Source organism: Danio rerio, chromosome 2 (assembly GCF_052040795.2).
Source record: "Danio rerio strain M-AB ecotype USA chromosome 2, GRCz13ab, whole genome shotgun sequence".
Classification (NCBI taxonomy): Eukaryota; Metazoa; Chordata; class Actinopteri; order Cypriniformes; family Danionidae; genus Danio; species Danio rerio.
The window spans coordinates 35,350,844-35,479,972 of NC_141022.1; the positions used below are offsets into that span (position 1 = coordinate 35,350,844).

General features: G+C 35.4%; 2 protein-coding genes and 2 long non-coding RNA genes across 9 annotated transcripts in view; all 4 read left to right on the plus strand.

Moving 5' to 3' along the window:
• ankhb (ANKH inorganic pyrophosphate transport regulator b) overlaps positions 1-15,234 on the plus strand; it is a 48,983-nt gene extending 33,749 nt beyond the window's left edge. The window contains exons 8-12 of one of the 2 annotated variants that reach the window (XM_087238817.1): positions 2,489-2,584; positions 6,848-6,977; positions 9,737-9,860; positions 11,511-11,610; positions 14,046-15,234. In XM_087238817.1, coding sequence (XP_087094943.1) covers positions 2,489-2,584; positions 6,848-6,977; positions 9,737-9,860; positions 11,511-11,610; positions 14,046-14,186 — 591 coding nt within the window. In that variant the 3' untranslated portion in view covers positions 14,187-15,234. 2 annotated transcript variants of the gene reach the window in all.
• A 9,766-nt stretch (positions 15,235-25,000) lies between these two features.
• mycb (MYC proto-oncogene, bHLH transcription factor b) lies at positions 25,001-27,091 on the plus strand. The gene is made up of 3 exons (NM_200172.1): positions 25,001-25,163; positions 25,340-25,994; positions 26,217-27,091. Exons 2-3 carry the CDS (start codon positions 25,349-25,351, stop codon positions 26,759-26,761), a joined length of 1,191 nt encoding a protein of 396 aa, NP_956466.1. The 5' UTR covers positions 25,001-25,163; positions 25,340-25,348; the 3' UTR covers positions 26,762-27,091.
• A 1,324-nt stretch (positions 27,092-28,415) lies between these two features.
• si:ch211-139k8.2 lies at positions 28,416-104,593 on the plus strand. Of its 5 annotated transcripts, none has more exons than XR_015478691.1 (9): positions 28,416-28,551; positions 66,581-66,623; positions 87,597-87,680; positions 89,454-89,550; positions 97,316-97,452; positions 97,751-97,946; positions 98,027-98,163; positions 100,495-104,443; positions 104,488-104,593. It is a non-coding gene; the product is annotated as a si:ch211-139k8.2 (long non-coding RNA). The 5 variants fall into 5 exon arrangements; XR_015478690.1 differs by having other exon boundaries at positions 98,054-98,163; XR_015478688.1 differs by lacking the exons at positions 100,495-104,443; positions 104,488-104,593 and having other exon boundaries at positions 98,027-98,779.
• Positions 104,594-112,336: 7,743 nt separating this feature from the next.
• On the plus strand, positions 112,337-121,246 carry LOC147837134 (uncharacterized). Its single transcript, XR_015478704.1, has 3 exons — positions 112,337-112,434; positions 112,856-113,291; positions 119,789-121,246. It is a non-coding gene; the product is annotated as an uncharacterized LOC147837134 (long non-coding RNA).
• Positions 121,247-129,129: the final 7,883 nt, after the last annotated feature.

Below are 129,129 nucleotides of genomic sequence, written 5' to 3' on the forward strand. Positions count from 1 at the left end.
TGATCAGCCTGGAGTCCTGACACATAGACAGCCCTAAGTGAGAAGCAGCCATCTGTCATTACAGTTTTTACAATGTACCTGCTGAAGATAATGTCAGCGGTTAAGAGGCATTATAAATGAGAAGTTTAAGGATGCCCAAATGAATGCTGTAGTTTCCATAGATGACCTTCTTCTGTGCCAGTTGTTTTCACATTTTCAGTTTTTCACAAAGATAACGTTAGTCCCTTTTTGAATCTGCCACTATACTGACACATAGACGTTTGTAGCTCCACCCTCTTTTCAAATAAAAAAGATTGGGAGCCCAATCTAATTTAGATTTAAAGCGAATCAGCATCAAATCAGCACAATTTGGGTTTAAGCTGAAAAGGGGCAGTTTCAAAGAAGTACAAAAACTTATCTGCTGAGTATTTTGAGCTGAAACTTCACATACACACTCTAGAGCAGTAGTGCCCAAACATATTCTTATGAAGGGCCAAAAACCAAACTTAAGACTTGATTGAGGCTGGTGGGCCGAAGGTAAATATAGTTGTAATGGGTTATTTCCTAATTTATTTAATCATATTTAAAAATGACTAGAAAACATTGCTTTATATTAACTTATACAGTATTTAACTTTTTTACATTTTATAATGAACTTATTACAGTAAAAACAAAACAATCTAATTTATAACAGCATTACACTAGTTTTTGCCTCGGCGATGTCTTTTGCATAGTCTTATCTTTTTAGTGACAGTATTTACATTTTATAAATTCAGATTCATTTACAACATTTAATTGAAACTTTTAATTTAAGTTTGCTTTTTTGTAGCTCAACAATAAAACAAAAAAGGCTATGTCAAATTGGAAAGTACAATCTCTGTGTTAAAGGCATTCTCCCCAACCCTCTCCATCATACTCACTCTCCTCTCAGATGGGATGGTGGGCGAAATCAAAGGTTACAGTGGACCAGTTTTGGGCATTTTTGGCGGGCCCTACTTTGGGCATCTCTGCTCTAGAGACACCAGATACTTATTTTACATCTTTTAAAAACTGGCATATTAGGTCCCCCTCAAAGGGATAATTTATCCAAAATGTAAAACAACCCGGGTGTCACAAAACAATAACAACTAAAATAGTTTTAGGGTTTTGCAAATAGTTTTATAGTTTTAGGGTTTTGCAAAAGAAAAAAATAGTATTTAATACTTACATTTAAAAAACAACATGCAAATAAAAAGCCATTAGCCTTTCAATTTTTTTTTATTTGATTGCAGCCATTAAAGTGATTATGCTATATTAAATACATAGCAATAGTGTCAGATGCAGCAGACTGATTTTTTTGGCACCAGGTTAAACTTTCTGACACCTTTACGGCACTCACATACATTAAAAATAAAGTCCGCGAACATGGAGGAAGGTCTCAGAGTAAGGTCCAGATCATAGAATAGACTTGGACCTATTGGTGTGTGTACACTGCTGCATGCAATTTTGTATATTTATAACCACTTCAGACTATATCGGGGGTCATTGTTTTTGGGGGGTCCCGTGCTGAAAAGTTTAGGAACCCTTGATGTAGATGACTGTTTCTTTGGTAGAACAATAAAGAATATTTTAAGCTGAAACTGTGAAATCAAGTGCTAGTTGCACTTTAGGAGTCGAAACAAAAGACATACAGGCAAAATAAAATAAATACATTAATTTATATTAATTTATAATAATTTATAATATTTATACACTGATGTTTTATAAAGTGAAATGTTCATCCTGTACAAGAAACTGAGAGTTATTTACAACATAATTATCCTTAACATTCTGATTTAGTTCCTAAGAAACAATTTGTTCACACTTTATTTTAAGGTACACTTATTTATTTTAAGGCACACTTATTTATTTTAAGGTACACTCTCTATATAATAAACCATTAACTGTGTTTTTTCCCCCAAGTTGCTGCTTATTGATAGTTATTATGATGGGTTTAGGTTTTAGTTAGGATTATGGATATACTGTAGAATAAGATCATGCAGTTTATGTACTTAAGTACTATTCAAGAACTTATAAGCAGCCAATACCTAAATAATAGGCAGACAATTATAATAAAGTGTTACCAACATTTCTTATATTTATCAATTTTGATAGCTGAGCTGAAGAACTTTTGTCATTCTGTCCTTTACTCCCTTTTCAATTGTTTCAAACCGGTTTAATTTTGTTTTCTTCAGTTAAACATAAAGGAGGATATTTTGAAGAATGTTGGAAACCTGTAACCATTGACTTCCATGATATTTCTTTTTCATACTATGGAAGTCAAGTGTTTCAAAATAATAATGAGTAACATTTTATATTTGGCTGGACTATGCATTGTTTAATGCATTGTTCCGGAATATTATTAGTTTCTTTAAAATGATCTTTTGATAAATAGTGTACATTGTAAATGCTCAAAACGCTACATTGTACATTTTCCTAAAGTAAAAAAACGCTTTTTTCACATCTATCTGTGCTCTCTTCATTTTTCCAGAATAACCCGAGCAACAAGTTGATCAACAGTGGTACAGTCGTGACAAAATCCCACATCAAGCGCTTCACTTTTTTCTGTCTGGCTCTTTCTATAACAGTGAGTTCATCCACTATTTCAATCGTCAGTTTGTGTCTGCTTTTAATCACTTGTTTCATGTTGTGGAGTGACTGTGGTCTGCTGAAGTTCATGGAGTTTATAGGTGCAGTGGGAGTTTATTGTGATTGTGGGCTGCAGTTATATTGTTCCTGCAGCCAATCAGGAGGAAGAGCTTCTAACTGTCATACATAGCAGCAGAATAAGGGGCAGAATAAAGATAAAGTTGATTAGTTTGCCATTATTATTTTAAGATCATTAATAAATTTATGCATTAACCTAATCTAAAAAAAGGTTACATTTCAATTCAAAAGTCACAGTTGGTTTATGGAGTCTGTAATATGAGAGGGTACATGTGGAAGAATCTAATCTAAGTCTAGTCTATGTAACTCCAGAAACATTTCTATATGCTACTTAAAATGTATGTTAGAAGCATTGATCATACCCAGGGCCAGATGGAATCTGCGGACGTTTTTTGCTATTTCTGCGAAGAATTTTGGTAAAAATCTGCGGATTTCTGCTGAATTATTTTGGGAGTATCCAGCGGAGTATTATAACTAAAACCTTAATATATGAAATAAAAAGTAATAAATTACTGAAGAAAAACTGTAAATAAACAGAATTAATCATGGGCTAAAAATCTGCAGAATTCTGTGGAAAATCTGCGGAATTCTGCACGTGCAGATTCCGTGTGAGCCTAATCATACCTACATATTTCATATGCTGAGCAATATTTCTTACTTCTCCTTAACTAAATGATCTGGTTAATGTTAATTAGTTTTATGCACATTAAGAGTCAGTGACAGTGTTGTTTCAAATAGAATTGCACTTTAATTACTATTAATTATCAGCTCTTCAGTATTTGTCTTTTTCAAGCATGTCAGGGGTGTATTCTCATAAAGCAAGGTCAATTTATCATCTGCTAAACCATGAACTCTAGGTTGATTAAGCCTACTTACTCCAGGTATGTATGTTCAAAACCACTTCACAGAGTAAGTTCAGTCAACTCAGAGTATACTAATCGCGACCACACACACACACACACACACACACACACACACACACATACACACACACACACACACACACACACACACACACACACACACACACACACACACACACAGTCACAAAAGTTTCAAAAGAAAGCTGAAATCAAGAGTCACCCTGAAAACAGAAGCCAAAAAGTGTTTTCCTTCTGTTTAAGGGCAAGTTGCATTGTTAAAGCTTATCGCACCCTACTGGTGGTTATATATTGTATATTATAAATCATATTAATCTTTATTTATTTGTATATTTTTATATATAATTAAAATGTATTTATTTTTTTTAATACTTTTTTATGTGAACAAGAATTATTATGTTAAAATTGATGATTAAATGTATTTATTTAAATTCTATAATATATTTGATGCTTGGTTGGTTGGTTTCGTGTCCACATTTGTGAAATATATTTATGGAATACAATTGCATAAGCCAGTGGTTCTCAAACTGTGGTACATTTACCACTAGTGGTAGTCGGGCTTCCTTCTAGTGGTATGCAGAGGAATGAAATATGTCATGTACATGCTACATTTTCAAAATTGATCAAAAATGATGTATGAATATGCCATACATGACATATAGCCTATATTTCTGAGGTAATCTGCCATGTTTTTTTAAACTGTGCAGAGCTTTAGCTGCTTTACTGGGTCTACTACGCTACTGTTTTTCAGTACTGCTCATTTTGGTGGTACTTGGAGAGACAATTTTTTCTGAGGTGGTACTTGATGGGAAAAGTTTGAGAACCACTGGCATAAGCAATACATTTTATTGAAAGCATCCTGTTACAAATAATTATTTTATTTATTGTAATTATTGCAGATCCACCACGCAAGATAAGAATTAATTAAATAAATAACTGTAAAAATAAACCTTATTTTATAAGAGAGTTTTATTGAGAACTTAAACACATTTTTAAACATAATAGTTTTAATAATTAATTTCTAATAACTAAATACTTTTGTCTTTGCCGTGATGACAGTAAATAATATTAAACTAGGTATTTTATTAGCAAGATAAGTTCATTCATTGGAAAACAGTTCTTAGTTCTGTAGCCAGTCAAAAAAGGGCTAATAATATTGACCTGTGCAGTTTTTACTTATATTATAATTTTTTACATTTATTATTACTATTATTATATTTTTATTATAAATATATATATTGTATATACTTTTTTTTAATCCCCAAACTTTGATTGTCTACAGAACAAACCACTGTTATACAATGACTTGCCTAACTACCGCTGAGTTCATACTGCACGATTTTCAAAGTAGTCACATCACAGATGTTTTCACACTGCATGACCATCTGAGATAGCATTCCGTCACTGCTGTGTTTACACTGTAAGATGGATCGGCGACAGAGGTTTCACACTGTATAATTTTACAATATGAAGAATCGCAGAGAACTTTGTCTCGGTTTGCAAATGTCTCACAACCAAACGCATGAGAAGTGACATAAACAATGCAAGGTCACATAGTACATCTTATACGTAGTCATGACTACATAATGGGCAAAAAGTCTTTAGTGAGGTTAACAATATACTTATTTTCCTCACCTGGGTTTTGAAGGGAATTAGCAATTTCTCTCCAACTTTTTTCTTTTTCAGACCAGTCGTGGTATTGCTTAGATGACATGTCATCAGACACAGGCACTCCTGTCAAATTTCCACTAGTTTTTCTTTTATTTCTTGGGTCTAAATAGACCAAAATAAGCACTTCTAACTTCTCCCCCAACCTCCCGCTGACCTGATAACTATACTAGTGGATGCTGTTCTCTCAATGGCTGTAGGTAATGTTATTTTCAGTCAGAACACACTGCATGATTTTAAATCGCCAACAGGTCCAGATTTTTAGCATGCCAAATAGCTCACAGATCTCTCAGATCGTAGTTACTCGTGTGAACGAGCACCGATTTGCCTATGATTTAGGGCATTTGTCTGCGATTTCTCAAAACTTATCTGCGAGTGGAAAATCGGGGCTAAAACAAATAATTTATTAGAAATTATTTATCATAACAATTATGTTTAGAAATGTTTTGAAAATTTTCTCTATTAAACAGAAATTGGAGAAGAAAAAATATACAGGGGGCTAATAATTCAGGAGAAAAAACAGACATTGGTAAATTAAATAGGACATTCTATGAAAAACAAAATCCTTTCTCTGTTAAACATTACTTGGCTAATCATTTTGTCTTAAATGTATATATAAACACTATTTTTTAAATATTTTAATAGTTATTCTTCCATATGGAAAGTTCCTCCATATAGAGCTTCTCAACACATCATGGTGAAGCCATAAGGAGAGCATTAGGAAAGCGTGTCTTGTTATTGTGAGTGCTTTCAGAGTCAGGCTAAATGATTAATTAATGCCCTGCCTCTGTATCGGGGTCACATCTTCCCTTGCTGACCTACATTAAAGCCTGCACTGTAGCATTACACTATGTGATCATTTTCACTACTCTGTCAGTGATATAAAGGCAGAATCACAATTGAAATGTTACTTATTTATGTATTTTAGCATCTATATTCTATTTTAACATGTAGTGTAGCAAAAATAGCCCATTAGGAATTAATTGTAAATGAAATGTAATAGGTGTTAAATTGATGTTAATGGGTTGAGCTTTTTATGTCTGCTCATTCATATCAGTGCACAAACCTCCATTCCAGGGCTTTTATCCACATTTCACAGGCCCAGTTCCACCCAGTTAGATATAAACAGCTATGCGTGTAAATGATAGGGTTTTGATTGCTGTGTTAACAGGGTAAGTAGTTGCTTCCAGATGTGTGCTGGGTCTAAAATTAACATGCAAACTGTCAGATTATTTTCTACTATAAAATCAGGAATTCCCATAATGCCATTTCTGATAAATGACCAAGAACTTTTATTTTATATTACTTTAATTCAATTTAATTTAATTTGTTTATTTTTTATTTTTTTATTTACATTTTTTTGTTTTTATTTTTATTTATTTTATTTTTTATTTATGTTTTTTTTCATTTAATTTTTTATATTTTTTATATAATTTTTATTCATTTTGTTGCAGTTTTTTTAATTTATATTGCATTTTATTTTTGACTTTTGTTTGTTTATTTATTTATTTATTTTTAATCTTCATTTTTATTTTATTTATCACTAATACAGGTCCTTTGTCATCATCCTAATCTCGTGTTACGTGCTGTTGTCTAGACGGTTGCATTCAGGTAGTTTGTCTTTCTGTTTGCAGCTCTGTTTTATGGTGTTTTGGGCACCACACATTTCCGAGAGCATCCTGGTGGACATCATAGGAGTTGATCATGCCTTTGCTGAGCTCTGTATCACCCCATTACGAATCTTCTCCTTCTTTCCTATTCCAGGTATCACACTTTCAGACACAAACATTGTTTGCTGATTTTTATCATACCGTAAAGTACAATTCTAAACAAAAAGATTATTGCATTCTTATGAGTTGGTAAAATCATAATCAGAATACCCTAAATATGTAATTAACAAGCACAGGACATATGCTGACATTCACAAATTTTTTTGTTTGTGAAATACTGCATTTATTTTATCTATATAAAAAATGAGGTAAAATCTGTAATGATGTAATATTACTTCAACAATATAAATATTAATATCAATAAATACAGTGTTTATATTATCATTTTAACCTATGGTAATACATAATTTATTCCTGTTGTGACAGCTGAATTTTCAGCAGCTATTACTCTTCAGCATCACATTAACTTTTTGAAATCAGATTTATATATTTATTTATTTACTTATTTATTTAAATGAACTTTTTTCAAAATTGCATAACTTCTAGAATGGCCATAGCAGTTATTCTGACCATTCTCATATAAGATGTCATATTGTCACATTATTTTTACATTCAAAGCTTCTACTGAGATATTAAAATTAAGCTTTATGTGTCTGTCATCATATTTAATGAATTCATACCTCTAAAAATACAACCTTTTCAGTAATACAGCCTATAAATATGTACAAGTATTTAGACCACCCACGAAGGTGTGTGACTCACTTTGTCTGGCATTCAGAAGAGCAAGGTTTTTTCACCTCAATGAACATGTTGTTTTGAAAGGCATGTCTGAAGTGCAGTCAGTTTTTTGCTATCAGAAGGTTATGTTGGACTTTTGCAGACAAAAAGTTAGACATGCATTTTCAAAGACATGGGGAAAAACTAGTCACCGAATTGCATGTGGTCAATTTGATCGCCATGGTCATTCATTTTAAAGGGGAAGCATTATGCAAAAGTCACTATTATAAGAGGTTTATACACAGTTTTGTGGCAACAATCTGTGAATATAACCAGCTTCTAATGGTAAATTGTTATTAAATGTATTTTTTGTAATCACACTTCATAAAAGCAGTCTGCAAAAACACTTTGATTGACATTCTCCCTTTGTACATGTCATCAGAGGGGGAACGCTCCGCCCATTAGTGTCCTATTAGCATAGGACGTTAGTCTTGTTTGAATCTGCTACTATGATGACACATAGGCTGTTTCTCAATTTCAAGAATGCAAAGAACGAACCTGCATTCTTGTGAAGTTCGGTCTTGCCAGGTCACTTTAGAACAGGGGTGTCAAACTCAATTCCTGGAGGGCGAAGCCCTGCACAGTTTAGTTCCAACCCTGCTCCAACACACTTACCTGTAGGTTTCAAACAAGCTTGATGGTCTCAATTAGTTTGATCAGGTGCATTTAATTAGGGTTGGAACTAAACTGTGCAGAGCTGCGGCCCTTTTGGAACTGAGTTTGACACCTGTGCCTTAGAAGAACGAACTTGGGAGACCACGAGAACACAGAACACATTCTTTGAGAATTAAGATGCTGCGTTCTTCCCTGGTTCTTCTTAATGGTCACATGACCTTAACGAGTTTTTAACAGGAAATTGTTTAAACATTACAGCATTCATACAGCGATTTAATGTTTTACCTCTTTTTTTAAATATATACTCTGCATAAAGACCTTACAAATATATGTTGCACAATATAAATAAAACAGATTTTAATATGAATTTCAGCAAACAAACACCCTTAATGTGTTTATGCCGTTATTAAGATTTCCATGGTAATGTTTATATTCACCGTTTCATTTAGGAAAACTCTGAACTTTAATAATAAACCTATATGAAATGCTGCGCTTCCCACCTCCAGTTGTAATGACTTCTGGGACATCACGACTAAGTTTTGCGCTGAAGACACACATCCGGGAAGTTTCTTGAGTCCTCCGTTCTTGCAGTCTTGAGTATTGGAACTGAACTTTGACGTAGATGATGACAGTACATGAAAACACGAGGATGCAAGATTGCTGAAGAACGTGTATCGCGAAACAGCCATCTGTATTTGTAGCTCCGCCCTTATTTGAAAAGAGGGCTGGGATCACAATCTCATTTGAATTTAAAGCGACAGTCACTAAAAATGTCACAACTAAGATGAAAGCCTGATAGAGGGCAGTTTCAACGAGCTATAAAACATTATCTGTGGCGTATTTTGAGCAGAAACTTCACATTAACTTGAAAAATGATTAAAAGAAATATACATACATTTAGGACAAGTCAGGGTATTTTTGTTGTATGAGTTTTATTTACATTACAAATTTTTTTAAATATCAAAATGACCTCCTTTGTAGTTCTACTGTGTTAACACATTTATTCTCAATGTCAAATATCCCTGGCCCCAGATGTTTGAACAATAATGTATATTGAACAACCCATGTTCAAACTGTGTAAATCTGTTGAGGGTTTAGCAAAGGTCTATAGCTGCAGATTCTCAGGAGGCTTTCTCCTGACAAACCAAACCGCATGATCTGGGGTCTGATCTGCAGTGCATCATTAAATAGACAGGTGGTCTTAAGGGGACCAGTCGCTCTTTGAAAATGTCCATTTGAAAAGGCAAAGGTCAAGAGTACTCATGCTTTAGTTACAATGCCTCCAGGCCTCAGAGAGTGAGAGAGAGAGAGAGAGAACCACAATGAGAGCTCAAAGTACCATTGAATTTTATTGCTCTTGACCTGATTTTTATGATGTAGCAATAGCGATAGCCGTGCAAGAATCAGCATGTAAAATATAATTACCTGAGCTCTGACATCTGTTGTTTTGTTTATGATCAGTGACAATTCGCGCTCATCTGACTGGTTGGCTCATGACCCTGAAGAAGACCTTTGTCCTGGCGCCCAGCTCGGTCCTCCGCATCATTGTCCTCATTTCCAGCCTGATAGTTCTGCCTTACATGGGGTATGTGTGTGTGATTGATGGATTTATTGTGCTTAAATACCTTGTAGATACTTAAAAGTGCTCCTTATATGTTGAGGTCAAAAGTAGGATCATAAATTCATGGGTTTGTTTTTATTTATTGCTGACCTGAAAAAGATATTTGACATAAAAGATGTTTACATATAGTTCATACATTCATATATGAAAAACAACCTTGTACAAAAGTTGACTTATACGTGATTGCTAATACAGGGTGTCCGTGGGGTCTTAAAATTCTTAAAATGTCTTAAATTTCAAAAACTAAATTTTAGACCTTAAAAAGTCTTAAATTCACGAAGGTGGTGTTTCATTAGAGCATGTCAAAATGGCATGGGAAGAGGATCTCGGAGCAGAAATTGAAAACTGGCAATGGTAGGAAGCACAAGAACAAGTTCATTCTAGTTCTGCGTGTATCAGGCATGGTTTAATACTATTTAAGATCCTGCACCAACTCCACTCATCTAAATTAAAGCTCTCTAAGATGTTCCCGTTTGTAGACTGTGTGATAGATGAAGTCAAACCCCGGCATCACTTGGTCACATCTTTTGGAGTTTTCCTAAAATAGTTCATTATTGGGTTTAAGTTTTTTATTCAATATCAGAAGTGGTGGGAAAACAAGTATACCTATTTTAGCTATATTTAATGTCAGTGATGATGCTGAATTATTAAAAATCAACATACATTGATTAGATTTATCACCCTTTTGGCACGTAGATTGAATTTACTGAATTGGAAACGAATAGATCCTCCACTTTGTTCCACATTAATAAAAAATGTCATGTCTTGCCTGCACCTTTAATACGCAAAGACTTTCCCATAAAAATAAAATGAAGAATTTCCATGTACTTTAACAAGAGAGCAGTGATTGAACCCTATTTAGTTTTTTTTTCCTTTCTGTCTTCTTCTCCCTTTTTTCAATGTATTTTCTTTCTCTTTTAAATGTAATAGTAACATGATGTTACAAATCTTTGTTTAAAAGAAAAAAAGTATACATGTAAAAGTTATATTTTTTACTGATGTAAAAAAAATACAATTAAGAGAGTTTACTTTTTTAATTCTTAAAATTACAGAAATATTGTCTTGTAGGTCTTAAATAATTTTAGACAGGTCTAATTTCTTCTTTGTTTATGTAAAGCAACCCAATTGATTCAACACATACCCAATCACCAACAATACATCTCAATATAAACTAAACTTATAATTAATACTATAACAGTTTGTTGTGCATTCATTTAAGTTATATATATATATATATATATATATATATATATATATATATATATATATATATATATATATATATAGTCTAAAATTTAATTGTTGATGGTCTTAAAGTCTTAAATTTGAAACCCTGTAATACTGTGTTGTTAGCTGAATGATTCGAGGCGGTTTCAATTTAAAGATCAGGGTAAATTTGAGTTATTTTGTCTTCTGAAAAACATGCAAATATCTCAGAACAGCAATAAATGAAAGAAATATGATATTTAGGCTAAATATATGTATTTTTTGTTGCATTCAGAAGTTTCCTTTTTTTTAAATATTTTTTGTTAATTCATCATCATGAATCCCTTAGTTTACACAATCTTACAGTTATTTTTTGAAATGGTTCAATCTCTTTGCTTATTTGTGCAGGGTTCACGGGGCCACTCTTGGTGTTGGATCTCTGCTGGCTGGTTTCCTTGGGGAATCTACCATGGTTGCGATTGCAGCTTGCTATGTGTATCGAAAACAGGTACAGTATTATGACTGTACACATGCAGGAAATACAGACTAGTTATTTCAATAGCTACAGTATATAAGGCCTTGGGTCAAAAGTCCAGTTTCATAAGTGTTTCCTCTGGAATTGGTTTTGTAAACTGGTTTCAAAGTTTAGGATTTTACAGCTGTAAACACAATAAAATGACACTAAAATGTAAGACAAGAGTTAACAATATCATATTCATAGTCTCTTTTGAAACGATCAGCTGATTTTTGCTAAATCGTACTTTAAACACTGAAAGGGGACAGAATATTATAGAAGTTATAGAAGTTTGTGTTCTGTAAAAGAATGTTCTGACTTTTTATTAATCTTTTTTGTCAGTATTAGAAAAAAGTGTTAAATGGTAAAATGGTACATTTTGCATTATGAAACTTGATACTTGTCAATAGCAGTGAAGTTTATATATATAAAAATATATATAAAACTAAATAAGATATAAATATATATTTTGATAAGTTTTGATTGATGCCTAATTTAGGATGATTGTTGAAATATGTGAGAAAGAAAAAAGGTAGTAAAAATAAGACTGTAAAAATGTACCTTAGGAGAAGCAAATCAGCATATTTGTATGCTCGTACAGCACTAACCCTTTAACTAACCCACCAAGTACAACATTTTTGGATTGCTGTTCTTAACTCCTCCTAATGTCGCTAGTTAACACACTTAATGCATTTTTTCCAACACATCCCAAAATTTCTAAAATATCAGCCTCATACCAAATGGTTGATATGTCGGTTTATGGTAGCGGAATCAATACATATACTATGAAAAATCTGAAAATATGAAGTGTAAGACCAATTTATTCAAAAATGTAATCAAAATGAAACATTTGGAATACTAAATCACCTTTATTTTTTTGGTAGAGTGGCAGTCAAAGGGGCTAAGACTGCTCTTTTTAATTGTAAAACCCTTCTTAACTTTACAAAACATGCCTTATGTCTTATTATTATTCAGTATAAAAGTATGATTCTACTGAATAATTTAATCTTCACATTTACTGTATTTTTGTTATGTTCTTGGCTGTTTTTGCCCATTCTTCCCTAAAACCCTTTAACTGCCTGCTCTACCAAATAATTGAGCATATTTTGACTGTTTTTAATAATAACTGTTAAAGTCATTTAAAGAACGACTGTTTTAAATAATGGTTTACACACAGCATTGTTGGTTTACAAAAAATCAAACAAACAATCTTTTGGTTTTGGTTTTACTGTAAGATTTTGGTTTTACTGTAAAAAAAAAAAAAGAAAACCTGTTAAATGAGACTCTGAAACAATTTATGGCATAGCAACAAGAATCAGTCCAAGGCACTCGAAAAAAATGAAAATTTATTTTTTTTTTTTTACTTTTTTCGAGTGCCTTGGACTGATTGTTGTTGCTGTTTTGATTAATCCCTTACCCAAAGAGCACCAACCATACGTTTGAGCTTACCCCAGAGCGCTTTTTGTTTGTTTTTTTCTGGATTAATTTATGGCATACTTCAAAAAATAAAGGTGATTTAGTATACACACGTTTTATTTTGATTATGGATTTAAATAAATTGGTCTTACACTTCATATTTTCAGATATATATATATATATATATATATATATATATATATATATATATATATATATATATATATATATATATATATACAGGAAAAGGTAAAATTTCTAATTTTACTGTTTTTCATCACTTGGAACCATTAACCCTTTAGATAGGCCTGTGCAAAAAAAGTTACTGGCTTTTATATGGAGTATAACCACAAATAATAATATGCGGCATGAAAAGACTTCGTTTACTATGTTCTGAGAGCTGAGGTACGTATTTTGGCACACTATACTCCATATAAAATCCAGAAACTAAGCTTTTTTTGCACTGCAACTGATTATCAACAGTAAAATGTACGAGTTTTACTTTTTCTCAAAAGCGAAAACCACCCACAATCAAGAATGCATGATTATGTGGTGTCATGGCTTTAAAGTAAAAAAAAAAAGTGTTATTATGAAAGTTAATTGGGCACAAACAGCCACCAACATAATGAAGGAGTAAAAAATTTGGCCTCAAGTTTTTAAAAATGTTCAAAGCATTTTCCCAAAATATGTGTCAAAATAAGATTCGTCACCAAAAATCATTTTATTTGCTGAAACAGAAAGTTGTGGTCAAATTAAGACTCAAAATCACCCCAGAGTGGATAAAATATCTTCAACAGCACACAAGGATTAAATAAACTAACTCTGCTCGTGCTTCATCAATAAAACCCGGGCGCCGGGGAAAATGATTTGCGTTTTTTTCTGCCTAGTTCAAAATGACTAATGTTAGTATAGCTATAATGAAAGATTTAAACAAACACGGTCTGCTCATATTTCATCAACAAAAGCTAATGCCGTGGAGGAAAATGCTCAGCAGTTTCTTTCTGCCTCCACAGAAGAAAAAGAAAGATTCGGATGAGGACATGACCATTGATGGGGAGGATTCAGCCCCTATGAATGAGGTCCGGTCCAGAGGCCGCATGGACGACATTGTGGAGCTGAGAGAAGAAGATGAGGAGGAGCTGGACGAAGATTAAGCAGGATGCATTGTGGAAATCAGGGCCTTGTTGCTTTTTTCGGGCAGCATTCTTCTTGCTTACTGTACCCTGCTGCCAAGGCGAAAACTCAGCTCCCCTTTCAAGTGTGCACACGGTTGACATAAACACAGAGGAGCTGCAGCATATCTTTGTTACAGTCCACACGCGTCTTCCAGCTGCCCATGCAGGACAGTGAAGATACTGATTTGTACCAAAGCAATGTTGTGCATTAACTGCTGTTATTTTTCTTTTTCTGTATGCTGATCTTTAATGTGCTGCCGTCCTACACGTTTTGAATCTTCAGAGGAAAGACTTTGCTAAATGCAGTTACATCATCCGCTTGGAATGTATTTTCTTTTTTAATCTTTAATATTTAACAGAAAGGACAGACTTGATCAGATTTTTGAGGTCTGAGGACCAACAGCTTTTATCATTACAAGAAGTGTCAACAGAGGATATAAATATATATATATAGAGAGAGAGAAAGAGAGATATCACAGATTTTTATTGGAATTGAGTATGAATTTGATGGACATCTTAGAAAATAAGTTTCCGAGTGACAAATGTTTGGGGTTTATGGGTCATCTAGAGGACCTATTTTTTTAAAATATACATAACATATGTTGTAGGTGTATAAAATATGAAACACTTTTTTGTATGGGTGATGTTGTGAACTCTGTACATTGTAGGGAACGAAAGAATCGGGACTGTGTTTTCATAACGACGTCTATTGAAGTATTTTTATCTTAATTTATTTCAAGCATTTATTTTGTATCTCAGGATGTTTGTGATGGGAAAATATTAAAGTAATATAAAGTCTGATTAATTGTCCCTCCCTGTGAGCTGTTTTTCCACATTTTGCAATGATGCACAGATATTGAGGATGTCTTAAGCCGGTGTTTGTTTCATTTAGATTTAGACTATAGTGAAGTCTGGCTCGGCTTGTTCTGTATATGAGATATTCTGGACAATGCAAAGTAACGATAGAAACATTTATTACGGTTTCACAAAGTTCAGTCCTCTCATTAAACAGTGAACGTGGTTTCAAGTGCTGATGCTCTTGTCTTCATTGCAAGCAAGGAGATGTGTTTGTATTTTTATTCAATGGCAAGTCTACTATTCAGAAAACTGAACAATATTCTCCTATATATGTCATACACAGCGAGACAGCTGAAAGTAAACTTAAGGAGACCAATTTTGCACCTCATTTACAACTTGACGGACGTAAACATGCAAATATACGTTGACTTGATGATAGCAGTAAAAGGGCGCCCTCTTCTGTGGCAGTTTAACACTGGCACCTGAACCCAAAAGCTGAAAGGTGAGTGCTTCTTGGACGCCAACACATTTATTTTGTGAAAGAGTATAGTTTTAGTAACACGTCAGGGTGATGAGCTCCCTAAAATTCTGTGAATATATATATATATATTTTTAGTAATTTGTTAAATTTGATAATTTGGTTAACTTAAAACGACTAACGTTAGTTCACCAAACAAAAGTGTACTCGCTATTTACTCACCCTCACGTGGTTCCGGTGTTACGGTTTAACTGGTGACCGTGTTAACTGGTGTCCCTTTCCAGATGTAAGCTATTCACGTTTGCAGATTGGCAGATTCGTCACTTTTTCACAGCAACAAAACATGTCCATACCAAATAAAGATTCTTATTACTTGGTGTCAGTGTCATTGTGTGCATTATTGATTTTAATATCTGTGTAGCAGAACAGTATATAACCAAAGTAAGTAAAAAAAAAAATTAGAATTGACATGTCTTTAACAGGATTCGAACCCGTGTAGTGAAAAGGTTTAGCACACGTATCAGTCAACTTATCTAACTGAGCTACTCAGAACTCCAAACGAAGCGGTCTGTTTTAATATCTTTGTCAATTAAAACATGCCTTGCTGTGGTAGTGGACCCGTGTTAACATGTTTCCATCGATGTTAACATGTTTACATGTTGTTTAGTTACATGTACTCGCGTTAACGTGTTTCTACAAACTCTCCCGCTGATAGAATAGCTCTCTGTGACTAAACGATGCTTCATCAGTTGCTCAAACCATGTTTTTTCTTAGTTCTAGACTCATGTCTACCTGTGCCTTTGGAGTCGTGTTAACTCGTGACCCATGCTCATACATGTAACGTAAATAAAGATTTTATCCAAAAAATGAATACAATGACGATATTATTATGCAACGTATTATGTCTAATATATATATTATATATTTCATATATAATATTATGCAACAGAATATTAGAATATTATGCAATCAGAATATAATAGTCCCATTGACTCGTGTTAGTCTGTGTCTACAAAGTTAAACGAGCTGATATTTTCTCAGAATAGCTCTAAATGACTACGATGTTCCGCTAAATAAGCATACGTTATAAATCGCAGTCCCCCCACATTTTATTTTAAAGAGAATTAAAAAAAATCAGGCTACATAAACAAAACTCGTATGTGGATTCGAACCTACTAACAAAAGAGAAGCATGATTGGAACATACGTGCTATCTAATTGAGCTATCAAGCACTGTTGAAACGAAAGGCTTAGCAGCTTTTAGTAATTTTATCGTATGTAGCCAAATCATGTTCATAAGTACCTTGATACAGATGTGACCAAGATCATACATTGAAATGTTGCGATTTTCAATTAATATTCTGTTGCATAATATTATATATGAAATATATATATTATATATATTAGACATAATACGTTGCATAATAATATCGTCATTGTATTCATTTTTTGGATAAAATCTTTATTTACGTTACATGTATGAGCATGGGTCACGAGTTAACACGACTCCAAAGGCACAGGTAGACATGAGTCTAGAACTAAGAAAAAACATGGCTTGAGCAACTGATGAAGCATCGTTTAGTCACAGAGAGCTATTCTATCAGCGGGAGAGTTTGTAGAAACACGTTAACGCGAGTACATGTAACTAAACAACATGTAAACATGTTAACATCGATGGAAACATGTTAACACGGGTCCACTACCACAGCAAGGCATGTTTTAATTGACAAAGATATTAAAACAGACCGCTTCGTTTGGAGTTCTGAGTAGCTCAGTTAGATAAGATGACTGATACGTGTGCTAAACCTTTTCACTACACGGGTTCGAATCCTGTTAAAGACATGTCAATTCTAATTATTTTTTTTATTTACTTTGGTTATATACTGTTCTGCTACACAGATATTAAAATCAATAATGCACACAATGACACTGACACCAAGTAATAAGAATCTTTATTTGGTATGGACATGTTTTGTTGCTGTGAAAAAGTGACGAATCTGCCAATCTGCAAACGTGAATAGCTTACATCTGGAAAGGGACACCAGTTAACACGGTCACCAGTTAAACCGTAACACCGGTATCTTTTTTGACTTTCTTACATCTAAGACAAAAGTATCTTGAAGAATGTTGGAAACAGGCTAACAATTGACATCGATAGCAAAAACAAATATCAATAAAGCAATAGTTACCGGTTTTTAACACTTTAAAATGTCTTATTTCATTTGTCTTCGACAACCCTAACCCCTAGGTTGGCTGGTTTAGCTGGTCGACCAGCCTGGTTTTAATAGGGGTTTGGTCATTTTCAGGTTGGCTTCCAGCCTAGTCATAGCTGGTCAGGCGAGAGGGGTCTGGCTGCAAACTCAGTGCAGATGCAATCTGAGCTGCATCCAATGCTTTTTAATGCACTCACCTAACTCCACTCCTAACCATACCCCTCACAGTGATGTCAGCTTTATTGAGTGCGATGCATTTTCAGCTTGTATCCTAAAGGCTACATCCAGATACTATTGGGTCAGGCTGGAAAATGACCAGCTAAAACAAGCTTGACCAGTCTGGTTTAAGCTGGACATAGCTGGTTTTAATTGGCCTCACAGCTTGACTAACCTGGACAAGCTGATTTTAACTGGTGATCTCCCAGCAGGGAAAAGAAAGACATTTGTGACAAGTGATAATGATAGATAATGGCAGAATTTTCAGTTTTTGGTGAACTATTTTTATGACCGTAACAGGCCCGTAGCAAGCCTGGTGAAAGGGGTGATTTTTTTATTTTTTATTTTTATTTTTTATTTTTTTGGAAGTGGACCTTTTTGTAGTTATTCACCTCATTTTCTATTTAATTATGAGGTTTAAATAGGTTGCATTTTAGTCATCATAACCACTCTTTTTGATGTACCAAAAACATTCCTAAAGATTTACATCAATTATCATTTACATCATATATACATGTTACATCATATCATTAGAAAAATAAGAAAATAGGAATATGTTAAAGTTTCAAATTAAAAACTGTAACCTATTGTCAATTAAATATGATTCATTTAAAAAGCAAACTGGCCAACACATTCAACTTTCTTGTCACACGAAAGAGACAGTCAACGCAGGGTTTCGCTTGGTGGTAAAGCCGTTTTTGATGGATTATTTTCACAATTTATTAAGGCAGTCAAAATAGGACAAATTAGCTAAAGTATGGGACAACTTCTGAACCTTTGTCAGTGAAGGGTGGGTTTTTTCAAACCACCCGAAGCCCCCTTGATTATGGGCCTGCAGCCTGCTTAATGCATTACATTCAACAATATAGTGCTTATGAATGTTTTGTAAAATTAACATATAACAAGCATTATTTTTGTTGCAGTATTAATATTTGTGAAGATTGATTTTTTTTATAAAAACGTAACTGCTCATTGTTTGCTCAATTAACAGAAATATATATAATTTTGAGAATATATTTAGAGTAAATAAAATTATGAATAAATGACAACATTTTTAAAACTTGTTAGAATAATGCTAAAATGAAAAATAAGATTAACCATAAATATCTATTAACAAAAACCCTGAATATCTTACCACAAGCAAAACACAATAATTACAAAAAAGATTAAGTTTCAAAATAAAAAATGTGTCATTATTTAATTTAAAAAATTTATGAACATTAGATTAAAATACAAATTAATTATTAGAATAAGTGAATGACAGGCTAAATAATTAATGAAAATAAATATTGATAGAAAGTAATATTTTATAATTTGTACACTTATGTATATACTACATATGCTAATTTAATTCACAGGCTCTTTATACAAGAAAAATTAGAAAAGCCTTTTGAATATTAGAACAGGTCAATTTCATAAAAATTATCACATTTGGAAAATCAGTGACATTTAATCCCTTTTTAATGTGTTAGCAACTAACTCTAACTAAAATATATTTTAAAATATTTTATATATAAAAATATAAAAATATTCAGTCATCATTTACTCACCTCTGTGTTGTTCAAATCATGTGTAGTTCACTTATTTTGCAAAACAAAACATGAGAAATTTTGAAGAATGTTTCAGCTCTTCATGTCTATACAGTCTAATGAAAGTCAGTGGGTTCCAAAAACAGTAGACACGTTCAGCTTTGGGGAAGTGTTACAGATGCATTACAGTTTAAAAAAAGGAACTAAATGTAGTACACAGTTACTTTTATGGAAGGTAATGTGTTATATTGCATTGGTGCCAGGTGTCCTTATTTGTCATAATATTACATAATATAATACATAACATCATATTTTTAGAGATACTATATATTTATAAATATATATAGAATGTATAAGGAACAATTACCAAAAGTGAAAAGCGAAAAAAAAAAAAATCATGCTGAGGGAAATGTAAATTCATGTCTGAACAAATGAGACGTTGTGCTGCATTTTTTAATTGCTTTATAAGAATAGGATGCATGAAAACAGAAACACTTCTCATGAATGAATAGTCAGAGTTTGCCTTTCACTGGTATTTATTCATTTTTAAGTGATACAGAATCTGTTTTTCTGCAAGTGTGATGACTAATACATGTTCACATTTAAGCTAGAATTACAGTATCATGGTTACACTTCATACAAACACATCTGCTTTTACTCACGATTTTTGTCCATCAGTCAAACAAACAGGAAAACAAAGCAACTTAGATTGTAAGTCAGATAGTTTGTTGTAAATTTAAAAGTGCTGGGCAAGAACTTATTGTGATTAATCCCATTCAACTTAGATTTTTTAAATATGTGTGTTTGTTTATTTATTACAGTGCATATATATATATATATATATATATATATATATATATATATATATATATATATATATATATATATATAATCATTTTCTCAAATATATGCAATGCATGAATGTGTGTGTTTATACATAGATATTAAATATACACAGTACACACATTTACATTTTGTCAAAACAAACTTTTTATTTTATTATTATTTATTTTGGATATTTTGGATGTGATCAACAATAGCTAGAAGGTCACTGGTTCGAGCCCCAGCTGGATCAGTTGCTGTTTCTGTGCGGAGTTGGCACGTTTTCCCTGTGTTGGCGTGGGTTTCCTCCGGGTGCTCCGGTGTTCCCCACTGTCCAAAGACAAGCGATATATTCCTGATGTTTCCCAGTGATGGGTTCCAAAGGGGCATCCACTGCATAAAAACAGTTGGTGGTTCATTGCACTGTGGCGACCCCAGATTAATAAAGGGACAAGCCGAAAAGAAAAAAGAATGAATGGATGTGATTAATTACGCTTATTTTTTGCCCAACACTAATTACTTTATTAGTTACTTGTAAAAAGTAATCTGATTATGTAATTTGTGTTAGTTTAATGCATTACTCCTAACACTGGTGTAATGGTGCCAGCAAGCTTTGTGTGTGTGTTTAAAAGATGTCTATTTGACGTCCAAACATGGCTAAAACAAGGCTTAATTGGAGCTGTCATTTAAAATCCAATAGACATCTAACAGTAGTACAAAAATAGGCTAGTCATCAGATTGAAAGGAATGAATAAATACATACATGAAGTCTGTCTAATCTGACTATTGTTATGTCTGTTTCACTGGCAGCCCACATTTAGACTTGTTTTAGTTGAGACGTTTATATTTAAAAGTCTGTTAAACACAAAATTGTTCGGTTATGACTTTTTTTTTTTTTTGCAAAATATAAAAGTTGTTTAAATGTCAATGCTTCCATTTTACAAATAAATTAATTATTATCCCACTTTATAAACAGTATCACCGTTTGAGCTATATTTTAACTTGTACCTGGCAAGCACTTCAGACCTCTGAAGTGTGACTGCGATGAGGTCTCTGCACGGGACAGTGCAGTCATGGGTCAGGCTGTCCCTTCTGCACACTTGGCTCTAAGACAAAAAACTTTAATAGTAACGCTGGTGCAGAAGGCCTGGCCTCAGCTATCTCTCCTGTCATGCCTAAACATGGGCCTTTGACATCCTGTAGATTGCAGGAAGACGGGACAATCTCCATGTCTGCTAGTAAAGTGGAGCTGTGGTTTCACAGAAGGAGAATCGATCTCTGCTTGGTCACTTATCATATGCCACTATGCCATGTTAAGTATGTCTTCGGAGTTCTCACAGAATATCAACAATAAAGATTTATTTTGTGCAGAATGGGAAGAGCTGTCAGAGCAAGAGATTTGTGCATAATGACAATTTTTTTTTCTTCATATGAAGTCAATCTATCGATATTAAGAAAACTTTGTTGCAACATTATGGGCTTTTAATATTAATATAATATAATATTATGGGCTATATATATAAATATATATATATATATATATATATATATATATATATATATATATATATATATATATATATATAATATTTTTATATAACATCAATTTAATAAGCTTCCTATAAAAAATATTAGTTTAATACATAGATTTGTGAAGGGTGTATAAATGCTGAGCACTATATAAACTTACAATAACAGTCCAAAAACTAGAACACCCAAATTTATCTTATAGAAAAATATTACATACAAATAAAAAAAAAAGAAGAAAAATGAAGAGAAACAAAAAATTTAATAATTTAGTTTAAATTTTTTAGGTTGTAATTTTTTTTTCTTGCAATATTTAGCTTGAGGCGAGGCAGTGGCACAGTAGGTAGTGCTGTGGCCTCACAGCAAGAAGGTCACTTGGTCGCTGGTTCGAACCTCAGCTCTCCCTGCCTTCGTGTGGGTTTCCTCCGGGTGCTCTGGTTTCCCCCACAGTCCAAAGACATGCGGTACAGGTGAATTGGGTAGGGTAAATTGTCCGTAGTTTATGAGTGTGTGTGTGAATGTGTGTGTGGATGTTTCCCAGAGATGGGTTGCGGCTGGAAGGGCATTCGCTGCGTAAAAACTTGCTGGATAAGTTGGTGGTTCATTTCGTTGTGGCGACCCCGGATTAATAAAGGGACTAAGCTGACAAGAAAATGAATGAATGAATGAAGCCCTTTGATTTTTAAAAAAAAAAATTTTATATTTGCCAAATGATATTTAACAGAGCAAGGATATTTTCACAGTATGTCTGATAATATTTTTTCTTCTGGAGAAAGTCTTGTATGTTTTATTTCAGCTAGAATAAAAGCAGTTTTTAACTTTTAAAAACCATTTTAGGGTCAAAATTATTAGCCCCTTTAAGCTTTTTGTTTTTCGATAGTCTACAGAAAAAACCATCGTCATACAATAACTTGCCTATTTAAACCCTATCCTGCCTAGTTAACCTAATTAACTTGTTTAAGCCTTTAAATGTCATTTTAAGCTGAATAGAAATGTCTTGAAAAATATCTGGTCAAGTATTATTTACTGTCATCATGACAAAGATAAAATAAATCAGTTATTAAAAGTGAGTTATTAAAACTATTATGATTAGAAATGTGTTGGAAAAAATGTTGTCTCTGTTAAACAGAAATTGGGGAAAAAATAAACAAGGGGTCAAAAATTTTAGGGGGCTAATAATTCTGACTTCAACTGTATATATCCAAAAAGTTTGTTTTTACATAATGTATGTGTACTCACTGTGAATATATACATTAATTATAAGTAATAATTAAAAAAAACTGTAACGACAAAAAATAGCAAAAAAAGGTGTAACAAGAGATCCTTTTTTAATAATGGGCTAATACTGCTGAATAAGTTGTTTTTGTATTGCTTTGCTTAATTGTATGAATAAATGCCATTAATTTTAAATTAAACATGTTTGGCCATAATTGTTATTTTTGCATTGATCTTTTTCATTCATTCATTCATTCATTCATTTTCTTTCCGGCTTAGTCCCTTCATTAATCTAGGGTCGCCACAGCGGAACAAACCGCCAACTTATCCAGCACTTGTTTTACGCAGCGGATGCCCTTCCAGCTGCAACCCAACTCTGGGAAACATCCATACACACTCATTACACTCATACACTACGGACAATTTAGCTTACCCAATTCACCTGTACCGCATGTCTTTGGACTGTGGGGAAAATCTGAGCACCACTCGAACGCAGGGAGAACATAAAAACTCCACACAGAAACGCCAACTGACCCAGCCGAGGCTCCAACCAACGACCTTCTTGCTGTGAGGCGACAGCACTACCTACTGTGCCACTGCGTCACCATTGATCTTTTTCACTTTGGAAAACATGAAGTCACAGACAATATTGTAATGCATCTGTCCTACAGATTCAGATAATCTATGTAAAGACTGCTGTAAATTCGGCTTTTTGGTCACAGGGAAAAAATACATTTAAATTAAATAGAATTTTCGATTTAGATTTTTTTTCTATTATTGTTATAAAAAATGTAAATGCAATATACCAATCACAGACGTTTGAATCGTATATATATATATATATATATATATATATATATATATATATATATATATATATATATATATATATATATATATATATATAAAACCAGGTCATTACATTACATTCTGAAAAATGCTAGAAAGACTTTAGGATTATTAGGATTGCAATAATCTATTTAACAGTGTTTAAAAGTTGGTGGTTCATTCCGCTGTGGCAACCCCTGATAAAGGGACTAATTTTAAAAAGAAAATTAATAAACCGTGCACTGTCTTTAAACATTTTTTCCTAAATATATTTTTTAAAAATCCCCCAGACATAAGTGGGCTAAATAATACTAGTGTAAATTCTCTTTAACTGTAAACATTTTAATTTATATAAAAGACAATTTAATGACTGCAGATAAATTCAAGATATTTAATCTAACTCAGTTTTTAGATACAGCCAGCAGAGGGAAGCACGAACCGCGTCTGGAAGCAGAAACCATGACAGGCTTGCTCCTTCATCAGGTCAAGATCAAACTCCACATCAGTCTCATTCTGATGATCAGCTATCAAACACACTCTAATATTGATTTGTTTTACAATATAACATACATCATAAACAGATGTGGAATAAGGAGTAAATTAGAATAAGCTGGCAGTAATTGTTAAAAATAGTACAATAGAAGAGTTTCTAATTCTCTGAAATTGTTTTTTTTAATCTTCAGAAGCCATTCATTACATTTCTTTTGTTCGTCACATTTATATTGTGATTATTATACATTACATCATCCTTTTGACAGAGCTGTCTGTTGGGCTTGTATCCGTGTAAATAAGAGGTGCTGTGTGCGTTGTTGTACCGACTCAACTCCGTGGATTCTCGGAATCATCGTCAAGCACAGCTCAGTGTGCGGTGTTTTCATCTAAAGCTCCGCCCCGCGGAAGAACACTATGACAAGTAGTTCCATGTATAACTCGTCTTTATTAAACATGCTCGTCTTTTAAAGCGTTTTTCTTTATTGCTACATTCATGTCTTTATATATACTCTTATGTCATTAAGTTATGGGTTTATAAAATAGCTAATAAGTAAAGCTGGCGTTGTGTTCATCATTCTACGCCGTGAGCGTTTGGCGGGAACGGCGCATGGATATCAATAGTAGGGGGAGGAATAACAATCCGTTGTATTAAAACCCGCGGGAGCAGCTGTTCGAAATCTTGCAGTAAATGACAAGCAGCCGCACGGGTGCTGCAGAAGTGCGCAGGTTCAGCGGCGCGACCCACTCCCACTTTTGGACTTACTTTCACTTGATAGTTCACGCTCACGCTGACATCTGACCATATTGTCAGTGTTCATTCAGCTTTTACCACGGCTACGGTGAGTGCTCTGTTTATTTACCTACTTGTATCTGGCGGTTCAGATAAGTTTACGCGACTTGTCTGACGCATCATTAGTAAATCCAGGAGACGACTGATTGAAGTTGTGTTTAGGATGATTAACATTTGTGTTAACATTTAAAGAGCGAGACTTTAACCATGCCTTCTTCTTCACAGGCACTCACCATGCCGCTGAATTCAAGTATGGAGTGTAAAAATTATGATTACGACTACGACTCCTACCAGCCCTATTTCTATTTTGACAACGAGGACGAGGATTTCTATAACCATCAGCACGGACAGCCACCGGCGCCCAGTGAGGATATATGGAAGAAATTTGAACTGCTGCCCACCCCTCCGCTCTCCCCGAGCCGGCGACCCTCCCTGTCAGACCCCTTCCCGTCCACAGCCGACAAGCTCGAGATGGTGTCGGAGTTTTTGGGGGACGATGTGGTCAACCACAGCATTATTTGTGACGCGGACTACTCCCAGTCGTTTCTGAAATCGATTATCATTCAGGACTGTATGTGGAGCGGTTTCTCCGCAGCGGCTAAGCTGGAGAAGGTGGTGTCGGAGAGATTAGCGTCGCTCCAGGCGGCGAGGAAGGAGTCATCCAGGACCGAGTCCGCGGACATCTGTCGGTCTGTCGGCTTCCTCCAGGACATGAGCACCCCTGCCTCCCAGTGCATTGACCCGTCCGTGGTGTTTCCCTTTCCACTGACGGACAGCACAAAGCCGTGCAAACCCGCGCCCACGCCGGCTTCCACAACACTTCCACTGGATACTCCGCCAAACAGTGGGAGTAGCAGCAGCAGTAGTGACAGCGAATCCGGTGAGTGTTATTTAACTCCTATCAGAACTACCAACTTGGTAGTTCAGCTTATGGTTGTATGGTTTTTAATGTATGAGACATAATTGGCATTTTACTCATGAAGTTGGTGGCGGTTAAAGCGTTAATCCTGGACTGCAGCGTGAGGGGACGCTCCCGCCCACTGCACTTTATTCTACGCTAGGTTGTCAAATTGACGCATTTTTTGCTTTTAAACCCAAACAGATGACGAAGATGATGAAGATGAAGAAGAGGAGGAAGAAATTGACGTGGTCACGGTGGAAAAGAGAAAGTCGGTGAAAAAGTCTGACGCGAACGCAACGCATCAAAGCCCGGTCGTCCTCAAGCGGTGTCACGTTAACATTCACCAACACAACTACGCCGCCCATCCGTCCACGCGGAATGAGCAGCCTGCAGTCAAGCGGATTAAATTCGAGAGCCACATCCGGGTGTTTAAACAAATTAGCCATAACCGAAAATGCGCGAGTCCCAGGACGTCGGACTCTGAGGATAACGATAAGCGGAGGACTCATAATGTGCTCGAGCGGCAGCGGCGGAACGAGCTCAAACTGAGCTTCTTCGCGCTGAGGGACGTCATTCCTGACGTGGCGAACAACGAGAAAGCGGCCAAAGTGGTGATCCTGAAGAAGGCGACGGAGTGCATAGCGAGCATGCAGGAGGATGAACAAAGACTGATCTCACTTAAGGAGCAGTTGAGGAGGAAATGTGAACATTTGAAACAGAGACTCGAGCAGTTGAGCTGTTCTTAAGCTGCCTGGACTTAATTTATGAACTTGTTTTATGCATCCTTGTATGGTTATGCCATGAGTCGATACAAGGTCTGGCGAGGGTGTGGCAAAGTAGTGAGCAATCTTGCATTGATTTATACAATTCACACTGCCTCAATTTGAACGCGATAGAGGTTGAATTTATTTGTATTTAATTTTATTTTTTAGTATTAACATGGTCTATGGTTTCATTTTACTGTTGGCCTTAACTTAATGCTTTTTTGTAAGTTTTGTACATAATGCACATATGTATTCAAGATTCTGTTGATTTCTTAAATGTGTTTCTCTATAAAGTTGTGTTTTTTTGACTAATCCTGTCTTCATTGTGGACTCCTTTCTTTTTGCTTTTTCCTGTCATCATAATGACCCTCTTCAAAGTCTTGGATTAGGTTATCCATAAAGACCACAGTCATACACTGATGTAATGCTTAATTGATCTGGTAGATTTCAGTGTACATAAGACTTTGTTTTGCTCTACATTTATCTTGGCAACACCATCATCTGTTTGTCATTGTGGAGTGACTAATGCTTTTGTCAGAGTTACTCAATTATAAGCATCAAAGCTTTCACCTTTAATTCACTTGAGGTGAATCGCACTTCTACATATTGATATTGTTGTTATCAGCTGTGGCTCATATTCAACTTTGAGATCCACAGTGAGTGGCGTTTACCCAACTGCATAATCTAGTAGAAATAAGTTACTGCTTGCTTCACTACATCTTTCCTAAAAGACATCATCTTTCATATTGCTTTTGGTGTACCTGCTGGGCAAAAATATGTCTCCTTCCCTTCAGTGCAGCAGTTTTGAAGACCATGCTGCAAAATGAAATCCCAGAGGGAAACCAGCTCAGTCTTGGCCTCGCCTTCAACTCGCACATGTTAAATTTGAGTTTGGTAGAATGCATTGCATTCCTCTTTCACAACCAGTTTAAAACTTCAATATAATTAGGTCCTGTTAACTTGGTATCACAAGTTCACTGAACATTTTTTGAAAACAGTCCAGGATGGATGACGATGTCATTTCTCTCTTGCACACTTTCCAAATCGCTTTACTGTTTTCAAGATACTCATATTTGGTGTATGACACAATCAAATACACTCAGTGTTTACATATAAAGCACATATAACTTCAACATTCTCAACTGAATTCATTACAACTGTGGAGCATAAACATGTAACATAAGTAAACTGGTCTGCTGTCATGTCATTTGAGGGTCTGCCATTGCACCAGACAGCTTGCATTGGTGTATTCTCATTCTGCGTACCAAGATTATCATTACAGTAACACTAATTATGGTGAATAAATGTTTTTATAATTGATCCTGGATCTACTTGTAGCAATGATTCAAGAAATGTGCTAAGGAGCCAAATAATTGAACTCTGGCTTTAGATAATGCTTTCTGTCAGTGAGTGACAGGTTGTCAGTCAAGAAAAAAGTTTTAGTGTCAGTCATTAGTGTTGTTTACAATCAATATTACCAAGTTAATGAAACTTAATCGACAATATGTGATTTATATTTATACATAAGCACCACCAGTTAGTTTATAAGTGTTTTGTGTAATAAAAGATGAAGTTGTCGCACGGTGACGTCAAGCCCTGATCTGACTCTATGCAAAGCGCCCACGATGCGCGTGCTGCTGTGAGCACATGGAGGAGAGAGGACGTTCACTTAGCAGCCTGGCTAATGTAGCCCGTGGCTCGCAAAATATTACGAAATTAGCAACATTTTTCACCTGGAAAGTGAGCTGACTCGCCCAAGGCGTCCAAAAATGGTAAGATTGTTTTTTTTTCGTTGTCACGTTCAAGATGTATCCAGTTGTTGTGAAACAAAATCTTAGCTTTAGCAAAACAATGTGCTCATGATTTGTGCCACAGGTGTAAAGATTTAATTCCGCTTCATCTGCTGTAATAAGTGTGAAAAGATTCGCGAAACTATTCAGTTTATATCATTTTTAATGTTTGTTGTTAGCATTTAATTATATTATTGTACATTAATTTGGGCTCTGAACTTTGCACGTTTATGAGCAGTGATTTATTGTTCTGATTTGGCATAGCTTTGCTTCGTGATTTAATACTACAAAACATGAAATGATGTCTCCTTCCCTTCAATGAAATGTTTTGTTAGTACAATCTCGATGTGACTATTGAGGTATAAGTTAGTTAGTTTTATATTTGCACCTTTGTTAAGTGACAACTTGTGACAAGCTCACTATATTGTTTACCATGGTACTTTGAATATTCGGTATGAAATCACATGCAAGTATTCAGAATAGAGGTAAAGTTGGTTTTATATTCCCACATTCGTTCATTTAGAAGTCTCTATATTGTTTGCCATGTTACTTTGAATATTCGATAGGAATTAGCATGCAAGTGTGGCTTGAAAACAACATTAACACTGTTTATTTGACTGTGAACAATGTTGTACTTTGATAGTCATTGAGTGCTAATATGATTTCGCTATTTAGAGTTTGCAAATAATACTTCAAATAAATTATATTATTAAGGGGAAAGTCCGAATGTGTGAATATAAAACCAACTTTTCGTCTATGTATTCAGACTACAAAACAACATTAGCTCCATATTCGACTGTGAACAGTTGTAATTTAATAGTTATTGGTTGCTAATATGAGTCCACCATTTAGACACTGCAAAGAATGCTTTTCTGAAATTATATTAAGGACAAAACCCAAATGTGCGAATATAAAACCAACTTTACCTCAATGATGTGACTTATTGTAACAGTTTTGGTGTTAACCATCGAAAACATTACAGACTTCACATGGGATTTGTTTAAAGCTTCTTCTAGAGCTGGTTATAAATGATACTAACGTTGCAGTGCACATATTTTTATATTCCATTAGAAGAAACATATTAGCCTCAGTTATAGGTGGTTATGCTAATAGAAATGTTTTCTTGCTTTTAAGTAATACTTATATTTTATACATGCCAGTTTTTTAATGCAAGTCAAGTAGGTTCATTGAGAATTCTATGGTATGAAAAAATTAAAAGACGTTTCCAGTCACATAAAGTGTAGTCAGGTTTGATCATTTATTCTTAACTTGTAGACCTCGTCATTGTCACTGTGTAAGCGGTGCCTGTCATCCCTCAGTAAGTGTGTTGACAGAGTTCATAAATAATATTCTGAGCCTCTCAGGCTATCATTGGATTTAGGACTCCCCTGTAAGAGATTTACAATTTGGAGGCTTGTCGTGGTCTACATGTTACTTCTGTAGGGGATTGAATAAGAAGACCATTTCAATGTGATGATAATCATTGGCCCATGAACATTTCCTGCTTATCAAACTATTTCATAACTGTAACTAGAGACAATTTAATCATAACTTAATGTTAAAGCAGCTAACATAACATTATTTATCAATGCGTGGCTCTTTTTAGATTCTCGGATGCTATAGAACTTAAAAATGTAAAACAGGAAATGCATTGTGACCATGGTTTTTGTTTACATTCCTCAACATGGTTTATAATACTAATAACACAGAGAAATACTTTACCTTTCATAAAGTTTTTATTTTGATCCGGTTGTTGATTAGTCTCACCCTCATGTTATGACCATTAGCTAGATGTCTTTGTTTACCAAATAAGTGTATCTAGTTGGATTTGCATTGTAAACATTCAATAAAAGTTAAAAATGTATTTTTTTATTTCATATAAAAAGTTTTTAGTTAGGATACTCCTAAATCCATTCTGCATAAATCCGCACATTTTTTAAACAAAATTCTCAGGAGAGATTGCAAAAAATGTCCCTAGATTCTGTCTGACCCTACTCGTGTCTTTACACAAAATGCAACTTCAGAAGTTGAGATCCATCATCTCATTGGTTGAATTCTACAGGATTTTTAGAAGGTGTGTTGCATTCTTTACCTGGAAAAAAAGTTCTTGTAATGCCAAACCCAAAACAAAATCTTTGTGAGATGCAAAACCAACTGATGGAAGAATTAAGCTGTTGTGTTTACAGTTGAGACAATGAGTGCCTCATCAGGATCAGTTAAACGCTGGCTATTCAAAAGTTTGTGTGCCTGGACTTTGTTGACTGAAAACGACATTCTTGAATGGATGAATGATTGTTGCACACTGGTCTTTCATGCTCCCAAAGCTTGAGGGTGAACAAAACAAACTATGATTGTTGCTTTACATGTCAGTCAGGTATCCTCATGTTATGGCCAGTCTTGGAATAATGAAAGCTGCGATGGAGTCCAGACCTTCCGAAGAACACGAGTCTTCAATTAAGTGTTAATTGAGATTGATTATGTGGGGAAAAGGCAGCTTAAGCTCTCCAAAGATAGAAGTTTTTAATGACGTGACACTTTTTTTTCTTTTTTAGGATGCAATTCCATTGGTCTTTAGATTTGCTGACCCTTTCAATGCATCACTATTGCAGGTGCATCATACAAATGAATTCCTTTTCAAAGCTGTTCCATAGCTTTAACATGTCCCCCGAGAGTAGATTTGACTCAATCACAGAGCTTAGATTTCAGTCAGTTGTGTTGCAGTTGAGCGGTCATTGTGATTGAGTGCTCCATGCATGGGCCACCTTTTTAATGCAACTGAATTTTCCTGTTTAGAATGATATCTGTAGCATGCTGCCTGCTGCCACAGGTCATCTGTGTTGACCTCAGGTCCAGTGCATGTCCATATACGCTGGGAAGGTCTAAAATACACCACACCCTCAAGACTGTTGACATATCATTTGTCTCCCATATAAAGTATACTGCTGACTTCATTATTCATTGGTCATGAAGCATGGATTCAAATGCACCTGGGGAGATGTAGCAGCTGGTGGAGCATGCAGAAATGATTGCTCCAGCAACATGGCTGAATTGGTTTTGATTAGATGAGCACGAATGTTGATCTGAATGCGCGGGATGGCACTTTGTTGAAGTTAATGATCCAGAAACAGAGCTGGCAGGTTCTTCTCCCATATGGAAGCCCAAGTTAGTGTTTACAGTTGGGTTTAGGGCAATGGTCCCAACCTTTTTATCACTGTGGACCAGTCAAAGCTTGACAATATTATTGTGGTCAGGGGGTCGTGTACGTAAATTAGGGTTGGGTGGATGGACAATGCCATCGCTGATGGCCGATAGTAGGGGTGTGAACCAAACTGGTCTCACAGTTTGGTTACGATTATCATGCCATTGATTCGGTTCAATTCGATATCTCGGTGCATTAATGATGCTTTCCTTACACAATTATGTTTTTTCTTGACAACACAAGAATTTTTTTAATCAAAATCTATAAATATATCAATATTTATTTATTATTTGTAATACAATTTTGTCCTTTAATACCTGCAGTGAGATGTATGAACTGTACCTTTATTTGACCTGCTCAAAAAAAACACTAATTGATTGTATCAAACAAAACTCTAATACATGCACAGAAGAATGGATAGGCGTTTATAGCAAATAAACTAATGTAAATATTAAATATAATAAATATAATAACTAATGTTAATATATGCCTCTTGCTTTTTGAGCACTGTCAAGCGAGGTCTTACACCCCTATGATTGGTCATTGTCTTCACCCACTCAACAGAAAGGGCTGCGCTTGGCTTTAGAAATGGAATCGCTATTCACCAATGAGTGACTCGGGAAGAAGCCGCAGTTATAATGTATGTGCACATAATCACATAATATGCGGTTATCACAAGTGATCCATAACAGACACAATAGAGAAAACTTGCACCTCAGGCACGCTTATTGCTTTAACAGCCAAGAGCAGAGAAAAAATTGTCTTATCAACACGACAACGGGTCAAATGTCCAAAGTGAGAGAGAGAGGCAAAGATGGATTTTTACAGCATTTCTACCTAGTATTGTACTAACGGCTCATAGAGCCAAAACCCCATAGAACAGTGCACTTCATTTCACTTTATTTATGATTTAGTTATGTGTAAAACAAAGACCATACGGGTCAGATAGTTGAAAAGGTAGGCTACAAATAAGGAATGTGTTATGAATTTATTAAATATTCATAAATAATGAATTCACCTTCGCCTACGATTATTATGCCATCGTCATTGTAATGTTTTACATTAGACATTGTATGATGACAAATTGGTCAACATTGCCAAACCCTCAGGTAGATTGCTATCAACTGATTGACCATCAACTGTTTTCTCAGATGATGACAAGCTGACAAAACATTGCTGCAACTCTCATACAAGTTTTATTCATGGAGAAAATAAAAATCACTGCTGTGTTTGTCTGAGATAATTAGTGTACCAAAACGTGTATATTATATACAAAATATGAAGCTGATGGGTCAGTTCTTGACACGTGACGTAAGGTACTCTCACAGCATTCTGAAGATGTTTTAAGAATGGATGCACCTGGAGGGCGTGAGCACGTTGCACCGCTGGAAATTGCAAATGACAGCGGCCATTCACATATCGCATCTTTTCCGTACGCAAGTTTGTTATTTTCAATGAAGGCGTGATGAGACATAATATGTGAACGGTAAGGGTGTCACGATTTCGATTTTTAATCGAAATCGATCGAAATTTATGCTCAATTTCGATTATCGAATCAAAAAATAGAATCGTCGATGCTGCCACGCCCCCTTGTCACGTCAGCTTGGCTTGCCAAGCGGGAAAAAACACGCTTGTTGAAGTGCTCATTGAACTGTGCAGACGCAGGAGACCCATCGACAGAGCTTAAACCTTCAGGGCTCGACAATAAGGACTGCCCGATAGCCCGGGGCCAGCGTGCGAGACGCTCGGGTCAGTGTATAGTGCTGCCTTGATGCCTGACAGATCGTTTGTTTGGCATATATCCAGCAGTTGCGCTCGCATCCGCGCCAAATCAATCAGTCCGAGATCGCCTGAATGAGACAGTCTCTGCCCTATTGAGCGGATCGATTGTAGTGAGAAAACAATGCAACGAATTAACGACCCAGGCTATATCACAGTGTATGATGATCGTGTAATAGCCATATATACGGCTATATGAAGAGAGAATGATGAGCAGGGCGAGATGTCATTATTACTGGTAAATGCGAAAGTGAAAGCATGCTGAAATATTACCGAGAGCTGTTTATCCAGCCTGATCTCGGTTTATCCGTCAGGAAAATTGACTGAAATTACTATCTCTTAATTTTTCCATATTTTAATCGTATAATATGTTGTATTAGGCCTGTTGTTTTGTTCATTTCCACACTGACAGCTCGAAAGAAAGATTTACATTGATTTACATTGATTCTTCTGCTCAACAAGGCTGCAATTATTTCATCATAAATACAAATTATGAAATGTTGCACTATAAAATAACTGTTCAAAAGTAGTTTATCATTTAATTTATTCATTTATTCCAGTGATTTTAAAGATGAAATTTTAGCTTCATTACTCCAGTCACTTGATGCTTCAGAAATCACTAAAATTAATTATTATTATATTTATTAATGGTAATAGTAATAAAAGCAATAATGTCTGGAGTAATAATTTTATTTGAAACTACATACAATAACAAAGCAGTTATTTAAATTTTTGATAAATATTTAATAATTTAACATTTTTTACATTTAATAAATGTAGCCTTGATGAACTGAATAAGTTTTCTTAAAAACATTAAAAAAATACTGTAAATATATATATATACAGTGAAAGTCAGAATTATTAGCCCCCCTTTGTTTTTTTCTTTTTAAAATATTTCCTATATGATGTTTAACAGAGCACGCAAATGTTGATAGTATGTCTGATAATATTTTTTCCTCTGAACAAAGTCTTATTTGTTTTATTTTGGCTAGAATAAAAGCAGTTCTTAATTTTTTTTTATGAACCATTTTAAGGTCAAATTTATTAGCCCCTTAAGCTAATTGTTTTTCAGACTGTCTCCAGAACAAACCATCGTTATACAATAACTTGCCTAATTACCCTAGCCTGCCTGGTTAACCTAATTAACCTAGTTAAGACTGCTTCAATCTTTTACTTTCACACTAGTACTTAGTCATTATAGCAAACACCTCAGATACTGTTGGCTGGTTCCTGTTGGTTGTGCACCTTTTTTTACCGATGCCATAATAACGACACAAATCACTGCCTATTTACAAGAAAAAAGTTATTGACAGGTGGTAATTATGTGTGTAACTTGCCTTTATTCATTTACTGTATGATTTGTTTATGGGTAAAACAAAGACCATACAGGTCAGGTAGTTTAAACGTTAGGCTACAAATAATTAATTCATTATTAATTAATTAAGTATTCATAATCGAAAATTGAATCGAATCGTGACTTAAGAATCGAAAATGTAACCGAATCGAGGATTTGGAGAATCGTGACACCCTTAGTGAACGGTTACTGTCGTGTGCGATCTCCAGCAGTTGGTTTTCTTCTTGCACAGACATGCTCGATTCATCTGATTTGTTGACAAATAGGTTGCGGATCTTATCTTTGGCAGTTTATGGTTCCTTTACAGGGCCTTTTCCACGTCTCAAAGAAACTTTCCAAAGATGTCTGTTTCATACTCCATTTTGCTGCTTGTGGGTTAAATTTTGGCGCTCAAGTGACCGAAATGCAATCGAGAGAATGCGGTCATTTTTCAAAATAAAAGATTTTTCAAAATAAAAGATTGTTCAAACTCAGACAATAAATAAAACAGAAAAAATGAATGATTTCTAATGCAGCCCAGTACTAATTGATTCACGGACCAGTACCTGTCCGCTGCCCAGAGGTTGGTCACCACTGGTTTAGAGCATTACATACATTTCTGTCAGATCCCATTATATAGCCTTGTAAATGGATTTCCTGCTGTTGAATGGATGTCGTGATATAGAATTTTTTTTAATAAGCTGAAACCCTGACCTGGCCTGGCAATAGCTAGTATTGAATGATACTGAATTCAGACTGAAAAGTGACACGGTTCGGTAAAGTAAGCTCATAAAAAAAGATGTAATGTATGAATAATATTGTAGATGTGTATATGGGAGGCTAATGACTTTTATTAAATGACACATCATAGAATTAAGGAACAATGTTTGCTTGCTCATAGACTGAATATGCCCAAAGGATTCAAATATATAAAAAAGTAAAGGTTTTAATTTAAGGTAAAGGTTAAAAATTTGCTTTTTATTTCCTCACCCTCAGATCATCCAGGATGTAGGTGACTTTGTTTTCTCCAGTAGAACGTCCAGTAGGACGTCTGTTGTGACATCATAATGGAAACCTCATGATCTGTTGTGAAGATCAGGCTACGGTTATGTTGATCACTCGGCCATAGGCTGAACTCATGTTCTCTTTCATTTACATAACCAGAGACTGCGTATTTATCTCAAAAATAAATCCCAGAGAAATCTTTATTTAAACTCTGTGCCCTTTGGGGTGAGTGAGTTGTAATTGTCTGTTGCGGTCAGCCCAGTTTTTGGCTCTTAGCACTGAGTGTTTAAAAGATGAGTGTGAGGCTGACATGGTGCTAATGTCACCGAGTCTCATCCTGTCCTCACACTGGGGTTCATTGGGGGCACTGGCAGCTTCCCAGATACTGAGAGAAGCAGCTCTGCTCTCTCTCTCTCGTTCTGTCTCTATTACTGCTGCATCCAGTGGCTCTTTAGGGAATGATATGAAACATAATCTTCAGTAGCAGCTTCCATAAGAGGTTGCGATATTTATCCAAGTGCTCAGCTGTTATGTTACGTGGTTTGTAAAAGATGTCAGAGACCTGAGTTGTCCTATCATATTGCTCTTGCTCACCCATCACCTAGTTCTGTGGTTCTCAGGTGAAAGTCTTGATCCAAAGAGGATCTGTCTGAGGGCAGAGAAACACAAACTCTATTGATAGTCTATTCATATAAGTCCCCTCTGATGTTTCAAAACGAACTTGAATAGGCGGTTTGAAGCAATGCCGTAGAAGAACTTTTAGAATCACTAAAGTACCTTTCAGTTATTTGTGCTTTCACCTGAAAGATATAATGATGTAGATAAAAACATATAATCATATGTGGGATAGGCATGGGTATATGATGCTGATGGTATGATAACCTTGGATAAAAATATCACGGTTTCACCATATTGTGATTACTGCTCTAAACCATATTCTTTTTAAATGTCTTTGTAAAAAAACGAAATCTTTTTTCCCTTTTGAGCACAATATATTTATTTAGAGACATTTAAAATGTTTTGGAGCAGTAAACATGTCAGGCTCAGTAATTCAAATGAATCATTGACTTCTGCAGTCTTCTTTTAGTTTCAAAAACACAGATTTCTTTACAATTTAAAATGGTGTCTTTGGATATCTTTTCACATACCTTAACAGAAAAATTTAGCAGTTTTAAAACCTTGACAGCAAACCACAGTATACTTTGAAAACAGTTATCGTCCCATGCCTAATGTGGAAATATGTTTTTCAACCAGGCTCATTTAAAATGTTCAGCCTACATTTTTGCGATATGTTGTGCCGGGTACGTTTTGTTGCACGTTTCAGTTGAAAAGTCCTCTATGGCACTGTGATGATTTTTGCAAATCTTAAATGTGTTACTTGGGGTTACATTTTTGTATTTCCGTTTTGTGCACATCCATGAGAAGGTGAGGCTTGTTGTTCAGATTAATAAACAAACCACTGACCCAAATCCAACCAATAGTGTTTTTAAAAGCAAACATAAGCGAAAAGTGCACTGTGGTCACATAGCTTTACCTTGATTTCACATAGCTTTTATCGCTGTTCTGGAACTGTGACTCAAACCCGAATGCTCTGCATCACAAGTACAACACAGAAAAGTTGTTCATATGAAGTTACTGTGAGGTAAATGTATTCAATTGCAAACTATGGACATCAATAAGTTGTTTTGTAGAATTATTTAATTGGTGTTGTGCATAAATGTTGATAATATGTCCCTGTAATATAATTAGTGTGAAAAGGAACAACTTGTTGGCGTCATACTGCCATGTAGTGTTCATTTGAACTAAAAACTGTAGTCAAACACATTTTAAAGTATTTATTTGCAGTTTCAGAAAAATGTAGGCTGTGACATGCATTTTCAATGAGCCCATGTTGAAGGTTTCTATGGATGTCTATGGATTTAGCTGCAAAACCACTTGTGAGCTGACCGCAAGCTGTTTGTTTACTGCCGAGAACGCGTGCGTGCACGCCAATTATGCCTACTTCAATCAACAGAACCTGCATAGGCTGTGAATAACATCTAATAATGTTTAATTTGTTGCACAGAGCGTTCATTTGAAAGGCAGTGCGGGAGGTATGATTCGCATCTGCATGTTTTTTTTCTAACATTGACTGCAGCCATGAGCCGGACTTGGAAGTGAAAGTGTAAATGGTGCGCACATAATTTAAATGGTCATAATGCATTTTACTGTTATGATTACGCCAAGACTTTGACATGTTTCTCTTTCATAGCTAACACATTTGTTGTGCATGAAAATAAATATTTACTTTGTCAGTATAACTACTCTAGCCTATATAATGTTGAAAATAATGCAAATAGGAAATGTCTCTATTTACCAGTGACAAAATTATCTAATAATGTTCTCAATGATAAATGAAAAGCACGTATCAAATATGATAATTTAACTTTAGAATTATGAATAGTTGTATTCTGATGCCATCACTTTACTGTGAATTAACAAGCAGGATATATTGAAAGTCTGTTCAAGTCCACCGTTCCAAGTCTATATAAAATTGAGTATTTTGACCAACAGTAGACCTACACATAGGCCTAATATTATAGGCCTTATGTTTGAGAATTAACAATAAGAATAGCCTACACATAATATTAACCTTATTTTGCATCTACAGAATCGTGAGTAAATCCTAATCTTGATTTTAAGCAAAAAAACAAATCGTGATTCTCATTTTAGCTGGAATCGTGCAGCCCTGAGTGCGGTTCTTTATGGAATCATTGATGTCATTAAAGATACAAGTAAAATTTTGGCATTTTCACCATGGCACACCAAGATGATTTCATAGAACTGCAATGACAAAAACTCTCTCCATGGCCTCCACATATCAGCTGGGTCTCAGACTAAAAGCACTTGATCATGTCAAAAAAAGGTTAATCAAACATTTGTGGATGAAATTAGCTTGATGTATCATTCATTGGGCATTGTTCTATGTTCCATGAAAAATAAAACTACAACTGCAGATATACAAACTGTACACAAAGCAGTACTTTTTAAATATCTTTATTATTTCAGTCATCTGGAATAAAAAAGTACGGTTCTAAACATGTTTTGAATTGCCCAGCTATTAAGACTAAATATTAAAGCAAGCTTCTGTCTGTACTGTCTTGATTTGTCTACCGACACTGACTTGTTCGGAAATCAAAATGATCTCACATATTGAATTGGGCAAATAGATCCTAAGGTCATTTTGGATTTATGAAAATACCAAATAAATAATTATAATTGTTTCAGACAGGCTTTTCCAAATCTCCTGCCATCTCTTTCTCACTCTCATCATTCAGACAAACAGACCTGATCTCATGACCTGTGAATGGCTTTCTTAATGTTTCTCTTTCCAATAAACTGAGATAAAAGGAACTATTACACATTTGACCTTTAGTTCTTGTTATAAATGTCTTGCACTCACATTTACACCTTGCCCTGTCATAAAAATGATTTCTCTATCACATTTTAGCTCGTTGTGAAAACCTAGGTGATCAAACTAGTTAATGCTGAAGCATTCCTTGAAGGCAGGATGTGATCAGATGGCACATATTTTATCTCTCAGGCTTTTACTGGCATTTTATGGATCAGATAGCAATTCCTAGAGTCCAGGTTTGTTCGTCATGGCTGACTAAAGCTGTGGCAAAGTGAGTGGTCTTCCCTTTCATGTTATGGGATGAGTAGTTGAGGACTCAATGACTTGGGCTCTTCCGCACAAGCCCTGTATGTCCCCGGGGAGGTTAGAATTGCTCCGGCCGGCCTCTGTGTAAAGGAGAGGAGATAGTAAGCCATCTGGAGAATACGATACGATCACCATTGGTTCCTGCTATTTAAAGTGCCCCATCACCCCCTCTCCAGCATATCTCCCTTGGCTTTGACACATGCTTAATTGGATGTTAGTCATATATTTTATATAGTCTTATTTCCTTTTGTTAGTTTATACCTAGCTATTAAAACCATGCTCTAATGTGGACCGAGTGAGTTCTGCAATGTGTCCTCTGTGGGTTGTGTGTTATGTCAGTGCTCATATTCTAGTGTGGTGGTGTTGCTTTTGTGTGTTTGTTAGGAGTATCATGTTCTCCTGACACACACACACACACACACACATGCTAGGATGTATAGACATATCGCAGCCAAACACAATGAATTATTCAGTTGAGCTCATAGTGTGCGCTGATTGGATGAGGTAAACAGAAGCCACACAACAGTTGTGAAACTTAATATGGAAAGAATCTTTTGGTTTATAATCTAAGCTCACTCTTTGTTCTTGAATTACATCTGAATACATTTAAGCAACCAATAAATAATACTAAGGAAATAAGTCTTTTTCTCTTTTTTTGGTCAGTCAATATTAAATGGATAGTTCACCCAAAAAAATTAAATTACCTCATTTACCTTGCCTCATGTGGTTTTACGCTTTATTTATACATTTATTTTCTACTTCTGAACACACAAAAAATATATTATGAAGAATATTGTTTTTTTGTTTGTTCAACTCGTAGAATGTAAAAGATATGGACGCAGTATCTGTGACGTCACAGGGTACATGCAGAAGCATGCAGATGGACTTTTTTTGTCAGTAACCTGGGTAAAACGCTTCCTATTAACTGTATGCCATTACAAAATTTATGCATTTAAGGTATATTTTCTTTAAAAATCAACAATCTTCACTGCATAAATGATATAAGCTATAAAGTGTACAAGAAGCACTGCATTAAATCACATTTTTCTGTGCCAGGTCTTAAAACTATTTACATTTATTTTACTCTAGTATTTCCAATGGCATTTCTGCACTAGCCTGCTGATCCTGACAGGCGCGTGCACGTAAACGGCTTTTCATCTCGTTTTATGCTTCAACAACATAGATGCTGTAAAAGGATCTGTATAAAATTGAAAGAGTCACATAAACTGTTCATCGGAAGTTTTTCGGTATGGGAAGAAACACTAGCTCTGCATATACTGTACCCTATTGGTTATTTAAGAGTGCAAATGAAGCTACAAGTAGGCGTAGCCAACTGTCGCCATTTTGTTTGCGTGTCATTGTGCCGACCAGGGGTTATCAAAAAAGGGGAGAAGAGATGGAGCGTCAGTGATGCTACAGCTGCCGGATAGTATTTTGCTTAGACTGGCTTTTCTTTGGGAGAAACGCTTAATACTTTACTACCTGCGGCATGTTTGTGTTCTGACCACTTCTGCTAGGTTGTATAATGTATAAAAAGTGTTTGATCATTTAAAAAAACATTGTTTTAATAAATTGAGCCACTAAGCATTGTTCTTATGACGTTTTTCTAAAGGAGGAAAGTGCAAATTACTTTCAAATATTTCAAATAGTATTTGTGTTAGTAAATGCAAGGCTAATGATGAAGTCCAGGCATAAAACTGTATGACACTGCTTCATATGACTGTTCTATAACCTACAGCTAATCAATCTGTCAGATTCTGGGGTGCTTTACAGGTCTAAAGAAAATTTGAAATGATAAATTATCTTAAATCAAATACATTTATAGAGAGGCATACAAGTATAGAATTTCATTCACCTGGAAAATGGAGGCAACTTGAATGGTTTGTGAAAACAATAAATAAGCACACAGCATGCCATATTGTCTGATAATTTTAGAAAGTAATTCCAAAAGGCAGTTGACTGTGTAAAGCCACATAACACAAAACAAAAATATGATGTATATGCTGAGTTCAGTGGCTAATCAGCCGAAATCAGCTGATGTGACATGACAGCAACTAGTCAGACCTAGCTGTCACTTAAGTGGCCCCGCCCGTAATTATGCAGACTTAATATAACTCAATGAAACAGATAAGTTATAAAATATAATCACCCTTCTCACAGTTGTCTTGAAGGGATATATTGGCTATTTACATCAAAATAATTGTTTGTACCAGGCTGTAAACAATTTTTTTTCTTCTATAAAGTTGCCACTTTTAACATTGGGGTAACATCTGCTCTATTTTAGAGCCAGACCTAGCAGAATTTCAATGAATTGAAATTTCAGTTGCTTCCATATTAGCTATACAAGGGAAAGTGGGATGTTGCTGCTTGGTTCAACTGAAGAAAGTAACTGTAATGAATTTTGAAGTGAAGATTGAGGAAATGATGAGATGCTTTTCATTTTTAGGTGAACTATCTCTAAGTTCAAATGCTTTCAGATTAATGACCTATATTAATGCTTTGTGGTATTTTAATACATCGAAATTTAAAGTCTGAAATCAATCAATTAAAATTTTAAATTTTTTTGTTGGGAAACTTAGTTGACCTAATTTTAATTCAATATTTACATTGTTCATCTCATATTTTTGTTGCGTCTAATTTAAGTTAACTAAAAACATACCTAACAATAGGTTTTGTAGACTAATAACTGATATAACTTAGGTCTACCATTAAGCTTGAAGTATTTTTAGTAGTTTTGTTGATGAACATCTTGAGAAGTGTGCTAAACAAGAATGAGTGTCTCTTGGCTTGATTTACCTAGATGTCCTGTGGTGAAGGGCGAGAGAGTTTGGAAAGTGTTAGTTTAACTGGCAGGGAGCTTTCCAGAACAGATGGGACAGTAGTTGGAGATGACATGCTCTACTACGGCAGTGCTAATGCCCTCTTGAGTCTTATGATGTAATGGTGCTGAGCAGATGCCTCTACAGATCTTGGTGTAAGAAAAGAGCAGTGAAGTGCTTTCTCAGCGGCCAAAGGTCAAGAGCTTGCAGTGACATGAGTGCATGCTTGACTCACTAATACATTTACCCAAGAGTTTATCTGCAGAGTCTAAGTGTGTTGTAAGTATATAGAGGGAGTCTTTTTGAAATGTAATCCTAAATACAGGTTCTTGCATCGGTTTGGTGATTAGTCATTCTTTCCCCCCCGTGGCACAAAAGTGACACAATGAGGGTGTTAAAACAATAAACTACAAGGCAATACAAAACAGCAGTTTAGGCTGACAGCTGGCCAAACATTTTCCTCTATTTCCTCTTAACCTGCGCTGGAGGAAATGTCCTGCAAGAATGCTTTCTTTGCTATTCCAGATGACTTTATTATTAAGTTATTAAAGTTACTGCAGAGATGTATGCTTGCAGTCGTCCAAGCTCATGGGAGTCATACACAATATTATTTCTTTTTTTCACTGCACCATGACTTTATATTTTACTGTCTGTACTGTACAGTATTTCTGTTAAATGACAAGACTTTAGTCTAAAAGTCAGACCTTGCTGTCCTAATTAAATAATCAAAAATCAAGGCATGAGCATATTTTATTGTGGTAAAATAAGTGTAATCTAGAGGCCTTCGCCTTTCATGAGCCACTTCTGATATCAAATGATGAAGTCAAGTTATTATTTGTTGTTCCTAAAACTTGAATAGGTGACAAGACTTTTGTAAGGTAGTGTAAACATAATTATGAATCTAATAGTTCTGTAAGTAGGTTTACTGTGTTTCAGATTATTATGGGTTACTAATTGTAATTGGTGGAGTTGGGTTCATCTGAGCAAGTACCTGAAAGCAAATTTCATAGTGTATTTTCCTTCTTGAATCGCCTTCAAATGAGATCCTTAGTTGAATATAAGCTATATTTGAGGTTTTCTTTAAATGTGGATATCACAGAATGCTGTGTCTGCCAGAGCTTCATCTGTAATGACTTTTATTTGATTTTGTGGCTTGAAAAGGAGAAACGAGCTCTGTTCATTACTGTGCCTTGAGGACTGATTCAACTTGACTCATGCAAGCCCGTGTCTCTGTTTTTCAATTAGTCTGTATATGAGTCAAATCTAAAAGGAAGAGCTAAGTGCTTCAAAAATGATTAAGAAAGCATCTGGCACGTGTTATGATTTTAATACAGCAGGCGTCATTCTCAAACAGCTGACATGACTTTGGCTTTTCCAGTGAAGAGGGAACTTATTTGGAGTCATCTACTGCAGGTGTGGAATCCGTTTCATGTTGAGCTCACATCGTGCTGCATGATGAATCTGTCCTTCCTTCCATGTACATTTTCACAGGCTGACTGCCTCAGCTGTCCTATGCAGACTTTTCTTGGAATGCAGACTTGAGGATTTCTTCCATGAGCGTTCTTGGAATCAAACTTTTTTTTATGCTTTTGGGAGTCCTGTTTCAGCCACGTGTCATAGACCCACATGTCCTTATGACATTTTTGGCGCTTGAATTCTTCCAAGCATCCTTAGAACTGATATTGCTGCTGTCTTGGCCATCATCCAGCTTTCTGCATTATGTTAAAGTTGAGGGAGATCCTTGTGCATTCAAATACACCAAGAGTCCATGGAGACTCTTCTGAGTAGGTCCCTTAAAAAAAGCAGATATTTAAAAGAAAGTTATGAAATCAGCTCTCTTTTCAGATCTTCTGAGCTAATCCCTTGATGTAATTCCAACTCCACTACTTAGAAGTCTTAGAAATCATTCAGAACAGTGAAAGTTCATATCGTTTTACAGATTAGCAGACAAAATGGAAACAAAGGTCCAAATATTGTGCTTATTGCTATGTTTTGTAACTTCTGGTTTATGCATTATTCAGCTAGACTTTTTTTTCTTTAGTGGTAGTTCCCCAAAATGAAAATTTGCAATTCATTCAAGCACCCTGAGGTCATCAGATCAGATCAGAGATTACTTTTTGTTTTTTGCTGAAACCATGGTTCTTGGTTATTCTTAAAATACAAGTCTACCTGAACATTGGCAGTCAAAAATACAACAAGGTACAGGCGAACAAGATTACTACCAGTGGGACTTGATAATACATTGGGAATGCTTCATTTTTATTTTTATTTTTTGTATACAATTCCTGGAACTACAATCTTGCCAGAAGTGTTTACCTTTTGGTGTGTTTGCACTTCAGAAATTGGAACTTCATTTGGGAGACCTAAATTAGCGCCTAGCAGGGGCTTATCCAGCACAATATAATCGTGGTTTGGAAAAAACTAAGTTGTAAAACTAGCAACATTTTTTGCTATAGCGTTCCTAAGTTATATGTAAGATTTTTTTTTTTTTTTTTTTTACAGTTTTAGGGCAACATCATTTCCAACAGAAAAGATTTTCAAAGATGCTGCTTTAATTTGTGAGGAAATCAGTGTTTTTGAAACTAGTAACAGCAGCAGAAGTGAATAATTCATTTTAATTATTTAGTCTGACATGTTTATTGATCCCAAATATTTTTAAATGTTTCCTAATATAAAGAATATTGTGTTCAAAGGGAAAAAGTTTTAGTTATTTACCCAGACATTTAATAGAGCATATATTGGAGCAGTATTCACAATATCATAAAACTGATATTTTTATCCAAGGTTATTTATAATAACCGTCAGAATCTTATACCAGCCCATGCAGACACCATATTTTAAGATGTGACAAGACATGCACATACAGAAAGCTTATGTTTGAAGCATTTACCTGTTGCTTTTGTCTGTGGTATTTATTTTCAGCCTCAACGATATCTGATAGCACTAGGTTATTTAGTTCTGCTTTTGCTGTTTTAGTTGCATGTTATGAAACCCTCATCACATGCACGCTCCTGTTGTTGATTTTCTTCACTGCAGTGCTTTGTTTCTGTTAGGGTATACTGGTATTCGGTACCCATCGATACTGAAGTTTTAAAAACGTTCATTTCCCGCTAACATTCAAGCGCTGTTTAGCAAGTTCTTAAATGGCGCTGATTTCCCATTGTCTTTACGTGCTCAACAGAATCAGCGATGTTTAAGAACGCGCTCAATAGTGCTTAAATGTTAGCAGGAAATGGATGTTTTTAAAACTTCAGTATCGATGGGTTCCCAATTTAAGTATGGTGCAACCCTTGTTTCTGCCTGGCTTAAGTTAGGTTTCTGCTTCTGAAGCAAGATGATGGGCCTTTGTGAGAGTGACATTAGTCTACTGCCTTGGCAAACTTCTATTGCATTGAAGACATTGTGTAGTCTGAGCTTTTTTATATAATAGGTTATATCACATTTATATTTTAAGAAGCAGGTCCTTCAATGTGTTTGATCATCATATTTATGGGTCCTTACTTTTAAAATGTCAGATAAAGCAATGTTGATAATTTTTACATACTGTGCTGCTCTCACCAGGATGCATGTTTTTTTCCCTTTACATCGGTTGTTTTTTGTGGGTGGAAAGCCTGATCATCAGGCCTCACACAATATTGGCCCATTGTTAGGAAAGAGAATGATCTTACAGTTTGGCCTCACTCCACTGTGCTTCCAGTAAACTCTGCATTTCTAGAGGGTCTTTATGACTGTGACAGCCGACCACCCAAAGCATAATAGAGTAATGACTTTGATTCTGTTAAATAACAGGAAAGAATGTCAAGAGGTATTGAGCTTGTGTTATTTCAGTAACTGGGTGTTTGTCGTTATTTAACCATCATAGTCATGGCTGAACCCACAGCTCCATTTGACTTTGTCAAGATTGGCTTGTTCAAAAAAGTCCCCTCGTATGTCCTGCACTGCAGTCTTGCTACGTTATATAATCTAATTGAAACCAGTTTGTGCTTAAAATAGCCACATGAGGCCAAAGAAACAGAAACACCCTACAACCAGAGAGTAAAAAAGAGACTTTCATTATTTTTTGGCAATGCCCTTTTCTGTACTTAAAACTCTCTTGAGAAGTTCTTTGGAATGTCTGCAAATAGATTTGTGTTTCTGTTGTTGGATTGTTGTCTGCGAAGTGTAAATCAGCCTAATCCTAGGAGGCCTTTTCTTGTTTTCTGTTAATTATGAATGAGCTGTCATTCTCCCGCTCTCTCTCAGTTAGTCTTTTCCACCATGACACAGTGATTTACTGATCTGCTCTCTCATGTTCCCTCTCTTTTGCTGAGTCACGGTGTGTATTTAAAGAGCTGCAGTTGGAGACCAAAGAAGTATAAGAGGATTCGCTTACACCTCATGAAGGGACTCGCTGCAGTCATATTACAAGTGGAATATCTAAAGCAAGACAAACGCTTGTTCGTACTCTTCTTAGCATGTAGCAAAAACCAAAAAGACCAAACTAGGACAGAGTTGAGAGGCCAGCGGTTCCTATTTTAGATCTGCAGTCTGTAATGTACACACGTAAGCTGCCAGATCTCCTAAAATACTCCTGTTCTCAATCCAGTCCAGGAATTGGCTATCCTGCTCAGTGACCAGATATCATCTAGTCTAGCTCACACACTGATTCTGGTCAGTATGATGCCATTAAAATGACTCAGCCAGGAGGAAGCTGACTGTTTCTCCCCTCCTCTTTCTTTGGTATTAACATTTTTTTCCTGTTTCTTTAAACAATTACATTTTTAATCTTGGCCTGCTTCCTAGAGAACACCAGAGATGCCAAGGAGAGAGAGAGTGAGAGAGAGGAATGAAGATATGCGAAGGAAAAAAATGGTAAACCTTAAAAATGTATAAGTAGATATCTTGTGTCTCCACCAAATGAAGGTGCTTAAACAATCAAGGACTTTGATATTTTTAGTCATGGTGAAAAAATTTCTAACTATGCCAGGTCCCAACCTAAAAGCACTCGTGCCAGTGCGGCTTAACACACGTTTACCGTAAACAGTCTGGAATCCTGCCGGCTGTGTGAACAATGCACTGACTTGGCTGCCAAAACCGTAACCCTGTGTTTATGACCAAACCCACTTCAGAAGCAAAGGCTCAGGATTGTGTAATAGCACTACTGGCTTTACAGCTGAGTAATTATGGGAGAACTTGGATAAAATTTACCTTTGAAACCCAGTGGCCTCTGAAGGGTGGTTGACTGTTGATGTAGGATTCTTCTGCAGTGGTTAGTGAGGTCAGTCTGGACTGAGTAAGTGTACTTGGTTCTGTGAGGTATGTCGGGGACTCTGTGTTCTGCTGTGTCCAGTCAGTGTGGGAGTGATGATGCAGCAGGAGCTTTTACCCAATAATTTAATTCTTTTTTTTTTCCTGTAATTGCGCAACTCCAGATTTTAACCACATTACAGCTGTGTATCTCTTGTTTTTTGATATTTGAAAGAGCATTACTGCCTACAACAGCAAAAATCAATAACGTAAATGATAGGGGTGTGGACTTACACTGGTCACATGGTTTGGTTACAATTATGCCATCGATTCAGTTCAATTCGTAATCACAGTTAGGGTTAGGCTGTTGACCAAATTGGCATCGTACGATGTCTAATGTGAAACATCGCGATGGACGATGGAATCGTTGTCGTAAGCAGGGGGTGGGGGTCATTGTTAAATATCAATTAATTCATAGCAAATTATTTAATTGTAGTCTACCGTTTTTACTACGTGACCCACATGGTCTTTGTTTACCCATAATCAAACCATAAAAGTTACACACAAAAGGCCGTTATTGCTGATGACATGCAAATAATAAGTGATATGTCAATATAAATGTGCGGCAGGGCGATAGATCGCGATCCCGGCTCAGCCTTGTGAAGTTTGTCGGCCATCAGCAATTGACAATGGCATGGTCTATAGGCCCTACCCTATATCACAGTGCATTGACGATGCTTTTCATACACCGTTTCAAATTTTGCTTCACAGCATAAGAATTCTGGTATTAAAATGTATTATTTTTATATTTATAACATTTTATAATTATTTAATACAATCTTGTCCTTTTAATACAAGTAGTCAGATATTTGAACAGTACCTATGATTTTCAGTGTCAGTGAATGACTGTCCAGCAAACACACGCAGTGAATTGTCCAGAGTTTCTGCATTTTAATTACTTGCGCTCGCCTGCCTCGCCATAGTATTCTAATATGACATGGCGCATATGAGATCAATGACATCAGTACATTATAACCGGTTAGGATTTATTACTAAATCGATACCGAATTGTCTGCACCTGCATCACGGTGCACCAAAGAAACAATTAATTTTGACAGCCCTAATAAATGATACATAATAATTATGGCATAAGCATCTATCCATCTAGTCCACTCATTCATTAAATTGAAAACGTTCAGTATCTATTGCTAAACTCGTTTGCAGTCTCTGATTTAAAAAAAAAAAAAAAGAAATCTGATGTACAAGCTGAGAAAATCACATTTTGTTGTAAAACAAAATGTGAGTGTGTGTGTGTTTGTTAACATTTTCGCCGTTACATTGGGTAGTTTTTATCATTAATTGTTGCTCATAGCACGGCATGCCTATGCTAAATCAAGCATCCTTCCTATTTGTTTCACTATTTTAGATGATCTGTAACAGTGTTACCTACTGTATAAAAGCAATATCCTGGATTGTCAAAGTTCTTCATCAGTGATGGAGATGTTTTCTTATAAATGATGGCAAGTACATGACAGCACTGTAGGTGAATGCATTTGTTTGTAAATTAATGCTTACAGTACTTCTGCAAATACTTGAGATGTACATTATTTTTACTAACTCAATAATAGGGGCTTTGAGATATTGTTGAATTTTTCTTTGTGATAAATGTAATACAAAAATTATTTTAACCAACACTTTAGCAGCACTACAACTTCTAAAAGAGAACAGCCATGTTGCACAAGCAAATTAGATATTTTAACGATGTAAACAAACTAAAATAAATACAAATATCACCACCCTTTTGCTTCACTGGTATAGATTTATCAATCTGACAACTCAAGAACAAACAGGTAAACAAAAACACCTGAAACAGAGTGGAGTTACTTACTTATCATACAATATTTTAGCATCCATACTAAAATAAGTAGAAATTTTTAGGACTAGAAAACCAACATGTCTACTCTGCTTTGTTTCAGGGATGCGTGTTGTCATGTAACTACATTGCCTGATGTGCTAAGAAGTCACATTCAGAGGGTGTGCTAGTGACGGGCTCATCAATCATTTATTGCAAACCATTAAAATATGTATCGCCATATGGACATTTACGATATTTCAATAATTCCGGTCAACAATCTATTTTTCCCTTACTCATCATCTCACCTTACTTATCATTTTAGCCTACAGTGGAACGATGTGTGGGAGTTCAAAGATTTGTGCTCTGTGATAAAGTGGGAGGCATCTGTAACTAGTGACTGTCCCGCAGGGCGTCACAGAGGTCTGACAGGCTGGAAAGATCATGACACTCTCGTCTTGTGCCTAGGGGCGTGACTAAAGGATGTGCCATCTGCTCCAGCCAATAGAAGCGGTGGTCAATTGCTTAAGGGCTAATTTTGTTGTTTGTAGCTCAGCATGTGAGTAACCAAGACCAAAGTGAAGAGCTGCACCGTCCCAACACCCCTTGGGCCGACAGGGCACCTGTTGTGTGCCGGCAGTCCGTCAAGGTCTAATTTATGAAGCACAGCTGTGGTGACTTGTGTTGACCTCTCGGCTTTGCTGGACGGTTGTGTGCTCTGGATGCTTCTGTCACGGTGGGAAAGGAGTTCATGGTTCATTCGGGTTCTTGGTCATGTTACTTAGATTTCTAGTCTTATATTACTTGTCTTATATTACTTGTATTCCTGGTCATACCCCATTAGATGTCTTGTCACATGCATCTTGACATTTGATTTTCTCTAGTCACCAGTTAATTCTGATGATTTGTGTGAAAGCTAATATCATTTGCATCAGGTTGCACTCCTTTTTTAAAATAATTTACTTCCGCTTACTGAAGCTTTGTAAGACATTCCCTGCACTGGTTTTGGGGAAAAGTGGGGATATTTAAAAATGACCAAAAAGGTAAAATTGTCTTTTTATACCACTTTATACAGTACCAAAGTCCCTTTCAAGGCAAGTCCATTCATTCTGTGGCAATATTTACCTTAAATAATGCATCCAGGCAGTTAATCCAAGATCAAACTTGCATCTAAATGAATGGGGGAATGCTGAAGTCTCAAACTACTCACTGAACTCGCAATTTAAATTACATTTTAAAGCAGCAAAGTTTGAATATTTCTTGCTTGAGAATTCCAGTCTCATTCATTTCTGTTCATTTTTAGATGTTAAAAACCGCTCGTTATGCTGCTTGATGTTGTAAAAATATTATATCATTATAAAGATATTTTCTTATTATATTACTCTGCTTTGTCTGTATTGACATAAACACTTGTTTTTTTCTCGTTTTTTATTCGTAGTCATTTCTCCCATTGGCAACTAAATTAAAAGTTCTAAAACAATCGCAAAAAGGAATGCGCTTCCGCATAGAAGAATAAGGCCAATAGTCTTTGACAGTTATAAGTTATGAGCAATTCTACAAATAATGAACCAAATAATATATAAAGCTCTTCTGCAGAAAACAATAGTATTTTTATGCTTCTCGGTGTAGTTAAATTTACAAAGGTGTCAGCTATGCAATATTTAATGAGTATTGAATCTGTAGTGTCACAGTAGTCATGATGGAAATAGCCTCTTGAATAGATGACTGTACTATAGGGTTGTGCTGATAGATGATAGTATCTTTTATTGACGATAGGCAAAAATATCACCGAGAGCTGAAACCTAGGACGATTTTAAAGATGATATTTAGCTCGTTAAACACTGGTGTAGACCTATTACATGTTTAATTGCATTACTGAATAAAATGAATAGTATTATTATTTTTAATCATCATCGTTAATAATAAATTAACTATAAATAATATGACAGCTTTAACAGTTTACATCAACATCACCTGACCGACACTTTTGGACCAAAATGAATTATTTCGATTGCTTTCTTGCGCTCTCTCTGTCTCAGCAGCAGCAGCAGGTGTTTAAGCGGGAGCTGTACGTGAGGGCACAGCCACATCTTATAGCAAATTAGTTTGCAACTTTGTTGCACAAAAATAATAGGCTAAATAGCAAAACTGGATTTTATTAACAAACAAGTTAAATAAAACCATTTGTAAAAATGAGATAACTGAAGAAGAAAATGAAAGAACTCTGAAACCAGCTCAAATGTTCTGGATAAAAATGTGTTGCAATCGTTGGTCATTTGAGACTCCTTTAACAGCACTGCTGCATGATTCTCTCTTGCTTTATCAAAAAAGTTATCTATCTTTTATATCAGTGATTAATAACCTATTTAAGTTTTAAGGGGACCTGTAGACTATTTTTAAGTGCATGCATTGACTGCTCCTTCAAATACACGAAATTTATTTGTCTTATTTGTGTTTAATTCGATAGAATGATAAACACGGACATGCACATTTTTCAGAAAATAACCTATTTATTAAATTTAAAAATATATTAGGCCTATATTTATGTATATAGGCTATTAAAGTATATTTTATTTATTTATTTAAACTAGCCTATATGAAATTTAAAACTATGTATATTACCATTTGTTTTGGCATTAAATAATTATTGAACAGATTAATAATAACTTTTCAAAGAACATTTTACTGAGCTCAGTGAAAAGTTTTAGGTCAAATAGGCTATTTAATATTAGAGCAATATCGGTTATTACCGACTCGCCTCAGCCATGTCTAAAATGAAACTCTCATCAGAAAAAAATAAACACGCATGCCAAGCACAAAAAATTGTGTTAGATCTTAGCACATACAAATGTGACACTGTTGATGATTACTTTTGTGATGATTTGAACTGAAGCCACGCCGCCCTCAACTGAACAACAACATGGAAAACTTTACCGCATGGTCATGTGCGGGCTGCGAGTCCTCTATCCGCCTCCCTTCTAAAAGAATCTTAGAGCATCCTTGTTTCTTCCGTGTGTAGATAAATGTCATTTCATTTGCTTTTATCCATGTATATTATATCCATTTTGCAGCAGCCTCGCGGGCCGAGGATAACTGCATGAACCGGAAGTCAACATCAAATCCTGTCCCGCGCCACAGTTGCATCTTGTCTTTTTTGATAAAATTTTGGTCTCAAAGCCCATTTAGCTGTAAGAGCGCGGTGATTTGCATTGGTTTGAATTATTGTCCAAGATCAAACGTTCTGCAAATGCAATAGGTTATTAAATAAGTTTAAAAATCAGCCGAAAGGTTAGTAAATATGTTTAGATATGGTTAAATATAATAATGATAATTATTACAATATATTATTTTTCTTCTTCTTCTTCTTCTTATTCTTATTCTTATTCTTATTCTTATTCTTATTCTTATTCTTATTCTTATTCTTCTTCTTATTCTTATTCTTATTCTTATTCTTATTATTATTATTATATACATAACACTGCGATAGTATGGTGAATCGGCGATCTCACAGGGGGGCGATATGGCAATCTGAAAATTTCATATATCGCCCAATACTACTGTACTAGGATTTTATGTTTTGAACATTAGTAGTACTTGCTTTGCACACAAAAGGCATTACATTAATAGGACTTTATTACCGGCTTTTATTTTTAGTTTTCACTTACTTTGCATATGTGACTATGTTTTTGTCTGAACTAAAAACCTAAGTGTTTATTCAGAGCCCTACTGCAAGAAAATGGTTGCATTTTGCAACAAAAATATGATTTGTAGTAAGAATAAAATCAGATGTTATGGCCACCCTCTGGATAAAATGTTAGCCTGGAGCCCTGTGTTTTGGAACCTTTTTAGATCTGTCAGATCAATCACTACTGTGGATACGAAAACAGCAGGAAGTGTCTCCATCTTCTGTGTTCCTGCTTAAGAAATATTAGTTTTTATTCAATAACCTCTTTATTAACATAAATCTGCATAACCATGCATTAAATGTCTCTTAAACATAAATTGAGAATCCAAAAGTGTGTTAAAGACTCCATTTGGTGACTCCTCTGATCAGGTTGATTTCTTCATATGAACCCCAATAGACACAGTGTACTAGTCTATTTAGTGCAAAACCACTAATATAATATATACAGACAGAGTCAAGGTTTAGCGTGGGGAAGTGCGTGGGTAATTGAGTTTCCTTCCACTCTACCCTGTTTATAGAGGACTTTTTTCTCTATCATTTCTTGAAAAGACGTCTGTGTGGATTTGTGAGACATGGTAGAACAGAGATGTGATTGTATAGAGGAAGGTTTGAGCGCTCTTTCTCTGCTAAAGCCAGCTAAGATGAATATTAGTATCCAGGAGCCAGCACACATCCACTCTGTTTATATAAACTCTCCGTTGTACTTCTGTTCTCTCTGTTCTTTCGCTAACCCGCACACAGAGGCTATTCATACAAGCCCTCACACACACACACACACACACACACACACACACACACACGCACACACACAGATGCTATTTACACGAGCTCTCTAACACTTACGTACATGCGCATTTTTTGAAAACATCATAGTATCAGATGTTGTCAGCAGCACCATTCAGAATTATATTGACTATCGTTTCAGTTCCTGAATTTCAATGCAGCAAGATGAAGCCTTGATGGAGAAATAACTAAATTAAGAAAGTAAATTTTTATTAAGGAAAATAAGTTATTCATTGATGTTTATATGAATTTATTTACATTAAATTGAGATGGCTTGTTGTCCCTTTGGCTAGATTGGCTTGATGTTGTAAGGGCCCCGGTGTTCCACAAATGATCCAAACATTTTTTTTTTTTAGTTTGAGGGAAAAACATGATTAAAAAGACTGAATGGTGGTATACTGTCTTTAAACCTTCTGATATCTCCATTCTGCAGTTAGCTGGGTTGTAAATGTGTCATGCTGCTTGAGTGGACTCCTCTACACAACACAACAACAATGGTTGCTGTGAGGGAATACCTGTTTCCTATAAGGCAAACAGCCTTCTCTACAGAGAAGAGACACCATGGCAGCATGCCATATTGCTTTCTTTTTGTCACGGACAGACACTGAATGGAACGAGGTTTAAAACTGTCAGACGTGGCATGTGTGGTTGTGCCTATCGTCCAGTGTGTGGGTCTGTAAAATCTCTCAGCGATGGATTAGTCCATGTACGGATATATTTGTACCAGCTTTGCTAATCAACCATCCTGTTCATTCAAGTTTCTAAATGAGTGTTGTTGTTCTTAATGATTTTCACCTGTCTGATGCCACGGTCACACTAGAGTTTTGGCATGCAAAATTCTGTTGCATGGCGATGTGAAAAGGGACGAGATTAGGGCTGTGCAATTAAACAAATAAGAACCGCAATCACAATTTGAAATATTGCGATTAGTTAATCGCAAGAGGCTGCGATATAAAATATATATTATTTAATTTAACCCACCCAGAGCAAATGCATGACTGTCGTCTGCGTGTGACAGTTTTACTAGCCGATTGAGTAAGCACACTTTTATTCTGCCCAATCAGGATTGCACAGCTGAACTATGCAAAACACATAAAAACAAAAAAACAAACAAACAAACAAACAGTTAAATGCAGACAAGGGGGAGAATTGTACCTGCTGCTTCAAAAGCATTACTAGACAAATTAATATCAAAGAAAAACAGCATTGGTAATATGGTAATATTTTGGTTTCAAACTCAGACACTGAATAAAAGCAGGTAATTTTTAAGAGCTGTCGCAACAACTTGCAGATTATTAAGCTGAAACTTCACTACAAAATTAAATCACGAATCAAACCGCAATATCTGCCAAAAATTTGCCAATTAGATAATTTCACCAGATCGCACCGCACCAGACGGGACTAAACAAGATGATTAGACATTTAAAAAGGTGAGCGATTTTTCCATATTTTAAATTTATCTACACCAGGTCATGTTTTTGTCTTCGATTGCTCTCACGCGGTCACGTGATGCAATTTCGCAGGTCAGTGTTTACCAAGCTTAAACTTTAGCAATGCAGCAGAAAGCAAAACTTGTTGCTCGAGCTTGCGTTTCTGGTCTGCCACCTTTGCTTGCGTATGAATGGAAGTTTATGGGGCGACAAGTGTATTGGGATTTCCACTTTCTCTGCTGCTTAATTGTTATGGATCAATGGTAGCTCAAAGGTGCTTATGAGCACAATGAACTGCATAATAGTTCACTTTTTGATGAACTTTTGACTTTGATTAGCTTCGTTTTGGAGAGATTTTGTTAAAAAAAATTGTTAAGTTTAGTTTTAGATCATGTTTTTGAAGTACACTGGGACATTAATGGTCTATTTCTTTTGTTTTTGTTTTTTGATAGTAAAAATAAATCGTTTTTCTTGTATTATTTCAGCAAATGGGATTGTAAAACAATTATTTGTTGTACTTTCTCTTTCACTGCGCTCTAAGTTTACCCAACTATGATGCTTTTCGCTACTGATGAACTCTGAAATGTGAAAAGATGTTTTTCAATTTTCATGAAAAACATCAAGCCACGACTTTTAAGAATTACCAAATCAACAGAAATAAATCAACGACTCTTAAGTAAAACCCTACCTTATATATAACATGCACACTTGGCTGATGCAAAGGGAAAATTGCTATTTTGCTTGTTAATATGTTTTATTTCGATTTCTTTGATGCTTAATGTAATTGATTTTATAGTACTTCATTAATATATAATTTATTAATAGTTGTTGTTTTATTAATGAATAAAATATGTTTTTGTTTGTTGTTTTTATCGTTATTTTAGTTTTTAAAAATTCTTTTTTTGGTCTGGTTATTTTTGTTACTTAAAAAATGTATTTATATTTACATTTATTGCAGTTATTACATTTATATTTGAACAAAATTTTGTTAGCAGTGCTAAATGTTTTGTGCATCAGGGAAAGTAGGTTTTGGAGGTGTGTTTGTGTGTAGTAGTGTGCATGTATCACGTTTCATGAGTGAAAGGCCAGCGGGCGGCTGCAGGGCTTGTAGCTCAGCTGTAGTGATATGTCAGAGGACTTCTGTCAGATCAGGTCTTTCCTCTCCACAGCGGCGCCAGCCTGCCTTCCCGCACACTATAGAGCCACTCACTGGAAGAAAGAATGTTTAAATATTTGCCAAGGAAACATATGGAGTTATTGTCTCTGTCATGAGATATTGTGAACGTTGAAAGGCTGCATTATTTAAGTTTTTCTTTATCAATCTTGAGGAAGTGAATTATGGCTTTAGGATTGTGGTAAACATTTACATGAGCACTTACAATGCATTGTCAAGAATCAGATGATTGACTTTTTTTGTTTACAATGGCTAGTATTGGGATAGTTTGTTTCTGTTTTTTGTCTTAAGCAGAAATATTTGTCTGTGCACCAGCATTTGAATGCATCAGAAATGTTCAACCCAACCTCATTTCTGTACTTAATGTTTTAAATTAGTGACACATTCATGTTAATTTAAATGATCATATTTGCACATTTGAGTAAGATTTGCTCATCCCCAATCATGGCTTTGTTTAGGTGTGGGGTTTGGGGGCTTTTAAAAATGTAACATTTTTATATAAAAATCATATGAATCATACGCATTAAAAAAAGTGTAAGCACACTTTTCTGACAATATGTAAGGGTTCAGTATGATCAGGGTTAAAATGTTAGTTAATGCATTACTGTTTGCCTCTTGACCTCTTGAACTAAAACTTGAAATGACGTCCACAGTTTTAATAACACAAATAAAGCATCTGGTTCCTACAATAAAATTTTAAATAGATTTGTTCTCCATAGCTGTATATTGTAAACATCATATCTAAACAGACTAAATCTAGTGGAGTGTGAGAACTTCACTATACAAATAGACAACTCTGCTTTGAGGTAATTGCATTAAGTCACAGCACATTTCAGAACTATAAAAAATATGAATTCTCAACATGGTATGTCTCTGTGTTTAGTGTTTTGTTCAACACATTTAATCATTGTTTGGGTCAGTAGTCCAGAGGTCTGTTTTCGTGATGCTCCGGTGCACCATTTACATGTTGACCTGCTCATAAGCACCTCGCACATGACATTAGACTTGATGGCCTGTTCTGATAGCAGTGAACTTGAAGAGCAGAAGCTAGCGGGTCGCTGTAAAGTCAGCATTTTTCACTTTTTAAACACTTTTTTTTTTTTGCATGCCTGGCTCAACAGATTTTTTTTATGCCCTATGATGCTTTGTTTGAAGGACCAGGAGTGCAGTTATAAATAAGATGAAGAATCAAATGATCAATTGAATAATTATAGCATAAAAATGTATATAAATAATTCACAATTTAATTGGACAAATCCATAGACGAAAAGAAGAAAAAAGTTGAGCAATATCTTTTATAGACTGAGTAAAATAACATTTTTAATTAGATGAACTTTCCCTTTAATTTACAAACACAGAAATAATATGAGTATTATAGTAATGAGCTATTCATCATCATTTCTCACGGTGGGAAATCATCGTCCTGCCACTCATCTTTAACCTCCCTGTTCTCCATGCATAAAGTGGCTTCAGTGGTTCCCATACTTTGCTCTGAATCACACTATAAACAACAGAAGAGCAACACATTTACATACTCACCGGCCTCGAACTCAAAATTACTCTTCCTGCTGCAATATTGTTTGCATGTTTAAAAAAAAAAAAAAAAGTTAAGAATACAAAGAGCGAATAGTCTAGATCAGGTGTGCCCAAACTTTTTCTTATGAAGGGTCAAAAACTAAACATGATTGAGGCTGGTGGGCCGGAGTTATATATACAAAACTGTAAAGTTGTCAATGTAATTTTCTAATTTATTGTTATAATTCATTATATAATTTATTTTATAATTTAATTAATACTATAATTTATTACATTTTAAATACTTTAAAAGATAAATTTTTGCACATTTTATAATACATCCTAAATAAAAAATATGAACAGTCCCATCTATAATTATAAAGAATACGCTTTGCCTTGATTCGCTTGCTGATGTTTTCTGCAATGTCCGCTATACATCAAGTGACTTTATTTATTTATTATTTTTTTTATCTGATTAATTCACAACATTTAATTAAAACATTTAATTTCAGTTGCTTTTTTTTTTTTTTTTTGTAGATCAACAGTTAAAAAAAAAACAAAAACAAAAAAACTTGTGTTAAATTAGAAATGACCAAATCAAATTGATTAGTAGGCCAACTTTGGCCCACTGGCCCTAGTGTGGGCATCTCTGGTCTAGATGATCAGAGCAGTGAACTCGAAAGAGCATTGGCCACAGATATTCTTGATATTTTTGTCATATTAAAATACCAAGCGTAACGTTATTTTCATGAAGGACATAATTAAATACAGGAATTCCTGAAGTTCATTCTGCCCTGTGGTGTTACTTTTATCTCTCAGCGTACCACCATATAAATGTGTTTTCCTGAAGCTGAGGCCCATGGGAACCGCTCTGCCCCTGCCATAGATCTGATAGCGAAGCTGGTTTTTGTAGCGCTGTTGCTCTTGGAGATTTGTTTCTATTAGCTGGAGGTGCTGCTCAGCTGAGAGAGTTAGCTGAGTACACACAGACAGGAAGATGTCAGATTCATCTCCATTACAGACAGCAGAGTCAGCTGAGAGAGAGCGAGAGGGAGGGGGTGAGCAGCAGAGGGGGTGGGGCTAGTGCAGGGGCTAGGTTAGGGGGAGGGGCATAGTTTTTTCCAACATGGGTTGTAGAAGTTCATTGAGTTCACACTGAGTCATCATCACAGTGCAGATATCTCACTCTCGGAGGCTGTAGCGGAAAGGAAACATTCTCTACAGCCATGACCACAGTCTTCAGGTGTTTGCATTGGTTTCAACAGGGAAATTTGCATGAATGTACCAGATTTGTGGTGTTTGCTGGAAATGTTTAGGTAAAAAAAATGTAAAAATGGATCAATATTTTTTTAAACGCAAAAATTTATTAAAAAAACACTGAAAAAATGAATAAAACTGTTTCTAAAATTTGTTTCTAAAATTTCAAACCATTGTTACTTGAAATGAAGCTTTTATGAATTTTAAAGATTAAATGAACAAAAAAAATATTTTAGTTTTAAAATGAATGAAAACCTTAAAATTAAACTAAAAGTAGCTGATAATTCAAAGTTTGGTTTAAAATATATTTGCAAACAGTAACTTTTACTGTAGTATTGTTATTTTTCTTCTCTTGACAGAGACATTTGTATGGTTTTGATTTGTTATTTGTAAATATTTAGTCAATATTGCATTATTATATAGCATATTAGTTGCAATAATTAAGTGCTAAAAAGATTAAATGCTATAATTCTATATACAATATGTACATTTTACGTCTACTTCACTTTCATCTGAGAACTCACATTTATTTCACAGTTTGTTGTGTGTTTTTATGAATATGATTAGCCAGACTATAAAACTATAGGTATGTGAAGCTTGTAATACATCTTGGTGTCTGTTAATCCTGTCTGTTTCCGCTTTATGAACCAATTAGTTGTAGTATTATAATGTGCATCATTTGCTTTCCCAGAAAGCTTACAGAAAAAAAAAACGCTTTCAAGTTTCTGCAGGTCTTATCATAGTTTAAACAGGCAGAATGACGCTTTGACCGTTAACATTTGCATTGCAAAACTCCCCTTCACTGACTTCTCCCATTAATACATACTACTGATTTTCATATTAACTGTTTCAAGTTTACAGGCTCATCTAAAACAGTTTGTGGTTTTCTTTTGTGTACAGACTCTAGTAAACTAGAATGACTTTTTCATTCCTTCCTCCTCTGTTAACATCCGTGTCTTTATGAATGAATCACTATCTTTGACGTATCACTCACTCACTTGTAGTGTGATCTATAAAAAAAGATGTTGCTTGCTGATGGCAAATACATGCTTTACTGATTCTAGTTTCTTGGAAGGGGAAATATTAATAAAATATGGAAAATATGATTTATTACAAAAACAAACACTTAACTGTCAGAAATCACTGCTTGACCGGCTGCCTGATATTATACTGAGTGCATTGTTTTCATAATTCTGTTACAATGTACCCTGTTCATATTTTCCTGTGCCAATAAGAACTCCTCATCCTGACTCACATGCGCTCGGTGCTGTTGGCATTGTGGATTTCCTCTGATTCACTTGTTTTGGCTGGTTAATGCTTCCTCTTTTATCCTTTTGCTGTTACATGCTATTGTCTGATGTGAAGAGACCGGAAAAAGAATATGTTGCTGTTGTGGAAAGAATTGAAACATGGAATAGAATGGATTGTGTGCGTCTTTCATATGTAAATGTATATAAAAACAGGATCTCTTCCAGGATGGTGATTGTGGTCGTTTGTTATATGTGTTGAAATATGTATCAGTGAGTCTGAGTTTTGGTTTTCTGTTTGGGATTGTTGTATTTTGGGAGTTTGTGAAGGTTTAGATGTTGGCCTTTCTGTAGAATGTTTTATTGAGGACTTTTCTTCCAAAGACATACTACATCATATATGGTTTTCAGTGAACTCATCTCACCTGAACAGAAATGTGTTTGAGGAGATTTTTATTTTGGCTGTCAGTGAATAAGGTTACTTTGCTAATACTTGCCCTTACCGTGTATTAAATGGCCAATTCATTCAGTACTTCAGTGGTATAGAGTGCAATGTTAATGAAAATTTCATTTTAAAGTTATTTTCAGATTAAATTGTAAAGTTTGTACATTTTAACTAATACTTAAATTAAACTGTTAATCATTAAACACTGTTTCTATTTATTTATTTATTTATATATTTATTGTTGGTGTAGTGGTATGATTCTCACTTCAGGTGCAAGAAGTTCCAGGTTCAAATCCCGGACAAACCCTCACATGTAACCCTCCAGTCTTACTGCACCCTGCTCGCACTGAGCTAGGATTGAACCGGCGATTCTTTGTATGGGAGTCGATTGCTCTAACAAGGAGGCTCAAGACCATGGCCTCTTGTGACTGTTGCTAGAGCACCTTTTGAGGTCAGAGGATTTTATCTGCATTGCACTTTGCTAGCTGGCCTCCTATAGGAGCTTATTTTTATTCATTAATAAATTAATTTATTTATTTATTCATTCATTTAGTTTTAACCATTAGTGATGCATTAATTAATGACTTGTCATTTAAAATATTTTTCAATTTTATTTGTCAATAAAGACATGGAAAAAAGAACTTGAGTAATAACTGCTGAAAATCTGGCTTTGCAGTCACATTTTCTTTTAAATATATAGAAAGTATATTAATTTAATATGTACACAATAGGGGTGTCACAATTAATTGTTTCTTCGGTGCACTGCTATGCAGACGCAGAAAATTCGGTATCGGTTCAGTAATAATCATAACCGGTTATTATGTACTGACGTCATTTATCTCCTATGCGCTCTGTCGCGAGGGAGGTGAGCGCTGGTATTTACAACACTCAGCCAACTCAGGGCCGGTCCGTGGCATAGGCACTACAGGCAAATGCTAAGGGCGCTGTATATCCAGGGGGGCGCCAGAAATGAGCATGGTTCAGTTGGTTTTGTTTTCGATATTCCTGACACGCATTCAGTTGTAGACGGCATTAACTCAAACACCTCTTACCCTAAAAAGATCTAAACTTTGTTTCCTACAAAAAGACAAAGCTGGTTATGTTTCACAGCTGTCTTTCTTTTTTTCGCTCGACATTACGAGCACTGCTCCGTTTAAGCCCTCGCAATATGTGTTTAGCCGGGAGAGCTCGCGCTGAGAGGAACTCTCAGTAAGGGACTGTCAGAAAAGTGCTTCTTTTTTTTCGTTTTTCTGCTCCGCTCAGCACGAGCTCTCCCTGTTGCGAGGGTTTAAGTGTGTGTGTGTGTGTGTGTGTGTGTGTGTGTGTGTTTGTTTGTTTGTTTGTTTGTTTGTTTGTTTGTTTGTTTGTTTGTTTGGTGCTGTCTATGTTTGTGTGTTTGAATGAGAGACAGTGTGGTACTGTGTGCCTGTGTGTTTATACAGACAGCTTGTTAAAGCCTCCCCCCTAAAATATAACACTGTATATAGAAAGCATCATCAATGCACTGTGATGCACCGAGATATCGAATTGAACCGAATCGAAGGCATGATAATCGTAACTGAACCGTGAGACCAGTATAGGTTCACACCTCTAGTACACAATCTTTTATTGTATTTTTTTATTGTATTTTAATCTTTTATTTATTTATTCAATCCAACCTTTGCGCACAAGATTTAATCATATTCATTTCAAAATCATACTTCCCTCACACTAATATTTTAAAGCATTGTTATAAACATTTCTCAGTGCTGTGTTGCAGCTGTAAGGGCATCCGCTGTGTTAAACGTATGCTGGATAAGTTGGCGGTTCATTCCGCTGTGGTGACCCCTGATTTACCGCTGACCCCTGGCTTAGGAAAGGGAATAAGCCGAAAGAAAATGAATGAATTATGTTATTACCAGTGAAATACTACATTGCTGTTGTAATAAATATGTTTAGATTCCTCTTCAGATTGGAAAATTTAGCACCAGAATTGTCTGTAGTAATATTGATGACAACCTACAGGAACCCAAGATATTTTTAAATGTTTATTATAGGGACATCCTCTTTTCATTTACACTCTTCCCTTCGACTGTCTAGCCTCCGCTGTGATAAAACATTAATCATGACATCCTAGTTAGTCATTTTCAACAATTTAGGGAGATTGTGACCCGTTGTTTGCTTTGTTCCTCATTTTGAGTGAAAACTTGGTTTGAATCTGCAAGTGAATAACACTCCAAAGGGGAGTTCTAGATTAACATATTTGCATTGGAAAGATTAAATGCAGTTGCATAGGTAACAGAAATGATTTGAGTCAAGTATTCAAATGTGTGCAGAGTCTGAATGTTCCTTTCCGGGGGTTTGATGTATAAGGGGATTTTTGCTTTTATCTAGTTCCTCTTATCTGGTTTCTGCTCCTTTAAACGCAGCAGGTCTCTTACCTTTTTAAATCGGTCACAAAACCTCAAAGGAGACATCAGAGGTTAAAGCCTAAACTGACGTATGGTATGGAAGAAAGCGAAAGTTTCTCATGTGACTAACAGAGAGGCTCAGGTTCCTCCAGCAGGACTGATCAGTGTCACTACTTTTTCCTAGAGACAACTAAACTACAATGAGTCTCATTAATTAGATATGCACTTGTGTGTGAAATTTGCATGCAAACACTTTCTAAAATGTATTATCGTTCATGTTGAATTATTTGAATCTGTATGATAATGGCTGGTCATGTTTTATGCAAACGAATATAGGTGTAGTTACCTATTGAGAATGCAGTGAATACTTTACCTTTTAAATAAGGTAAACAAATTAATGTGCATTTATGTGATTCTAGTGATGTTCGCCTTTTTTAAATTATGATCTAGGCCCAATCCCAAATGTAATTTTGTACCCCTTCCTCTTGGCCCTTAATCCAAGTGTGAAGGGAAAGGGCTTCAAAATTACCCCTTAGAAATGGGACAGCACTACAGCACCTGCACACGTCATCATACAGTATGTCATCGCGATCTCTTGCTTCATATGAGATCAGACGATCACGACTGCTGCAGTTATACCAGTTGCTTTATTTTTTGGTATTTATCTTTAGGAAATCACTGAAGGCATATATTATGTTGTTATAACGATCTAATGTGGCAATAAGATCGTAACTGTTCTCTGCATTTACCATACTTGCCATATTCGTCTAAACATGTAAACACACAAAAACAAAATTGACATTATAGCAGACACTGTAAAAATGTCAGTCCCAGCCACTAGACTTTTTTGACAGGGTATTCGAGTGTTATAATGTTGTGGGACTACTGTACAGGAGTTATTATTAGGGATTATAGTTTAGTTTAGTATTTTTATTTAAAGCATGACGGTAAAACACGAACGCGGTTATACATTTATTATAACATATACTTGTTTGTTGTAAAAATTCTAAATGACAAAAAATACTAATTTGTGGATCTCCTTCCTTTCGGGTTTAGCTATCCTACCCTTGTGGCTGGTGTATTCCGGGAAATTTTCTTACCCCTTGGTTTCGAGTGTGGTCCTGAAAAATCTCAGTTGAAGGGGTATCCACCCCTTCCCCTTAGCCTTATGACTTCAAGCTAAAATGAACTGGCACAAGTAAGGGGGAAGGGCTAAGGAGTTAGAATTGGGCTTGGACCTTTACTCTATTTTGGTCAGCACTGCAGACATCAGTAGTTCTATTTAAACTATAACATTAGTTTGAAATAGACGACAGAAATGCTGATTTTGTGTGGATGTAAAGACTGAAGCTGTTCTGTAGTATTACATGACTTCTGATTACCCCGCTGTGATCTATGGTCAAGTCTTTTTCTATTCAGTGCATCTGCTAAATTTTAATAAATTACAAGCAAAAATAAATAAATAAACAGCATTTTATGGTTTTCTGGGAATCGAACAGTATTCAGGTACAGAAATTAAATCTAATCCTGCGACGTGAATATTGCGGATACACGAATCACGATAACGATGCTCAAACGAAATATTGCTCAGCCCTAGTGTAATCTCTGTGCTACTTTTGACCTAACAAGTGGTGTTAGTTAGTGTTAGGGAAACCTGTTTGAAAATAGTCACTGTTTTTTTTTTTTATATTTATACTCTAGAGGTTAATGACTAAAGAATTTTTCATAATGTATTGAGAGCCATAAAACTAAATAATAACGGTAAAAACAATTAATACTAGTTATATTTTGTGTATTAATTAGTAAATGAATGCAGTAGATCTGTGATATGCAGTTGTTGACCAAGTTTATAGGTTGCAAGAAGGTGAAAAAGTGCACACTTTCTTCCCAGTGGGATATTAAATGGATCTATTATTTGCAGTTGATTGCTGAAGATCAATTTGTCCAGCTTTTCTCTGGTTTTGTGGTTTGTCAGTCATGTTTTTTTCACTCGAGTGACCATATTTGTGTGGGGTTTATGCTGATGATAGCGGTGCATTACTCACTCCTTCCTGAAAATGAATAGGGACCCTCCCCATCTGATGGGTAACAGCCAAGATTGTAACCCACATCTCTGCAGCATTTGAATACAGCGCAGTAATTTCCCCCACGTGCATCTGTCTCGACCTTACTACAAGACGAAAATAGACTGAAACAAAAAACCCAGACCATCATTCCTTCACCCTCTTTCCCCATTTTCATCATCCACCCACCTATTTTTGACTTTCTATAAGTGTAAAACGTAAAGCTTGGATTTCACCTCAATTCATACGTCCACTCTAAGAGTTGGGTTTTAGATCTCGCCCCTTTTATAGATATTGTAATCAATATTTGGCTAAAGTAATTATTAAAGCAGCTGCCAGTGTGCTTTTAGATTGGGATGTAAAAGTGTGGTGGAATAGTGGTTAAGGATTATAATGCATATAATTTGGGTAAAAAATGAACAAACCCCTAAAAATGTTAATTTTAAAGCCAATTTTGATTTGATTTGGTTTATTTCATTTATTTATTTTGAACAGAAAAATCATATACAAAACAATTCTTTAAACAAAATGCATTTTATCATTGTCAAAATGGAGCGAGATGAAGCACAAGCTTTATTATTTTCCCCGCCCCATTGTCACACACCATTTCTTTATTACTTCAACTTATTTATTTTTTACTTATTTCTTCTTTTTACATGATACATATTCCATCCTTTTGGCATCTTTGACATATTATTTTTTTGATTCCATTAGTACATTTACGTTTTATAACATAGACCCAAAAATACATAGCATTGCAAACAGCCATTAATTGAAATTTCATCATACCTTTTTCATTTTATTTTTAATCACTTCTAATAATCATTGTATTCCTTTAATAACATATATTTACACAACTTTTTTGTTTTGAACACATTTTCACATTTTGAAACCAATGGTTGGGTTTGTCTGTATTTGACCTATAATTAAGTTTTATAACCAGCCTTTTTAGAAAGTTAGTTGATCTTTAGTCTTTGCTAGATTTTACATAAAAAAATAAACAATAAAAATGCTGCAATAAAAAAATCTGTTACCCATTTAAAAACAAGTTTCTAAAATATATATGATGAATATTAATCAATTTTATTTTATTCTTTTCTGTTTAACAGATGAAAGATACTCATAACCACTTCAGGGAGAGTAAAAGATAAGGTAAGTTTAATTTGTGTGAGGTATTCCTTTAGCAATGTATTACCGCTGTATACAAATTAATAAATTAGGATTGTAATTTTTCTTCATTTTTCTTTTCACTTTTCTTCAAGGCTAAAATTCTGGCAATCACAGCTGCATATTTCTTTTTGTACAGTATGTCAACTGTCTGATACACTGAATTGCATTCAAATAGTTTAATAGTGCATAATCAGTTTCTGTATCTCACTCCTGAGTGAAAGGCTACCGCAGACAGATCGGAAATGAGTTGTGGAGTTTTGTTTTTGATCAGATGACTCTGATTCAGCTCCATAATAATCAGTCAGGCTTCATTTGGAATCTGATTGTGATTCCAGGGACGTCATGTGAGCCCCGTGTGCTGATGTGGGTGACGTGCAGTTGCTGTGCTTTTTGGGTACGTCATTGCGGGATGCCAGCTACAGATTGTCACCCAGTCCCAAAATGGAGTTTTGGCAGTAGCGCGATCTGCTGCATTGGCCGTCTAGTGGACGTGATCAAACAGGTGTTTTTCCCAACATGGGGAGAAAATGGCCACACGTGAAGGGTGCTGTTACGCTTTAGCCTTCTGCAAGGATCAGGTCACCAGGCCTTGGATTGTGGCGAGCTCATTCTGGCCCTGGATGTGTCCTTATAAAGCTCAGGATGTTACTAACTTGGTATGCATGAAGAGAGCTTGTTGAGTTTGAATGCAGGTCTTTCACATATAGATGTTACTTGCTTTCTTTATTAATGCTATGCTATTCTATGAAGGTAAAATGCAAAAATTCTGAACATTTAGTCAACAATGAATTGGCTTACATATGGATTATTATCTGTTCTCTCTGATAGTTTGTGCTTAATTATGCTAATTAAATGTGAAAAATGATCTGAAAAATACTTCAGCTCTATTTAAAATGTAATTGTTTCTCACTGTTCCAATGAATATTTGAAGCTATTTCTAATTTTAAAATGTTAATATGAGGGCTGGGCGATATTGCTGGAAAAGTATCACAATATCATGTTTCATATCATTCAATATCAATATTTATTAAATGTTTTTAACATTTAATTTAGGAATATTAGGATTTTTTTTTTATTCAACCACTTTATTTTCGTTTACCAACATTATGAAGGCAAATAGTAGATATAGGTTGATCAACATCTGTAAAGTGAAATATAATTATACAGTAATCCTCCAACTGTAAACAAAAATTATGATAATCAAATCTGAGCTTTCAAGTAAAGAACTAATTACGTTATTTAAATACATACTGCAACATTACAGATTGGGAAGTTGAATGACCATATTACCCTCTATGCTAAAAAAATCTTTCAGATAGGGGGCTAGTGGCTAGGATGCACAAGAAAAGAAACCAAAAAGCCGCTCTGGCGACATCCTTGTATCCTTTTTTATTTACAATCTTCTCATTTTTGCTAGCCACAGCACTTGTTTTCGCATGTGTTACTAATCTGTCCTGAAGTGACACGCGCACGCATGTTTTTTTTTTTTTGACCATTTACAACGAGCTCTCTCAAAACTAGGAGACCGGTAAAACTATTGCTACAGCTCCAATGCAAGTTTATGGAGAAAAGTAAAAAGCGCTGCAGTGTTTGGATGCACTGTGTTTGTTTAAAGTAATTAGTCTGCCGTTACCAAAATGTGTACATTTTCATACAAAGAGTGAAGCGGATTGGTGCACGCTCAGCAGCCAAATTTAAAATAAAACTGTTGCAATTCATACCAAATCTTTTTTTTTTTATCAATTTTGACAATGGTATTCAGTCAATAAATACAGATTTTTCAGCCCTAGATAATATTAAATATTACATTTATTAGTATTCTTGTTCATAGTACCTCTCAGTCCCACTTTATATCAAGTGGTCTTAAGTACATGTACTTGGATTCAAAAATAAATTTTATATGCTTGCAGTGTTTATAATGCATAGCAGAACACTTTTGGTTTTTTAGAGGGTAAGGTTAAGGACAGGTCTGTGGGTATGAGTAGGTTTAGGGAAGTGTAAGAGATGGTCAGTAGTGTATTATGTAATTACATGCATTTATTTAATCAAGGATAAGTACAATGTAAAAAAAACAGGTATTTACACAAAGTACATTGTAAACAAATGATTATTTCAGTGTAATTACATTTGAGTTATATTCACATTATAAAGTGGGTCTTCATTTTCTAACAGCAGTCATGGTAAAATATTAATAGTAATAATACCACTTTATATTGATATTACTATATTGATATAATATATTTAATGGATATATTTATTATAACATTGTTCAATAAAATATCAATATTTATAGCAATATTAGGAGGAATACATAATCTTGCATGTTTTTGTTTTCAAAATATTTGAATATTATTAAATATACAAAATTATGTCACCAATAATAAGTATGTTTCTTTAGCAGTGTTGTTTATTTACAATATTGAGAGTAAAGTTAATAGTAATAATAATCATGAAGAATATACAAAGTTTTATTTATATAATTAGTGTAACAAATTATTATTTAAATTATATTAAATGGTCAATATATGTATTTTTCGTATTATCATAGATAATAATGTTAATGCCAAGTTTAATATTATTATTAATATTGATGATTGTTGTTGTTTATAGATGTTTTTGTGATACATTGATAAATTGAAGTTAACTTTACGAGAATACAAAACTATGATTAGAGCATAGTGTTAAGTCTTGTATTTAACACATTTCACTGCTGTTAAATGGGAAATTAGACCTGCTTGACACATTTGCCCTCACTAGCATGCCATTTTATCAATGAACATTGTGTGTGCGTGTTATCAGCAAAAGGGATGTAATAGAGTGTGATGATTGTTGTTTTAATCTGAAGTTGTATAAAAGTGTTACAAGGAAGCATAAAGGTGTGTCTGAGGTCAGTTCAGGTGAGCACAGTTTGAAGTGTCTCTGTCTTCAGCTTTATTGACTTTCATTAAAAAAAAAGGAAAAAAAAGAAAACACCGGTTGACAAGACATTGTTCTTAATCACTATTAGTCTAATATGATTTATCTAGTATAATCCCAGTCAAACACATTGCGGTTTTTACTTTGTGTTTTTTTGACCTGTGTGATCAAACCCACATTTCAACCCTAGGTCATTGTTATATTAAACCAAAAGGTATGGTTGACAAAAGCAAACAAGTCATCTGTTTACAGTACATAGAGTGTATTTGCAGAGGAAACTGAAGACGTGCTTTGTCCAATCAACATTTTGAATTCTGTCTCCATTGTGTTATAGTGAATTTGTCATCCAGATCAAACCTGTCAGTGCTGTGAAAACAAGAAGTGTTTCATGAGCAAACGAATCCTGCAAACTGGTGTAGCGTGTTGTTTTAATTCAGTTTGCTGTTGGAAAAGTTTCCTGAGATCCAGCCGTGTCCTCAGGTCTTTCTCACAGCTGGAATTCTGAATAAAAATGGTTCTTTTAGAGCGCTTCTTCCTGCCGTTTCAGGTCTTCATGGGTTTTTAGTGTCTCCAGTGGGCGTCACGGTAGCTTTGAAGAGGCTTGAAGGTTTTCCTCATCAATCTGACGCTTTGCTCCTGTTTCTCTCATTGCCACCAGCAGCCTCTTCTTTACATGCCGTTCCTCCATAGCACAAGACTCCCCACCGACTTCACCTTAAACCCTGAGCTATACTGAGTGCCTGTCTTTATTCATTCTTCCCAGCATACTTTGTTTCACAGTCTTTATCTTATGAATCTGAAAAGAGCAATGTATTCATTTTGTACAGTTAGTTCCTGACACTTTTGACATGTTGTTCCTGAGGTAATTTTGGGTGAAATGGCAAAAAAAGACTGTAAATCACTTGTAAAGCATATCCCGTATATTCAAAAGTATTCAATGACAAAACTTAAAATGAATTAAATTATAATGTGTGTCTCATGTAAATGAACTGCATTACAATTTTAGTTAGTGTATCATAGTTAATTTAGAAAAATAATTTTGTCAATCATAATTATATAATTTACCTCAGTTGGTAATGTGTTACTGTAAGAGACTCTAAGGTTTACAGTGATGCGTCAGTTGTCATTTTAAATATTTTTGTCAATAAAAATGTTGGACATTATATACAGTGTTGGGGAAAAAAGTAATTATTGCTTGACTATAAAACGTAACTAAATGTATTACTTTGTAAACTTTTTCAGGAAATAGTGAAAGTTTATGTCATGTAGTTGGTTTTTTATTTTAGTTTAAAAAAGTAAGATGGACTTAATTGTAATGTATTTATTTATTTATTTTTTACCCAACACTGATTACTGTATATATAAATAGAAAGTGTAACACCAGTATGCTTTTAGTGACACTAAATGTTTAGTAAAAACACAAAAATTTGATTATAATCCTTATTCTGCATACATTAATCAAACATACACTGGTAATTCTTCATTGGCCTTCTACTGTGCTGCTTTTTTATTTATTTATTTTTTTATGTGTGTCTTTTGCTGCATTTCATTTATGAAACTACAAAGCAATACTGAGATGCTCCTGTTAAAGAAGTTCACCTCACATCACTTAACCTTGCATTTTTTGTTAACACGTTATTTTGATGGTTTCTATTGCACATTTTGGTGACAAAGAGTTGCACTGCAACTACATAGCAATTCTCGTTTGAGTATTAGTAGACTCGCTGCTTAATATTTGTTGATACCGCTCCTTCAACAGACATTTAACTGACTATAAGAAACTTTGCAAGTACATGCCAACTTACACTAACCCCAACCCCAACCTAACAGTCTACTTATAATCTATTGAGAATTAGTTGGCATGTAGATGAAATTTAACTTGAATTCGACAAAATGTGCTAATGGGACTATCAAAATAAAGCGATACCCATATTTTTCTTTTCTATTTTTATTTTTTTATTTTTTTTGATGCTTGTTTTTTTACCAACACAAACACAGTTTCAATGAATAGGCCTGTAGGATAAATGATATGGCCTGTTATGGTCATGCAGTGAGCATGTCACATGTGGCATTTACATTTAGATGTATTTTGTATATATTATAGGCCTGCTTGATTAATTTGTTTTTTATGTGCATTTTGTCAGTAAAGGCAGTTTTATAATCAGTAGTAAATCTCTAGGACACTGAAAACTGTAAACAATGATATAACAAAAGTCCTGACAAAAATGTTTTCATTACTTTAACTTATTTTAAAAAGCTAATCAGGATTCAACCCTTTTATTATATAGTTATACAAGGTTTAACTTCATATGTTTTAGTTGTGATGACTAAATTAAATCTGGTGTGAATGCACAGTTACATTTAGTTAAATCAAAGACAGCAATGCTGTCTGCCTTCACTGCTTCACTAGTGTGGGTGCCAAAATTTGCTGCATTGATATCGTATTTAAAGGTGCTTCTGCCGCATATCAGCAAATCAGTTACATTCCCACATAAAAACATGCTTTCTAGTGTAAAAATGTTGTTGATCAATTTCATTTAACTATGAAAGATCAAGTTGTTGCTTGTGCTGTGGCTTTGCTCCATTCAATATGGATCCATCTCTGAAATATTCTGAAGCAGCAATACTGTTTTGTACTGTCGTTATATTTAGCATGAGATTTCTGCTTTTTTTTTTTTAAGAAAAAAAATAACAATAATGTACATCAACTCACCAGTAACTTTTTTTTTTTTAAATGTATGTCTCTGTAAGAAAACATTGTAAATACTTCTAAATCCAGCAACTGTAATAATCAAACCCAACTGTGGTCGAAACCAAAGTTTACAGTGACCGTGTTCTCTGGACTGTCCAAACAGTGAACGTCTACATTTTTACTGGTTGTTGCTGAACCGCGTCATATCCCATAAAGTTGACTTGATTTTAGCTCTCCTAGACGCCCACACCGGCAACTACGCACCGCTCCTCACTGCTTTTCGCCGCCAGTTCCCATTGAAAATGAATGACTTCCAGCTACTTTGACTCTTTCGCTGCTTTTGGTGTAAACGCACAGTAAGGCAGCAAGATTTTTTTTAACAGTGTATGGACTTCGGCTGAGCAACATTTACTGCTCACTGTCAAGTAATGTAAATTGTATTCTTAATTGTAGATTATTTAATCAGACAATTAGAAAATTGAAGATACTGTATTAGTTCTGCAATAGTGACAGCTGTTTTGTAGCCTTTTTAGTGAATTATGGCTCTGTTGCTACATCTAAAAGCATGTAATAAAGTACCACTTGCATCATAACTTCAGTCATCCGTTTGAAATAATTACCTCTGTGAGATGATTCTGTAGTTGTGTGTTTATTAGTCATGTTGAATTACAGTAAATGAAAGCAGTTTTGTTTATTTAACATCTTTTATGGGGATTTCCTGGGTTTCTTCATGGGTGTTTGAAATTTCCACACACAAGAACATAATCTGGCCTTTGGAAGAGATTTACTACTGATCCAACACACATACTTACCTGACAATATGTGCATGACGACCACAGCTTTTGATTTTTGAGATTTTATTTCCATTGATCATGCAGCCCAAATTGTCAGCAAGTCTTAACATTTGATGATATTTGTATTTCATTCACAACCACAGTTCCTTGATATAAAAAAAGCTGCAAATGGTACGTGCCATTGATCAATATCAGAAAGATCTGCGCTATCCCAAGGTATAAGTTTTGTTGTCAACAGAGTTCCTCTTGCTATTGTAAGATGGAGTGTTAAATGACCTTGCGTGGCTGTTGCTGTGGTGGCACTGTGAGGGGCCTCTGAACGCTTTTCCCCCGGCTGTGAGTGTAGCTGCGCCTCTAAAACCTCCGCAGTCAGCAGCTGATAGAGATCTGTGTTTGCAGTGCAGCATCTGCATAATCAGTATTCATGTCTGTGTTCTCAGGGTAAGCAAGTTCTCTTGTTCATACATGGTGGTAGAACTTTCTCTTGTTTTAGTGTACCCACATGCATTGGTCGGGTGCTTCTCCAAGGCTACTCGTCATCTTAGGACTGGTTTGGATTCTGTGTGATTACAATCATTCTAAAAACACCAAATCCACGAGAACCGCTCCTGCTTGAATGAACTTGAGTATGTGCTGACTGGGACTCTTATTGTGTATTAGAGGTTGAAATAACCTTGTTTTTAGCCTAGTTTATGGCACTAGAGCATCTCTTTGTGTAACCTGTGTCACATGGGGTTTCTGCAAGATCATGTAAGTTCTTGGTCATTATTTGGGCTGCACGATCTGCATGAAAATGATTGAAATATTACAATTGTGCATGCCACAGTAAACATGCTGCAATGGTTTGCAATAAATGAGTGATTTAATACAAAAGTGACTTTGTGCGGCTGGCACTAATGCAATGTTAATAAAGCAGTTAGACAGCAAATTAGTAACTCCACTGACCACTCGACTTATTATTAATTAATATTTTTCGTTTACCTGATTGTTCTTGATGTTTTTAGGTTGATATAATGATACCGTTGGAGCAAAGTGTTTTTATTCATCATTTGTTTATTCATATTTTTATTATTAGTTCTTTCTTCGTTAACATGAGCCCAATTCACATACATATACTATGCCCTAAAAGTATGTGCTTTTTTGTGAAGGAAAAGTATATACTTTTGACTTTGTAACAAGAGTACGCAAGCTTTGGGACACACTACTTCCTTGTTAACAGATCGTTGTGTTGCTTAGCTACATCCTCTGTCAATCATCTCGACACATCATCCACATTTCTTTTATATTTAATTACCTACATTATTGGAGTAGCAGCAGCAGCAGCAGGATAATCTGCCATTCGTGGTCTTAGAGCTTACTCACACTATGCTATCTGAACCGTGCCTATGCCCTTTTCCCAGATCGTTTGAGAAGTGTGAGTGCTCTGAATCGGGCTCAGGCACGGTTTTCTTGGCCGGCCCTGGCCCGGTTGAAAGAGGTGTGCCAAATCACGGTTCACTTGGGCGCAGTACGCTTGTATGAGTGCAAAGTGCGCCAGAGCCTGAAACAGAAGACGAGACATGACTTTTAAGGAACTGTTAGATATGGATTTATTAATCACTCCTGCTGTTCAATAAACACAAACTGTCGTAGATTATTAAAAATGCAAACCCCTCACTGCACGACAGCTGCACCTTCAGCAAACCCCCTAATTCCTGCAGCTCATTGTTTGAGTATCAAAAGTTGCTGATCTGTTCGGCGAAATATTTGATTGCGTGTCACTGCATATCAAACGACTAAACCAATATAAGTAAAGAAATCTTCACTGTGCTGAGTGAAATCGCTTACTAAACAGCGCATTATCGTTGACATAAGCATGCCAGGCCCAAATGTAATGTGAGTGCAGGCCATCGGGGGACAAGCGTGCTTTGGCCCGGTTCAAGGCAACTGTACATAGTGTGAGTACGCCCTTAGGGTAATTATGCATTCAGAAGTTAATGTCCAAACATATCTTTATATAAGTTCACATTGTTGTTCCAGATTAAATATAACACTGAAAACGTGACTTAAAATATTTTCCAGTTGGCTAGATATCAATTAGTAGTCATTCAAGCAAATTTACCGTAGCCTCTCTACTTGACGTTTGGTCTCGCGCGTCTGCCATGTTTGTAGTTTATTTACACTTTTTACCTGACTTTGTAATTCTAATCAAATTCACATCCAACATACAATGTAATCATGTGATTCACACATTTAGCACGTCAAACACACAAAACTCACAATTTACATCTTTGCATCGACTTAACGTGTAAATCACTTGCGCTTGACACTTCATCCATGGCTGATGTGCACACACCTTTAGTATTACAAACTTATTGACATCAAATGCATTACTTTGTGCCAAAATCAGGCTGATGTCATTAGAAATAATTAACTGGTAGTTCTAGGAACTATTAAAAAAAGAAAACAAGCACTTCCACTGGTGCAATAAGTGTTCAGTGTTTGTTAATTACTTTTATCTGAATATCTTGGTTTTATTTATGACTTCAAATAGTGCTTGACAGTATTTATGTAGCAATGTCTGTTTGAAATCTGTATGTTGGAATCTTTCTCATAGATTTCTCAATCATCTGATAACTCCGTACCAAACAGTAAGCTGTTGATTCAGCTGGGTCATTTGAATGTTGCGGTTTGATTTGCTCATTGCCAATGTTGAGGCAAAGTGTTTTCTAAATGCCGCTCAATTGCTGAAAATGCTATGAGATAACAGAACAGTCATGACTTGACTCTTCAAACACACTCGCACAACATTTACTGTAAAGAAAAGAAAAAAAATTCACAGCGCATGCTTTACAGTTCTTGACAGGAAAAGCAGTTTAAATTACCATCTCTTTCTGTTCCTTACCATGATAAATAATGCAGGAGGAGGATTCACAGATCATAGCATCGCAGAGTAATTACTTTTAAAGCAAGCCTACAAATGGAGCAATTACAATATTTCACACCCCGCAGGGAGGCATTTATATTGGTGATCAAAAGGAAAGCGAATCTGGTAAACACAAACGATGTGAATCGTTATTTAAATATTCACGTTAGATCCTTCTTCCGATCCCCAATTGCCCCCCTGAGCCAGATAAAACAGCTGACCTATTTGTCAATGACCCCTTACTAGAAAATAACGCGTAACCTTAGCAGTGAATCCGGGAAGACAGGATTTTCATGGCATTATGAGGATGAGTGTGACGTTCTCCGATTTCATGCAATTATTTAACAGCTGGTGGGTCGATGCCAGTTTCGCATGCGTCACATGTATCTACAGTCACATGATCTGTGCGCTGGCATTGTTGGCGGCAGTTGCCTGAAGACTGACTGACATTTAACTGAAGGAAAAAACTGCCAGGCCAAATCATCTGTTTGTGCATTATGAGAACAATAAGTCCTCTGTATGTTCTGTTTGCTTTAAATAAACTGTTAGTCACATGAGCTTTTTCATGTTTGGCAGGGAGTCTTTTCCTCCTTGTGCTTCTGGTTGCTGAAAGCGTCTTGTTGATGATCTTGTTGACCGTTTGTACTGATTGACAGCCCTGTTATGGCAAATCATGTTTGGTTGTATGCTGACTAGTTGTAAAAGGGTTAACAGTTTTTCCCCGGGTGATGTTTGTTGCCTGCGGGCCTGAACTTTATTTTGGTCTGACCCCTCTTAAAGGATCAAAGAGATGTTTGACTTTCTGCAGCACTGCAACAAATTCCTCGAGATCAGTACAGACTGACAGTAAACCTTTATACATACTTCAGCCCACATCTGGTTTCTGCAGCTCCTGTAGCAACAAGGATGTGTTTAAACAAGAATTAGCAAGTATTATGTTGGCAATAAGGTTATCAGGTTATTAACTTGGAGTGTAGTTAGTGTGCAACCTTTTATCTTGTGTATGTGCTGCTGTGAGTTTTTGCTTTTGGATATTTGTTGATGTCTTTGTTGTTTTGTTGTCGTTTTGTTGTTGTTGATTTGTTTATTGTTGTTGTTGATTTGTTTGTTGTTGTAGACAATGAAGTGAATAATTAGGTTTTTTTTTCTCAGTAGGATATTTTTTAAATTTATGTTGACATTTTAATTTGCATAAATAATCCAAAATAAACATTTGCTGTTAATTTACTTCCCTTCAGGTCAATCAAGATAACATTTTAGTTTAGTAGAACATATCATTTTAAGCTTAAACTAGGGATGTGTAGAATTGTGGCATGTTTCCACTGAGTGGTACGGTAAGGTATGGTTCAGTACATTTTTATGGCCATTTCCACTGTCAAAAGCTACTAAAAAGCAAACAATACCGTACCACTCTTAGGGTACCCTTTCCAAAGGGTCTATATTTGAAATAACAAACTTCTTCAGCTGATGATAATATGCGTGTTATTATTGAAGCGATTCTGACATGCAATCCTTTCAGAAACAAACACGAAAGTGAAGCGAAAAACAAAGAAGCCGGAAAAAACAAAGGAGTAACAAAGATGAACAAACTGCCATGTTTAACTATTATCATCATCACCATTTGAACTATTATGAACTCTGAATTACTTTTTAACAAAAGGTTACATGTGCTGGTGAAGATTAAAGATACAGATGAGAGGTTTGTACTGACTAGGCTTTATGTTGCATTTTGTTTTTAAACCCAAATTAGGACTAAATGAATGCTGTGTAGTTTTTCTGTAATTGATAACATATTAGAGACTCTAATGGTCCGTATGTTTTCATATGTGTTGCATTTATTTATATTACGTAATCGCATTACAGTAGGCTATTTCGCCCTAGCATTGATCTGCAGTTATTATCTAATCATAGTCATAGAAAGGTTAGTATTGAACACTTTTTAAACAAGTATGTATGTTTATAAAATGTTTGTTTTGTAAGAAGTGCTTCTCATATGGTATGTGAACGACTCGTACAGCTTTTGACATTTCCTTGAGCGAGAATGGCATCGATTGAAACTTTGTCATACACCACATCTGCCAAAAGGGTACCATTGGTATGAGAATATGATGAGAATAAATTAATTTTAATTGCCTGCTTCTCAGACACAAAAAAGTGGTTTGCTGCCACATCTCTCAAACACAAGTTCAACGGAGCACACTCTCAATTATCTTTTGCTTATGCCATGGTCAGAGATCAAAATATATTCAATAATCTGCTTTGTGGATATTCCACTCATGTATACATGTAATGCACAAACTATAAATGCTAAACGGAAAAGCTAAGTAAAAAAAAAAAATGCGCAGACAGGAAATTTTGGCAGTAAACTTTCCACTTGTACACTTCTTTTTTTTTTTCTTGTGTTTTTTTTTTTAATAAAACAAGAATTTATCAAACTTAGCCTTGAAATGAAAAATTGCTTTGTATTGTTTAATAAAATTGTAATTAATTAAAACATGTTTTCTGTTTAGTTTTCAGCCAAGTGCATCCAGAATTTGGTTTTGGTTTTGGCACAGAAATTTCATTCAATCAATGACTAGCTGCACTTTACCTTCATCCATGTATCTCTTGAGTTCTTATAAACAAAATGATCAATATGTGTACAAAACTGAGCATTATTTAAAACATTGTTGCTTTTAATAAATAGCATTTTGAATGGCTCATGTGATATAACCTTAACTTTTCTGAATTTGATTATAATGGAATAATGTGCACTTGTTGTAAAGCTGCTTTTAAACAGAAATTACTGTGAAAAAGTGCTGTACAAATTGGGGATGCATGATATATTGGCTGCCATATCGATATCGGGCGAAAAATGTACATTTTTAATGTTATCGTTATTGGTTCGATATCAAAATTAGGCCGATATCTTTAAGCTGATAAATTACGTAATTTTACAGAACTGCCTGCCTTATAAACACAAGAGAATCTTGCGGGAGTACATTATTACTGTAATGTTTTATTCAACAACATTTGAGCTGGTTTCAGTTCTTAGTCCCTTTATTAATCTGGAGTTGCCTCAGTGGAATGAACCGCCAACTTATCCAGCATATGTTTTACTCAGCAGAAGCTGCTACCCATTATTGGGAAAAATCCATACACACTCATTCACACACGTACACTACAGCCAATTTAGTTTATTCAAATCACCTGAAGCACATGTTATTGGACTATGGGGGAAACTGGAGGAAAGCATGAGGAAAACATGCAAACTCCACAGCCGAGACTCGAACCAGTGACCTTCTTGCTGTGAGGCAATTGTGCTACCCACTGTGCCACCGTGCAGTTTAATTAATTATTGCTTTTTTGCTTTGAGTTGGCTATTCTTAGATCTGTTCAAACTTTTATGAAGTTTTTAAAGTAAAATCAGTTGTTCACTGTACAAAAATATAAAATTTTGAAATATTTATTTTTATTGGCTTATGTATCGGTCATCCAAATCTAAAGATTTATCGGTATCAGCCCAAAAAACATATTGGTGCATCCCTAATACATATAAACTTGAACTGAACTGAATAATGAAGGCTGAAGTGATGACTGCTTTATCATGGGATTAAATTACATGCGCAAATATTTTAAAAACAGAAAACTTAATAAAAGTAAAAAACTTGAGGTGTGTGTGTAAAGTGCCTACATATATAATTACAGAAATTTCAAATAGCTCTATCTTTTTACAAATGATGTAGAAAAAAATGAAGTTCGTAAAACGATTGCAAACAGGTTGTACTATTTTCCTGAGCTATCAGAGCTCTTGACCTTTTGTAGGAGCTGTGCCAGTACAATAGTTCTTCCTGCACTTGTTTGAAAAAACAGAAAGTAACATTTTGTATGACAAGTCGGATTATCTTATCAGTGCACTGATAATGAGTTGAACATGCCCTGTACTGGTTGATCGTACCACCTCAAAGGATGCCGATCAGTCATGACATGCGCTGGATCCCTGGGAGGTTTGTAAACACACTCTGATAGCCGTCATGAATACACGATTTTGTCAATATGTGTCTTCAAACAGCAGTGTTGAGATTACACTCACTCGCACACAACCTGACATAATGTGCCAAACTTTCTCCATGGAGGCATTATGGATGCGATGGGAACCAACCAGACCTATTGTGAGGCAAACAAGGAGTCTCAGTGCATGAGGGCTCTAAAAATACTCCTCCTGCTGTCCTAGTTACTCTTGAGTCTTCTACCCAGCCACTTCTCTGGCATTGTTTCAATGTATTATACACTAGCAACTTTTTTGAGTAAATTTAAAATCACACTATTGACTCCCCAGCAGAGTAATAGGCCATTGTGTTGGTCATGCTCTTGTCAAAATGCCATAGTCAGGAAAGGATTACTGGGTTCAAAGGTCGACAAGAAAGGATGCTCACGGTAATAAAATTGAACACCATTGACTTGGGTTTTATTGTACCATGTGTTCTGTCAGTGAATCATTGCGATTAGATATAATGCTTGTGTTTTGTCAGTGGTAAAATCATTGCGTATACATTGTTTAGTATGACATAGAATCCAAAATAAAGCTTGTACCAGTCATGCAGAGATGAGAACATTTGTTTTCATGCAAAACAAACCTGCTGACAGTTCAATATTAGATAAGATCAACCTACATCTATGAGCTGGTGGTGGATGATTGTTTGTGTTTGCGAGGGAAGCGATTTCTTCAAACACGCTTCAATGTTGATAATAAAATCTGGTTCCCCTGGTGTAGTTTCCAAACCCACAGAGCTCTTTAACTACACTTCTTTTATTAAGAAACCTGAGCACTTAATAAGTGAACTGCGCAATCCGTTTTAATAAGACCAATAAAACTTTATGGTTGTACTGTTTTGCTTTTTTCTTATTGCGGTTGCACTTTTACAGAGAGTGAAGTAATGCTGCTTTTGTAAATTTGATGACGCCGTCTTTTCAATATTGAGCAAGAGCTGATGTGCTGTGGGTGAATAATGCCATTGTGTTGATTGTGCTGGTTAAAGTGGTCAAATTTGCTTCTATATATTAGCTATTGCAATTAGACCGTGTCTGATACTGTTTAGTTTAGTTGAGCTGAGTCTACTCACCTCAGTGTAAATCAGTGTACATTTTTTGTAATACAACACAAAAAACCCTGTAACCTTTTTTATTTTGGGAATTAATGTGGTACTTTAATCTATTGTTTGCATTGTGTTGTGTAATGTTACGTCATAAGGCTTCACAATATTGGAAAAAATTGACATTGCAATATTTAGTTTTTCTGCCATATATATTGGGATATGAATAATGAAATGATGAGTTTAGGGACTAAGGATGTTTTTTACTGGCCCGATCAATTTTTACCTGCTCTGCCAAAATTTTCACTGGCCCCACCAAAAAAAAAAAAAAAAAAAAAACAGAAGTTAATAGCAATTACTTGGCTTTTGACACATTATTTAAAATATTTGGCCAAACATAATTTTATACATGCACTTTTTAGTCAACATAACTTTTCTTAAAAATAAAAGACACCCACAGACATTGTCATCAAATATAAATCAGAGAGGTAAGACTTCTCATACATAGCCTCATGTCAGTTGTCAAGTTTTGTAAAAATCTATCTATTAAATCAATCTATTAAAAAACAAAAAAAAAACAAAAAAAAAAACGCTGGCTAAAATGATTTATTATAGGCTTAAATTATAGAGAGAAATAACAGATGAACCGAGAGTGCAGTCAGATCATGAAGCAGATCAATGTTGATCTTTCTTTTGACATGTCAGTGCAGAAATGAACAAAACAATAGGCTTAATACAAAATATTATAAGATTAAAATATGGTAAGATTAATATGATATAAATTCACATTACATTACATAAGAATATCAGATGGTTCTGTCAATTTTAACGACTAAACCACACTCTGTAATGTTTCTGCATGCTTTCACTTTCATATTCGACATTAAATGCCGGTGGAAATAACATCTCACCATACTTGTAATTCTCTCTTCATATAACCGTATATATATATGGTTATTACACAACCATAATACACTGTGATATAGCCTGGTTGGTTTGTTTGTTGGATTTTTTTGCTTTCTCATTACAATCGATACGCTCTTGAGTTTGTTTCAATCGAGCCGAGACTTCCTCATACCTATTCAGGCGATCTTAGACTGTTTGTTTTGGCGCAGTTCAGAGCATGATTGCAGGATTCACATAAGCCAAACGTAGCGTGCTAAATGGGCAAACGAGACTGGTTCCGAAACAAACATCTAGGTGTGAAAGCACTCTATTTGCACGCAGTTGACAAACAGTCGCAGCCAAATTTAATCCACTTTAGTGACGAGGTAGTGCCATTTAACAATCCTGTGTACTGTCCCGAGTGTCTTGCACGCTGGCCCCAGGCCATCGGTTAGTCCTTATTGTTGAGCCCTGGAGTCACCAGATGACTTGAAGAGGTGTGTTTGGGAAGGATTCCGAATTTTAGATTACACAAGCGTTCACATTGTTTTACATACGTTGTTTAGCAACGTGGACACCTCCAAATGGTGTTGAAAGAGTTACATGCTGTACTTATAAGATATAATTCACCTAAAAAATGTAATTTCTGTCTTTATGTAATGTATTTGTGACCGCAAAATCACACGTGACGTGAGCTGACTGTCAGCTATTACAGCAGGGAGGGCGGGCAGACGTGCGTGCGTGTGCGCGCCTCTGAATGAAGTTTACTTTAGTGAACAGAACCTGCATAAGCTGTGAATACTAGGTAATAAAGTTGTAAATAACATTCAGTTTGTGGCACAGAGTGATCGCTTGGGAGCCGCGCGGGAAGTTTGAACCGCTCTTAGCAGTGAAAATGAAACCGAAAGTGCACGCAGTGTTGCCACATGTAGCTGACTGATTCCAGCCCAAAAAGTATCCAAAATCTGCCAAATGCAAAAATACCCACCCAGTCTCCTGTATTCACGAAAATCACGTCAGTGACAGATTTTAAGCAGAAAATTACAGATTGCAAGCATGTCTCAAACACAATAATTCAACATCAGAATTATCATCAGCATTAATAACCAGGACAAATCTAAAGTCTGTTCAAGTCCACCATTCCAAGTCTACTAAATTTCGCATTTTAGCCAACAGTACAGCTACACAAAGCCTATTGCTGTTTTACCCCATGTTTGAGAATAACAATAATAATAGCCCACTCATATTAACCTTTATTTTACATCTACATAATCGTGAGAAAATCGTGATCTTTGTTTTAGTCAAACAAATCGCGATTCTCGTTTTAGCCAGAATCGTGCAGCTTTACTCACCACATAAATAATTTAATACAATTAATTTTTGTTAAGGCTGCTAATGTTATAATTTCTTGTACCTGAATGTTTTAAACTCACCTAAAATGCTAACACATGGGCCTTAAAAACTAATGCAATCGATAAACTTTTTCTGTATTATGGCTAGACTTTGGCAATGACTTCACAAATCACGTGTTCTGAACTGTGGCTTCTGTTCAACTACAATCCTCACTCCACATTGTGCATCTTGCGGTGTGACCATTGCGGATGCATGTGATGTGAGTACATAGCCAAGTTGTAAAAATGTGACGCATCATGACAGAATTGCAAAAACAACATCCCAGACATATATTTTTGCCATTAAGCAGATCCCATATATTTGCTAAAACCTTTCCCTTCCTATTGGTCTTTTTAATTCATTGTCAGTTTGTTTTCTTTGTTAATTTTTATTACGTTTTATTTGAATGAAGTTTTAGTTTCTGCACCTCTACAATTGTGCAAACACAGGATGAGTAATTTTACAGCAGTTAACACCACAAATTTTCTTCAGAATTTGTGCCATTTATCTTTATCTGCACTGGGAATCCACTCTTGTTTACTGCTTATATTAGCGGCCATTTCTCATCTGCTCCCACATGAAAAAGCCCAGAGAATATCATCTCTCTCTCAAACTGACTCATCTGTTCCTCTGTAGAGCTCTTTCACACTCAGAGGTGACTCTTCAGTGGGCGTCTTCTACAGCCCCATGATCTTTCCTGCCCTCCTGACACCCTTGCCTGCCCCATATTCAATTCTCGCTCTAAGTGAGAGATGCTTTGGTGCTGGCATCAACCAGGCCTCTTTGGCAGGATTCAGGCTAGTTGGCCATGCCAGGCGTACTTGGCTGTGTGCGTCTGCTTTCCAGAAGGTTGCTAGTATTCTGGTCTGGCTCCGATTCCTTGTTCTCACAGGACTGTTTATTTTTGTGCCTGCCCCACTAGTCTGCTACCTGCGTGTTTTGAATACATGTGGATGAGTGTTGCAAGTTAATTTCAGAGCAGAAAAAAGCCCTCTGTATTCCTGAGGCATTGTACATTGTTTCTGTGTCACATCCTACCTCTTGCTGTGAAAAAAAACCTGCTGAGATTTCATATTTCATTTGATGATTTTCTTGCATAGATCACGCAAGCCTGAAATCTGCAGTTAATTTGCTCACCCTCAGGCCATACAAATTGTATGTGACTTTTTTTTTTGTTCTTCGCCAGTAGGTTGTTGTCTTTTTATTGTTATAAATTTAATTTATTATAGAAAAGTTTTATTTATAAAAAAAAGAATTATTTTGTTTATTTTTGCCATGAAAAAGGGAATCATGGTTGTTCATAATGCAATAAACTCAAACTTTTCTTGATGTGGTAATTCATTAAATGTAAATAAATGGCTACCATGATTTTGAAAATAAAAAAACATACAGGCAAAAAAACATGAATACTCATGGCATCTGAGGATATGGTGAAGTCCTGGCAATCCAAAAAGATCTCTGCAATAAACTGAATATTATTTTATGTTTAATTTCCAGTCAATGCAAATTGCCTCAACAACATGTTCCTGAAAGTCTGATGCACAAGTGTTCTAAACCTGTGTTTGTGCTAGGGCTGTGCCATATGGGCAAAAGAACCCTATTGCTTAAACAATATTGCACTTTCGATTGAAATCATGATTTTGTCACACACAGATGTTTTATAGTGTGAATTTGAAACATGTTTCTGAAGGAAAATAAGTAGATCTTTATCAAAGACCTGTAACGTCTACCGTGCATGTACGCCATCAAACTCATTTAAGGCTCAGATGTTCTTTTTGACCACATATCAGTAGTTGCGTGTACTTTTTTACGTGCCCACAGATTTTTTATTTTTTTTTGCCATGCATAGAACAGACCTCTTTTTGAACCTGCCGTGAAATAGGCGACTTAATTGGAGTTCACCTGTGGTAAATTCAGTTGATTGGACATGATTTGAAAAGGCATACACCTGTCTATATAAGGTCCCAGGGTTGACAGTGCATGTCAAGAGAGATTTGACAATGGCTGTACACCGTAGCTTCCCATCCAACCTTATAGAGCTCGAGAGGTACTGCAAATAGGAATGAGCAAAAATTCCCAAAGACAGGTGTGCCAAACTGCCAAGCTTGTGGGATCATATTCAAAAAGACTGGAGGCTGTAATTGCTGCCAAAGGTGCATCAACAAAGTATATAGCAAAGGCTGTAAATACTTATGTACAAGTGATTTTTCAGTTTTTTTTTTTTTTTTTTCAATAAATTTGCAACAATTACAAAAAAAAAAAATTTTCATGTTGTGATTATGGAGAATTGTGTGTAGAATTTAGAGGAAGTTAATTGATTTAATCCAATTTGGAATAAGGCTGTAACATAAAGAAATGTGTAAAAAGTGAAACTCTATGAATACTTTCCATATGCACTGTATATCAGTAAATTCATGCTGTAAGGTGATTTTAAAATGTCCAAATCGTGATTTTAATACGATTTCACTTAATCGCACAACCCTAGCTTGTGGTAAACCTGGGTGCTACAAACTTTATAAAAAGCGATATTTTTTGGGGTTTTTGTAAGGAATATTCAGAGCATTCTTTCCATTCTCAAAAAAAACAGACATTTTGAATGCCCCTGGGGCCGCTGACAAGACGTTCGTCCAAGGCCCTGATGTTGTAAATAATGTTTATTTTTTTGCACAGACCAGTCGAGTTGTTATAAGACATCATTAGCTATGGGGAAAAAAGATAAAATATTAGCTTAAAAAAACTTTGTCCATTTTCCAATAATGCATTCAAAAAGGTTTAATGGAAATTGAAAGATGTGCACACATTTTGAAAATAGGCATCAAAAACAAATGCGCACAAATGAGTATGATAAACTTTTAATCCGATAAGACAAAATCTGCATAAAGTATGGGGGAAACACATTCCATTAAATAAATTTACTGAATAAATTTGTTACGACATTGCTTGTCACATTGAAATTGTTAATAACTGTTTATCTGCATGATTTGAGGTGCAAGTAATATATGAACTAAGAAAAGTTTAGTAATTTATAAGGAAAAAAAGACCCACACTGGTTTCTCCTACCACAAAATTTTTGTGTGGCTGTCAGGAGGTGACAATTTTGTTCTTATACATTTGATGGAAACTGCTTTTTTCGCAGAGGTTTTATGCAATATTCCAGTTTTGCACATTCATATAATTTGCACCTTTTTGTGTAAACCGTTATTGGATCATCATGAGTATTTATTTAGTCTCTCCTGTGGTTGTTTTTCTGACTGTCCGTATCAGTTGACTTGCATGTTATAAATCATCAAGGATAAATCATCACCTCTATAAAAAAAACAAACTCTTCTGAGTTTGGTTTCAGTCTTATAAGGCTCAGTCACAAACTCTTTCATTGTGTGCAAGATGATTTTAATTTTTAACTGTCTACAATTGAATTGTTGTTTACAAACAGTTAGTTGTTTAGAAACAATTAGCATATTTTGATAGTCACACCTTGGTGGTAATCTCTCATTTTGTGATTTGTTAAGTCTATGAGCACACAATGTACCATACACTATGGTTGTTGATTATAAAGGCTCAGTGATTTCAGTTTCATTATCACTTTTTTTGCTAATAGTTTTCCAGAATCGTCTCTTTTTATGTTACCCACCTAGGAATTGTTTGTAATCTGATTGCATATCTTTATTTTTTTCAGTTATTCAGTTCTTTTTATCTGTATTTGAAAGGGAAAGATAGCATCCATGTTAATATTTACTAAAACTCCTTATCTATTTAACCTTTAATAAAAGAATAAACGGTAGTGAAATTTTTTTTGTTTACTATGTACTTCTTCTATGACTGACATTATCTTTGATGAAAGGCTGATTATTATGTGTTATCAAGGGTGTTTTAACCTTTAACTTGACCTGTGGTTTAGGTCATCAAATCTAACAGGTGAATTCCTCCTGTGGCTTTGTTTTTTTTTTTTTTTTTTCAAATACTAATATGGCTTGGCTTTTGACGAACCTGTAGTTGGTTTCTTGACAGTAGTGCCTTATAATCAGGAGGCATTTAATTAAATAAATGGTGACAAAGAAGTGAAATAAAACTAGTTTGTGGTACGCTAGTAGTTGGCAGGTTGTATTTCCTGTGTGAGATCACTGTGCAACATCCCCTGACAGTGTAAGATCAATGAGTTCAAAGCTTTTTCTAACTTAAAGTTCTTTATAAAAAAAATTTAATAACAGCTGATTTATTTTTTTCTTAAGTTGCATGACCAGAACTCAACTCAGTAAAATCTTCTTGACAACATTCACTGTTTGTTTCTCTTCTTTGTAGGAGAAAGAAAAACATTGAAGATGTGAGTTGTCCCACAATGAGACTCGATCTTCAAAATGGAGCTTGTTGTTTCCTGAGTCTGAGGTAAATTACCTGTCATAGACTATTGTTGTCATCTTGCTCTCTCGTCACAGAGAATGTTTATTTGTCATCTTACAAATTACAAGAAACCTCAGATGCCTCAAAGGAGAGATGAGAAATGAAGAGTGAAAGTATGATGTAGGAGAGATCAGGGGAAATCGCTGGGCCCCAGTTCTTCACAAAAAAAAAAACTGTTTCCTGTGCGCTTCTTCACACGTTTAAAGCGCATGAACAATTCTGAGAATTACTAACACATTTTTAAAAAGTGATTAACCCCTTTGTGACCTCATAAAAACCTAGGGGGTTCCTTATTGAGTGCTAATGTAGGGCTTATTAGAAAACTAACACTAATACAATAATTTTAGAATTTACCTGTTAATGGGTGGTTTTAAAGAAACCCAACTAATTAGTCCCAAGGCTTTGATTTAAGGTAGTACATGTTGATTAGTTCCTTACAATTTTTGAAGGTGTGTTCACACAGGATGCATTCTTTTTCAAAAGCAGCCTGACGAGAAGCATAAAAGTGTACAAGAATATGTGCTTTTTTCTTTTTTGTTTCCTTTTTACATTAGTTTTAAATTCATACATCTTTCTAAAATACTATTCACATGGCTTGAGGGGCAAAAAATATGTTCATGATCATGTGAAATAAATACATTTTGTATTTTAATGTAGTTTATTAATTATTTTTCCTCATAATTTTTTCCTAATTGGTTTTAATTTTAGTAATAAATATAGGACTAATGTAAAAGAAATAAGTTTAAAGGGTATGCTGTGTCATCATTTTAAAACTTTTTTTTTTTCTCATTTAACGACTGACTTTTTAAAAAATCATTACAAAATCATTACTCCAGTCATTATTGCTTGTATAACTATAAACCATTAATAATAAAAATAATAATAAAAATAATAACAATTATTATTATTATTATTGTAATATTAATAATTATTATAATAGTGATTTCTGAAGGATCATGTGACTCTGAAGACTGACTAAAATTCATCTTTAAAATCACTGCAATAAATGATTAAATTATAAAATAATTTAGAGCAGTTATTTTATAGAGCAATAACATTTCACAATTTTACAACTTGTACTGTATTTTCGATTAAATAAATGCAGCCTTGGTGAGAAGGAAAACTTATTTTAAAACATTTAAAAATTATACTGACCCCAAACTTTTGAACGGTAGTGTAGGTCCACTGAGGAGAAAAATGCTACCATAATTGTTTTTTACAATTTCACATAGATTACTAGCATTAGTCCTGATAAAAAGCAAAAGCAAACATTCGTTTAAGCATTTCTTTTATAATTAAAGGATATTTCTGTGATTAAAAAACAACAACATTGATAAGTATAATACAGTACAATACTAATGATAATTACATTTTAAGTGCTGGTCGGTTTTCTTGGCCTGCTGCAAATGTTACAGTACATTAAAAAAAAAGGTAAAATAAATAGAATTTTAAAAAACAAATTGGAAGCCTGATAACAAAAAAAGTGTGCTTTTTTGTTGCTTGAATTATTAATTGTGAATTTCTAATTCAGATACTAATTTGAAATAGTGACGTTTTAATAGGTTTCAGTGGGGACATTTTTATCCTGAAGGTCAAAATATGTTTCTTTTGTAAAATAAATATTAAAAGATCAATAAAAATAGATTAAACCATACAAGGGTTAGGGTAAATACGGATGAAAAAGTACCCTATAGTAGCAGACTTTACTAACCACCTTCTGACTCATCTCTCAAATGTTTTGTCCATCTTTTTTAACAGACACAACTGAGTGGTGGATGGCTTGAGCTCCGTTGAAAGATTAAAAACAGGAAATGCTCCCCACCCAGATATGAAGAGTAAGGAGAGGCAGAGATAGGTGAGACACAAGAGTTTTGTATGGATCCGTGTTGGAGTTATCTGTCCAACAGAAACGCTTCTCTTTCTGATAGAGCTGACAGGCTTGTAGTAATCTCAGTTGGACTGAGCCGCTGGGTAACAGCCATGGCTCGCTCCTTCCTGAGAAGCCAATCTCAGTGCTCCTCCCGCACAGACAAACCCAAATACCAGCAAACATTTGTGTTATCACTCAGCTCATGCAGGAATCTGTTGGGAAATAACGGGCCCATGTTAAGAAATAACTGAAAGTCACTGCTTTGTTGAGGCTTGATGGGTGATGGTGTGTTTTTTTTTTTTTGGAAGGATTTGAATATAGTTGGTCTTCTTTGTCGAACAAGACACATCTTTACACTTTGTTTTACTTAACTGAGGTGTCTATAATAATGTGACCCTGGTTGTAAGTGTCAGCTTTTAAAAACTGAAAGTTGATTAAATAAGTTTACCAATTGACATTTGTTTTCTGAAATGGAGCTATTTTGAGTGTTCAAAAGAGTCTAAATGCTTTAAAAAATCACATTTTAAGGTTCAAATTAAGCTCTTTTCAATGCACATTACCAAGCAGAAATCGAGTTTTGATATGCTTACAGTAGGAAGTTTACTAAATATCTTTATGAAACATGATCTTAACCTAATGCTCAAATCCTAATTGTTTTTGGCATAAAATAAAGATGTATCATCAATGAATTTTTAGCTATTGCCAAAAATATACCCATGCAACAAAAGATAAAGGTTTTGTAGTCTACGGCCACACATATCAGTATTATAAAGGTAGTAATGATCAGTTTATTAATTCAGGTCCTTGAACATCCCATTGTGTACCTGGTGTGATTATTTTCGGCATTGGGATCTTACATGTTTCCCACTTCCATTGTCACATAATGAGTGTTATTTGACCTTTCAGGGTCATTATCAGTCATTCTGCCTGCCTGACTTCCTGCCAGTTTTGTTGGTGTGCATCTGCTCCATAGATGACAGGGAAGGCCAAATTGAGCTTAGTGGGACCCATACTCTGCGCAAGCCAAGGACAAAAGACAAGGTCACATTCCTTCTCAAGATTAAACACAGCATCAGCAGTGCAGGGCGCATGGGAACCAGGGTACAGTATTGTAAATCAGGGCTGGAACAAATTGGACATTGAATGGAAACTTTCAGAGTCAGTCTTTGGTTTAGGGAACTTTGCATCTCAGAGAGAAACCTTTAAATGCAAGATTAACGGAAAAATGGACAAATCCTTTTTATGCTGTTGTTCACAAAAAGTTTAGTTGTTCCACTCAGTTTTTTTTCTAATGCAAGCAGGAATGTCTTTTATGGCCTGGTTATGCCAAGGATATTAAGAATTACTACATAATAATACTATATCTGTGAATATTGGCATGAAGAATAGTCCACACCACCTCTAATAACAATAATGACAGAGGAATATTGTTAATGACTTTCAGAATGAATTTCCAACTGATGAACCATAGAAATACTGACAGCAAATCAGAATTCACACACTAGAGTATTTAAAGTGGCAGATATCATGACTTCAGCACACGCTTGCATTAAACAGAACATCACCTTGAGTAATATCATTATCATTCTTGAAGTGAATGGACATTTATGCTCCAAAAAGGATAAAAAAAAACTTATGAAATGATCATCTCATACTCTGAAGAAAAGACTTCAAATGGCCCAATTCTACTTTTGCACCCTTTCTCCTTGGCCCTTGAAACAGTGTGTGAAGGGGGAGGGCTTCAAAATTTACCCCTAAAAAACGAGACAGCACTGCATCACGTCATCATGTCATCTCGATCTCTTGCTTCATATGAGATTGACGATCTTCAGGAAATCACTGAAGGCATCTATCATGTTGTCATAACGATATAATGTGGTAACAAACTCGTAACTGTACTGTGCATTTACACCCTGGCCATATTCATCTAAACATGTAAACACCAAAACAACATTAACATTATAGCAGACACTGTAAAAATGTCATTATCAGCCACTAGACTTTTCTGACAGGGTATTCGGGTGTCATCAAATGTCAGGATGTTGTGGGACTACTGTACAGGAGTTATTATTAGGAATTATAGATAGCAAAATTTAGTGGTATTTATTTATTAAAGCATGACGGTAAAACACAAACGCCATTATGAATGCATTAAAACATATGCTTGTTTGTTGTAAAAAATTTTAATAATATGAAAAAAATACTAATTTGTGCAACTCTTTAAGTGTGCAGCCATGCTGCCGTTGTAGATGGTGTATTCTGGGGAATTTCTGTACCCTTTGGTTTTGAGTGTGGTCCTGAAAAATCTCTGTTTCAAGGGATATCTAGTCCATCTCTTTAGCCTTATGCCTTCAAGACTAAGATAATTGGGACACCCTTACCACATGAATGTGAACCGTGCAAATCGAGGGGTAGGGGTAAGGGGGTAGAATTGGGATTGGGCCTAAATGAGAGCTCTTGCTTGAGACTAATATAAAACTTGAATTGTTGGCATGTCATTGCAAAAAACTGATCATCTGTATTGGCTTCATCCAGGAATAATGCCAGTGGTGTAAAGTTATAAAACCCCTGCTAAAATGATTCTGAATTAGTAGGACAAAATGTATCATTTATTTGTTTATGGAGTAGATTTGAAGTGTTTTTTATTAGATTTTTGATCAGTCATGTTTTTTTTTTTAATAGTTTGTTTCATTTCTTTCATTTTTATTGAAGTAATTCAAAATCACCTTTAACTTGTGTTGGAAATATAACTTAGTCAAACTTTAAATTTTTTGTTGAATTTTTCTTATATGGAGCTCATATGGGCTGGCTGATTAATTAAAAAAAATAATTGAAATCAACATTCAGAACCTATAATCGATCTAATTATTTTCAGTTACTTTCCCTACTGCGTTTTCCCCACTCTAATTTATACTTCTGCGTTGAACGCACTGTTGTGGTCCGGCAATGCCTTCGTGCAGTCGCATACACGTGCACCTCTAAAAAAAAAAAAAAACTACACAATGCACTTTTGCACTACATTAATTATGATTGGAAGCTTTGCCAGAAAATCATTGAGATGTCATATTTTTCATTACAATAAAATTTTTATTTACATTAAAATATTTGTTTACTGAAGATTCAAGAAATGCGCTGTTAAAATATTATTTACAGGATATACAAGAATTATTTTATTTAGAAGAGATACTGCTTGTTTTTTATTAATGTGAAAAACACCGTATTAATAATTAATATTGTTTCCAAAAGTGCAAGTTATTTATTAAAACAATTAAGAAAGAGAGACTGTTGGTTTTAGGCAGTGTGTGTTTTAATTTTAGTTGTTCAACATTGAAGCAAGTATGGATAGTAAAGAGTGTGTTTTCTTTATCTTAAAATCAAGTAATGCACCCTTCATTTAAACATCTCTGACTTGTAATTTGTGAGCGTATTTACTGTACAAAACCTGTCAGTGAACTATGAGGGCAAAAAAATACATAAATAAAATAATCCTTCTTTAATCGTAATCGAGTTAAAATGTTCAATTAATCGAGATTTTTATTTTAGACCAAATCGCCCAGCCCTAAGCTTACCTCTTTACTTTATATGAAACATGTCTGCTTTAGAAGACTAAACATGCAGCACTTCTTCTGTTGAAATCACCTTCTCTCTCACAGTGTCCAGTGGAAAGAGAGAGGAAGTCAATATTGTGATAGGAACATGTGTTTGGGTGTTGGGGTTTGTATGTGGTCAGACCTCTGTTGTTGTTTTCCTCCTGTGGGAAATCTCTCTCGTGCGCGCAACGGACACGGCTCTCTGAATGTTGTGGTTACTGCTGCATCTCTCCACTTGTGAGGTGCAGAAGGTTATGCAATCACTGATAAATAAAATTCCAGTTTAGCTGGAATGCTGAGAAGGCCCAGTACTTTCCTTGACAGTCGCAACGACCTTGCCTGAAAGAATGTTTGGAAAAAAAAAAGACACAAGCCACAAAATAGTTACATTATAAATTGCATGTCAGCACATACAGACTTGGGAAAGCGGGAGTTGAAAGAGAAATTTTTTTTGCATCACACATCCTTTACTAACTCGTTCCTGTCATGGCTTTCTCCCCCATTGTGGATTGTTATGGGAACATCCAAAAATCGCTTATGAAAGCGATAACTGCGTGTGTGGTTGTGAGTTATGTGCATTTTAATGATGTAAGACTATCTATTGCACACCATTTAACATTTAAGGGATTTCATGCAGCCTGATATATTTTCCAACCCAAAATCTTAGGTGATTTGGCTGAGGCTGAAGAACTTAATTTAATAATAAGGATGAATGACTGTGGTGTCTGAGATGTAGTGATCCATAACTACACTTCTAAGCTGCTGAATCCATGTGAATCCCCCTCTCTGACGTAATTGGACTGCTTTGAGCTTGTGCTCCCTGAGAATTGGAAGTCTACTGTAGGGAAATCTCTTGCTCTTACGTTGAAACTTGAGCAACAGTATCTGCACTACAGCTGTGCCGTAATACATTACAAAGTATTCTGTGGGGCGGGGTATTTCAGGTCAGCGCTGCGATTAGCAAATAAACATGGAGTAATGTCTCAAGGCCGAAATGAAAATAAACAGATGATCTGGATCAGTTACTGCAATCTCCACTCTTTTTTTTTTTTTTTAATAGAGACTTTGCCAACCAGACACTGCGGTCGATTGGACTTTCTGTACATTCTGTCAAATGACAAAGTGGAGTTCTAGGAAAAATCTTTCTAGGAAAAACCTTAAATACAGAGCACACCCTGCACTGCAAGTTTATTCCCTCCTTTCTCTTTCCACTTCTGCTCCTCTTTTTTTATGCAATAGTACATACTGTATTGCAGGTTAGGACAGTATTTGTGGAATTTGAACAATAATGCTGTTTAGACTGGCTGAGGATCCTTAGTTTTATGACAAGGTCATTTATAGCATTCATCAATGAGACTAATACGAGTAGTTTGTTTTCACATCTGTTAAATTCCTCCATTAGTTGTGATGGGTGCTTGTGTAATGTTAAACAAGCAGCATCTCAATAAAGCCTATTGTAATGGTTGTGATAATTCCCTGTGTTGGCCTCAGGCCAGCGCACTCCATCATCTAAATTGAATTTCTTTCGTCAGCTAAATGAATAAATAAAATCAGCTTTACACATCCCTTAATGTTTCCATATCCATCTTAATGTGCCTTTTCCATCTTATCAAGCATTTCTTCTTTATCATATACTGTACAGTAGGCATGGTACGATAACAGTTTTCAAATATTCCAAGGTTTGTAAAGCCAAGGTTTTAAAACCGCCAAAATGTTCTGTAGTAACATTCCTAAGGTATGTGCAAGATTTTTTTATTTACTTTTTTTTTAAGACAGCCCTTTAAAGCAGCAATTGACAACTTTATTGTGCTTATAATAAACACAATGTTATTATCTGTTGTTGTTGTGAATGCTAATGTAGTTATATTTGTAGTTGCCATACTCTAATTTGAATGCATATTTGCACTGAAGAACTGTCAGATGTTTTGTTCTGATTTTTGAATGTAATCACATAAAGTGCATCTTGTCATCCATCATTGCTAAATCACACGATGCAGTATTAGGATTTTTTTTAATACGCAATCCTGTTTACAGGTCACGTTGTACTTTGAGGTCCCACACACACACACACACATACACACACACACACACACACACACACACACACACACACACACACACACACACACACACACACACGTGTTTACTGGTTTTGTCAAATTCACGGGTACTGAGGAATATGGTGAAGGGGTTGTCCTGTGTGATAAGAGCACACCAACGGGCAGCCTGACCTTCAGAGGACTGGACTGAGCCTCTGTGAGGCAGCATGAAGCAGGAACACGAGGCTCCTACCTGAAAATGAACACAAACTCACATGAACAGTGATGTCAGCAGATATTATAAATAGGTCACGAGCACCTGTATGTGCCACCTACTGCTCTCAAAAGATGCAGAGATGTCAATTGGTAGTTGAATTTAATGGTGGTAAAAGTCTCTTTAAAGGGGTTTGCCAAGTATTTTTACATAATAACTTTTCGCAAAAAAACAAATAAGTATCTGGCTAGCACAAATTGTTGAACCCCCCCTATAAAAAATAAATAAATAAATAAATAAATAAATAAATAAATAAATAAAATATAAACTATAAAACAAAAAAATTAAAAAACAAAAATAGAAATAAATAAAATAAAAAAGAAATGTTAAACCTTTCAATTAAAATAAATAAAAAATAAAATATACAACTAAAAAATATTAAATAAAATATAATATAAAATGAAATGAAATTAAACCTTATTCCTCCCATATTGCATTTTAAAATAAAAATATAATAAAAAATAATAAAATGAAAAATAACATTTAAAAATAAAATAAAGTAACCTTATTTTTCCCATATAGCATTTTACACTTTCTATTAAGTATTACATATTATACTGTGTGCGTGCGTGTGTGTGTGTGTGTGTGTGTATTAATATGTATTATGTATACATAAAAAAAAAAAAAAAAATATATATATATATATATATATATATATATATATATATATATATATATATATATATATATATATATATATATATATATATACATACAGTGGTATATTTCTAAAGGTGCCTGTTGGCTTGAAAATTTCAAATCAAATCAAAATCAAATCACTTTTTAATGTCACATCATCAGCAGCTTGTGTGCTATGATGAGTGAAAAGCTTAGGTGCTGGCTCCAGACAGTACAAACTACAGATCGTGCAAATACAACGACAGTACAAAATACATAAAATTTTCACCAGATGTTAACAACCAATGAAATATATATAGTTTACAAGTTAAATTATTTGTAATAAAATGAAAAGACACAGGAAAAAGAAATTATTGAACACATGTAGAAAGGGAGGTGTAAAAAGACATTGACATTTTTTAATTTCTAAAAATAAAACAATTTTAAAAACAATACAATTTAAAAATATCCAAATATTAAAAGTCCAGTTAAAGCTCAATGCACTAATGTACTATACGTTATTAATACAATAAATACTCCATATTTATATGAAGTCCTGGCTTTGTTTCTTTATCCAACAGATTTATTTTTTGTAATGAAAAAGGGTTAGTTTAAGCACAGTATGGGCCGTTTAACCCCACAGTGACCCCAGTGTATTATAATATAAATATGCATATTAATCGGTGAGTTCATCTAAAAATCAATGACAATGTAAGCATGATGACACCCTTATGCTGTAATGATTAGGTGACTAGATGTATAATGAGATGCTTTAAGTGCAGCACTAGCTCTTGGGCTGAGGAATTTCACATGGATCCTCAGTAAAGCTCAGGTTAATGGAATTGGGGATTGAGGACCCTGTGTTTAGATTAATGGGAGAGCGGGATGCTACACAGTTAAGGGGTGGGGGGGTCAACAGAGGGTACGGCCAATCTGGCTAGACTGTTTCGTCAGTGGATTCTCTCCTAATCCTCTTTCTCCGACTGCCACCGTGACCATGTGACCGCCTCTGAAACAGAAACCATGAATCTGAAGCTTCAAGCCAGATAAAGGGCTTAATGAATTGTAAATAAACTAGCATGCATTATGAATGATGAAATAAAGGCAGAACATAATCTGTGGATAAACCCTTAAAAGTCGGTCTTTCCAGGAAGGGCATTATCTAAATTTCACAAATAGTTCTCTTAAATATTTGCCCCCTCTTGTGTCATGTGCTTCCTCTTTTGCAGTGAAGAGGTTGTGTATCAGATAACCGTACCCTCTGTTGGTGGACTCAAATTGGACTGAATTCCTCAGTAAAGTGGTCTCTCATCTCTATCATGGGACGTGTTGTACTTCGTGGTTACTGGGTGGTCCTGTCACAGAGGTATGGTTTTCAGCACTCGCTCCTGTAATGCCAACTTTCCCACAACTCATATTTCAGCATGAAATGCAGTTTTGCCAGTTAAACATTCTTTAACGGGGCTCCCGGATGCAGTTGTCTTGTATATTTGTTTTTGTGGTTTGCACGTTATGCTAAAAGGACAAGCTGCCATGTGAACATTGATTAATTCTGTACTGTTCAGCACTCGTTTGACCATCACATCTTCTGTTTTTTTTTTTCTTATCTCTTTTTCCTTTGATTTCACTCCCCGCTTACTAACACTCTCTGTTCTTTATCTAAGGGCAGCAGGCCAGGCACACGTGTACCAGTGCTCTAAAGAAGGCCAGTTCAGTGGAAACTAGCAAGCAAACACTCCAAAAAGGACACGCGCTCCCTCAATGTCAGCAAATATTTGGTCACAACTTCAAAGAGCAGTGACAGTCATTTGAAACTGCGGATCGGACTCATGTTTGTCACTGTAAGAGCAGGTGGAATGTGTAAGTTTCTGGTTTAAAAATGTGATTTTATAATTGAATAGTGTTTTTTCCTTAACATTTGTTCTAATCTTTTTGATTAGTTCATTTTTCTTGCTTTATTTTTGTAGGCCACGTGGCAACATGTTTTAGAGGCAGTCTGTGATGTAACAGCACTGCTGTCACCTGCATGTCCAGCTGTGCTGGTGGCTCAGAGAAGTGGACTAATGAGGGTCCTAAGGTGAATCTGATGGATTGAATGAAGTGTAATTAGAAAGATGGATTGTCACTCAAGTGTGACAGCCAGCTCATTCTGTACCTGAAGTGTTCAGAAATCTGCCTACTAGTCTGTTAGGACTCTATGGACAAAAAATGTAATATCATTAACAAAGGGTAAAATATAGAGGTCTACAACTTGTTCCCTTTAAGGGTTTGGATTATGAAGAACATCACACCAAGTATGTTTATCTGAGGGTAGTCGGGCAGTTTATACAAGTGTGTATTATTTGTCTGTCTTTCTGTATGATATATTCTGACTCTTTGACTTTTGAATGAAATTTTACCCCAAAACTCCTGTACGCAGATGCATTGCAATGCATAATTTGTTCTGAGACAAAAGAGGTAAAGCACACAGCATATAATTATATCTCACAATGTCAGTGTCTAGTAATCTCATGAGTATTTGTATTCACATCAAATATGGTTCTACCAAATATATATATTTACTGTACTTATTAAAAAAGTCTTAATACATTGACACAAACAGCACAATATTGTGATACTGACTATCTAAAATGAATTGTTTTTGTATGACCATGTCCATAAACTAATAAAAAAATCTTGATTATGTAGTGTAATGTAATTTGATTAACCATTATTCATTTAATTATACTTTAGTTCACCATGGAACACACAATAGGCTTGTTAAGTCAAACTGTGACACCAAAACTGCCAAATAAAAACACAAAAGCAATCAAATTCATGCATGTGTTGTAATCCATATCTTTAGAATCTGTGTGTTTGTGAGGAACAGACAAAAGCCTTTATTCAGCAGTTTATTTAACTCTGTTTTACATTGATGCTCATTTTCACCTACAGTACCTGCTTTATCACAAAACCGCATCCTAACATTTAAAGGTGACTCTTGATGGCACGGCTTCTCGTCTGGTCCAGATGAGTGACCTAACGTAGGCATACATGCTAATGTGGAGGGCATGGCCCATGAGTCTCGTCACTGTTTGTTTTGTCTTCTGATTAGCCAGTTGTCCACTGGGGTTTTACACTCATGGAATTTACATGAGCACGAGGAAACAGTGGTGTCTGAGGCTCACAGTATGTTCATTTCCATTTACTCATCTTTTATTGTTTTACCATGCCTTGGTATACCCAGATTTTATTATGGGCACCTTTAAATTATTGCAATTGCACTATTATATGTATGTATGTATGTATGTATGTATGTTTATATATGTTTATATGTATATATATATATATATATATATATATATATATATATATATATATATATATATATATATATATATATATATATTTTTTTTTTCTTTTATTATTATTTTGTAAATGAATTAAGTTGGGTTAATAAGTAGGAGTGTAATTATGTTTTCATTTTAGTAAATAAAGTGTTTTAGGTAGGGTTAGGATAAATGTACATCATTTGTTGGTAAAATAATAAGTGCATCTTTACAACTGCTACAAATTTTATTGACAAAAGATTTGTAAATATTTGTAGCTTTAAATCCATAGGTTTGTTTAAATTTCAGCAGTCTAAATTGTACCTTTCAACATCAGTGAAGTGATGCGTTCCAATACACATTTATAGACATTTTAGAGAGTTTGGATATTTGCATAAGTAATACTGCTAAATGTTACAATTGTTTCATTTTTTCATATTTAATGTACTTTGTTTCGACAAAAACACATAATTTAAATATTAAAAACACATTTTTTTTCATTTTAACAAAAATACAAAATAGTAAGATGTTTTTAATAAACTTAGTAACTTTATTCACCTAAGGGCACATTTAATTCATTAAATGTTACTGTAAAGAAAATAAAACTTTCTATTTGGCAAAGAGGATCACATGACATTCAAACAAGGAGTAATGACTTCTGAAAGTTCAGCTTTGCATAAACAGCTAATGGGTACAATTAGTACAAGATGTGTGTAAGAAATGTGATTCGCATTACAATTCACGAACCTGCAATGCACAAGCCAACATTTGTTTGCACAAACCCCATTTATCATGTTCCTCTGAGGCAATACATTACTAAATATTTGCAATCCATAGCCAAGATTTTGCTGAATGAGGGTTCATCACAGGGTTAAGCTGGTGCCGCCACAGTCATGACTCCGTCCCTTTTTTTCTGGCAGCCTTGATCCCTCAGGATTGCTTGACATTGCATCATTTATCTGTTCTGGTGTATTTAGCATAGTGAATGTGCGTCAGATTGAGTGAGAGCAAGGAAATCCCCTTTTGCCACGTGGGATATGAAAAAAAAAAAAAAAAAGGCTCCAGTTGGACTCAAAAACTTTCTCTCTTTTGCCTTGCAGCAGTGAATGGACTCGCCACGCTCCACTGCCGGCATTTACACATCTCTCACCATGCGCCTTCCCGTGGAGATTGGCTCACTTCGTTTTCTTCATGATGAATGTCTCTCTGAACCTCTTGTGGCATTTGAGTGAACTGCCGCTATTTTACAGATTCCAGCCCAGACATGATTCATCCAATAGAAACTGCAGAGGAATTTGCTGCATCACAAAACACATACCCTGTTGAGGCTTTCATATGTACGCAGCATTCCTGTTTTGTGACCAACGCAGTCTTGAGAAATTCATTTATTTGTTCTCCTTTAGCCTATTCTTCAGCTTCAACAGCCTCTCCGGCACTTTCATCTCTCTATAGAGACGGGTTTGTATGAATAATATATGCCACATTGCCTTCCCATCATTAAAGGTGACCTTGGTTAATTATTGATCGGGTCAGATGATTACAGTCCTGACCTCTGTATGTTCTCATATGCAGCTTGGCTCGCTTTTCATGTCCACGTTCTTCCTTTCGTTATTTCTGGAGGCCCTGAGATGATGAACTACTGTCTGTTATTGTTGTTGGGGAGAGTCGGCGCCTTCACAGAGATGCAATGAAAATGCAACCCCCTTTAAGACTACTTGTGTTTTAATGAAATATGTGAGGGGTAATGTACAGTCAGCTCACTAAATAGACCCTGACAGGGTGATCAGGTTGAGCCTGAAGGGTTTTTTGTTGTTTCAATGACCGGCTGACTCTAAAATGTCCTGCTTATTACCCTGAAACTTCTCGAACGAATGTATGCGATGATGAATTATTGTTTAGTTGTTTTTATTATGCTTCATTTTAAAAAGAACCAAATCATAATACAGTTAAAGGTTAAGGTTCCAATCTTATTCAAGCGGAGAACTAACTAAAATCGGGTTTCATTAATTGTTGGAGTATTTTCTAGAATTTGACTTGCATTCAATGGCCACTTTGGGCAACGCAGTGGTAGTGTCCTGATGTGAATCTGATGGATACCTAGTAGGTAGTGCTGTCGCCTCACAGCAATAAGGTCACTGGTTTGAGCCTCGGCTGGGTCAGTTGGTGTTTCTGTGTGGAGTTTGCATGTTCTCCCTGCGTTTGGGATTGGGTAAGCTAAATTGTCCGTAGTGTATGAGTGCGAATGAAATGGTTTGCAGCTGGAAGGGTATCCGCTGGGTAAAACTTGCTGGATGAGTTATCGGTTCATTCTGCTGTGGTGACCCCAGATTAATAAAGGGACTAAGCCGAAAAGAAAAGAAAATGAATGAATAAATGAATAGCCACTTTATCGAGAGGGGTCTGGCTGCAGACTCGGTGCAGGTGCAATCTGAGCTGCATCCAATGCTTTTTAATGTGCTCACCTAACCCTCACCCCTCACTAGCTCCACTGAGTGCGTTGTGCCTGACATTGCATCTCTGAGCAATGCAATCCCAGCTTGCAATCTCGGGCTGCATCCAGATACTATTGATTTACCTGGTACAACCTAGTTCCATAGAGTAAATGCCTCAAATTTTAATGACATTGGTTTAACAAGGCGATGAAAAGATTTCTCAGGAATTTTGGTCCATACTGACATTGTGCAATTTGTGTAGATTTTTGTTTGCCTACACATCCATGATGTGTATCTCCAGTTGAATCCCAAAGATGCTTTATTGGACTGAGATCTTGTGACTGAAGGACATTTGAGTGTAGCAGACCAACTCTCATGTTGTAGAAACCAGTTTCAGAGTAATTGTGCTACATCACATGGTATATTTTCCTGCTGGAAGTACAGTAGTCATAACAAGATTAACACATTGGTCATAAATGGATGGACATGGTCAGCAATAGTATTGACACACTTGCAGGGTATATGATGTTTAGCTGGTACTCAGTGGCTCAGAGCAGTTCAATAACATAATCTCTCAAACTAATACACCACCAGCATCAAGGAGGATCATGCTTTCATGTTGTTGATGTCAAATTGTGACACTACTATCCAAAAATCGTTGTAGAAATCAAGACTTCTTAAATCAGGCAATTTTGATGAGCTTTGGTGTCATAATCATATGCAACTTCAGTTCTTAGCTGACAGAGTGAAGTTTTATCTGTTTTTGTAGCTCATCTGATTCAAGTTTCAGTGGTGTTATGTTCAAATATGCTCTTCTGGATCAGTAATGCATTCTTTTAGAGTTACATGTACTGTTGCCTTTTTAATAGCTCAAACTCCAATGTACCATTTGAACTGGGACTTCATGGTCATTCACTAATAATTTATATATTTGTTTTACTTCTTTAAACCACGTTTCGGAGTCAGGCTGTGATGTAACAACACACTAGTGTCCACCGTCACGTCCAGCTGTGCTCTTGGCTCAGAGAAGTGGACTAATGAGGGTCCTGATGTGAATCTGATGGATTGAATGAAGTCTAATTAGAAAGATGGATTGACACTTAAGCATTAAGTAGCTTAAAGCACTATGTAGCATTAAATAGCTTCTGTTCGGCTCCTTCTGTTCCTAAAGTATTCTAAAATCATCCTTCCTGCATGGACACTGTGGATGATACCTTTTAATGGGTCACAAATAACAAAAATAGGTGGTGAAATATAGAGGTGAACAACTTGTTCTCTCTGAGGGTTTTGATAATAGAGAATACAGAGCACATTTATGGGGGTGTAGACAGGCAGTTTCTCTTCTGCACATTTTGATTGTAGCAAGTAGTTATTTTAGTTACTGTTGTCTTTCTGTTAGCTTGAACTGATTTGGTAATTTTCCTCTGGTTTCTGACATCTAAAAGGTGTTTCTGCATACAAAATCACTGCTTACTGGATGTTTTCATTTTCTTAGATTTCACTATTCCGTTTCTGTAAACCCTAGAGATGGTTATGCATGAAAATCCCAGCACTTTCTGAAATATTTAGTCCAGACTGTCTCACACAAGCAATCCATGCCACATGCAAATTCATTTAAAGGGATAGTTCACCTAAAAATGACATTTCTGTCATCGCTTAATCTCTTTTCACTTGATCGAAAACTGTTGGAGATTCTTTTTTCTGTTGAACACAAAAGAAGATATTTTAAAGCTAAAAACCTGTAAACATCGACTTCCATTGCACTATGGAAGTCATTAGTTACAGCTTTCTTCGAAATATCTCCTGGTGTTCAACAGACTAATGAAACAAAGTTTTATAACCACTAGAGGGCGAAAAAATAGTGAGTAATTTTTCATATTTTGGGTGAACTGTCCATTTAAATTAATATGAGCGGATCATCTTGACCTAAATGCATTTTCTGTCACGTGATTGGCTGTGATGGTCTTGCCGCTAAGGTAGTCTATGAGTTGATGCATAAATTCAGCAGTGATGGGGCCAAGTTTAGAGGGCAGTAAGTGTGAATTTTCAGTAAAAGGTTGACATCTATGGAATGCCATGCCTATTGATTTAAAGTTACAATCAGAACTCCCAGTTTTTTTCTGTATAGCTGAAGGAATGGTTGAAATCTTAACAGTAATGTAAACATTAATAATAATAATAATAACAACAACAACAATAATAATAATAATTTATTTTACATAGTTCTTTTCTGGACACTCAAAGCACTCTACACATAGGGGGGAATCTCCTTATCCACCACCAATGTACAGCATGGATGACGTGACAGCAGCCATAATGCGCCAGACTGCACACCACACACCAGCTAATTGGTAAAGAGGAGACTAAGTGATGAAGCCAATTATGATATGGGGATGGTTATGAGGCCATGATGCACAGAGGTCAGTTGGCAGATTTGGCCAGGATGCTGGGGTTAAACCCCTACTCTTTTGAAGGACATCCTGGGATTTTTAACGACCTCAGAGAGTCGGGACCTTAGTTGAACGTCTCATCCGAAAAACGATATTAAGTATTATTTGTTCAGGTTGGTCAGGTTTACATTTCTCTAGTATGCAGATTGTTGTATTGTTTTGTAGAAGTTTTTTTTTTTTTTTTGGTGTAAAACCTAACTATAGGGACAAGGGCTGCAAATTAGTTTTATGCCATATGCCCTATGTACGCGGCATTGTTTGTCTTTGATTAACAGTGTCAAGTGGATTGTCCCTGTTAAATAAACAAATAAAAATTAGATGTTTGTACTGTATTAACAAGCAGGTGTACCTAATAAAAGTGACCAATTTGTTTTATTATTTACATCCCCATTTCTTTCCCGAATAATTTTAAAGTGTACATTTGTGGAGTAAGGAGTACTAAACATATTTAAAATATTTGCAAATGCTTTATGTAGGGCAATGGTCTCAAACAGTTCCTGGAGGGCCGCAGCTTTGCATAGTTTAGTTCCAACCACCTCCAACTCACACTTGCTTAATTGTCCATAGAAGTCTTGAACACCTTGATTAAGCTGGATTTATACTTTCGCCTGGCACTGCATCACACAACTCTGCTGACTGCGCGCGCACCTCACAAAATGGATGAGGCTTTTACACTTGCCACGTTCGCTGTTGTGATGGCTCTTTAAAATGACAGGGGGTGATCAAAAGAAACTAACTGTAAAGTCAGACAGATAAACAGAGAAGTTGAAAGTTTCCAGAACTACGTAATATTATTAATATCAATAAAGATTTTTAAACTTATTATTTTAATGACTATAAGGATTTTTATAACCGTTCGAGCTTTTTTTTAATCAAACTTTGATGCATCACTTGCTTTTGTTCATATCTCGGACAGTTTTACCTAATAAAGTTTATTAAAATATTAATGACAAGAGAAAATGAGTTGCTCTACAAATATATTTTTTATTACGGCAAGAATAAAAACAAAAAATAGTACACTTACTAAACAATACAGTTTTTAAAATCTTATTTTATTTAACCCGCTCCACAATTCACACATTATTGTCTGGCTATAGTTTCTTTCCTCTCCTTATGCTAAAAAGGCAATAATGGTCCAACATTCCAGTTATTAAAGAAACAATTTGTTACTTAATGATAGTTTTGTAACAATCAAATTGTTTTAAATTCAAATTGTAATATATACATCAGTGTAAAGCCTATGACTAGTGGAAAAACATATTTCTGTAATTGTGTACCAGGCTTTACTTTTGCCATGGCATCTTTTGGCTTAAACAAACTTCTCCCTCAGGTTTTTCACAATTCTTTTAACCAAGAATTATTGATTATCTGGTTATCTCTATGATCACGAATCATAGATGTCTGTTCAGTCATACCTTTTTCATACAAAATCTTTCAAAATGGTTCTTATTCAATTCTAATCAAATGCGGCACATTTTTTTGAGTCTCAAAAAAAATTATACACTCCGCCAGCCGAAATCATGTCCCGAGCACCCAAAGCACACCTCCGCAAACACATCAATGATTTCACATACAAAGTCAAGCGCACTAAAGCAAAATAACGGACGTGACGAGTACAAACCAGGCTTTAGTTGGATCAGCTATGTTTGATTAGGGTTGGAGCAGAACTATACAGAGCTGCGGCCCTCCTGGAATCCAGTTTGAGACCTATGATGTAGAGCTGCCAATAGCCTGCTGTGTTTTACTGCATTTATGAATATAATTATACATTTTGAATTGTACACCATTGTTATATTTCTCTATTTATTTTCTTTTATTCTCTAGTGTCTAGACAATGTCATTTTGACCCAGCACATAGTCAAGTGCAATACTATTACATCAGAAAGCACTCTCCACATCAGACATGCAGAATGATGACCTGGTTCACCTCGGGACATTGAACCAGAAGGATGGCAGGAACGTCACCTTGACCTTTCGGAGGCATTCCCTCATCGCCATTCCCCTCGGGCCTGAATGCTTTTAAATAAACCCTTAATGTGTGTTAGTGTGCTGACTCAACAGCACTCGTTCTGAGTTTGATCAGTCTGACCGAAGGTTGAGTCGGGTCAGCAATGAAGCACCTGTCACCCGTGTTTGTGTACATATATAATTTGTGAGTGAATGATGAATGTGACTAGCGGGAAAGAATTAGCTCAAATTATGAGCTTGTAATGACCTCATGATTTACAAAGGTTGTTTGTGTAGTGTTGTGTTACGCTAACATGTTTGTTTAAGCTGTAAAGTTCACGCAGTGGTCAAACCGCAGCATCTCCACTCTTGTTAAAGCATTTGTGACTGAAGTTACAGCAGCAGAGAGATGAGTTTATGTGTCTCTGAGTGCTCAGGTCTGGAGTGGAGAATGTGCTGACAGACACACACACACACACACACACACTGACAGTGTCTCTGCTGAATCAGCTCCAGTCACTGTCCTGCTGCTCTCACTCACTGATGTCTGACTGCCGACACAGACAAGCTCAGTACAAACTGACCATATACAGTCTGTAGATCACTAAACATTTTCTATTGTGAATGGTTAATTTCCTATAATTGTAAAAAAGAGGGAAAAAGCATTATTTTGTATTGTGTAATAATTACACTTCATTTTTTAGGTTTTAATAATTAGTTTTAATGGGTCTGAAATTTATTATGTTAATATTTTATTTAACATTTATATTACTATCAGTCTAAGATACGAGTCTAACAGTATAACAGAAACAAATTTGATAATATAATCCTAACTTGCCTAAAAGACAAAAAGTAGTCACATTAACGTCTGAGTTTTTAAAAAATGGTTATGAGCCTTTTTATACAGTGTACACTTCCAAAATATTATTTATTGTCATCATGGCAAAGATAAAATAAATCAGTTATTCGAAAGGAGTTATTAAAACTATTATGTTTAGAAATGTGCTGAAAGAATCGACTTTCCATTAAACAGAACGTTTTGTTACGTTTGTAAGAGAAATATTTATAAGAGAAATAACGCAATACTTCATTAATAAAAAAATAATTAACTAAGTATGGAAATACGATCATTAAGAACATTATAAATGTGCTTATAAATCAAGAACAGAGCATTTGTATCTGCAGTTATAAACTGCTTACAAACACTTTCACTTTACATTACTGTAGAGTTAATGCTTAACAAATAAGGAATTTACTATTTGGTAATACTTAACAAATGATTCATAGCATAGCATGTAGTTATTAAAAAGTGTTACAAAGTAAATATATTATATGTATATATATATATATATATATATATATATATATATATATATATATATATATATATATGCTATGCACAATGCTTCATGTTACAGACTTTTTCAATAACTGGAGACAAAAAAACAACACCTTTAAGTCAGTGCAAGCACTTGGAATAAAAGCATCTGACAAGAGAATAAATGTAAACATATGTTGCATGGAGGTGAGTTTTCAAGAAAAACAGGATCAAAATGCTTGGACCTGAAACAAATCGATGAATCTGGTCCTTTGGTCCAGCAAATATCCCCATTCAATACCAGCAGATCTTAGCATGCAGGTTCCACACAAGTATGCTAGGTTAATGACTTTCTGATTGGCATTTTCCTTCAAGCTTTTTCACTGAATTACAGGAAGCTCCAAGCAGCTTTAGGATCAGGCTCGAGATCAATATCAGCTTCAGAGGCCAATCTTTGATCGCTAACCGCAACTTGATTTCTATATAACGTCTAATAAAACCCTGTAGGACGCTATGATCTTCTATAGACTGCAAATCCTTGAGTTGCACCTGAGACTTTTGCTGACTGAATACTAATATGTTAAACACAGAGGTCATGCGGTCATTTATATTCACCGGCGACTCTGATCGATAGCTTCGTAAACCCTCACGCTGCCTGTTTCAGGGGGAAAAAGGGTCCATTTTTAAGTCTTCTAGAGGTCTTTAGGACACAAGGAGGTGACTTGTCAGATGGGCTATTATGTCCCCATGAGATCAGTAAAGAGGATTTATTAGCCCTGCTTTGAGTACAGCAGCACACAAAACTGGTTCACTGTTCTCAAGGTCATTTTATTCCTCGAGCCCTTGAGATTTTGTGTGCAGATCAGCTCAATAAAAAATGCAGCATTCTCAGCGTTGTCAAATCAGCATAAGGGTTATTTACCTGAACATCAGTAATCTGCTTATTTGCCTTAATCTGAATTTGAAAATATTATGCTTAAGGTGTTTATAAAAGTGGCTTTTCAATAGTCCTTTTATGTTCCCTTGATTTTCCCTTCTCAGTTTTGTTTATAAGCATACAGTTTATCTACTGAATACAGCTTTGGTTCTTTTTTCATTTACAAAAGCTTCAAATGTAGTTAATTACATAGTGATGCTTTTTTTTTTGTGGTCAAAATGTTGACCATGAAAGAAGCAGACAGTGTTGGCAGATTGGACGGTTTCGAATTTGTTTTCGCTGGTAAAAAATGACATAGGCAGGTAGTGAAAATTCGGGCGGTTTTGCAACGGCATGTCTTCACTTATAAACCTGTTATGATCTCCCAAAGAGATGTCATAGCCCTGTTCTTGACATACAAATGCTTACAACATTGTAATCTCCCAACGAGGAGAATCTTTTTTAATATTTTGTTTTTCAGCAGGGGTATTTGTATTCTGTCGCAAACTTTGGTCAAAAATGTGTACATGTCTATACTCCACTTCTTGAGACTAAGATAGTAATTCTCTACATCTTCATTCAGTTAGTTTACTTTGAGTATGATTTTAGCCAGATCAAAAGAATAAAAAAAATCTCTTGTTTATTCCCCTTATGTTGCCATTTTTGGTGTTCTAAAGATTTGGTCCAAGTTTAATGCTAAACAACTTGATATTTTGGCTTTTACCTCATTATTAGCTAGGCAGAGTCTACTTCACTGGAAATCAAATAAACCTCCAGCTACATCCCAATAGCTTGTGGATACTATGCATCTTCTAAAGTTGGAAAAGGTTAGATGCTCTGGGAAAACTAATTTCTTTATAAAGTGGCAATGTTTTATAACTTTAAGTCACTTAACATCTTGTCTGACATTTAATAGATGCACTCTCCTTCCTTTTATTTCATAGTAGTTTAATTTTGTTTTTATCTATGATTATACTGTTTAATATTAACAGTATATTTTAACCATTTTTTTCTTTTCTTTTGTAAAAAAACAACAACAACAAGGATAACGATGCTAACAATTTGAACTGAAATAGTATTTGTTTTTTCGCACAAAAAAATTTAACACAAAAAAAATGTCTGTTTACATTGTAGATTATTAGTTTGAGTATTGCCTCAGCACATTGTCTGTGCTAATATCAGAGTATTTTTGTCCATGCGTGTAAATGAACAGACTGTTGCTCCTTGAAATTTCCCTCATAATACTGAGAAATGTAAATGAGTGGTCACTAGGTGGTAAAGACCCTCCAGGACTCTAGTCTCTGAGCCCTTCGGCCCCGTGAGCCCATCATTTACCCAGTGTGTCTGTTAGGATGTGCAGCACCTGAGCCAGTTAGTCAGGATGTGATGGATCACCGCAGCTTCAGCCTCAGCTGTTTCCTGCTGATCCTCTGCCTGATTCCTCCCCCATTGCTTTCCATCTCTTCCTATCTCTCCATCTCGCCGGTGTTCCTATACACCCAGCTGGGACCGGCTCCTCCATCAAGCCCAATTGTCTTTGCGAGCTGACAGTTTCCTCCACACACCCGCAGTTGACCTGCTCTTTATTTGCGTTTCCTAAAATAGCTGGGCTGTCAGTGTATCTGTGTCAGTGCGCTGGTATTAACTTTATCAAAGTCACTTGTAATGTCTCAGCGCTGCGCCAGTCTGCCAACAGGCATTTTGCTGCATGAACACGTCTGATGTCTCTCTGATGTGTGTGCCATCCTTAGTCTCGTTGGACAACTAAAAATACCTTGCAGAGTTTTCTCACACAGGTAAACCAATGAATTGATGTCAGTGGGTTTTTTTTTCCCCTTCACTGTAAGCCATTAAAACATTTTAGTACATAAAAGGAATTGGGAAGTGTTTGAACCCTAACTTGTTCTGTTCTTAAATTGCATAAATATCGCTGAATTTGCATTTGTTTGTCATCTGTTTATTTTTAGGTGATGTTATGCATGTTATTTAGTTAAGTGTATTATTTAAATATTCAAAACTTGTGTTAGCCTATTTAAAGAAAGTCATTTACCTTGACTGTTTCTTGCTTGCTAAATATTCACTAACCATTGTTTTAAAAATAGCTGGTGCAGTGCACAGGTTTTTATTTCTTAGACATGTTTTAAGACACATCCCACAGTCATATTCCTATATGTCAATGACAAGATTCAATGGGCTCAATTTGTAAAAGATGGTTTAATTTTCTACATGTTGACCAGCAGTTCACTTAATGAGATGTACTGGAGTAGATGCCTGAGGGACAGATAATGGAGGTTCAGTTGTCCAAGATTATGCAATATTTGGGAAAAAAATGCAAGCCTGCATTGAAATAAATGGTGTAACATTCCCATCAGGTTGTCAAAACAATGCGATGATGAATCATAATAAACACTTAAGATGATTTTACAGAGTCACTTTCTGACTCTGAGAAGAACCACTCCTGCGCATCTCAAGCTGCCTTTCCACCATCACAACCATGTGATGTACAGACGCTATGCAAAATATTTTCTAAAACATTAAGCAGGAATTTGTCTAGCTCGTTAGTTAATTATGAAGACAAATAATAATTAAAATAAAAGAAAAGCAGCATTTTGCTACACATAATATTCCTGTAGCCAAATTGTTTGTGTGTGTGTGTGTGTGTGTGTGTGTGTGTGTGTGTGTGTGTGTGTGTGTGTGTGTGTGTGTGTGTGTGTGTGTGTGTGTGTGTGTGTGTGTGTGTGTGTGTGTGTGTGTGTGTGTGTGTGTGTGTGTGTGTGTGTGTGTGTGTGTGTGTGTATGTGTCTGTGTGTGTGTATGTATGTATGTGTCTGTGTGTGTGTATATGTGTATATGTATATATATATATATATATATATATATATATATATATATATATATATATATATATATATATATATAAAATACATAATACTGCTATGTGTGATTTAATTGACTGTTAAAAATGAAATAATTTAAGTGATATATTTTTTATTAGTGAAAGTATCCTCTCACTTTTTGACCAGGCCTGTCTAAAAATATATTTCTGCCATGCCACTAATACAGATCATAGTTTATTTTTCTGTTATGTGCGGAGATTTGAAAGATTGTTTTCTTTCCTCTCCAATCATTTTCAAACATCATGTTACTTTTGGTAATTTTCCCTCCAAATAAAATTTGAAATTTGTGCAACATATGACATCTCAATGAATACGGGTACTGTGACTTCTATTGTATATTTATGTTAGCACCCTTATATGAGAGAGTGGCATTAACAGTGTTTAGTCACTTTGTTGTTTTTGCTTTTACACGTGAACATGAAAAAAATAGTTTTGGCTTTTATTTAAATTAAAAAAAACAAAGAGAGCCATTTACATTGCAATACCAAGGTAACTACTGATGCGTTTTGGTATGGAATACACAAAACATGTCACTCGTATCTCTTTGAATGTGGAAAAGTATAATGGGCAATTTAGTGAATAAAGCCTTGCCTACTACTACAAGAGCCAATCATCAATCTCTATCGACTGATGATACTCCGGGGGAGGGGCTCGGAGCAGATTTAAGTTTCTGCAGATTTTGTGTGATTTGGATGTTTAGAAAATAAACTAAATGTACAGCTTGGCAAGCAGTTTTTGGAGAATTTGATGTCTTTCCATTCAGACAGTATGCCTCGACCATACTGCCTAAGAGGTGTTTCACAGATGGCCGCTGAGTAAAATGACTTGCCTTAAAAAGACTTTGGTTTTGTGTAACGTTCCAAAGAGATCTGTTGCAGCACCACAGTGGAAAATGGACTATATCTCTTGCGTTTGTTCCAAAAATGTTAAGTTCCCTTGGTTTTTTAAAAAGTAGCGTGGATATACTGTATTTCTAATGTCTGTGAAGCAAGTGTTCACTGAGATTCCAGTGCGTTTGTTGACCACCAAACTGTGGTAAAGGCACACGTCTGGTCTGAGCTTTCCCCCGGAGAAACATCAGTCTATAGCAGAGATACCCTAACAGGCCCGCGGGCCAAAGTTGGCCCATTCCAACCTTTATTTTGGCCCACCATTCCATTTAGAAGAGAGAAAGAATGATGGGTTGGTGGTCGGGGTGAATATCTTTAACAAATATCTTTATTTGTAATTTAATGTAAACTTTTGTTTGTTTTGTAATTTCTTTAATTTTGTAAATTCGTCAGATTTTTAAAAAAAAACTGTAAATACTGTCACTCAACGGATATTAGGCAATGCACAAGACATCTGCGAGCAAATCAAGGCAAAGGCAGGTGCAGCTTAGTGTATTCAGCATTGAACTCCATTATATTAATAAGGTTGTTAGTTTTTTTGTAATAAATTCTTTAAACATTTTTTTTAAATATACTGCATTCATTAATATAATATAAAGCAAGTTTTCTAGTTATTTTTAAACAATAGGAAATAAATTAGAAGATTACTCATGGAAACTTTAATGCCCCTTTGGCCCACAGCCCTCAGTCTACTTTGGTTTTTGGCCTTTCATAAGACAAAGTTTGGGCACCCCTGGTCTATAGCAATCAATGACTGATGGCTTTATTTGGGCTTTATTTGTCTTATTGACCGTTACACTTTTCCCCATTTAAAACTATACGGTGACATGTGTATTTTATAGTCTTTGGTCCAATTAAGCATCTGTGAGATGTGCTGGACCAACAAGTTTGATTCATGGCGACACCATCTCACAAATTACAGGACTTGAGAGATCTGCAGGTGATGATTCGGTGCCAGATACAACAGGACACTTTCAGGAGTTCAATCCATGTTCGGTCAGTGTTGAATTGGCAGCACGCAGAGGACCAACAGCATGTTGTTGGCAGGTGGTTATAATGTTTTTGGCTCATCTGTGTATGTTTGTATATATTTGTGTTGGTGAGTGTGTGTCTAAACACCCAAAACTGTTGGAAAACCAGCGCCAAATCCTTGAAATGAGCTTAAAAATAATTTTCATCAGTGATGTTGTATAGAGTTAGAGTTAGTTGTGTGCAGTGGTGATGGACAGAAATGATTCGGGAAAAGGATTTCAGATTATTCATGACACTGTCTAACCTCTTCTGATCGCTACACTGTAAGAAAAAAAATCGTAAAAAAAAGGTCAAATGACTGGCAGCTACGGCTGCCAAACAAAAACCATAAAATTACGGTAAAATGTCTTTGTTGAAATGAAGTGCAAAAAATAATAAATCTACAGATATTTTCATTAAAATGATTACAGAAAAACACAGTTATTTTACAGACTTTTCCTAGATTATTACGATCAAATCCGTTCAATAAAGGTATACACTAAGAGTTTTACAAAGAAACACTGTTATTATACAGACTTCTCCTAGATTATTATGATCAAACATCAATAAAGTGACTACACTAAAAGTTCAAGAGAAAACAATGTTATTTAAAAGAATTTTCCCTAAATCATTACGGTTAAACACCTTTAATAACATGCCAAGACATGCTCATGATCGTAATTTAAGAGTTTTATTTTGGATAAAAAATTTTTGAAAAAAACAACAAACGAGATACAACTGATTACAATTCTCACAACTTTAAGATTACAGTTGTTACATTTTTTTGAATAGTGTTTATGTAAATCATGTAGAGGTTTAAGTTATATGGAATGATTCAGTTACAGATATTAAATGAAATGGAACATGAAGGGGACGCTGACAAATGCGTGCAGATCCAAAGGCAAGCAACAATCAACACAGGGGCAAACAGATGTAACATTTTGCAGGGAATCCAGAGTCATGGTCAAATAACAGGCAAATGGTCAGTCCCGGCAGCAAACAACGTAAACAATTAACAAACAAAGCAAGGCAAAAGAAGAGAACCGCGTCATAATGTTCACAGTATAACAAGACTAAGCAATTGGTGCGTGCGTCTGTGCTGCTTTTAAAGTGCATGTAATCAGTTCATAACGATCCTCCGACTGTGTGTGTGCAATCAGCGGAATCTGAAACAGGTGTATGTGAGCACTCTTAGTGTGTAACTTTATTAAATGGATTTGATAGTAATAATCTAGGAAAAGTCTGTAAAATAACAGTGTTTCTCTGTAAACATTTTAATGAAAATATCTGTAGATTTATTATTTTTTGCACTTTTTTTCAACAAAGAAATTTTACCATAACTTTATGGTTTTTGTTTGGCAGCCATAGCTGCCAGTCATTTGTTTCAATATTTTTTATTGAGTTTCAGTTTTTCAAATATGAAAGAACAACAATACAAACCCCAAACCCATACCAATCCAACAGCGGGATAGCGCTCACATTAGCCAAAAATTAGCAAATATACAATTGTACACGTAGGTTTAAATACAAATACAAAGAAATAATAATTATTATAACCATAATAACAATAAATAAATAAATAAAAAAACACACAAGAAAAATTAATAAAAACATTAAAAAAAATTAAAAATAAAAAAAATTAAAAAAAAGGAAAAAGCATTTATTCAGCTAACATATAACCATACAGACCATATGTATAGAAAAATCAAATTATTTGAGATTTTCCACAAAATCAATAAAAGGTTGCCACACCTTAAAAAATTTTCCCTCCGACCCTCTTAATGAAAACCTGATTTTTTCTAAATGAAGACAAGACATAATTTCTCTAATCCACTGAGCATGAGTGGGAGGATGAGAATCCTTCCATTTTAGCAAAATAGCCCTACGTGCCAATAAAGTCGAAAATGAAATGATTTTACATTTTGAAGAAGGCAACTGTATATCCTCTGAAGTAACCCCAAATAGTGCCACCTGTGGATCTGGATCCAGCTTGTGCTGAAGAATCACAGATAACGTGTCAAATATTAGCTGCCAGTCATTTGACCTTTTTTTTTACGATTTTTTATTTTTTTTACAGAGCAAGTAATTACAATTTATTACTTTAATTTTACGTAATTTTACATGTACTTAAAAAACAGGAAAAAACACTGTAAATAATATGTCAATTTTTTTGTAAAAAACAGACAAATTGCTGTAATTTGTCATTACTTATATAGTACATAAAATAACAGTCAAGCCGTTAATTTACTGATAATGTTTGTAATTTATACGAACTTTTGAATATAATTTAAAATAACAGAAAAAATACTTTATAAATAATACTGTAATTTCCCTGTATAAAAACACAAATGTCAGTAATTTGTCTTTAATAATAAAGTACCTAAAATGAAAGTCAAACGGTTAATTTAGAGAGATTGGTTGTCATTTTACTAAGTTTTGAATATAATGTGAAATGACAAAACATTACTGTAAAAAATGTAAGGATATTTTCTGTAAAATTAAGTTTTTTTTTTACAGTGTGTAGTCAGCTAACTATGCTACTTCCACATTGATTTAACTTCAGTTTAGCCCCATTCTGATGATTCCCTTAGAGATTTTACCACTTGGTATGAGTAACATTTTAATTAGCACACTGAAAAAAATGGTGCTACTGCCTATTAACATCTGGGCCCAAATTAATGATCTTTCCACTTTACTGCAGAAGTTTGAGTTTTGCTTCAAGTATTTAGGCTACAATGAATGGGAAAAAAATCAAAGGTATACCAAACTTGGGAGTAATGCACACCAATTTTGAGTTGTAATTGCTTAGTCTATCAGCAATCCGATAAACGCTCTTTACTGGGCCACACGGGAGTTGGACTGATAAACTCAGCTCAGCTGATAGAAAAGCTGCTGTTTCTTGTGCATCAAAAAGTCCTCTATTTCCATTGGGTTAGAGATTTGGCTGCTTAGAAAGACGTTATTTCTCAGTTTCTAAAGCTGTCCTGTTCACGGCCACTAAGCAGGTGCGCGTCAGCTGGACTTGCCCTGTTCTGCAGCCAAGACGAGGATAACAAATGGCTTAAGGGCAGTTGGATAGAGAGAACGAGAGAGTGAAAGAAAGGAGCAAAACAAGAAAGCGGCACCATTCTTGCCCAGAAGGCCCTCATTAGGAGCAGAGAGGCATGTGAGGGAGTCAGCTGCTGGGGTGATAAAGGCAGCTGGAGGGAACCAGGGGGAAAAAAGCAGCACAGAGAGGCTTGTGTAGGACTGGACCCCGGCCAAACCCAGAGGCCCTCACTCACATTATATAACCCTACAGTGGAAAGAAAACACAGCAACAGTACAGCTAGACGATATATGACCAGGAAAAGAGTATGCTTTGAATTATAAACAGCCAATTTCGTGAAAGGGGCAAAAGTGCTTTTTGCCCCAAGAAAGCTGTAAAACAAAGACGAGAATGGCTTTAATTGTTGTGGGCTGTGATGTTGCCCTAAATTACATTTTCCAAGTAATGAAAGTTTTAATAGTGTTTGTTTATTGAAAAGGGTTTAAACAATGTTCTTATTCTAGCCTAATGAACTGTGATGTTCATACTTTGACATGGTGTTTGATAAAGATTCTTTTGACTGCATGCTGCTGAACTTGCCTTGAATTTGACAGCGAAGGATCCTGTTGCTTTATGCTGGCCTTGAAATTGTGTTTAGTGACGGTAAAACTGTGGCCAAGGTTGATTTGTTGCATGCATACCAGAGTTGTGCAGCATTCTTAGCTGTCTGTAGAAGTATTTATACAGAATTGAAAAAAATATTTGTCATATCAGAAATTGATAGATTGAAGTTGGACTGATAAATCGATGGCTGGAAGTATAGATGGGTAGAAAAGAGTTACATGAGTAGATAGACATTTGGATAGATGGACAGTTGGGTGTTGGATTATGGATAAATGGATGGATGGATCAACAGAAAATGGGCAATGATAGATTAACCGATGGGTGAATGGATGGATGGATTATTGAAAAATGTGAATAGATAGATAAATGGATGGCTGGAAATATGGATAGGTAGAAAAGATTTATGTGAATGTATAGACATATGGTTAAATGAACAGACTGTTTGATTGGTGGGCAATAAGAATGGATGAAGGAGGAAGGCTGGATAGAAAATCTGCAGAGATGGACTGATTGAAGAATGGATAGATGGATAGATTATTGAAAATTGGCACCGATAGATATGTGGATAGATAGGTGGGTGGTAGATAGCCCGATGAATAAATGTAGATTCATAGCAGATAGATACATGGATGGATGGCTAAAATGATAGATTGGTTAAAAAAAAGATATTCGAGCAGATTCACGTATGGATGGGTGGGTGTTGGATAAATGGAAGGAAGAAAAGAAATGGTAGGGCATAAAGAGAGATGGAGGGATAGAAAAATGGTTGAACTGGTGGGCAAAAGGATGGATGGAAAAATAGATGTATGAAAAGAGGATGGATGGAAAATGGGCAAAGACAGATAGACTGATAGATTTATGAGTGAATGGTTAAATGGATGGGTAAAAGATTTGCAGATAGAGGAATGAATAAACATGGAAGATGAGTAGATAGATACATAGATGGATGACTGAAATAATAGATTGGTAGAAAAAAATACATGAATACATAGATGTAAGGGTAGATGAGCCAATGTGTGGGTGGGTGTTGGATAAATGGAAGGAAGAAAATAAATGGTTGGGCATATAGAGATGGCGGGATAAGCAAAGAGTTTGACTGGTGGACAAAAGATGGATGTATGAAATGATAGATGGATGGATAGAACATGGGCAGAAATAGATAGATGGATGTTTGAATGGATAAATGGGTAAAAAATAGATGGATTATTGGAAAATGGGCACATAGATGGATACATTGATGGGATAGAATATAGACGGATAGAGAAATGAAAAAATGTGAATAAAATCAGATAGTAAAATGGACGGACGGACGGCAGAAAGAATAGATTGGTAGAAAAAAGATACGTAAATGGATTTATGGATGGACCAATGTGTGGGTGGGTGTTATATGATAGGAGGGGAAAAAGAAATAGTAGTGGGAAATGAGAGATGGAGGGATAGACAAACAGTTTGACTGGTGGGCAAAAGGATGGATAAAAATGGATAGATGGACATAAAATGGACAGAGATAGATAGATTAATGGGAGAATGAAAAAATGGGCACAGATGGGTTACATGGATTGGTAATGGGCAAACAGAAGAATGAATAAACATGAAAGATGGGCAGATAGATACATGGATTATGGCTGAAATAATAAATTGTTAAAAAAAGATATTGGATGAAGGAGGGAAGAAAACAAATAGTAGGGCATAAAGAGAGATGGAGGGATAGGCAAATGGTTGCCTGGTGTGCAAAAGATGGATGGAAAATGGATGTATGAAAAGATGGAGGGTTGATGGATTGATGAATAGAAAATGGAGAGAGATAGATAGACAGATTGATAGGTAAATTGATTAATGGGTAAAAAGATGAATGGATTATTGGAAAATGAGTACATAGATGGATACATTGATGGGATAGAATATGGACAGATAGAGGAATGAATAAACATGGAAGATGGGCAGATAGATACATTGAATGGATAGCGGAAAGAATAGCTGGTGGAAAAAAGAGACATGAATAGATGCATGGATGGACCATTGAGCGGCTGGTTGTTGGATAAATGGAAGGAAAAACAAGAAATGGTAGGGCATGCAGAGAGATGGAGGGATAGCCAAAAGGATAAAAAAATGGATGTATGAAAAGGAATGGCAGGATGGGTTAATGGAGGATCAAAAACCGATGGATGAATAGGACAAATCTTCAAGCCTTTATTAGTCTAGAAGTCACAGTCCATTTCCTTACATCAGTTGCTGAACAGCCTTTTGAACTCGTCCCCTTCACTATAGTCCTATAGCACTCAATAAACAGTGAGCATTTAGAAAAAAGCAGGGATTCACATGCGTATTTAAGGTGACATTTCTGCTGAGCACATTCAGCCAGCCGTAGAATGACAATAGCGGGATTAGCATTAGCACCACCCCCACGTCACATCTCGCTCTGTTAGAATGCTGTGCTCATCACTATCTAGCACTGATCCAGGGCATGTCCAGCCTTGTCCCGTCACAGAACACAAAAACCTTACTTGGGCTCCCATGAGATGAAATTCCAGATTAAATGTGATATTCAGTCACATGTAAGAAGCAGATTTCCCTGTTTCTCATCTCAATAATGGCTCCCTAAAGATTCATGGGGAATTGCCTTTGAAATACAGTATGAGTGAGACGATAAACGATGGCGTTATATCTCCTTTGTTTATTAGCTTTTACCTTGAAATGCTTGTTTTTCCAATTAACCTTTTTAAATTAATTTTAATGTATTTATTTTTATTAGTAGATAATATGTAAAAATCCTAAATGCTCTTTAGCCGATGAGTAGGATGTTTTAAAAAAAAAAAAAAAAAGAAAAAAAATGCATTCCTTTCCATCTTTTTATTTTATTTTTCTTTTTTTATTTCCACAGTATCTACAGTATTTGTCTCCTGGAAGCTGCAGCTCTTTGTAGAAGCTGTGATTATCTGGGCTGGCTTGTCATCAATCAAACATCAGTAGACAGACACTAGTGACAGATAAAATCTCCGCTTTCCCTGTAGAGCTGAGACAGGCGTTCTCCACCGCAGGCAAACACAACGGAGGTTTTCGGTTTGGTATTAGCACATTTCTCCTGATTTTCCTCTCAGGTTATTTTTGGGAAAGACTTTTTTTTACACTCTGCCACAAACACTGGCTTTCAAGACTGAGGTGGTGTCTCTTCAAGTTAGCATGTGTTTATTTTTGGCAGGGAGCACAGCATTTAATATGTTAGGTGTTAATAGTGTAGCAGATTTTAAAATAAGTGTTTATGGTGAATGCATTAAGGCATATGACCATATAAAGTGACAGTTTACCCAAATATCCATCATCATTTTCTCACTACAATTTTATTTTAAGTCAGACATATCTATTTAACACAACAAATACCTCTTGTGTTTTTTTGCTTTGCATATATACTGTATTTATCCTTTTATCTCATGACATAATTTCCTGATTTAGTTTTATTAAGCTGTCTTTGAGCTTATAGCGATCAATGTCATGCAATTAAAGTATTTGGGCAAACAAAACAATGATTGTAGGGAGTTGAATCTGTAATTTGATTACTGCATGGGTCGAATGTTGAGAAAGTTGAGAAAAAAAAGATTCCCACTTTATATTTAGGTGGCCTTAACTACTATGTGCTTGCATCAAAAAATAAATACAATCTAGTTGATGTGTTTATAATATATTGCAGAACACTTCTGGTGTTGTTAGGTGGGATATGGGAACAGGTTTGGTGGTATGAGTTGTTTAAGGTGTAAGAGATGGCCAACAGTGTAATAAAAAATGTAATTATACGCATGTATGTATTTTCACATTAAGTACATTGTTACAAAACAATAATTTTAGTGTAAGTACAAATTAGTTAATGCACTATTTTTATAAAATGGGAGCAAAAAACAACTCGTCACCTTAGAATTATAAGGTTCTATCTGACATTTTTGTCAAAATTGAGTTACTTACATATTCTTATTAAATTACAACTTATTTAAATTATGGGATGTTTTTTATAAGTTGTTTACAATTTAAGACTTTATTTTAAAAACAAATGTTACACACATACTGTTTGCTGTATGGAATTTCACATTCGATTAGATTCAACTTTATTGTCATTACACATGTACAAGTACAATGCAATGAAATGCAGTTAACATTTTAAGACTTTTTATTTAAAAAACAAATGTTACACACATACTATTTGCCATGGAAGGTAAAAACTTTAAAGCTCAATATCTCAAAATCATTGAGAACACGGATAGAACCTTATAATTCAAAGGTGACAAAGTTTCTGTTATCAAGTCTTGTTTTTCCCCCCAATCAGAACCAAACTGTAAGGTTATCTGGAGGCAGAATATAAAAAAGTAACTGAAAAAAAGAAAATGCTTTAACTATGCAACCATTAGTCAGGCGATAGTCAAAGCTTTAGATGAAAATTGGTAAGTAGTGTCTCAGTTCAAGGTTTATCCTTATTTATATAATGCCATTGATGGAATAAAAAAGACTACTATAAGTTAAAATGAGCACCTAAACCAGGCAAATGAGGCTGGATGTGAAATTATGAGCAAACTTGTATGATTGACTCATCAGACTAAAAGTCAGCGAGAAATGTTTTTAAGAACTCAAACTACTTGTTAAATATTTCAAATGATTTAAAAATAGAAATTTAGGTTTTACTCCACAAAACTAAACTAGTATGTATCTCTTGATCAGTAAGATCAATAGCGAAATCGGCACCTTGAAATTAGATTCTGTCTGCGTTTTAAATGATTTTGAGATTCAAAAAGATATTGCTAAGCCACAGCCATGTCACCCTGCAGCCCAAGTCCGGTTACTCACTGAAGCTAAGCAGGGCTGAGCCTGGTCAGTACCTGGATGGGAGACCACCAGGGAATACTAGGTTGCTGTTGGAAGTGGTGTTAGTGAGGCCAGCAGGGGGCGCTCAACCTGTGGTCTGTGTGAGTCCTAATGCCCCAGTAAAAGTGAAGGGGACACTATACTGTCAGTGGGCGCCGTCTTTCGGATGAGACGTTAAACCGAGGTCCTGACTCTCTGTGGTCATTAAAAATCCCAAGGCACTTCTCGTGAAAGAGCAGGGGTGTAACCCCGGTGTCCTGACCAAAGTCCCTCTATCGGCCCTTACGATCATGGCCTCCCAATCATCCCCTCTCCACCGAATTGGCTCTATCACTGTCCCTCCACTCCACCAATAGCTGGTGTGTGGTGAGCGCACTGGCGCCGTTGTCCTATGGCAGCCGTCGCATCATCCAAGTGGATGCTGCACACTGGTGGTGGTGTGAAGAGACCCCCCCTCATGATTGTGAAGCGCTTTGGGTGTATTGCCATACACAATAAATGCGCTATATAAATACACATTACATTACATTACATTGCATTCAATATAGCAAACAATATGTGTGTAATAGTTCTTTTTCTTACATTAACATGACAGAGGGCCTAAATGTAAATGATCAAAATTCTCCTAAATTTGCAAATTGGGTTAAAACAAACAGAGCAAATGAAGGTAGAAGCTTCTGATTCTAGAAAGTAATTTTCCGCTTGGTATTATAAGGTTCTATCTGGCAGATCATTAATTAAAGCATTACTTTTCTAGAAATACAATCAGTCTACTTATTCATTTAATAAAAATAAACAATGTTGTAACAATGTTGATGAAAGTTAAGAAAGTTAAGTTATAATTTAATGTTTTAGGATGAATATTGTTTCTTGTTCAAATTAAGCATACAAGGTTGTGCTAAATATTTTGTCCAGTGCTGATGTTAATTTTATGTACTTAGTATGGTAATATTTATTGTTGTAATTAAGACTCCATAAATTAATATATTTGCCCTTCAAGGCTTAATGTCAAATTTAAAGACTTTAAAAGCAAACAGACAATGAGTAAATGAGTTGTTTAGCAAAGTTTAATAAACACAGTATTTTACAGTATTTTTCAAATACTATATCTGTTTTACGATTGCGCTTGAATGCCTTAAAGAGTGTTTCAACCCCATGCAGCTTGAAGCTATTTTTATTTTTATAATCGTGTAACATTTAGCAGGACCAAAATATTCTATCCCAAATACAACACTGCCCTTTATTAGAGGCCATTGTTTCCCTCCCTATAATAGCTTCGTTATTGAAAGTGTTTTGGCCTGCAGTCATGGAGTAAGATTTGTGATTGTAAGGTCAGGAATGTTCTGTTAATCGAGCGTGAAGACCTTCTGTTTCTGTTAAATGGGCATAGTAGCTTGTGATTATATCAATGGGTGCTTCATGGCTGCAGCTTGTCATGTTTCTGTATAAAGAGGCGTCTGTATAATGTCTCTTTTGAAATGAACCGATTCGCCACATGATGTTCTTCTTAGACATGATGTTCACTGAGAGTGCAATTCATTGACATCAACATATATAGTAGCCATTCAACAATGCCATATATTTGACTGTTGTTCTCCATCTTCAAACTTATGGGCACTAAAGCGGTTACTGCTGTGCGTTCAGTGTTTATTCCCTTTCAGCTGGTGCTTTCAGTTGACCCTAAATTAGTTTTTTACACCCTTGAACCCCTAAGGGTACAGAGGAGTTTCCTTCAGAACAATAAGAGTCTTGATGTATAAAAAAGGCTCCTGCTCTCAGCTAATAAAGGGCCTTGAAATGCAAGGGACATTTTAAATCAACAACTGCAGTCTTGATGCATCATGATAAATCCTGTATGTCTGACCTATTTGAAATGACATAATTGTCTCAAAATCTTACAAAATTTACGTATCCTGCTCAGTATTAATATCAGGAAATGTTCAGCGTTTGAAAAAACTGGTGGAAGTCTTTCAAATTTACAAGATTCCGATGAGTAATGGGAAATTTAATACATTTTTTACAGATAATTTCTGGTTTATAGAATTTTTTAATTTTTTTATTTTTTGACTTGGCAGAAGCTTGTGTTTGTTTGTTTTTCAAAATACATTTGAAGTCAGACTTATTAGCCCTCCTGAATTATTAGTCCCCTGTATATATTTTTCTCTGCAGTCTTCATCCAGGTCATTTTGGTATCAGCTCTGCTCAGAAATATTCTCCTCGTTGCTTCAAAAACTTTGTCAAACTCCCTTCAGAAGAGTAAAACTTTTGACAATGCATTTTTTTTGTTTTCTTTTTGCAAACCAGCCGCTCAGCCGTTAGCTTGAACTGTTAGCGTAAAGCAGTCGCATACAGTATGCGTCACGTAATGATTGACAGGGCACTGAACCAGTAACCATGCACAGAGGGCAATAAAACAACAACATGTCCAATAGATAAATATACGTCCCCTTAAGCATAAGCAGTAAAAACTGAAGGGGACACTATGCTGTCAGTGAGCGCTGTCTTTCGGATGAGATGTTAAACGGAGGGCCTGATTCTCTGGTCATTAAAAATCCCATGGCACTTAGCCTAAAGAGTAGGGGTGTAACCCCGGTGTCCTGGCCAAAGTCCCTCTATCGGCCCTTACAATCATGACCTCACTAGCGTCGTTGTCCTGTGGCTGCCATTGCATCATCCAAGTGGATGCTGCACACTGGTGGTGGTGTGGAGAAACTTGATTGTGAAGCGCTGTAGGTGTATGGCCATACACAATAAATGCGCTATATTGTGGGACTGCTATACAGGAGTTATTATTATAAATTATAGACACTAGAATTTAGCAGTTTTTATTTTAACGTTTTTTATTTTATTTTTTTTAAAAGCATGACAGTAAAACACGACCTCGGGTTTAAATGTATTAAAACATATGCTTGTTTGTTTTAAAAATTTGTAGTAATGACAAAAAATACTAATTTGTGAATCTCATGACTTCCTTGTGCAGCTATGCTGCCGTTGTGGCTGGTGTGTTCTGGGAAATTTTCTTACCCCTTGGTTTCGAGTGTGATTCTAAAAAATCTTTGTTCGAAGGAGTATCTAGCCCTTTCCCTTAGCCCTATGCCTTCAAGCTAAAGAGAATTTGGACACCATTACCCCTTCATGTGAGCGCGCAAAACGAGGGGTAGGAGTAAGGGGAAGGGCTAATGGATAGAATTGGGATAGGGCTGTAGTTTGATGTATAGTTTGTCAAGATTACTTTTTATTTATTTATTTATTTATTTTTAATGTATTCATAAAACCCTGACGTGTGCAAAAACAGCATCCCAGTGCGTCCATGTCCTGATGCTGGCTTAATTAGTACATGTAAGACAGAGTAATTAGGCAAATCATTGGACAACAGTGGTTTGTTTTGTAGACAATTGAAAACAAATATTGCTTAAAGGGGCGAATAATATTGACTTTAAAATGCTTTTTTTTTTATTATTAAAAAAAAAGACTTTACCCAGAAAAAAACATTCAGGAAATACTGTAATAAACATAAATTGGAACATAAATTGTAAAATATTTGAAAAATAATAATATAGATATTTGTATATATGTTTATATTTGGCATTTAAGCAACATTTTAATTATGCTCTAGTAGTGTAAGGCTACAAAAAGAAATGTTTTGATTTATAGTCAATTTAAATAAACAACTGCTATAATACTGAAACCAATAAAATGACAGATGCTAAATCCTGGAGGGACCAATAAATACTGTCTTGATAAAAAGAGAAAATCCAGACTTCTGAGGCAGTTGTGACCTGTATGTTAACCATCCTCATTGCACTTTCTCTGGATCTGATCTCCTGTGATTCTCTACTCGTCGTTGTTAATCACCAGGGAAATAAACCTCAAAATCTTGCACTGAAACACAGAACTGAAGCTCTCTTGGTCCGGCATCTGCCTCACTTTAATCGGAGCTGTTTAAAGACATAAAAGAAGCACGCTTAATCGCGGACTTGTTGACAGTGTTGGTGGTAAAAGAATGGCGAACAGAAGGACTACACATCTGACAGCTGCGGGCCAAGACTAGCTTTACTTTGTGTCGTTTGGCGCCAAACTTTCTCCATCCAGAGCAACAGCAGCAGCACTGAGTGTGAATAAGAGTCATTTTATGCTGGTTCTCTGGCTCTGGCAGATTGGGGTTTGTTCATTCTCTGCCGTGGACACACAGTGCTTGACTCTCTGCAAGTCTGTTTGCCCATCTAGCAGCTGCTCTTCTGGCAGACTGGCGTTCTGCTCACCATGACCACCAGACTGCTGACCAGACTGGTCTTGGCACGTTGCCTGGATGAGGTGGCGCTGTCACATTTGTATTTTTTTACACTTATCATCTCTGTTGATTGAGTGGAAAGCAAGGGGCCTTTAGAGGATAGTTCATCCAAAAATGAAAATCTCCTCATTCACTAACACTCAAGTGGTTGGATGAATGTTTTTTTCTTCTGTTGAACAGAAAAGAGGATATACTGAAGAATGTTGGCGAAAAAACAAGCATTAACATCCGTAGTAAGAATAAAACAGTCAATGGCTCTTTTTTCGGTGTTCCTCTGCATATCTGTTTTGTGTTCAACAGAAGAAAGAAACTTAAGCAGGTTTGTAACAAGTGAAGGATGACCTGTTGCTGTTTAAGACAAGAAACTTCTGGTGAATAGGGTAAAAAAGAAATCAGCAATCACAGTATTTCCCCAATTTATTTGTTTAATTAAGAATGGCAAATGTCTTTGTTTTTTGAAGCACTTGATAAGCTTTATATGCTATGTAGGTCTATATACAGCTGAAGTCAGCATTATGAGCTCCCCTGTTTATTTTTTTCCTCAAATTCTGTTTATCAAAGAGAAAATCTTTCACATCAACACATTTCTAAACATAATTGTATTTATAACTAATTTCTAATCACTGATCTATTTTATCTCAATTTTTCAAGACACTTCTATACAGCCTAAATGGCAATTTAAAGGCTTAACTGGGTTATATAGGTTAACTAGGCAGGTTAGGGTAATAAGGCAAGCTATTGTATAATGCTGGTTTGTTCTGTAGACTATTGAAACAATATAGCTTAAAGGGGCTAATAACTTTGACCTTTTAATGGCTTTTATTTTAGCCAAAATAAAACAAATAAGACTTTCTCCAGAAGAAAAATTATTATCAGACATACTGTGAAAATTTCCTTGCTCTGTTCAACATCATTTGGGAAAAAGAAAAAAATCCAAGGGGCTAATAATGTACAGTATATCATTATTATTGCTATTATTATTATTATTATTATTATTATTATTATTATTATTATCAGTGTTGGGGAAAGTTACTTTGAAAGTAATGCATTACAATATTGAGTTACTTCCCCAAAAAGTAACTAGTTGCGATACTTAGTTACTTTTTATGGAAAGTAATACTTTTTCACAACTGCCTTAGGCTTGATCTCTTTCAGGACTTGCAGGTTTTTTTTTTTTAATTAGAGGAGCCTTGCATTAAACGACACACTGTATAACCTTCATTTACCTTTAAATAAAACGAATTAAATAAAAATTAGAGCAATGTTATTCTGTCTAATTTGTTCAGTAAAACCACTGTTCGTTGAGACATTCCCTTTCTCTTCCATGTGTTCAAAATAATGAGAATACTTCCATCACAGAAATGTAAAGCTTTGCCATCTTGGTTTCTTTCTGTTTCCACAGGGAGCTCATTCACTCATTTAGGGTGATTTAACAAGGTTACACTAATTTTAATTCAGTAATTTATATTTTAAAAGCTAATGAATTCATCTAAAAACTAAAAAAGTAACTTAAATATTATTACTTTTTTAAGTAAATCATTATTTTTATACATTATACATTATTTTTTAAGTAACTAAGAAAAATATTATTAGTACATAACTCACGTTATGGTACGATAACTATACATTTTCTTACAAATTTTCATATACTCAAATGAGCATGAGCGAGGCAGTGGCACAGTAGGTAGTGCTGTCGCCTCACAGCAAGAAGGTCGCTGGGTTGCTGGTTCGAACCTCGGCTCAGTTGGCGTTTCTGTGTGGAGTTTGCATGTTCTCCCTGCCTTTGCGTGGGTTTCCTCCGGGTGCTCCGGTTTCCCCCACAGCCCAAAGACATGCAGTACAGGTGAATTGGGTAGGCTAAATTGTCCGTAGTGTATGAGTGTGTGTGTGGATGTTTCCCAGAGATGGGTTGCTGCTGGAAGGGCATCCGCTGCATTAAAACTTGCTGGATAAGTTGGCGGTTCATTTCGTGACCCCAGATTAATAAAGGGACTAAGTCGACAAGAAAATGAATGAATGAACCAAATGAGCATGTTTGTGATGAGCTTGTATGACAGCATGTTCCAGTTTCTGCCTTTATCCAGCAACATCCCGCAGCTAATTAAAGGGAGTTGACAAACATTGCATAAGCCACAGTCAACATCATGTTTGACTCAATGCAAAGTAGATGTGTTTCAATGCGTGAGGCAAATGATGGCCATTATATTAACAGTATATTATGTCAGTTTCAAAATGAATGCTACTTTTTTTAAACATACGACTGAGGTTATTACAGAGGAGTTTTGGGGCCTTTCTTAAATAAATAGTATACTGTATATAACAGTGACATGCGGTGAGGTTTGTGTCTGGTGAGGCCCGACTCTATCATGGTCATATTTACATGCACCCAATATATTTACCAACTACCGATTGTGTTTCATATATCATATCAGCATTCTTTCTATGCACATGGCAGGTACATATTGGGCAAATGAAGCATATAAAATGTATAGCGATTAAATATACCCCCCCCCCAAAAAAATAAATAAATAAATTAAAGTAAAATAAAGTGGACACGAGACAGCCTAACATGCGACGCAGCATCACGTCTGATTCTCTCTCTTTCTCTCTCTCTCTCTCTCTCTCTCTCTCTCTCTCTCTCTCTCTCTCTCTCTCTCTCTCTCTCTCTCTCTCTCTCTCTCTCTCTCTCTCTCACTTACTCACGAACATGCACACACACACACACACACACACACACACACACACACACAGGATCTGCACACTGGTCTTACCTTCACTTTAAATTATGTCTTGAAGGGCTTGAATTACTTTGGAATGATCGAGTTATCTCCTGTCCTGTCCTTTAAAGCAAGCCCTTTAGCTCTTGCATTGGTCGTCCATTTTTTATTCACGTTTTGAATAAAAGTCCAATTTTGAGAAATTTTTGAGCTGAGATATTAACGTTCCATCCATGATTTTTGCAGTCAGTCAAATCATAAAATAATGGACTCGTACTGAACTTTACTAAAGAGCAACCACTGAACAAGAATTACTGTGAACTCAGCTGTGCCTCCCTCATTGTGGTAAAGCTACTCGTCTTTTCAGTG

Excerpts from the sequence above, each read along its gene's own strand:
- mycb (NM_200172.1), top strand. The coding sequence starts at position 25,349 with ATGCCGCTGAATTCAAGTATGGAGTGTAAAAATTATGATTACGACTAC. Across the intron at positions 25,995-26,216 it reads CAGTAGTGACAGCGAATCCG|ATGACGAAGATGATGAAGAT; the intron begins GTGAGTGTTATT and ends AAACCCAAACAG.